The sequence below is a fragment of the Eurosta solidaginis genome, chromosome 5 (assembly GCF_040869045.1).
Source record: "Eurosta solidaginis isolate ZX-2024a chromosome 5, ASM4086904v1, whole genome shotgun sequence".
NCBI lineage: Eukaryota > Metazoa > Arthropoda > Insecta > Diptera > Tephritidae > Eurosta > Eurosta solidaginis.
In genome coordinates, this window is record NC_090323.1 from 161,158,048 (window position 1) to 161,302,226 (window position 144,179).

At 36.5% G+C, this 144,179-nt stretch overlaps 2 protein-coding genes and 1 long non-coding RNA gene across 13 annotated transcripts; 1 reads left to right on the top strand and 2 right to left on the bottom strand.

The window, feature by feature from the left end:
* Positions 1–25,433: 25,433 nt before the first annotated feature.
* Positions 25,434–72,681, bottom strand: fmt (phosphatase 6 regulatory subunit 1-like protein fmt). Of its 11 annotated transcripts, none has more exons than XM_067756503.1 (15): positions 72,198–72,436; positions 64,522–64,546; positions 64,332–64,474; positions 63,684–63,763; positions 57,204–57,323; positions 56,820–57,144; positions 56,426–56,739; positions 56,074–56,212; positions 55,733–55,851; positions 55,062–55,659; positions 54,928–54,992; positions 54,539–54,853; positions 54,442–54,472; positions 35,939–36,996; positions 25,434–30,744 (listed from the first exon to the last, which is right to left on the bottom strand). In XM_067756503.1, exons 3-15 carry the CDS (start codon positions 64,389–64,391, stop codon positions 30,534–30,536), a joined length of 3,435 nt encoding a protein of 1,144 aa, XP_067612604.1. In that variant the 5' UTR covers positions 64,392–64,474; positions 64,522–64,546; positions 72,198–72,436; the 3' UTR covers positions 25,434–30,533. The 11 variants fall into 11 exon arrangements, with proteins under 11 accessions (XP_067612604.1, XP_067612605.1, XP_067612603.1 ...); XM_067756504.1 differs by lacking the exon at positions 72,198–72,436 and adding an exon at positions 64,730–64,906; XM_067756502.1 differs by lacking the exon at positions 72,198–72,436 and adding an exon at positions 72,567–72,583 and having other exon boundaries at positions 64,332–64,546.
* A 44,302-nt stretch (positions 72,682–116,983) lies between these two features.
* On the bottom strand, positions 116,984–119,561 carry Mtpalpha (monolysocardiolipin acyltransferase Mtpalpha). Its single transcript, XM_067756523.1, has one exon. It carries the CDS (start codon positions 119,463–119,465, stop codon positions 117,138–117,140), a length of 2,328 nt encoding a protein of 775 aa, XP_067612624.1. The 5' UTR covers positions 119,466–119,561; the 3' UTR covers positions 116,984–117,137.
* A 7,163-nt stretch (positions 119,562–126,724) lies between these two features.
* On the top strand, positions 126,725–128,034 carry LOC137233856 (uncharacterized). The gene is made up of 4 exons (XR_010947576.1): positions 126,725–126,823; positions 127,428–127,506; positions 127,567–127,645; positions 127,713–128,034. It is a non-coding gene; the product is annotated as an uncharacterized lncRNA (long non-coding RNA).
* The last annotated feature ends 16,145 nt before the right edge of the window (positions 128,035–144,179 follow it).

The following is a 144,179-nucleotide window of genomic DNA, read 5'->3' on the forward strand; positions in this document are numbered from 1 at the left end:
ACCCCCTTTTAAAACCAAGACATCACTGTGATGCATTTGCACGTCGTAAACATAGTTGTGTGGGTTTTCTATTCAACCGTTTTAAAAAATGAAGGTATCACTGTGACACAATTGCAGATCGTAAAATTGCTTGTGTTGTTTTTTTTAAGCCACCACAAGACACAGCAGGTAGAATTAAAATTGTCCCTACCCAAAAGTTTGACCCAAAGGGGGGGACATCAGAATTCGTTTTAGAGGTATGGTTCCTTCGGCAAAGTTTCTTATTTTGATCTCTAGAATACGATTTTCACAGAGCAATAAGCGATTTTTAAATCGACCCGCCCTAATATACATACTTTACGCAAATAAGTTTATTTTTCGCCTAATATATTTTTGCAGTTTTCTGCTTATTCAATTCAGAAATCTGGAAAAATGCGGTGCATATGTTGAAAGTATTAAGAATATATAAAAGTGTTAGATAATTTCTTTTACCATATATTTTGTTTAAGATTTCCAGATCCTTCCGCTGGCAACAGATGAAGAAAGTATAACGAACACCGCCAGGGTTGAAGGTAGTAAAATCAATAAGTAAAATTTCTTGTTCTGGATATGATTTATGGTTAATTCAACCCGAGCCTTTGTCAAAAAAAAACAAATTTAATTTAGTTATTTCAACAGGGTAAAAGCTGTTAGTCTCAAGTTAAAGTGGAGATGTAAGAAGTAAGGACGTCTAAGTTCAGTTGAAACCGAACATTATATACCCAGCTGTGCACTTGAAACGCTGTTGTTGTATGGTTAATAGTGTTATAAGGCTGCGCAAGTATACATACATATATGGTTCTTTCTGAACTCATTTCCGCTCAAAAGAAGAAAAAAGGATACAGAAGCTAGCACTAGAGAAGTTGAGTAGAGAAAAATGCTATGAAAAAAACGTTTGTGCCAAATTTCGTTCGGATTGGGAAATTTTTGTTCGACTTATGGCATTAAAAGTATTTTAAAAATTTGTTTAAGTTGTTTTCTTAGCTCAACCATGCCACTGCTGAGGTAGAATATCAGTAAAATGTAGTTAAATACCATAGAGTTATTACAAACTTTGTTAAGGTTTGACCTTTAGGAAAAGTGGGTGTGGTCTTTAACCATTCTTTGATTATCTTCAATCAGTCTATGTAATTTGGTAAGGATGAAGTATCTGCCAAATTTCAATGTAATATCTTTAACGACTTTTGATTAACGGCTTGTTTAACTTCCAAATTATCTTCTTCTAAATGTGGGTGGTGCCACGCCCATATTCCAAAATTTTTGGGAATTTATGTTTTGTGTCATAAAACCAATCCATCATTAGCTTAGCGGTATTCGTTTTTGAATTATCTCATTTTTTTTCCATTTTTCTATAGAATTGGCCTGGTTCGGTTAAGCTTTATTTTTCAGCGAAGTACCAGTTCCATATCATAGCCACAAAAAACTTGGAGAATCTGATAGCGCGTCACATGAACACATTTGCATATATTTAGACGCGCCGCCCACGATATCGGCGCGGAGACACAATAAGCGCGCTCAAATGAGCTATCAACCTCTGGATCACGATCAAATCTCACTGGAACGATCGCTATCATTTCTATGTGAGTTTGCAGTGCATAAGTCATGTGTATACATAATAGGGTGCCCGATACTTACAAAATTGTTTTCCCAAATCAGCTCTCAGGAGCTATGTACAAAAATCAATTGGACATTTTGTTGTGGTTCTTATATTTTTCATATTTTTATTTTTTTTAATGTATCATTATTTTAGTGTGATTCAAAATTAATATATTGTTATTATTTTATGGCCTTAATAATTTGTTGTCAAACTTAAACCCTAGTGCATACGTCTGTAAGTGCTACCAAGTAAAAAGAATAAGTTGTCAAAAATCGACTACAAAAACTAAATCATTAGATAAATATCTCGAGCACAACGTTGTTTTTGCATTTGCTTGTTAAATTTTAATCGGAATCTGGATCAGCGTTCACTGAATCTCAGGTAATAAACGATTGACTTATAGAAACATGGACGGGTCTATGGGAAAGTATTATTTTTGAAAATACCCTACTTTTGATCCTAAATAGAGCTATGAACATATGCACCGCTCAATCCATTGTCGTTGAGCAGTTGAGTCCCCCTTTTCTAGCACAGCGAATTAGGCACTCAATAGTCCAGATTTCCTTTGTTGTACAAAATGTTCATTCCCATACACAAATGTAGTAATATATTAGTTCAATAACCGAAACAAACATACATATGTACATCAGATAAACTACTTAATGAACAAGTATGAAATTTCTGTTTCCATTTGTCTTGCATTATTTTTTGGCTTAATTGGAAATACTGCAAGTGAACATCGTCAGTTTTTGAACTCAGGCTAATGCAATAGTTACGTATTTTACATAAGTACATAGTGTACGTAAAACAATCTTATAAGTAAGTATAAATGTTTTGATTGTTTTAACCAAAATATGAAGCATAGCCGCGAAAAACCGGGTGAAATATTTCTTTTAAATATTGTTTTCTTTTTCATATCAGCTTTTACCAGTGATAGGAAGAACCATAAAACAAAAAAACTTCCTTTGAATTCAAAATTTAAATTTTATTTTTTGGTTGTTTTTTGCCATTGATCTGATCTACATAAAAAATATTCTTGATTTAATCTGATGACTCATACAATCCTGAAATTATCCCGATTTTATCCCGAAAGCAATACTTAAATAACCCGAAGATAGACCTGAAATAATACCGAATTCATCCTTAAATATATCCCGAAACCATATAGAAATAGTGTCGAAATGATTTAGAACACAACCCCGAATCAGTAATTAAATTATCCCGAAATTAATCAGAAAGATTCCCTTAATTATCCGGAAAACTATTACGAATAGTTCCATAACTATCCTAAAATTGTCCGAAGATGTCGCGAAACGATAGAGAAAACACTCACTAAATTATATATAGTATGTACTAGCAAATGGTCCAGAAATAATTCTCACATGATTCACACTTTATTTTTCAAAAATTGGTTACACTCCAAATATATAGGATCAGAGCTATAGCGCTGAAAGGAGTATGCCACTGTATGCCGTATTTCATCAAAATCCGGCCGGCAAAGACGATTAAAAATTGGTTAAAAAGTAAATGTTACCAGAATCCATCTTTTGGAAAAAATTTAGCCAACAGATCCATATAACGACATTTTAGAGATAGCTACAGAGGTAAAATATTCTAGAAAATTGTTTGCCGGAAAATTTCACTGGCGTCTTGGAGCAAATCTTTATACAAAGGTCACGGAAGACCAAAAATCATAAAAAAGCAAATTTGCCGCCTCAAAATATGCAACAATATTTCATGCTTCATTTAACACGTTGGCTGCCAGGGTATCATGGGATCACAAAGCAATCGCTTAAAATTATCATTGTTCACATAACTTCTCTGCTTTGAGATGTAATCAGCATGAAAAAATTATGTATAGAAAATAGAATAATTCATATTTACATTAATTTATTTTTATTAAATTTTGCATTTTGCATAAAAATTATTTTGCCTTACATCTAAAAATAAACAAGAAATAGATATTACATTTTTGTATAATATCTATTTTATTTATTTTTCTAAATTTACGTTCACTACATATGTACGCTTTACTTTCCTTAATTAAAATATTGCGTACAAAATTTAAGTTTTACTTTTAAATCTCACTTTTAATTTTCAGTTTAATGCAAACAAATTGGACGTTTTAGGTTAATGTGTTATTTTTTTATACATTTTTTCCAATTGAACAATAATTCAATTAACCTAAATAAATTTCTTGTTTCATTTGATTTTCACTTAAAAATAAATTTTAAAGCTTAAGTATTTTTATAATATATATTTTAATTAACTTAAAGCTATTATTATTTTATTTTTTTGCTCTTAATAATTAATAATTTTCTAAGCAATACAGAGGCAAAGTAATTTTATTCTCATTGAAAATTCGGCTTTGATATTAACTTTTGCTTTCTTTAAGTTCGTTAAATTGTTTTACATAAATATTTCAGTTAATAATCCTATATGAATGTATGTATGTTTTTAACTTTGGCAAGGAAGGTTATTCATGTCTTGCGGGAGGCAGCACTATTTATATTCGTGTACTTTTGAGAGCTTATAAATTACAAGACACACGGGTTTTTATATGTTTTGTAATTACAATTACAGTAAGACTCAAATGTTTACTTATGCAAAGCTTAAATTAAAGCTGTATTTTACTAAATTTAGTTTTATATTAGTTGCAGCCGGTCAAAGTTTTGTTTTATTTTTTTGTTTTTTTTTTGTAGCTTTGACATAGTATAATTTTTTTGTATTACAATCCTGATTTGCATTCCAAAAATTCATGAGCGTTTTATACATGAATATCCGGTAAACAGAAACTTAATGGGGAAGACTTTAAAGTTTTGGTTTTTGTGGACTATAACGGGTTAACATATTCAATTTTAAGCTGTTCGTTACAAATTTTGGCTTATATGTTGTTTGGGGTATATATTTATACATTGTGATATGGTATTACAGCTACATATCTACTCTTCATTGAATTGAACAATTTTTTTTTTCATTATATTATTTTTTTTTGTTTTTGTTTACATACATCTGTGTATATCGGTGTCATTAGATAGTAACTTTATTTTGAAATTTAAAAAAAACAATATTGAAAATATGCATGCTTAAGAGTTTTGTGCGCTTTTTTTTATTACGAAATATTACTGAAGTTTCAAAAAAAAAGAAAATGAAAAAACAAAAGCGCCTAAAATTACGTTATGCCAAAAGCACATGCTGAGCAGCCTTTTAGGTGCAGTTTCATATTAATTTGATAGTTTTCAAGCAAAAATTTCTAGAGTTAGGGGCTATTGATTTGTTAACTTTTTTTCTTTTCTCTTAGAACAACGATATTTACTATGCGACCCATCATCTTTGGCATTTATAGAGTTTATGCTGCTCTAATAGTTTATCGGCATTGAAAGTCCTTTATCGGATACGACTTCGGTACGCCGGGGTATTAGCCAGAATGGCGTGCGAACGATTTCGCATAACACGGCTTTAGCAGCCAGCTATCCCTGTTTGGCGATAACTGACGCAAATTGAGAGCGTCAACAGAGATCAACTGTTCTACCACCAAATTCTCACAGCTCAGTGCAGGTAGCTCACATATGTACATATGTATATGCACAGCTCACCATAAAACGTTCTTCGATACTCTGCGTGAGTAAAGGGCTAATTAAACTTCCTTAACCCTAACGCCATAGTCGTAACCATATCCATATCCATAACCATCTCCAATGTGATCGATTAATGGTGCCTTAACATAAAACTCGTTAAAATTTAATAAAAATGAAGAAAACGCAAAAAATTACAAACATATTTCACAAAAAAAAGTCTGTTAGTCATAACGTATTCAAAACAATGAATAAAATCTACAAAAAGTTATTAAATTCACCAACTCAAAAATTTTTAGGTTATGGATATGGCGAGAAACCAAAAACCAATTGTTTGGCTATGGTATGGTTATGGCGTTAGTGTTATGGTATGGCACCATTAATCGATTACATTGATTTCCATAAGGTAGGTTCAATCAGCTGTTTTATCTGGGTATGGTTTTATGGTTATAAGTCATCATTAATTGACCCTTAATGCGTAGATGTGTATAATTCTTCGGAAGAAATTTTCTCTCGAATACCTCGTAATCCCGTTTGTTGTTACCAACGTCCAGGTTCCTACAAACAAACAGAACAGGTACGATAGGCGACTTGTTGGTTTTCGATTGACGAAAGAGGACTTTATAGTAGTATACTAATAACTTGCGGTACATTATTTTTTCAGAATTGATGATTAGGTACATTAGGTAGGGCACTTGGCTCTGATCTAGTAGAAGTCGATTCGAAACCTACCGGAAACTAATTGACACAAGTTTTCTTGAAATAAACTAGTAAACTTTAAACATTGCATTCGCAATGATTTAAAAAGTTTAAGATTTTGACTAAAATCCCGAAATAGTCGATATCATTCCGAAAACTATTCCGAAATAGTTTCGAAAATCTCCGAATACAATGCTGGAATGATCAGGAAATAGACCCGAAATGATCGCGGAATCCTCTCGAAAAAGTTCCTAAAACTACATATATCGAAAATTATGTCATAAATATTCGCATATAGTCCCAAAATGATATCAAATAGATCCAGAGATAGTAATTCCGAAATGACCCTTTAAAATCGTGAAAAAAATTTGAAGTTACCCCAAAACGTCCCGAAATGGTCCCAAAATGATCCCGACAATAATTCCGAAATGATTCTGAAATTCTACATACTTAAAAACAGTCCAAAAATAACTGAGAAATTATAACATCCGAAGCGAGTTATAATAGCGCTTACAAAATATGATAAATGAATCCAGACATAAATAACTAATAATATTTACGTCTCTCAGTATTGCTGGTTCGAGGTCAAATTTTGTTTCTGCAAAAGCAATAAACCACTAAAATTTTTGTTTTTGCCAATATATTTAAATTGACTTACTCACACATACACACGCATATAACTAGAAGATACACGTAAATATCAGTTACATAAAGGAGCCATAAATAAGCAGCTGTTCGCGACCTTATGAGATATGGGTGAACGAGGTATCCGAGAGTATAAAAGGAGCGCAAGCTGAGGAATCAGGAATCAGTTTGATTTTAACACGCTATTAGTGAAGTACGCGAGTATTGTAATTGTGAATTACTACCACAGTAAAGTTGTAAATAAAGAAGATATTGCTATACTGAACGATTCGAGAGATAGCAGAAGGTGCAACATAATCAGAATTTTCCAAAATTCGTTGCAATAAATTATCTCGAGCATATCCAGTTCGTGGAACCAGGATACATTATAACTAGTACGTACACACATAAGTTTATTAATTTGAAGGAAACCTTTGTTAAGATTTTTATTTCATTTGGTTTTAAATTAGCGGCTTGGTATTGTCTTAAATGAAGTCAATTTTTTATGGCAACATTTCCTTTTTAATACATACCTACATATTATTTATATTTAGTATATTTTTGTTTTGACATCTATACTATTTACATATATATGCGTTGTAATCATAATTTTTTTTTTTTTTGCCACTTATGTATAGCTTAACAGTAATTTTTAATTGATGGTGTGTTTTTTTCAAAATTTCGATTTAGTATTTTCTTCATTACATTGCATTTTTATTGCTTCTTGTTAGATTTTTTTTTTATGTAGGTATCTATGCAGATCTTTGATGTACTATGTGAATATGTTTTATAGTATTTAAAAATTCTAAACTGTTTTATATGCGTTGTTCGTATTTTTTCATTGCTTATTTTCAAACAATGTACATATGTTAGTATTGATTTGGTTTTTATATTAGTAACTCAGCGTTTTTACGTACTACTTATTTGGATGTAGCTTTCTCATTCTGATTACTTGTCTTTACATCGATAGATCGTTTTACACATTTTTCGTGACAATTTTTCAGAGTATATACAAGAATGTGTATTAGGGTGGGTGTATTAGGGTGGGTCGATTTGTATGGACGAAAGTTAACCGATATCGCGCCATCGATTTTTCGATACGATTTGCGCTCAGGAAAAAAAGTGCCACTACGCATACCCAAAAAAATAGTTTTCGAGCTTGCGAAATTTCATTTTTTGACTTTTTTCGACCTTGATTTTTAAGGTTTTTTCATGACCTACTAAAAAAATTTTCATATGTATATCCTGTCCGACCCAAAAATGTACGCTAAAAACGTTGTCGATAACAGTTTTTTGAAAAAAAAAAATGTTTTTATTTCATTTGAAAATTTTACAAGCAAATGAAAATTTTTTAGTAAGTCATGAAAAAACCTTAAAAATCAAAGTCGAAAAAAAGTCAAAAAAATGAAATTTCGCAAGCTCAAAAATTATTTTTTTTGGGTATGCGTAGTGGCACTTTTTTTCATGAGCGCAAATCGTATCGAAAAATCGATGGCGCGATATCGGTTAATAAATCGACCAAGTCTAATGTGTATGCCAATAAGTGATTTACAATTGGAAAAAAGGCTGGTCCTCGATTTTAGGCGGGTTTTCAGTTAAAGTATTTAGTCCTTACTTTAACTTATCAAAGTTTAAGTTGAGCACATACAATGCTAAGCGTATTTGTGTGATGTATGAAAGTCAAATTGATGTTTGTAATGCATTTTGTATCAAAAAAAACTGATTTTGCGAATTTTTCGTAATTAATATTTTTTTATTTACTTTTATATTTATTTATTCATGAAATACCCTGCAACTTCAGTTAATATCACAGTCTTAAGAGATAATTTGTATAAAATAAAAATTTTAAAAACTTCAAAAAAATAAAATGTAAAAAAAGACTGAAAAAGTATAAGAAAAAATTTTAAAAATAAAAAAAATTTTGTTTATCAACTTAAATTAAGAATTAAGAACTTAAATTAAGATTTTTAATTGTTGTTTAAAGGTAAAATTTATCAATTTCTGGGATCAATCGGAACATTTTTTTTTAATAAATAATATTTGAAAAAAAACAAATTTTTAATAATAAAACCTGACCAACAATTTTTGTTGTTATATTCCGATATGAAACTGAGATAAGTTTCGAACCCGCGATCAATAATCCCGCTCTTGATAAGTCCTTTTTCTTTCTTTTTCAATTTTCGATCGGCAATTTTTCAAATATTATGTATTACTAGGGGTGTTTTAGACTAATATCTTTGAACAAAAATAATCAAAAACCACGGTAATTAAAACGCTAAATTTTCCGCCTCAAAGTATGCAATATTTTGTTATTCAGAATCAAGCATTCCCAACAAACAGTGAAAAACAATTTCTACAGCCTTGGAAATAAATATATAGTTCTCAATTTAATATTCAACATCATTCTCTAATTTTTCACCAATCTTATAGTTCTCGTGTTGATATCAAACATTCACCAATCATTATAGGTTAGGTTAGGTTTACCTGACTGGTCCGTTAGGACACCACACATTATACGAACCTTTGAGAAATTTTCTTAAATTTATAGTTCTCGTGTTGATCTCACACATAATTTCCAAAGTTTTCTCCAACCTTAAAGAAGTTTTGAGAAATTTGTATATCTCAAAACTATCTTCAGTTGCAACGCATTTTTTTGTCATATAAAGAAATGCCCATTTTTTAAAAACGCTATAATTCTCGGTTTGAGCCACTGTTCAGGAACAACGTTTGTGAATTGAGCATAATGCTAATTATCAACTTGAGCTCTAATGTGGCTCACGCCCAAATGTTTATTAGAAAAAAAGTTCTGGAGTTATTTCAGAACTGCTTGCAAGATCAATCACATTTCCGCGGCGCATCACTGACCCTGCAATTTTACTCAAGAAGCAAGTTGTAACGTCTTAAGCAAATTAGTTTTTCTCTCGCAAGCAAAAAGTAAAAGCTTTCGAAAAAGAAATAGCAAAGCCTTCCAATTCGAATTTCCAGCTGGAAAGCAGCATGTCTTTTTTCACAGGACGATCACGGCAAACTTTTAAGTAACTACTGTTTGAGTAGATGTATTTGGCTATTAATTCAGGAAATGGTTCAGGGCATACTTTTAGGTAATTTCCTCGCGAATGCAAAAACCATTCAGGAAGCACGATTGTCGAACAGAAATACAGGCATCTCCGTAGTGGTCATGAACCGGGAAGCACCATTCGCTGCTAAGTACGATCGTTCACGACTGAGGCGAAGTTTTTCAATATAACATTCACCCTTCACTTACGCACCAAAAGGATAATATATCATTTTATGAGAGACTTAATACGATGGCACGAGAACGCGAAACCATGTTAACTGCGTCGTAATTGATGACAGGCATAGCAACAGTATTTTGAATTTACGCCACGAGGGGAGATGCAGATATGATGGGCAGCGATAAAAGTGTACGCAGTGACCCAAATAAACTTTGTCGTCGAAAAGTTGCTCTTGAAACAATTAGTTCAAATCTACTCTCACACCTGCTCAGTGAACAAAATCTTCGACGAAATAATTTAACATATCAGGGGGCGCATATTTCTCACTCAGTACATATCTACGTGCTCAGGAATGATAATCGCAACCTAGTAACTGTTGTACAGTGTGTGCTTAAGTTGTGGAGTGATATTTTGCTAAAGTCTAGATAACGATGGAGGTGACCACACCCATCCCCCAAACTGAGATTGGAAGCTAAGGCGATACCACAAACCGTACTCCTTATGTAATGAGCGAAAACCTGAAGCTCAAGCCAACGTATGGACCTTATCAGTGCGGATTCAGACTTGATAGATCTAGTATCGTCCACATCTTCACGATCCGCCAAGTTCTAGAGAAGACACATGATAAGAAAACTTTTTTTCAACTTCAACTGCAAAGCTTTTGACAATTCGACAAGGAGTTGCTTGTATGCTCCCTGCAGAAAATGGGAGAGAATCGCGCAAAGCTACAACTCCGCACCCGAGGTTTAACGACTACCTCCGAACTGGTGCATGCTGAGCGAGACAATTGACAGCCACCCTTAGACCAACAGCGCTTAGGTAGGTCTGACCTGTATGTACTTAAATAAATCAATAAAGTTAAACCACTCCGAGGGCACAGAGTTTAGAACTAGTACCGACTCTTAGTGCAATAGTTATGCGCTGGCTCGGAAATTGTGCGATTCGCTGCAGGGTTGCGAATTATGGAAAGCCTCCCCTGACGTATGGCTCGGAATTGAAGGAAAAGTTCTCCGAAAGATGAATGTTCCTGTTCGTAATGCCAACGGTGTGTATCGAATGAGGTTTAATGATGAGCTGTGTGAACTTAAAGCAGGCAACGAACAGACTTCCTAAAACAGGTATTTCTGTCCGTAACAGTATTTAGAAGTAGAGAAGATGGGGAACCTCCAATGAATTGGTAGGGACAGATGGAGTAGGACTTGGCTTCCCTTGGTGTTCGCAATTTTGTTCTCGTGTCCTGAACTTGCGGGACTAAGGCAGCTCTTAGATAGATAATTATTAAGGATTGCACCGCGATTGTTGGTCTATTTTATCCACATCTCCTTCACAGCACCTCATCCAAGCCGACTTCCTTGATGAAGCCGTGTAGTTATCTTGGCTTGAGGGATTGAATTCGTGAATGCTGTGGGCATGGTGAGCCATACAAAACATAGCTCTACGTCTTGAAATTACGTCGCATTCCAAGAGGATATGTTCTACCGTCTTCGCTGACCGATCACAAAGTCGACAGGTGTTATTCAATTGTATGCCCGATTTCTGCATATCTCTGTTGAGTCTGCAATGTCCTGTAAGAATAGCTGTTAGAATTCTTATGTTATTTTTCGTAAGGGATATTATTGCCCTATAGCAAATTGTACTATAAGCTCCTGTGAGCCAACTGGCAGAAGGGGTTCAGGACCAATGGGTCGTGCAGTTGCTGCCTCTCTAGCCAGACTGTCCCCCTGCTCATTGCCATCCACTCCTCCGTGGCATGGGACCCAGGCCAGCAGTACTACATACGTTGTGTGCTGCTAATTGGTTTAGCTTTTCCACGCACCCAAGGACCAATGCTGACTATTTCGAACGCCGAAATAGCATTGAGTGCGGCTTGACTATCACTGATTGGGCTGCACTTATTAAGAACAGTCCAGCTTTCAGATCTAGAAGCAGCTATTACGTTTGGTCCTAGAAAACTTTAAAGTTTTTGCCAAGAGGACAGCATTGTTGTATAACAAATACCGATACTTAATTGAGCTTTTCCTTTCAGCTGTCAAACTAATACTGGTGGCAATATGGACAAATTCAGTGTGAGATTTTTACTTACGCTTATTTCAGTAGGTCAATGTTGAATGAATGAACTGGTCTGTCCGTACGCAATTTGGGCAAAGAAGATATACGTTTTTGTTTGTTAAAAACACTTTTCGCTAATATTATTTTGAACTGCCAAATTGGATTTTTCGCGATTTGAACTAAAGGATAGTTGAATACATCAACCTATATAAAACTTTTAAGAACTAATAGGCACCTGATTAAGATCCAGGTTTGGAACATTTGTATGGATTTCCTTTACAGAGTCCACAAAAAAAAAAACAACTTTACGCGACTTATCTCACAGGAGATTTAGGCCGAGCTTCTCTCCCTATTTCCGCCGAGCTCCTTTTTAGTCTTTTCCTACGACATAAGATTTCACTGCGAAGATTTTCATTGCAGAAATCACTCGAAGTGCTTGCCACTGCCGACTGGCGACCTCTCAGAAAAACTTGTTTCTAATTGAAACAACTTTTTTCTAAATTTTTGATGCTGCTTTGCCTGGAACTAGAAGCCAGGAACCAATGCTGCCGCCGAACAGTATTGTAGTCTAAACTAAGATGAAAATAAGAAAAATAGAAACCAAATTTAACGGATACGATCAATTTTCTGGGTGTTGGACCAAAACATTTTTTTTTTTCAAGAAGCTAAGCCAAAAAGAGATTTCAACATTTTTCAACGGAGGCTACCAAAATCTAGCTATAAGCTTTTGATGTTCGAAATTCAACCTTTAGCAATTTAATTTTAAATTAATATATTACAAAAACAAAAAAGTAAAAATGTGGGTGTTCTTGTTTTTTCTCTTCATTACTGAAATCTTCAATGAATTAAATGCTGTTGATGATGATAAAGTTTAAAATAAAAATATGTAAACCATTCAACCATTGGCGGCCACCGTGGTGTGATGGTAGCGTGCTCCGCCTATCACACCGTATGCCCTGGGTTCGCACCCCGGGCAAAGCAACATCAAAATTTTAGAAATAATGTTTTTCAATTAGAAGAAAATTTTTCTAAGCGGGGTTGCCCCTCGGCAGTGTTTCGCAAGCGCTCCGGATGTATTTCTGCCATGAAAAGCTCTCAGTGAAAACTCATCTGTCTTGCAGATGTCGTTCGGAGTCGGCATAAAACATGTAGGTCCCGTCCGGCCAATTTGTAGGAAAAATCAAGAGGAGCACGACGCAAATTGGAAGAGAAGCTCGGCCTTAGATCTCTCCGGAGGTTATCGCGCCTTACATTTATTTATTTATAAACCATTCAAATAAGAAAATAAGGCATTTCACGCCTTCTTTTTTTACTTTTATAAGATTTTGAATAAATAATTTATATACATCCCAGAGCACAGGGAAAAATTGTTAATAAAATATGACACTATGGCATCATTGCCATGAAACAAGTCCATTTTCACATCCATTCTGCCACAGATGTCGCAGTGCTGTGAATATCAATTGACAAAAACCAGAATAGAAGTAGAAATAATGAGGACAAATAAACAACCACTGTGATAGCTGAATGGTTATAGCGGCGGCGCCTAAACGTTGCCAATGAAGGAATTTAGCAGTTCCCGAAATGGATTTATACAACGAGCTTTGGCAGTTGTCTAAAAATTTTTTTCTTCTATTCTAATTTTAAAATTTTTTCAATTAAGAAAAAATGTATCATAACAATAATAATGATAAAATAATTATTGTTAGGCCTTGAGCTCGATTCAAACCCGCGATCTTAAATAATTTATAAAAATATATACGTCAATAATTTCGAACTTTTAAAGGCCATACTTATATTAACGAGGCTAACTTCGAAAAATGCTGAAACCACTTTTTTTGCTTATGGTTCGATCTCTTTAAAAAGAAATTGGTTTGCTCCAATATCAGGCGGTGTAAATCGTACAGTGTAAACTATTAATAAAAATAAAACAACGCCCGATTTTTGTGTTTAAATTATAAAATTTCTTGTTTGAAAACCATTACAAACTCATTATTTTGGATAACACAATATTTTTATAACTTTTTTTTTGTCTAATATGTATATAGATATATGTATGTATTTATTTTTTTATGAAGTTACAAACTTAAATTATTTGCTTTGATTTAATTTTTATTTTGCTTAAACATTTTAACAGTCGCTAATATTGAAGCTAACAATGGATGAATGCATTTCAAAACGCGCAACTCGCATAATAATAAGTTACAAAAAAAAAACAAAATACGCGCAGACCATAACATATGCACGGTGTACCTTACTTAGAAATACATATATATTTTTTGTCTGACTGTATTGTATGTTTTTTGTTTGTAAGTTGCTCGGAAGTCATTGTACGAACGCACTTTCAAAGCATTTTAATTTGTAAATATTTAGTGTTTTTTTAATAAAAAACAATTCTTAAGTTTTCTAAGTAGGTTTGTTAATTATAATAACTGTAATGCAACAATTAAGCAAAAAATAATAATTTTATTTACAATTATAAGTATTTATGCAAGTATATGCATGTATGTACATATATGTATGTATGTAGCAGAGCTGAGCAATAAGAATTCATTAAGTAATAGAGCAAGAAAAGGTTCAATAGATAATCGATATTAACGATAGTTTCATATTATAGGCACTTCGATAATGTTGATCAAAAATATTCTTTATTTACAGCACTACCATGGTAGTATAACTTCATAATTAAAATTATTCGCGTACTTTACTTACAACGTGTTCAACCAAACTGACAGACTTCTCAAATAGTTGCTTATTTATTTCTAGTTTCTGTATCTTATATTGGTTTTGGCTATATGTGTATATATACACATGTATACCTGTAGTTTATTAATGTAATATTCGCTATTTATTGCTGTGTACATATCATATATATTATATATAATTGCTGTTTTTATGTACGAGTCCCTTTTTCGTTCTTAATTAGAATCCAAACCAATAAATAAAGTTTTGGTTGTAAAGATAGAGATTCGGGCTATTAGCGAGCTTTGGGCAATTTTGGTCGTAGTGCTTTTGTTTAGCTATATTTTATTAAAATAATTTGCTAAAAATAAGCGATTGTGAGCACACAAAGAAATCTATTTGTACTATGGCACTATTGAGAATATTTGCACTGTATTATCGACAGTTGCTACCATACGCCTGCTGTAAGTTTTGTTTGTTTGTAGTTTGAAGTTGCTTCCATTCATTTATTTGAATGAAAGACTACCTTGGCCCGGCTTACTTAGAAGCTATAACGCCATAACTAATTCTTATTTTCTGAAATCTTTCAGATGTCTAGCTTGGTTGCTTTAACAAATTGCTTTGCTGTCTTTAGATTGCTGTTCCAAGTACGATAAATCTTTTAGTCCTTTAAATGCTTTTAATTTAATTCTTTGTCACTTCGATTCCCGCACTATCCGCCATTTTGTTCTCAACCACATGAATAGCGTCCTTTTATAGCATGCGGTTAAGTTGTGGGAAAAAACTAACTTGACGCGACGACGTTACAAAACGAAGTGAGCTTTAAGTTTTAATTGATTGATAGAACAGCTGATTTCTGTTGATATTTGATAAGAGACTTTTATATTGGTTGCGCAAGATGCGCACGGGTTCGGCTCGTATATGAAATGTCTTTTGCGCTCTTTGTTGATGTGTACATGAGTTCGTAGCTGTTTACTGTCTCATTTGCTTACATCAGTGGTCACCAAAACTGAAACTGTGGCTTGTGTAGTAAAAGTAAAATAATTTGCTGGTAGTATAGTAGTTGATAAAAAAATCAATGAGGTATACGTCCTACGCATGTCTGCCAACACTCAAAAAATATTACGCAAATATACCATACAAATACTCCTTTATTGCTTTGGTGTAACAAAATATTTAAACAAAATATATTGCTCATATTTTACCATTAAAACATTATGCGCTTGGGCGTTTGTTTGCAAAATATCTGTTTGGAAACGCGCAATAATAATAGCCTCATCTGATGTTGCTACTCTGCTTGTTCAGCAAATACTAAACGAAAGAGAATATTAATGTGTGTGAAGCGAGCGCGAATAATTATTTCACTAGCTGACGACCACTGGGTTACATCGCTGTTGTTGTTGTACAGCATTCATTTACTAGCGACATAGTGATGTGTCAGAGTTGTTAATATTCGCCACAATATTATACCATATAAATTGCTTTGAAAATAAAACTGTAGATATGTTCGTTTATTAATAGAATTCGATAGTACTATCGATATTATCGATACCTTTTTTTAAATATAGATTTTGCAACTGTCGATAATTTTCCAACTGTATTATGTAATCGATATAATATGTGATTACGATTAGTTTGTTCAAAAATATTTTTTGCAGTCTATTTTCAATACAATAACTTTAAAATTAAAATTACGTTAATCATTATTTTCGAAAGCGTAACTATCACAATTAGAGAAATTAGTAATCTTGAATATCAAACTTTATGTTAAAAATTGTTTAGAAACCTTGAAGTATTTTTTTATTTAAATTATAATCTAAAGATAATTGAAACTTTGATGTAGACATTTTTTTCGCAATTGATAAATAGAGCTGACAAAATGTCTCGAACTAGGTATTGTCGTGGAATTTTTATTTCTAAGTAATATGCCTTATATAACAGCTTGTTGCGGATGCTATTTTAAGGGATCTAATTGAAATGAATTACATTAACTATAAACGGAAGATGATGTATGTAATAAGAAGCAAAACAAAACGAACTAAAATCGAGAAAAGCAGACAAACCTCTCGTCCTTGAAGAACGTGTTGTACGAAATATGCACTAACACTGTGCAACAGCCGGCTGGGTATTGGACCAATATGTATCAGAGTTGAGGGATAACGATTACGATTACATTACGATTTTGAGCGTTCAATCGAAACAAGCTCTGATATATTACACTATGCGACAACTTTTTTTCTGGGTATTGGACCAAACCCACTTTTTTGAGGAGATTGAGGCTTAAGTATAAAAAGTACTATCTCCGTTTTTCGAAGTTAGGCTCCAAAAAATAAATATCGGCTTTCGAAGTTCGAAATTCTACATTTCGAAATTTAATTTCTTTTTGTTAACGCGTTCAGCAAATTAAAAAAGTAAAAATGTGGTCGTTGGCCGCCTTTTTCTTTTATTTGAATGGCAGAATTCTTTTTTTGAAAAATTACAGTACGAGCAATTCCAGTGCAGAGTATGTGCAGACATGAAAGTAGTAGCCACTATCATGGGACTATCTGACTTTTCACCTCGTATAACAGCTGTTATACTAAATTTCTCAAAAAAAGAATTCAACCCTTCAAATAAGGGAAAAGAGCGGACCAAGACCACATTTTTACTTTTTCACAAAAACCATCAACATAGTCCAGCGAATGAAAACGCAGCGGCTGCGCTGGCTAGGCCATGTTATGCGAATGAAAGATGATGCTCCGCCCAAGAAAGTGTTTCTATCGGAACCCGCCTATGGAAGCAGAGGTAGAGGGCGGCGCCCACTCCGTTGGAAGGACCAGGTGGAAAACGATTTAAACTCCCTTGGTGTGACCAATTGGCGCCGGTTGGCGGAGCGAAGGAGCGACTAGCGCGCCTTGTTGGACGGCCATAACCGTTTAGACGGTTAAGCGCCAATTAAGTAAGTTAACAAAAAAAAATAAAATTTCGAAATGTAGAATTTCGAACTTCGAAAGCCGATATCTATTTTTTGGAGGCCAACTTCGAAAAACGGAGATAGTACTTTTTATACTTAAGCCTCAATCTCCTCAAAAAAGTGGGTTTGGTCCAATACCCAGAAAAAAAGTTGTCGCATAGTGTAATATATCAGAGCTTGTTTCGATTGAACGCTCAAAATCGTAATGTAATCGTAATCGTTATCCCTCAACTCTGATACATATATTAGGGCCGATCAATTTTTCTATCATAAAATTACGAAAAATGTTCTAGACTATTCTGATCAATTTTATTTAGAAAATATAGTAGATCCACAACCGATTTGAAGCCGACATTTTCTAAAGCGAATCTTAGTTTTTAGATTATCCCCTTACAAAATGACCTGCTCTAATCTACATACATACCACATATCATACATATAAAGCGATTGTGGTCAAATTTTTTTAAGATTTTGGTTTTTTATTCAAATATGTACTTGTATGTGGTTGTGTGCTTTCTTTGGAAAATGTGAATTCAAATAATTTGATAAATTAGATTTAAATCTTTAAATTTAAAAAATAAAACATTTTATAGTATAGTTTTGTTGTTCCTGTTTTCTCCAGCATGCAAACAATAAATACATAACTATATTAAGTATAAGGGTATATATTTACATATATATAACACATATTATATATCGAACATGGCATTGCAATGTGTGTACTTATGTATGTAAACATACGCGTAAAAAAATAGCAGCGAACATGAGATTTTATCAGTTGATTTGTTCTTATGTTTATTTCTTGCATTTTAAAAGAACTTTATTCAATTGTAAAACGAAAAACATGTAAACTAACTTCAAAAATTTTTCTAAAAAGTTTTCTCCATCTTCATTAAAATTTACAATTTTTTATTTTGGGTTTCTTATTTTTTTAATTCTAGTTAATTCAAAATAAGAAATGAATTATGTAACGAAAACTAAATAAAACAATTTCGAAAAGATTTTAGAAAAATTTCGAAATTCAAAGTTTTAGAAAATTTTCAGGAAAATTTCCAAATTTTTATTTCAAAATTTTGGTAGGCTTTTTAGTATGCTATGATTTAGAAAAATTTTTAAGTTTAAGATTTTCTTCCATTCATTTCTCATTTCAAATCGTTTTCATGAAAATATTTAAAAATTTTCGAATTTTTTCGAATCTATTTTCGAAATAGGCTTGCATAGTTCTCATTATAGAATACATTTTAGGCTTTTTCCGTAACAGAATAAAAAAATTAACTGCGACAATGTTTAAATCATTTAAACTTATTTTACTCGCAGGTGTATGTATGTATTTATATTTTTTAAAACTTTTTTATATTTTAATATATATTGAAACGTGATGAAAATCTATCGACAATCACAACAAACTCTCAGAATGTCTGTATAAATGTTAGCATGTCTCTCGCACATTTTTTAGCATCTATGGAAGTCTGCTTATTATGTCGTTGTTGGTTTATTAAAGCATTGCTCGCATGTTGTTCAAATACAGGTTTCCTTTTTATCCTAATGCTATTCGATTCCGACATTCAAAAGAATAAGTTTCGTTAAAATTTTAAATTTACAGTTATTTAGAACAACAGATAGTTTGGCCCCACGAGCTTCGAATACGAACGCAATTTTTTTGTAGTAGTATATGTCTACATGAAGAATGTTTGAGCATAGAATTTACGCTGAGATGTTTACTTCTTGAAGTACAAGCTAAGTTTTTCATATATATATGTAGATGCGTTCAACGTAATCTTATGCATGCCAGATGCAATGGAGCTTAATTTGCCCTTCTCCATAAAAATACGTGCAATCTAAACGCATCTATATGCGATTTGACTGCTTGCTTATCGCTGCGCGCACACGACATGTACATAGGAGAACGCCTAATAGTTTTTCGAAGATTCGAGTTCACCACCGATGTCCACACATATGTACAGGGATTCAAGGGGTTGTGTAGCGCAACATATAGCTTCTCCAACCCAATTGTCAACCTCACCTTCGAGCGGCGAATCCCGTTTCACTAACAGACGAGGCTCTGGCGACCCCAAGCTCCTCATGGAACTTGGGGGTGGGGAGGGAGGGATGGCCTGAAGGTTCAATGTGGCCATATAAATCGTTCCCGAGATGGTCGGGCCAGCACCTTAATGGTGCTGTGTTACCGGAGCGTATCGGATCTGTATCCGACAAAGGACCATCACATCGATAACACTCCCCAAAGCCTTCGGGGAGTAACCTAATCGCTACAACAACAACAACAACAACACATATGCACATACATATGTACTAGGGTGGGTCAAATTTATTGTTGAAAAGGCACATCCAATTTCTGAATCTATGGGTCATACTGAGTACTATTGTCCATGGGGCCATAGGTCCGAAATGAATTTCGAGCCTCCCTAATTTTGTTAGAAAATTGTATATCCCAATCTGAATCTCACAAATAAAATACATGAAAATTAATGTCCAATTCGTACTCAGTAGATTCAGAAACTGGATGTGCACCTGAAGTTTTTTCCCCATACAATTTGACCCGCCCTAATATGTACATATAACGAACGTTAGGTTCATGTTTTTTTTTTTTTTTGTACTACCGACTGTTTTCTTTATTTATTGAAAATTTGTTTTTGGTTTCGGGTTTACAGCCCAATAAATCAGAAAAACGCCTTTTTTATTTTTTCGCCAACGTTTCGACCTTATATATAGTTTGTTGTTTGCATTACATTGTGTGTTCATTTTATTACTTATTTCCTTTTCCAATTTTATTCAAATTTAAAAAAAGCTAATTCCAAAGCCCTATAATTTAAAATTTTATATATGACCATTTCTGCACAATGCAAAATACAAAATATTTATACAAAACAACTGGACAATGAAGAAGGCAGTAATTTTGAGCCCTGAAGAAGACCAAAATAAAAGGTCGAAACGTTGGCGAAGAAATAAAAACGGCGTTTTTGATTTATTGGACTGTAAACCCGAAACCAAAAACAAATTTGCAATAAATAAAGAAAACAGTCGGTAGTACAAAAAAAAAAACATGAACGTTAGGGTTCAGCTTATTTGTAATGCCGGAAAAACGTCTCCACAAGTTATCATTGTGCCGAAGACCGCATACCTTTTATGATCGGAGCATCTTGTAAATTTCATGCTTCTAGCTTTTAAAACGAGGAAGAAATCAACTCATATCCTTATCATTTCGGGAATCAGTAGGTAGGGCTATCTCTTCTGCTTTAAGAACAATTTTCAAGATTCGAACCAAACTTCATATACCTTTTCATTTTCACGAAAAGTCAAATTACATTCCTGGGGGCCAATTCACGTTCCGTGAAGTGATAAAATGGCAAAAAAAAATCATAAAAATATTTTTTCAAATTTATGAAAATTCGTTTTCATTTTATCACTTCACAGAACGTGAATTGGCCCCTGTATAGAAATAAATCTGAAAAACCGAGAAACAAAAGTTCCATAAATCAATTCGAATAACGATAAGCCCCAAACTTATATTTTATCTAACTTAAGTCGATCGGACTATAAAACTGCATACTGAATAAGTTTCCGAAAATTCGATGTAAAAATTTCAAATTTTTTCGAAAACGATTTGGCGTCGAATTTGATCGGATTATAAACTGAATACTAAAAAGTGTCTGATAGTTTTAACTAAACATTTCGATTTTTTTCGAAAAAGGTTTGGAAATTGGTTCGCATAGTTTTCTGAATACAATTCCAATTTTTTTTTTTATAAAACAAAATACAGAAGTGATGAAAGTAACTTTTAAAATGTTTTTATAATTTTTGTTGCTATTTTCGTGCTCACAGCTGTACGTATGCAATTAATATAACTAAAAAAAAAAGTAGTGGCACTAGCACTAGCACTTAAAGGCAAGTAAAATTTAAAAAAATTATTCGGCTAAAAAAGGGTCTTTAATTGAGATTTTTTTAATTTTTCTTTTAAATTCCTGCTTTGTTACATCTTAACTAAATTTTTTACATCAACTTTTTTGGATCGTTTTTTCTCTCAATTAAGTAATTGAAATTTTTTCATGTAAATTTCAAATTAAATTATACTTTTAATTTGTTTTACTTTAAAATAATTCCTTCTAATTTAAATCAATTTCATTCTATTAAATTTTATAATAGCATTAAATTTATTAGTACATATTATTATTTAAATTGCATTTGAATATGAATTTGTACTTTTTGAAATTTTTTTTTTTTCAATTTACTTAATTTACACTTAATTTGTTAGTAATTAAGTGTCGTTTTATTTATTTTTTTTTTATTTATTTGAGTCATTACTTGACGTGTTTTTTTGGCGATAATAAAAATACGCATAGATTCGATTTGGCATACTATAAGGCTCCATGTCAAAAATAGTTTGCAAGAAAAATCCTATTTTTAGATTAGCAAATTATTATTATTATAAAAACAACTGACTCATAAATTGTTTGAAATAAATGCCAATTTTTGAAATATATTTTTTTAATCATAAGTTTTAGAACTTTTTTATCGTGTGACTTAAACGCGTAATAAAAGTTCAAAAATTAACACTATTAACAAATTTTATCATTGTGTCATGAAACTCAATTGCTGTCGGCATCGTATTCGAAACCAATAAACATATCTGCCTTGGATTGGGAAATATTCGCTTTGATGTTCAAATTAAATTTAAAGACCAAAAATCAATATAATTGAATTACCAAACCAAAATGTTTTGAACTCAATCACGAAATATTCATTCCGAAAACAATCGGATTCCATAACACCCCTTATTTTCTTCTTTTGTTTAGTTTAGTTAATTTCAGAAAACATTCTAACAAATTTTTCAATGAAAACTGTGCAAACCAAATTCAAAAATATTTTCGAAAATTCGAAGTTATTTATGAAAAGTTTACTTAAATTACCATACGGTTTTTGACTACATAGTTTCGTAGTCTAATCAATTTTCGTATAACAAAATACAAGTATGAAGTTTCTCAAAATTTTGATTGACTTGTGAAAAATTTTTCCAGTGTTTGAGAATCTCGCCTGATTTTATTTTTTAAATGGAAACAAATTTAATACACAATTCAGTGCGAAGTGTCTTAATCCGTTAGGCTGATATTGATTAGACTACAAAGCTGTGTATTGCAAAGAATTTCTGAATTTAGGAATTTTACATTTTTTGGAAAACGGTTTTGAAATGCATACTAAAAAAGTTTTTGAAAATGATAATTATACATTTTGAATGTTCAAATTTTTTCCAAAATTCCACAAAACCGGGGTACTAAACAAATTTCTGAAAACGAAAAGTAAACATTTCGAATGTTTGAATTTTTTCGAAAACGTTTTTAAAATTGGTTTGTACTTTTCATTTACACAATATATTTAACTTTTTTCTAAAATTCACGAAAATAAATAAAATAAGAAATTAATATGCAAAATGTGTTTACAATTTTCAGTTATATTTTCGTGCTCACACTCTGTAGTAATGCTGCCCTTTGTGCACGCTAGGAATATTTTGAACACAATCAAACCACTGCCTCAGTTGCTAAAATACTATAAGAAATCTATGCACTAAAATATATATTATTTAGCTCTAAAAAGGTAATGCAATTCAACTTTTCTAAATCTCACAGCTGAAAGATTTCAAAAATAAATTGAAATATTGATTTTTTTAAGGAAGAGCTACTTGCATACATTATTGAAATTTTAAATAAAACAAGCGAAAATACAAAGCAAAATATTTTAAAGAATAGGGGACTTATTCTCTAGTGCGAAACGATCGTTGTATACGCTTCAAAAACGAATCATTCGTGTATTTGTATTACGTTAAACGATTGTAACCATTATTTGGCAATTGCTTTCATGTAAGGCCGAACGGAAGATAATAGTGAATACCATTGTAAGACGAAGGCGCCAAGACGTCAAGAGATTATTCGTTCGCCCGACCTATCGTTCGCAATACCGAATGATGCCCAAAGTGAGGTATATTTAGTTAATTTTTCGAAAATAATTTATATTTAATTATGTATATATATATATATTTTTTTTTTTTTTGAAACTTAAAAAATTATATAATTTAAAATAAAACTCACTTAGCTAAAAAATGTAGCTTAATCATTTTTATTTTTTTTTTTGGCAAAATAAATATTGAACCAAAAAAAATTTGCAAAACAAGAAATGCGCACACTTTCAAGTAGTTTACTATACAATTTTTTTTAGTTTTCACATCCCTCTCCAGCTTACTAATATACAAATATAAATTTCTAAATAAAATAAAATACATAATTTGGCATTTAAGTAATTGTTTTAAATATTTTGATTTCTGTGACTTTTAGTTTACTTTGAAAGTCTGTTCTTTATTGTTGAATTTCATAAAAAATATTAGAAATTTTAATATATTTTCGCAATTTTTTTCATTTGCATGAAAATATAAGTTATGAAAAAATAGTATTAGAAAAAAAATTATATAGATAATTGGCATATAGAGCGAGTATATTGTGTTTTGTCTCTATGTTTATGTATGTATATCTACCTGCGAGTAGGGAAGAATAGCAGCATAAATAATTGTCAAGTTTTTTTAATAATATTTTACTATTTTAATTCTTGTTACTTCGAAAAAAACAAGTTTATTAATTGTATAACGAAAACTGTTTAGAATCAAATTTCTAAAATGTTTTCGAAAAAATTCGAAAATTCTGTTGCTCAATGTCTGGAAGATTAACAAATTTTTTTATTAAAATCCAATCATTTGATTTAACAAAAAATACTTTCCAATAAAATCGCATGTCACTGATCAAGTGACCAAAGTGTGCATGAAAGGTATAGCAACAAAAAGGCAAAAGTTAGAGACAAATTACAAAACGTGCAGCGGGGCTTTCAAATAGCTGAGTAGGTAGAGGCATCTGCCTTAATAACGGTATGAATTTAGTTGAGCTCCACTTAAAAACTCAGCTAGAAAAGCTAGCTGACAACGAAGTGAAATTCGGAAACATGTACTTGTCGCCGTGTGCCAATTTTGTGATTTTGCTCTATTATCAATGAAATATATTTTCTCAAAAAGTTTCCTAAATACCTAACAAAAATTGGAAAATTTTCTTACATTTTTTAAAAACTTTTTGATTTTTGATTTTTTATAAACGATTTCGTTTGACATACTCAGTTTTCGTTATACAATTCAATAAAAATAAATTTTAGGCAACAAAACTAAAAAAATTAAATTACTGATAAAGCTTGCAAATAATTTTTGCTGCTTCTTCGTTACGCGCAGGAGCATGTTGTGTATTAAACTTTGGATTCGTGTCTTTTGTCACTTAATTATAAATATGAATGCGTTTACTTATTCTTTTTTTTACATTTTATTTGTTTCTTATTTTGATCGCTATTTTTTTCCTCATGAATTTATTATAATTTTCACTTTGAAATTTATTTTAATTGGTGGTCTGTGTGTGTGTGTTTTTTTTTTAATGTACGTTTTGTGCAGTCCATTCGTTGTTTGTTCGTTAATGTTATTTCGTACTTAATTAACTACAAAGTATTTGTTGCAGTAACAGAGCGCTTAATTCAATTGGGCGAGTTAGCTTTTATAAATTTATTTATTTACATTTTTCTTTTGGAGTTTTGGTGTTTTGGTGTTTAAAAGTGACTTGATATCCAGCGTAATCACAGTTTGGTGGCAAAGTTTACATATGTGCACTTTTAGAAGTGCAGATAGCCAAGGTGCTAACTTTACACAAAATAAATACGTAGCACCACGGCAAAACGCCACGTCCTAGTTTCCACGCAAAGCAACATAAAAAACTTATTAATAGAGTGAAGCTTTTTAAAGATAACAGACGGCAAACTTAAAAGCCTAGATAAAGAAGCTGCGACTACCCCAATTACATATCGCTCATTTGCTTCAATAGTGTCACAACTCAAAAAACATGAATTTTGAGTTAATAACATATAGACGTACCCAATAACATGATCTATGTTTTATAAAAAAATCTTTGTGATCCGCTAAAAACTTACCACGTGCTATACAAGGAGGATATGCCTTTATATGCGCAAATATTGAAGTAAATGAGCGATGTCGGTAAAGTAATTTATCTCATACTCTAATATCCCCGAACTGTGCGCAAGAGCAGGTAATCAAAAACAGCTCAAATATGTGCCAATATGAGAAAGGTTGAAAGGTTAAACAGAAAAAGTTTACTCTGTATGCGAAACAGATTCAAAAACTTCATTTTTTCTCCTTTTTTTCATGTTCCGACTTGTGCCGTCATCAGTGTACTTTTTTGCTCTCCGAAGATGGCACTTCGCCGAAACCGAGTTGTCTCTAAACCAAATTTGACAAGGGGGTATAATAAAACGCTCTAATATACACAATTTTCCCCCTTCTTTCGCGTTTTTTAAGAGTAAAAAGGTAGTAAAAACACAATACCTTACCTTATGGATTCGAAGATATTGAAATTGAATATACTAACTTCAATTAACAAAGTCCCTGAATTTAAAATTTTACAGTACATTCCATTTTCATTTGATATTGTTACCAACAATTTAAATTTTTTGTGAAAACTGCAGTTTTGAAAAATTTATTTAAAAAAAAGTTCTGAAAATTTGTGCAAAGTTACGAAAGCTTACGTTTCACAAGACCACAAAAAAAGAAGTGTTTGAGTTAGAAAACTGCCTACTCCTTATACAAATTTCGCAACATTTTGTATGGATTGTTGAAATGGCTACCCCGATTCAACCGGAGATTTTTCTTGTACTACAATTTCCTGACGAAATATCGTAAATTTTCCTAACTTCACACAAAGTTTAAAATTTAACAGCTGCAATTCTAACATTAAGTTTTAAAATTTTACTACAATACATTTTTCAAATAATTTTTTAGTACGTAGAAAATCATAACTTTCGAAAGTGTTTTTCAACACTGAATTTTTAAAATGTATATCGGTCAAAAACCGTTTCAACACTGCTTTGAAAATTTTGTAATATTATATTTTTTCTTATTACCAAATATCTCAGCATTAAAACTCTTTTCCAGCTCTAGAGCCAACCGTGGCGAAATACTTGATTTTAGAACAACTTTTTCCCAAAACACCCTAATGAAGTGATCTTTTGGGCGCTTTCAACGACGTCATGTCAGCAAGTGCGTTCGGAGGATGTATGCAGAGAGAAAAGAAATACCTAAATCTTGTTATTTCTTTTTTCAAACAACTTTCTCAAAAGCTGCGTATCGCAGAACTTGGTTGAATGAAGCAAGCTTTATTCGTTTTAAAAATGCACTATGGCAAAGGCCAGCAGTTTTAGGTTTTAGTTTTTTAAGAAGTTCAAATTGAGATCTCGAACTTGGTTACCAAATATCTATGTTTTGAAGGCTAATTTCTATAAGTGGAGAAATAACTTTTTTGGACTATGGGCCAATCTCTGCAAAAAATTTGGCTTGATCCATATATATAAAATACTACTGTTGCTATTACAATATGCTCGCAATGAGTTTTGAAACCAAAATCCGGGTTTTCAGTGAGTTTAAACTACAGTTAAGCATGACTACATTTCACAGGTTTAGTTATATATTGTGACGAATATTAGCATCACTAAGCTGATACTAAGCAGCCACGCGTATGTACGTTAACAAATCAATCATCACTTACAAACACATGTAATCATCAGCCGAAGTAGTACTCACATATACACACGCATCTGGCTACAAACTACAAATATACATGCATATGGCTGGTAACCAAGTATGAAGTTCGCGAAATTACTAGACCTTAGGAGAAATGGGTGAACGAGGAAACCGAGAGTATAAAAGCAGCGCAAGATCAGGCATGAGGAATCGTTTTTGATTTAAGCACGCTATTGGTTGTGAAGTATAAGTGTTATTGCGAAGTACTCTCAAAGTAGTCTAATAAAGCCCATTTTGCATTATTGAATATTGGAGTTATTTATTTAACAGTTTAGCGATTCGAACGTTAGCAGAAGGTTTGGAATAAGCGGAATTCCCTAAATTCGTTACAATATGTATGTAGTTCAGAAAATTACAATTGAAGTTCAAAAAATTATAATTGAAGTTCAACTGAAAATTCCGAACTTCAATTATAATTTTCTGAACTTGGATTGAAACTTCTGAACTTCAGTTGTAATTTTCTGATCTTCAGTTGAAAATTCTGAACTACAATTGTAATTTTCTGAACTTCAATTCCAACTTTCTGAACTATACCTGAAAAAGGATAGAATTTAACCTGGTCATTTTTGATGCTTAGGCTAAATTGTCAGTTCAACTTTAAGCTGTTCTCTAAGTTAATCTCAATCTAAACTTGCCACTATGACCATTTTCATAAAATTGTACTGTTCATCACAGTTAAAGGGCCAAAAGACCAGGTTTAAAATCTAGTTAGCTTAATATCGGACTGAAAATCCGGGCCTAAGTGTGCCAAGGAAAAAATTTCCATTAAGGTCCATCCCTTATCGAAAACAAAAACCAAAACATTTTTACAGCAATCTATCGGCACTCTGATGTTTGCGAGTGTACCCTGTCTGTACTAGCAACATTATTACATATATAGTTTAATGCAATAAACAGCAGGTGATGTACAGTATAATTAAATGGGCCCTGTATTACGTCTTACGATCAGTGACTGAAGACCCTTTTCACTGAAGCGATAACTATGCAATTGTCAAATGTTTAATACGAGCCCAGCAGCTGTAAGCATGTTAGATGGTTTTTTTAACTACACACATCCCTTCATTTCACATAATATGTACGCTTTTTTTATTTTACATCAACTTAATACAAACAGTGGAACAATTAAAATATAAACGACATATAAAAAAACTGCTTACAGCATTATTTCAAATCCTAGTACATAAACCGACAAAATCAAAATAATGCAGATTCAGCGAATAAGTTTACTTTTAAAGAGGCTTTCTGTACGCTTAGGCCCGGTTTTTTCAGTAGTTAGTTAAGCTAAGCTTATACTAGGTTTGCTTAAACTCTAGTCAAATTTAAACTCCAGTTAAACTACTGAGCAGTTTTTCAGTCACAATTTAAGGCCGACAATTTAAGCATACCCCAAAGTATGCTTTGTGCGGCAGCATTGGTTTTTTTATTATCTAAATAATTTGTAGATACGGCAAAAGCTGGATTTTGTTTACCCAACAAATATGAAAAAAAAAATTCTCCAGCGAAATTATATCTAGTTCGGGAAGTGACATCCAACATCATTATTTAATTATTCTTAAACCAGATAGTTCTGGAGTTGATATCCAACTTCATTCTCCAATCACTACCAGCCTTTGAGAAAATTTGTAAAATTAAAAGATTTCGAGTTGATCTCCGTCTTTAATATTTTCCAATTATTATCGAGATTTTGAGAAATGTACAGTTCTCAAATGTATATTCAACACATTTCTCCAGTTGATATCCTACATTGCATATCGAGCTGAGTTGGAGTTGAAAAAAATGTCCAAGGTGGTACCACCAAAACCAGCAGCTGTTAATTGTGAGAAATAAACACCTGGTGTATAGCAGTAATGAAGCGTAATTAATCAAAAATAAATTATATATATTTTATTTTATTTTTGTGAAAATACTGTGGTATGGAATCTTACATTTGAGTCCAGTTTGAGAACCACAAGTTGGAAATTAAATTTTTTCAACTTAAGTAATAGCATTTTTTGCTTTATAAAAAATTCCCTCTTTTGCTGAGTACACTATGATTTTCGAGTTGAGCCACTGTTTCGAAACAACGCTTGAGATTTTAGAAGTATGCCTAGTTATCAACATTAACTCTAATGGTACTCAAGCCCAAATGATTGTTGGGTATATTCGACGCCATATCGTACGAACGCAAATAACTGATAGGTTAACTAGAGTTTGACCCAGCCAGATCGGCCGCTTAAGCTCAGCTTAAACTTCAGGTGAAGTATACTGAAAAACTGCAGCGTAAGTTTAAGCGTAGTTTAACTGAGAAACTGAGTTGAACAGGTACTAAAAACCCGGGCCTCAGTTTGCGAGCGAACTCAGGTTTGCTTTATCGCATCGACTTTTAAAGATATTGCATATGAAATTGGTTCACAGGTTCAATTTATTTCTACCCAAAACAGATAGGCGATAGACCAAACCTGAGACCTGAATTTTTGTTCAGCACTAAAAAATCTATAACAAAAGTTAAACTTATTTGTTTGTTTTATTTTCTCTTGTTTGCTATACAAAAAATCGTTAGTGCATTCTCTTTCATAATACCGTATATGTATATTATATTAAGTATGTATGTATAAATATGATGAAACTGAAACTTTTCACAAGTACGTTTGCTAAAGTACATATGTATGTATATAATTAGTTAGTTGCAACAACAGCAGCAACAGTTAACTACGATAGATGATACCAGCCGCATATTCTTAGATGTTTAGGTATATATATATGTATGTACATTAAATGTGTGCTTGTTCTTTTATTTGCATTTAATTCACTAATATTTGTTTACGTTTTTTTTTTGTTTTTCAATTTTGATATTCTTTTATACGCATATGGCTTATGACTTGGTTTTTTTTTTTTTTTTTTGTGATTTTTTTTTTTTCTTTGTATCATGTGACTATTTTTAAAGAATACCTGTGTGTGTTTAAGTGCAGCGAAAACATGTATGTATGTATGTACGTACTATACGTTTGCGTGCAACTGTTTGAGTATGTTTTTATTTTTTAGTTTTCATATGCTGAATTGGTATATATATAACTTATTTATATACGTATATATACATATATGTAGATGTGCAAGTGTACAGTTATAGTTAGTTGATTAGTTACATACTTATTTATTTTAGATTTATACAATGGGCGGTACCTCAACCTTTGGCATGACGCATTTAAAGTGCGTCAAAAGTATAACGTTTTTTTTTGTGTGTTTTTGTTTTGCGTTTTGCATGTCTTTGAGCGTTTCTTCTTCTTATATATGTATATATATAGTATTGTAGTATAGTAGTATGTATAGTATATGCATATTTACACTTTCACATATTTAAGTGCCTACATATAGCATGCATTCAATCACACATTCCCGTGCTTGTGTTGTTCTTGGTTGTTTATTTGTGCCAGCACATCTTGACTTATGTTGTTGTTGACGCTATCTCAACAGCAGAACTGTTGACTGTTGCTGCATTGGACGCCACTGCGACATTAAATCCTGTCACATCATTCATGACGGTGGTAGTGGTGGTATCCGACGTTGTCGAACTATTTGTGCGTTTTGTGCCAAGATCATTGATATGCGCAATAGTGCTGCAGGAAGTGGAGGGGTAAACATCATCAGTTTTATTTCTGCAAGCAGTAGAATTCAAATAAATTATATATTAGTTAGTTTGTAGCATTTAGAGACTAAGCAGCTGTTCCAATTGATTTTGTATATTTTTCCACTTACAAAAATATTAGAAAAATTGTTTAACGTCCGGTATATTGAACCTTTCAAAAAATATTTTCATTATAAAATATTTCCTTTCTAATATGTACAACGGCGAGTTGGGTATGCAGCAAACATTTTTGGAAAATTTTAATAGTTATGTTAATTACATGAATTGTGTAATTTAAACTATCACGAAAAAATTCTAAAACTCAAAATGTTTTTATTGTAGCGATAAGGACACTCCCCGAAGGTTTGGAAGTGTTATCAATGTTGTTTGTCAGATATAGATCCGATGCGTTCCAGTTACAAGCATCATTGAGGTACTAGCCCGACCAACGTGGGAACGATTTCATATGACCAAATTGAACCTTCTACGACATTCCACTCCCCACCCCCCAGTTCCAGAAGGAATTAAGGGTTGCCAGAGCTTCACCTGCTAAATATGTATACGATGCATTCATATATGTATGTAACAGGATTCGCTCCGAGTAGGTGAGGTTGACAATTGAGTTACGGAAGCCTTGAATTGCGCTTATCAGCCCATTCGACAACTTTTTAAAAATATTTTTGAAAATTTTCAACTTTTAATTTAAAATGCAAACTTTTTGAATATACAGTTTTGTAATTCGAAACGATGGAAACCAATTTTGAAAATATTTGAAAATTCGTGCTTTAAAAATGTTTATTAAAATTTCCATATTTTTATGTTAATTTGTTAAATAGTTGGAGACAAACTTCGCAATGCTTTTTAGCAATTTCGAATTTTATTAGTTATTTTCTTTTGTTTTAATTTACAGCAAGACAAATCTATAAAAGGTGATGGCAAAGCGAATTCAATCTAATTCGTCTTACGGAAGAATGTCTAGTCAAAAGAAATTTTTCATTGCTTTCAATTAACTAACATATTGTTGTACAAGGCGCTGTATGGAAAATAATCAAGATGAAGCAGTCAGCTGTTGGCATAACCACTATTAACCGATATCGCGCCATCGATTTTCGATAGAATTTGGGCTCAGAACAAAAAGTTCCACTATGCATACCCAAAAAAAAATTGTTTTCGAGCCTGCGAAATTTCTTTTTTTTTACTTTTTTTCGACTTTGATTTTTAAGGTTTTTTTCATGACCTACTAAAAAAATTTTCAATTGATTGTAAAATTTTTATGTATACCCCGTCCGACCAAAAATATCCGCTAAAACGTTGTCGATAACAGTTTTTTGAAAAAAAAAAATTTATTTTGGGAAAAATTTAAACAACGTGACATCAGGACGGACAAGGCGACAGCTGTTTCGATTATACCTATTTTTAATCTCTTCAAATTATTAATTAAAAATTGCTTCAAATAAATGTTTTCATACATTTAAAGCAATAAGGGTAATTCCCGCTTAAAAACTCAAAAAAAAAAAATTATTTTTAAAATATTTTAAAAACTGTTATCGCCAACGTTTTTAGTTTAGGGTCGGACAGAGTATACATATGAAAAATTTTATTGGTAGGTCATCAAAAACACATTAAAAATCAAAGTCGAAAAAAAGTAAAAAAAAATTAAATTTCGCAGGCTCGAAAATTATTTTTTTGGGTATGCATACTGGAACGTTTTTTTTCCTGAGCCCAAATCCTCACCAAAAATCGATGGCGCGATATCGGTTAACTTTCGTCCATACAAATCGACCCACCCTAATAACCACACTTGGTACTAAATTCACCTTGATTTACAGCAATATAAAAAACGAATGGGTTATACATATAACAAAAATTATGTAAACCAATTTCGAAATTTTTGAAAAGTTAAAGTTTATCACGAAAGTTTTCGAATATTTTTTTAGAATTTTAGAGAACAAAAAAACAAAAAAAAAAAGAATGATTTTTGACAATCTTTTACAGTATTTCAAATTGTTTTCTATTTCAGATATCACTAAGAATTCTGTTGGGCGAAAGAACATGACAAGACTGATTATAGAAAATCAAATTTGCGTCTTGAAATATGCTACAGAAAAATCGAAATAAATAAAGCGTGAAAAATTCTTACGTACTTTAGGGCGGAAAAATTATTTTATATTATCTGTGGGTTTCCGGATGCTTTGAGCTTTGATATGAACACCAATGAAATTTTCTAGGACTCTTAACTACCTAAAAAATGCCAATTTGCAGGCTTCTGCTCGTTCTTTTAATTTTACAAATATCGCATAGTGGGATTTTAGAGGTAGCTAAAGGACTAAAATTTCTAGTAAATGATTTGCCGGAATGCAAGTGGTTCCGGTGAAAATATTTGTACAAGGAACAGAGAAGACCACAGAGAATAAGAAACAAAATACTCGACCTTCAAGAACGCAACAATCTTTCGTGGTTTACTTAATTCACCTTTTCTGCTGGTATGTTAGTTCAGTCTATATCTATATTGTAATAATATAGAAAACAAAAGTTCAATACGATAAAAATTTAAATAATGGTTGCATCGCTTTATACGCGATGGTTCCCCCCATAAATTTAGAAACACATTTTTTTAGAAAACATTAGTCAGAACTCTTTTTTCAGAAAGCCGAAATTCAGAAGTCACAAACAAAAATTCATAAATCAAAATTCAGAAGTCAAAATTCAGAAGTCAAATTTCAGAAGTCGAAATTCAGAAGTCAAGATTCAGAAGTCAAAATTGCGCAATATTTACTGTTTTGTTGCTCTCTGATTACTTTCTGAATTTTGACTTAAGAAATTAACCGTCTGAATTTTTTTTTTTTTCAGCGGTCTGGTAACTTCCTGGAACACAGCAACGTCGAAAGAAGGCGTTATATCCAATCGAATTATGGATGTATTATGTATAATAGCACCAAATTGAGTGAAGCCCGGATAAATAATTCTATCGAAGGGTGGCACAACGTCATTAGAAGTGCGTTTGGGACACACCCTAACATATTTAATAATTTACATGCTTGCCATTGCACACAATTTAAAATTTTAGATTGTGCTAGTTTTTCTTTATATGTACAAAATACCTTCCAAATAAATAATACTTTCTGAATTTTGACTTCTGAATTTTCCCTTCTGAAATTTTACTTCTGAAATTTCACTTCTGAAATTTGACTTCTGCGACTTTAGTTCTGAATTTTGACCTCTGAATTTAGTCTTTCTGAAAAAAGGGTTCTGACGAATGTTTTCGGAAAAATGTGTTTCTGAATTTTTGTTTTCTGAATTTATGGGGGGCACCATACGCGATATTTTTTTTTACTTTTTGTACAAAAATGTCATCCGGAAACATTCATAGTGAAATTTTCTGGAGCATATTTAGAAAAGCTTACTCATTTTATTTATACCTCTCAAAAGAGGGCAGAAATACCTGTTCAAAATAGCGCTAAAGGGTTAAGATGTTAAGAACGTATGTCGCTCAAAATGTATTTCAATATTTTTTTTCAAAAAAATGCTGTTGCACAGTGTAATTTGTTAAAAGTTTCCTTATTCATAAAAAACCGACACGTTATGTTATTACAAAAGCTTTTTAAAATTACATTTCAATACAAATTTCCTATTATAAGAATTTTATAAACAAATTTAATTTTTTATGAGTTAGGTGGTAAAATCTTGTACAAACCAGGCATGCTTAACCAACGAACCGATATCATTTCGTTACGATAATTAACGTTAATAAACGAAACGAAATGACTTTATCGTAACGAAATGACTTTGTTTCGTTTATTAACGTTAATTATCGTAACGAAATGATATCGGTTCGTTGGTTAAGCATGCCTGGTACAAACCATGGCGGAACGATACAAGGTGGCAGCATGGGACAGCTGATTATAAACTTTTTTATTTGATTTGATACATAAACTTCCGGCGCAGTAAGAGTTTGACATTTGTCCATCGAATTTACAAAAACAAAGTATATGGAATTTTTATTTATATTTGTAGGTTAGTCACCATGCTGCCGCCTTGCATCGTTCCGCCATGGTTTGTACAAGATTTTACCACCTAACTCATAAAAAATAAAATTTGTTTATAAAATTCTTATAATAGGAAATTTGTATTGAAATGTTATTTTAAAAATCTTTTGTATATTTTAAGATTTATTACTTACTTACTTAAGATTTATTAGTTAGAAATCAAATTGGTTTAAAAAGCTCTTCTAATTCGTAAGTTGTGCGCTTAATTTCAAAAAACAAAGTCGTATCGATATTTTCGCATTTTTGATATTTGCTGCAATGCTGAACAAACTTTTAGTAGTCAAATACATTTCATTCGCGTAGGCCAAGTGGTTATGCATATTCTCTTTCTTATAAAGTTAAAAACGAAATCAATTGGAATGCTTTCCTTCGGTTTACAATAGGGTGGGTCGATTTGTATGGACGAAAGTTAACCGATATCGCGCCATCGATTTTTCGATAGGATTTGGGCTCAGGAAAAAAGTTCCACTACGCATACCCAAAAAAATAATTTTCGAGCCTGCGAAATTCCCTTTTTTTTTACTTTTTCTCGACTTTGATTTTTAAGGTTTTTTTTTTTTGATGACCAAAAAAATCTTTCATATGTATACCCTGTCCGACCCAAAAATGTCCGCCAAAAACGTTGGCGATAACAGTTTTTTCAAATATTTTTAAAAATATATATTTTTTTTTCAAAAAACTGTTATCCAGTTTTTTTAAATATTTCAAAAAAATTATTGTTTTTTTTTTTCAAAAAACTGTTATCGACAACGTTTTTAGCGGATATTTTTGATCGGACAGGGTATACATAACCGTTTTACAATCAAATGAAAATTTGTTTAGTAAGTCATGAAAAACCTTAAAAATCAAAGTCGAAAAAAAGTAAAAAAAATAAAATTTCGCAGGCTCGAAAATTATTTGTATGGCTATGCGTAGTGGAACTTTTTTTCCTGATCACAAATCCTATCGCAAAATCGATAGCGCGATATCGGTTAATAAATCGACAAAGTCTAATACACATATATGTATATCACTATTTTTACAATGATCTAATCTTGTAAAGCAACGAGTGCGTGTGTAATTATATCCTTCAATTATTTTAATATAATATACAAATTTGTAGTTGGCACAGGCATTGTTGCGTTCAATGAAAGAGCATTCGAAGAAAGTGAAATAAAAGAGACTGAAATAAGCGCTTACAGTTTATTTGTAATTTCATTTACGGGCGCAACTTTGTTACTTGGACCATTAGTCAAATGCAATTCAATCGATTTTGTTACGCCTTCATCACTTTCAACGCCATCATCGTCATCATCTAGATTATGCGGCGTATCATCCACAGCACTACCGCCCAGCGGTTTCGTCCACATACCCTCATCATCCTCATAATCATCTTCTGAATCTTGCATAACCGATTGCAATGTGCGCACTAAAGAAGTGGCCAATGCCTTCTCATTCGATGACACCACATCATCTGAATCCAAATCATCTGCAGCGCTGGTGCCATCAGCAAATTCACCAATTTCCTGTGTTACCAATGTTATATTTTTTTCAACATTTGCATTATTATCATAACCCATTTCGTTGGAGGAGGATTCATCACTAGTTGCAGGTGTTGATGTATTTGTACGATTAATTGCATTCATAAAAGCTGTCCCATTATCTGTGGCAGGTCGTTGTTGTTGTTGCTGCTGTTGCTGTTTTTGATTAGCATCACCTCCACCACCACTAAAGTTATCTTCATTATCATCATCATTATCATCATCATCATCGTCATCATTATTGCTATTCTCCTTTGTTGTTGTTGTAGTAACTTCATTCGTTGTAGACATTGTTGCTGCACTGACCAAACTTTCACCCAAATCATTTGCAAACGAACTAAAATGCGAATCGAAATCAGCAAAATTATCCGAATTAAAATCACCTGCCCATGGTGTTGAATTGCTATTTGCAGTTAAATCACTAAATGGATCCATATGATCCCATGGATTATTTGTTACTCCAAATGCTTGTAGAGCTGATGTTGATACTGCATTTTTGCCAAATAATGAGGAATGGTTTCCTATGCCACCACCGCTGTTACTGCCGTCACCTCCACCGCCACCTCCACCACTGTTGTTCTCATCGTTGTCGCCGACGTCATCATCTTCATCAATATTGGGACCAAACTGAAACAAATTAATGTCGTTTTCGGCGTTATCATCATTATCGAGCAAATTATTGCGATAAATATCATGTTCAAGCTCAAAAACAATGTCCTGTTGATTTTTAGAACATATCGTGTTTTTTTTCGTTTTTTGTTTTTTTTTTCGGTGATGGTGGTTGGCACACATTTTCGAATTGCGTTCAAGACACACAAATAGACAAAGATAGGAGATAGTGATGAAAGTGAAAAATGATTACTTATATAGAACTACATATACTTGATAGACTATGAGGAAGTCTATTAAAAAAACTACATACGAGTAAGTAAAAACTTTTGCTCTGCTCTCCAAACCTGTTTCAACTGTTTCGCACCAATTACACTGGATCACAAATTCCAACTTTTTTTCTGCACCAGAGACGCCATTATGAAATTCCTATGTAAAATCACCCCCTGATTCCGAAAATCAACGTTATTTTTAATTCTATGGTAAAGTTTTTGAAATATTTACGAATTACCGTTTTTCGAAAAAAAAAATTGGGTCCACTTAATCATATATATCTCAAGAACGAATTAAGCAATTCCAAAACGGTTTGAAGCTTTTAAAAGGAAATAGGCTCTGCAGATTCAAAGATAAGGAGCAATCATTACGGATTTTTTGAATTTTTTTTGTAAAAATATAAAAAAAATTGTACTTTGCGATTTTGTACTGCTACAACAACAACAACAGGAAGGATCTCGAAAAGTTTTTATGTATGTTTGTTTAATGGTGTGTACAGTTTATACTTATATTTAAGAATTTATGAGCTTAACACCGGATTATAATAATTGAATTTCAATTATTATGTTTTTTCTAAGAGAAACTGAAAAGGAAGAAACATTTACTGGCATATTGCGATGGACCATTTCGAAAACCGCCAACGTAATCATCATCAGGAAATTTTGTAATGTTATCAAAGGTTTCACCGGGATTCGAACCGTGAATCACATGGTGAAACTGCAGTAGCCTTTAACCACTAGGCCATCCTGCTGGTAATTGTTTTCATGCTTAATTCAGGTTTTCTCATTTCTACACTAACAACACAATTGAGACATTTTGTCTCTATATTGATTTGTGTGCCATGTAGATTTGTTTTTGTAAAGTTCTTCTTCGTTGCGAATTAGAAGCTTTGTAAATTCGGGCTCAGTTGTACATATTTATGTATGTTTGTTTAATGGTGTGTGCAGTTTATACTTATATTTAAGAATTTATGAGCTTAATACCGGCTTATAATAATTGAATTTCAATTATTATGTTTTTTCTAAGAGAAACTGAAAAGAAAGAAACATTTACTGGCATATTGCGATGGACCATTTCGAAAACCGCCAACGTAATCATCATCAGGCAATTTTGTAATGTTATCAAAGGTTTCACCGGGATTCGAACCGTGAATCACATGGTGAAACTGCAGTAGCCTTTAACCACTAGGCCATCCTGCTGGTATTTGTTTTCATGCTTAATTCAGGTTTTCTCATTTCTATACTAACAACACAAATCACAAAACACAAAATCAATATAGAGACAAAATGTCTCAATTGTGTTGTTAGTGTAGAAATGAGAAAACCTGAATTAAGCATGAAAACAAATACCAGCAGGATGGCCTAGTGGTTAAAGGCTACTGCAGTTTCACCATGTGATTCACGGTTCGAATCCCGGTGAAACCTTTGATAACATTACAAAATTGCCTGATGATGATTACGTTGGCGGTTTTCGAAATGGTCCATCGCAATATGCCAGTAAATGTTTCTTTCTTTTCAGTTTCTCTTAGAAAAAACATAATAATTGAAATTCAATTATTATAAGCCGGTGTTAAGCTCATAAATTCTTAAATATAAGTAAAAACTTTTTATTTTATTTTTTATTTATTTTTCTTCTCTCTAAGCTCTGTGTTATTACAAAAAAATAAGCTTTCATTCAACAAAATCGATGGACTAATACAAAAGTTATAAGCATTCAAGTAAATATATACATTTAATACATACATAAGTACCCTACTGCTACATATGTATGTGTTAGTATTCGTATATCAGTTGGAATGATATGTGGTCTACAAAGTGGATACACAAAATACTGCTGCTTTCTATACCAATGGGATAGCCGAGCTCGTCAAGACCACTACATCATAAAGGATTGGCCAGAACGAATCGAGTTTCAAGTTGGGGTGGATAACATAAAAAACTCCCCGCTCATAAAGAAGAGAAAAATAATTCTACCTCCGCTCCACATCAAGCTCGGCCTTATCAAAAACTTTGTCAAGGCTTTGGACAAAGAAGGCGAAGCTTTTCATCATTTGAAGACAATCTTTCCAGAGAATTCAGAAGCAAAAACAAAGGAAGGGATTTTTGTGGACCGCAAATAAGGAAAATGATGACCAATAACCATTTCAAAGAACTATTGTCACCAGTGGAGGCAGCAGCGTGGGATTCTTTTGAAAAGGTCGTTACTTCTTTTTAGGCAAACACAGAAGTCCTAACTACGAGATGATAGTGAACGACTTAATCAAAAACTATGCGGAAATGGGAAATAAAAAACATATTTAAGACCGTTTTCTCAGTTAACTTTAAAACCTATCTGCCCGATAAACAAAAAATGTGTATGAAAATTTTTAAATTTACATGAGATTATATATAGCCCTAAATCTGAATTCATCGTCCAGTTGCGAACAAACAAGAACAAGAAAAATGTAAACAAAAAATTTGTTCTGAATTGAAAGATAAATCCAGCCTAAGAAAATTATATACTAATGTGTCACTTATGTATTAATCTAATATACTTTTTTATTTTCTTTCAGGAGTAAATATGTCTTTAAAAATTCATTTTCTACACTCCCATTTAAATTTTTTCTCGCAAAATCTTGGCGACGAAAATGAAGAGCATGGCGAAAGGTTTCACCAGCCAGGGAAATGATTCTTTTAAATATATATATGTAATAATAATGTAAAAAAGCAAGAAAAATTAATAATTAGTAAAAATACGTTGTGTGATAAGAAACTACTATGTAGTTTAGTATTATATACTTCATTACAGTCAATACAAAAAAGTCCCGCCCCCCCTGGAACCGCACATGTATATATGTACATATGCTATTATTTGTAGGGTACTTAAGTTTTACTATAAGGATATATTTATTTGAATGCTTATAACTTTTGTATTAGTTCATCGATTTTGTTGAATGAAAGCTTATTTTTTTTTGTAATAAAACAGAGCTTAGAGAGAAAAAAAATCTGCAAAAATATAAAAAGTTTTCGAGATCCTTCCTCGCAAAATAAAAATTTATTTATATTTTTACAAAAAAAAATTTTTTTAATCCGTAATGATTGTTCCTTATCTTTGCATCTGCAGGGCCTAGCAAAAAGTGTTGTATGCACAGTTTATAGCAAATTGTATCACCTTTTAAAAGCTTCAAACCGCTTTGGAGTTGCCCAATTCGTTCTTGAGATATATATTGTAACGAATTTAAGGAAAATCCGCTTATTTCAAATCTTCTGCTAACGTTCGAATCACTAAACTGTTGAATAAATAACTCCATTATTCAATAATGCAAAAATGTTCTTTATTAGACTACTTGAAAGTACTTCGCAGTAACATTTCACAACCAATAGCGTGATTAAATCAAACTGATTCCGCTTACTCAGCTTTTGCTCCTTTTATACTCTGTGCTGTGTCGTTTACATACTTCTAGGCGTTTCTTATTTTTTTGTTGAAAAAAACGGTTATTCGTAAATAACTCAAAAACGTTACCATAGAATTAAAAAAAAACTTGATTTTCGGAACCAGAGGGTGATTTTACATAGGAATTTCATAATGGCGTCTCTGGTGCATTTTGGCTGTAAACCAGTGTTATACTAACAAATCAAGTTTAAAACTAATTTGAGATTTGAGCATACGTTTTTTTACAAAAAGACAAAAGGGGTGTAAGCAATAACCGTGTTTAAGAAGTGTTTATTGACCATTGAAAAATGCATAGTGTGATGAAATTTATTTTATAAGTAGTGTTAAAAATGAAATGAAAATGAAATGTTATATCTGTGCCTGTGCGTAATTACAAAACTTTTTGCACTTTTAAATGTATTTTTAACAATTTTTTGTTATATGTACTGCTTACTTTAAGTCGAAAAAGTGTTAAAAAACTAAACTACCTCGAGATGAAAAAGCTGGACAGGAACACTAAATCGACTAAAACATTTTACAATACAAGGGTTTTTAGTGGTTGTTGTTGTAACACTACTTTGGCCTGTTTAGTAAACAATGCTTATATATTTCCACCACCAAAGTCTGGTGTTGCCTGATTTTTGTTATTTCATTTAAAGCGTATCCTACAGGATTAAAATGTTGTAAGGAAAAACGAAAATATTTCCCAAGGATGTTGTTGTTGTAGCGATAAAGACACTTCCCGAAGGTTGAGAGGAGGGTTTTCGATGTTTATGGTCCTTTGCCGGATTTAAATCCGGTACGTTCCGGTAATAAGCACCATTAGGGTACAAGCCGGAAAATCTCTGGAACGATTTAATATGACCACATTGAAACTTCTAGGCCATCCCATCTCCGCCCACCCTCTAGTTTCATTAGGAGCTTGGAGTGGCCAGAGCCTTGGGTGCTAAAAAAACAGGATTCGCAACGTATAGGCGAGGTTGACAATTGAGTTTGAAAAGCGTTGACAACCCCTTGAGAAACTACTTGAATCATTTGGGTATTTTAATTGCATCTTAACAGACATACCTGCCGCTGGTATAATCTAAGCCCCCTCGCCCGCTGGGGGATTCCAAGGATCTTAGTGGCCGTTGTTTGTATAAGGGTTGCGAAAAGTTAAAGAATTTCCCACAGTGTGGATAATTGGATGGCATGACCCTTTACATATTGCATGTTTTTGAGCTGCAGTTTTAAATTTGTGTTTAAAATATTTATTTGAAAATTTTTAAGAGGTTTACTCAATTTTATTTATTTTGTTTTATATTTCATATTATATTTTTTTTTTTTTGTGAGCTACTTTTAGTTTTTTTATACTTTTTTTACGACCTCATTTCATATTATTTTTCTTCTCTTTTATGTTATATTTTTTAGCATTAGTTTTTCTAAAAGTTATTATTTTACTTCTATATAAACTTTTTATATATTTTTCCAATTTTTTTTAGTTGTTTATTTATTATAAGTTTTCTCTTTTATTTATTTATTAGTCTACAAATTTACCAATTAATCAGAATAAATATATTTACGGATTTACTTTACAGAAACATACAAAGTAAACGAAATTTACACTATAGAATATATATGTAATTTAATATATTGTCACGGATATTAGCATCACTAAGCTATACCATCACTAAGGCGATGCTAAGGCCATGCTAAGCGATATTTACGTCAATAATCAAATCATGTATACACATATATAAGGCAACCGAGAGATGTCACACACAGATGCATTTACTTATACGCCTATGTGTGCGCGAGAGACTGTAAACTACAAACATTCACGTCAATAATTCAATCTTATGTCCACACATATGTAGGTACACGCGGCTGAGAAGCAAGGCACAACCATATGCAGACATCTTATTTGAGATGCTCCTAAATGTAGGCAATTATAATTGTGGAAGTGTCGCTCACACATACAAGCATGGGGTATGAGAGAAGCTATAAAATCGTGCAATTTTAGTTATAGCTGAGAAGTTTGAGAGCTCAGGGGCAATGCTAGTAAATTCTAGAAGATGCAAACGAGGAAAACAGAAAGTATAAAAGGCCGCAGATGTAGAGGCGCTGGAAATCAGTTTGATTTGAGATTTCGATTAAGACGCTATCTAGCGAGCAAGAGCAGTATTATTTTGAATAGTAGAGTTTCATTTGAGCTATCAATCAGTTTGGTTATTAAGCAAGCTATTCGTTGCACAGTTTGAGTGTTATTGTGAAGTACTTTAATAAAGGCCATTTTGCATTATTACATATTGGAGTTATTTTTTCAACAGTTTAGTGATCGAACTTAGCAGAAGGTTGCAAATAAGAGGATTTGCAAGTAAATTCGTTACAATATATTAAATCAGTTGTCGGGGTGGGCTGTGATGCCGAGCAACAGTAATTGATTATTATTGCTGTCGGAATGGGGGTGTCTTCGAGCTGCAGATGTAGATTTATCAAACAATAATTAGGGCTACGTTGTCTGGAAGGATGGAAACGACGTGACTGCAAGCCATCCACCCGAGCAACGGTAATTGATTATTAGTGCTGTCGGAACGAACGTGATTTCGAGCAGCTGATGTATATTTTTCATACAATAACTAGGGCTGCGTTGTCTAGAAGGATGGAAAGGACGTGACTCCAAGCCATCCACCCGAGCAACGGGAATTGATTATTATTGCTGTCGGAATGGGCGTGCCTTCGAGCTGCTGATGTAGATTTATCACACAATAATTAGGGCTGTGTTGTCTGGGAGTTGCAAAGAACATGATTCCAAGCCACCCACCTAAAATTATTGGAGCTAGCGATAAGGGTGGGGGGTTGGAAAGGACGTAATTTCAGGCTAACCACCCATTGCGTATTTAAGGAAGTCAGTACATATTTTTAGTACGATTAGTAAGTCGCACGCATCAATGGTTTTGCAGTCCTTCCTTACTGAAATCAATACATTTCGAAAGTCGATCTGCATGTGCTTATATGAAGTGGTTGAAAATGTCTAAATGATCTAAAGGGAAGATTAAATAAATGGCGTTTCCTTTTCTAAAAATAATGTCGCCCTCTCTCGTGAACTTGTGTGTTTCTTTCAAAAATTATTTTCCACTGAATAAGATAGGGGGTACGAGTACCTACAAATAGAGCAGGGTTACCTAGAGGGTAAAATTTTTATTATTTTTTTTTTTTTCAAAAAGAAAACGCAAAAAATGTCACCAAGCATATACGAGCTATTTACCATCCCTCTAATAAGTTTTACAAAAAATAACAGACCTACCATCTCTCTACGACTCTGTAAAGTAGGAATAAATGAATAAGCTTTAAGCGGCAGGAGTAGGGGGGAAATATCCTTGAAGCATTCTACGGTAAGTGCCTTAGCGCAAAAAGCAGCAATTGCTTTTGAAACGATTCTAATTTGTGGCAGTTGGTCTTATAACGTAGGTTCCAGATTATCGAAGCATATTCTGGCGACCCCGAACTCCTAATGGATCTAGGGGGTGGAAGGGCGGAATGGCCTAGAAGGTTTCATGTGGTCATACCAAATCGTTCCCGTGATGGTCGGGCGTACCGGCATCCGGCAAAGGACCATCAACATCGATAACAACAACAACAACGAACGCCAAAGTTTCTTTGGCTCTGTTCACGCAACATTAAAGTGCAATTTAAAGTCAAATTTAGAGTCCATCGTAACGCCAAGGTCTACGAAGCTAATGACTTTGTTAATGGTATAATCATCAATCAAACATGAACTTGCACTTCGGCTGATTTGCTGACATTACATTTACGTTGCACCATTCAACTAGGCCATTCAGATCCGATTGAAGTTTTAATCTATCCACTCGAGAGCGGATAGGCATTACAAGTTTGACATCATCAGCGTACATTAGCGGCTTGCAGTACTTCAAAACATTTGCAAGGTCGTTGAGGAACAGCAGAAACAGCACTGGGCCAAGGTGGCTGCCCTGAGGAACACCAGAAGTAACATCGATAGATTCTGTCCGACAATTATTAAATATAAACTGTTTGTTTTCTTCCTTCAAGTATTAAGATACCCAGGAAAGAAACAAATGCGGGAAGCCAAATCGATCGACTTTGAACAGGAAGGAGTGGGAAACTCTATCGAAAGCTTTACTAAAATCTGTATTTGTATTTGTATTTGTATTTATTAGGCAATTCATCCCAGCACAACAATTTGACAAAAATTATTTTACAGTGCTAGTCGGTAAAAGGCATAAAATAGGAACAATCTAATCTTGAAACTTAAAGCTAATGACTATGGCTAAGAAAAGGTTACAACAAATAATATATTTAATAAATAGTAAATAGATAAATAAAGGAATGATAGAGTACATTTGCTTAGAAGGAATCAGTATTTTAATTGTCTAGGTTATTATAGAAACTTGTTAATTCTTTATTGAAGAGCAGAGCATTGCTTATAAGCCTAAGTCTAGAAGGGAGCGAGTTCCAAAGACGTATGGAATTAATGAAGAACTGGCGATCAGATATTAGCATACGATGTCTGAAGTGGGTAAGGAGAACAGATCTAGACGACTGGAGAAAATTTAGCCTCCGATACAGATAGTCAGGTTCCTTCATATATATTAATTTATGTAGCGTAGTGAGCGTTTTAAGTTTAATAAGGTTATCGAAAGAAATGTTTAGCAACCTGTAAGCATGTTGAGAGACGTGGTCAAGTCTTTTCAACCCATAGACGTATCTAGCAATGTTGTTATACACAACATTAAGTTTCCTCTTACATACATAGTCACAATTGGAGTAAACCTCACAACCAAAAAGGAGCGTAGGTATTAAGTACGCTTTTGCTATTAGTAGACGAATATGTAACGGAGTAAAATATTGTGTAAGCCAGAGTGTACGAAGCATCCCATACACTTTTCCCACTGTGCGGAAGATGTGATCTTTCCATGTCAGGGTTTTGTTAAAAACTATACCTAGATTTTTTGCCGTGTCAACGTATTCTATAATAGTGTTGTCTAAAATTAAATTTTCCATTCCACTTTTATCTAGTGACCTTCTATGAATGACTATACATTTCGACTTCTTAGGGTTAAGACATAAGCCGTTCATAGAAGCCCACGTACCAATTTGACACAAATCGTAATTTAAGTTATTAATACATGAACTGGTACGATCACTAGGACAGCACATATACAATTGTACGTCGTCAGCATAAATGTGAATATTACAATACTTGAGAACACCAGGCAAATCGTTTATATACAAAACAAATAACAGGGGACCAAGGATTGAGCCTTGTGGGACTCCTCTTAAAACACTGACGAAGTCAGACTTTCTGCTACCAACACTTACTGCCTGAGTTCGGTCGGCCAAATACGATCTGATTAGGGCTGTTGCAGAGTTGGAGAAATTAAATAGGTTGTCCAGCTTCTTGCAGAGAACGGTGTGGTCGACCGAGTCAAACGCTTTTGAATGGTCGAGAAGAGTCAGGAAAGCAGTAAAATTTTTGTCAACTTGTTCTCGAATATCCTCTATCACCGATAGAAGCGCTGTTTTACAGCTACGATTTGACCTGAATCCAGACTGGGAATCTGTGAGAAGGTTATTATTCTGCACATAAGTATTTATCTGGCAGTGCAAAATTCGTTCGACGACCTTGGAAAGGAAAGGCAGAATAGCTATAGGCCTATACTCCTTGTTTTGCTTGGGGATTGGGATTACCTTAGCAACTTTCCAACATTTGGGAAATACACAGGACGTCAGCACAGAGTTAACCAAGTAGGTTAAGTGAGGAAGGATTTTAGGAAGAATTATTTTTAAAAATTTCGGACATATACCATCGAACCCCATAGCATTAGACTTTACTGAAAGAATGGCTTGAACGACATCACACTCATCGACACTAGCAAACTCAAGAGGACCAAAATCAACATTAGCGCGAATACAATGATTATCAGCACATATATTGTCAGTTGAGATTGGCAGATTTACAAAATTTATATTTATCTCATTAATGTCTACATCAGGGAGGACAGAAATATCACATTTGGATTTTCCGATACCAATATGTTTAATCGACTTCCAGGTTTCCTTCGAACTCAAAGCAGCACTAAACTTGTTATTATAAAATTTCTGCTTAGCTGACCTAATGGCTTTGTTTGCAGCGATCCTAGCTGTTTTGAAGCAGTTGTGAGCCTCCAGGGTTTTGTATCTTTTCCATCGTGAGTAAGCAAGGTTACGCTGGTGGATTAAGTGTTTTAGATTGGCACTAAACCAAGGGGTATTATTGTGTGTAGCAGCTTTGAGTTTCACTGGCACATAGTTGTCGAAAAGCCTAATGATATGGTTCTGTAGGAATGATGCCTGATCATCGACCGATGTCAGTGTACGAATCAAGCTCCACTCAACCGACTCCACCGCTGCATTAAGGGAACTGTAATCTATGCTTCTAAAATCACGATATGTAAAGGAACATTGTATGTGTGACGTTTGGAAGTTGTAACTAAGAAATATTAGATCGTGTTTTGAAAAGCAAGATGCCGACAATTGATCGTAGTGGAGCAATTTCAGGGGATCATTCACAAAAAATAAATCCAGCAAAGAAGAATTTGAGTCAGTAAAGTGTGTAGGTGAAGTTAAATTGGTGGGAAAAAGTCCAAGAGACTCCATACTTAGCTTTAGAGTTGAGTCGACGAGAAGGTTGGAGTTGAAATCCCCAGCGATGATTATATTATCATAGCTTATAAGTAGAGGCTCGAGAAATTCAATAAAGCCAGAGAAGTCAACTCCACGATTAGGTCTGTATGCACAGCCGATAAGAAGCCTTTCATTATTTACAGAGAAAACGTCTACGAACACATATTCGACAAGATCACTTGGACTAGCACTGCAGCAAAGTTTACAGGATAAACTACTTTTAACATATATAGCAACACCACCACCATGACCACGTCTATCAGCCCTGAACAGTTGATATCCATTTAGTTGCACCAAATCATTTTTGTGACATGAAGAAAACCAGGTTTCGGAAATACATATAACATCTATATCAGAACCCTCAGATATGAATCTCAATTCATCCAGCTTTTTATATAGGCTTTGCGCATTAAGATGGATGACTTTGAGCCCTTTAGTACGTTTGTTGAATACGCGCAACAGCAAAAACCGTGTTGAGACAAGTCAATGGTTGTGGATACCCTATGAGCTAGTTGCGTTAAAAAGACATGTAAGAGTCTTAAACAGGAATTCAGCACACGTTTTTAGCACAATGGATGGAATTTCATCAGGTTCGCTAGAATAGCAAATTTTCAGGTTTTTTATGTCTTAGTACGTCCGCCATAAGAATATAAGGAACAACTGCTCAATTACGCGAAGACAGTCTTTATTGATAGTCCAAAGGCGGGGAATCAGAGGCAGTGGGGTAGCTAAATTTAAAGAAGGTGGGAAACATATTGGCAATTCGGAGATAACCCAAGTATTATGCCAGAGCATACATGTTCGGGCAAAACTATTGGACCACATCGACTGAAAAAAATTAAATACATATAAGCATTTACCAAATTCATTATATGTCTGTACAGACACTTAGGTTAGGTTAGATTAGAGTGGCCACCGGTGCGAGCACCAGTGCACTTAGGCCCAAAAAGGTCCCATTGTGATACCACGTGGATCTCTCCCTTACTCAAACCAACAGCTCGATACAGCAAACGTCAGGAGTTTCTTAGGTTCCAACTTAGCCAGATCACAAATATCGTCAAAGGAGGGAGATCCCAGAGATTTCTTCCTCTTGTTTGGCGCGGAAAATCGCACAGAAAATGTTTGACTGTTTCTATCTCCTCTTCGTCTTTGCAGCTCCTGCAGTAATCATTATAGGGAGCACCCAGCTGTTGCGCGTGCCTCCCGATTGCTATGTGGCCGGTTATACGTCCAACCACCACAGATATGCCCCCCCCCCCCCCCCCTACCAAGGAGAAGGAGACTTTTAGGAGTGGTAGCAGGATTCAAGATTGCTCCATCTCACACCCGGTTCCCTAAGGAAAATCCCTTTCAAAATGAGCTTACAGGTAGGGGCGGCATGCTCAATCCCTTCCAGGACGACGAAAGCGGAACGGATGTGCCCACTCTTGCAAGTTCGTTAGCCATCTTATTGCCCGGTATATTCGAGTGCACCCATATCAGACTGGGGGAAGTTTGCTCAGCGATCTCGTTAAGAGATTTGCGGCACTTCTCTACTGTCCTGGACTTACATGTGACCGATCCAAGTGCTTTTAGTGCAGCCTGGCTGTCAGAGTAAATACAAATTTGGTTATAGCCGTGAGCAGCCTTCCCCAGGTGATCAGCGGCCTCATTTATAGCAGCCACCTCCGCCTGAAAGACGCTGCAATGATCGGGTAGGCTAAATGATAGATTCCACCCTAGTTGAGGTGCAAAGACACCGCTACCATGGCCATCCACATTGCCTCTCTATCCAGATAACTTTCGCAGCCGCAGAGCAGAAAAGGCCGCACATTGTTTGGCCATTAAATCTATTGGCGGCCACCGTGGTGTGATGGGTAGCGTGCTCCGCCTATCACACCGTATGCCCTGGGTTCAACTCCCGGGCAAAGCAACATCAAAATTTTAGAAATAAGATTTTTCAATTAGAAGAAAATTTTTCTAAGCGGGGTCGCCCCCCGGCAGTGTTTGGCAAGCACTCCGGGTGTATTTCTGCCATGAAAAGCTCTCAGTGAAAACTCATCTGCTTTGCAGATGCCGTTCGGAGTCGGCATAAAACATGTAGGTCCCGTCCGGCCAATTTGTAGGGAAAATCAAGAGGAGCACGACGCAAATTGGAAGAGAAGCTCGGCCTTAGATCTCTTCGGAGGTTATCGCGCCTTACATTTATTTTTTTTTTTAACACATTAAAAATAGTGTCCAGCGCCTCCGCAGATTAGAGCACTTCTTTGTACCTTCTGGAATACCCGTAGGTTTGATTTAGTATCTAAGCTCGTCCACCAGACCACTGCCACGTAGACACTTAGGAACCCATAGAATATATATCGGGACGGTGTGGGAACTAGCAAGCCATCAATAGAGTTCCAAGACACAAAAGACAGATTGAAGCCACCAGCCACTATGACAGGATCAACAACAGCGCTTCCCAAGGCGGTTCTATGTACCGGAGCGACTCGGGATTTTACCCGACCAAGGACTGTCATTTCAGTGTAACCCCATTAAATTTGTTGCGTCCCTCCCACAAATTGTCATCCTCCCAGCAGCTCCTTGCAGCGGGACTGCTCCATATTCTCTTGCTCCGGGAAGGTATCGAATCCAATCCGGGTCCATCTCCTGACCCCGGTCCTGGTTTTGCTGCATCTGCCGGAAAAGAATCTTTTTAGGACGATCATACTCTGTTCAGTGCGTCTCGTGTAAGGGATGGTTGCATCGGACAGGTTGTTCTGGGCTTGATCCCAAAATCCGACGTCCACGTAACTTTTATAAATCTTTTGTGGCTCCTTGCTGTTCACGTCCAAGGGCGTCCCATAGTCTACGCCTTAGCGCCCCCACTACCTTCCAGCAGCCCAGCTGCTCAGCAAGCCACAACTAGTACCCGCTGCTGCTCACGCCCCGCGGCGCCAACAACTCAAACAGCTGCTACCACTCATAACTACTATCTCCGTAGTAGGGTCGGTAGCAATTCTGAGCATCAGCCCCTGCCTCGGTCTTCTCCCCCCTCTTTTTCGGCAGCAATCGTGTAGGTGAGGGAAACAGACTCTTAGTCCCTAACCCCGTTTGCACCGTTTGCCAGCACAGAATATATATGTTTGCGACATCTGCCCAATGCAACTCCTGCCTTGGGCGGTGCCACTTTCCTAGATGTTCTGGTCTCCGCGACGGCAACCCCCCGATGGGTTTCATTGCGCCATGTTGCCAGGTCGCAAACCCCAATCTACCGGGTACCCCAATGCTTGCCAAGGACGCCCAGTCCCAGGGCCACAACAGCAGTTGCGTCCTGGCCTTCCTCAACCCAGGCGTAGTCACCCGTCACTTACTCCCAGAGTGGCGACGTCTCCCCCTATGCACTTCAGAATTCTGCAGTTAAACTGTAATGGACTAACTTGGAAGATCACGGGGATAGTCGATTTCATGAAGCGCCACAACATCCGCATTGCCGCGATTCAAGAGACTAAACTCACAGCAAGATCTGCACTGCACCCTGTTCTGGGTATAATGTCCACAGAAAAGATCGCATGAGCGGAAATGGAGGCGTCCTCGCGTTTATCATACACCACTCTGTGCAATATCATATATTTGTATTTGTATTTATTAGGCAATTCATCCCAGCACAACAATTTGGCAAAAATTATTTTATAGTGCTAGACCTGGCATCGACCGCAGGGACAATGTCTTAGAACGTCAAGGCCTATCTGTCCGGTCAGGGGATGCAAACCTAGAAATCATCAACATCTACATCCCTCCTGCCACCTGTTGCCCCAGTGGATACTGCCCTAATATTAGCGCCTTACTCACTGGCAACAATCGCATTATCTTAGGCGACTTTAATGCCCATCACGATCTATGGAATTCAAACTTGCGGGCGGACAGTAGGGGGAGATGTTGGCGGATCAAATAAAAGAAACGACGTTCTGCACAATAAACGGAGACGCCCCCACACGTATGGTAGGAAGCTGTCACAGTTCGCCGGATATCTCAATCGGGAGCGCAGAACTCGTAAACTGCGTCAACTGGCAGCCGATGGTAACATTGGCATCCGACCACCTGCCTATACTTATTTCGTTCGAGCGTACCGCCGACTTCATCGTTACAGAAAAACGCACTTTCATAAGCTTTAAAAAAGGAAAGTGGGACAAATACAAATCTTTTACAGACAACCTCTTTGCTGCCCTCCCTATCCCGACTGATGCCCGCCAAGGGGAGCGTGCTTTCCGCAAGGTCATTGAATCCGCCTCGGCACGTTTCATTCCCGCCGGGATAATTCCCGAAATTCGACCCCTCTACCCGGCGGAGGCCGCAAATTTAGCGAGAGAACCCTTATAAGACAGCTCGACCCAGGCGACCCCCAAATAAGGGATATAAACCAACGCATCAGATTGCTTGTGGATGAACACAAGCGGGCGAAATGGGAGGAGCACCTAAGAGGTTGTAACCTCTCTGCCGGTGTGGGTAAACTTTAGTCCACCGTAAAGTCCCTATCGAATCCGTCTAAGCACCATGACAAAGTTTCCATCGCTTCGGCGATAAAGTGATGACGGATTCGAAAAAATACGCGAGCGCTTTCTGCCGTCAATATGTAATGCATTCTACGGTCGACAAAGATATACGGAGGGCCAACAGACACGCACATAAACATAAATTCAGCGCGTCACCAATTACCATCACCGCCAGAGAGGTTGAAATTGCCATTGGTCACGCTAAATCATCCAAAGCAGTGGGCCCAGACGGCATAGCCATGCCGATGCTTAAAAGCCTAGGGAAAGAGGGTTTCAAATACTTAGCACATGTCTTCAACCTGTCTCTTTCCACCTTTGTCATACCCGAAAAATGGAAAATGGCCAAGATGGTCCCGCTACTAAAGCCTGGAAAACCAGCTAACATAGGAGACTCGTATCGTCCGATATCTCTCCTATCGCCAGTAGCAAAGACGCTTGAAGCCATTTTGCTCCCCTACTTCCAAGCAAATTTGCAGCTAGCCTGTCATCATCATGGCTTCAGGAAACTCCATAGCACCACCACCGCGCTAAATGCCATCAGCACCCAGATAAATTGCGGTTTAAATCAAAACCCCCACCATAGAACAGTACTCGTAGCGCTAGACCTATCAAAATCTTTTGATACCTTCAACCATGGCACGTTACTGCAAGACCTGGAAGGATCTACCGTCTTAAAAGGTGGACCGCAAATTATCTCGGTGGCCGGCAGGCATCGGTGCAATTTAGAAACGCAACATCAAAAACAAAAAGAATTAAAAAAGGAGTGCCACAGGGTGGTGTCCTATCCGCACTTTTGTTTAACTTTTACATATCAAAGCTACATTCGCCACCAAAAGGAGTTACTATCGTTTCCTATGCCGATGGCCACAGGCTCAGGCCCACAGATCGACGAGCTTTGCAACAAAATAAACGCCCACCTCCGTGATCTCTTCAGTTTTTTCACCTCGCGAAACCTGACATTATCACCGACTAAATCATCGGCGACCTTATTTACAACATGGACGTCCCAAATTTCGACCATTTTGAACATCCACGCCAATGGCACTACGCTACCGACTGTCTTACACCCCAACATCTAGGGTGTGACGCTTGATGAGGATCTACATTTTGGTGAGCATGCAGCTGCAATTGTACCGAAAATCCAGAGCCGTAATAAAATCCTCAAATCTCTCGCTGGCAGTACTTGGAGAGAAGATAAAGAAACGCTTATTACCACTTGCAAAGCAATTGCATGCTACGCGTACCCGATATGGTCGCTAAGCCTAAAGACTACTCATTGGAAGAAGCTGCAGGCCTGCCAAAATACTGCCCTCAGAACCGCCACGGGTTGTCTTCTTATGTCCCCAGAACACCATCTGCATAATGAGGCGAGAATACTCCCCATCAGGGAGAGAAATGAGATGCTAACCAAACAGTTCCTGTTGAATACCCAGAAACCTGGGCATCCGAACAGATATCTGATTGATGAGCCAACACCGCCCAAGGGCTTAAGGAATCATCTCCGTAAGCATTATGAGGAAATACGGCACCTGAGAACTCAGCCGTATGAAGCGAAAAAACACAAGCAGGTCTCCAGCGAACTCCACAAACAGGCGTCGGACCTTTATGCCAGGCAGGAATTGCACGCTGAATCCAGTACTCAAAGAACAGTACCCAAAACTTGCGGAAGAGGAACGCATACTCTCCAGGGAAACGCGAGTCAACTTCGATTAACCCCCAACCCCCCCCCCCCTACCCACCTTGCGCACGACCCTGATTACTACTTAACATTTGTTGTTGTGTTGTATTGACGACAAAGACACTCCCCCAAGGTTTTGCTGGTGGTGTAGATGTAGAGGATGTTGAGTTAGATTTATGTGTAGATTTAACAGGTGTCGTTGCAGGTGTAGATGGTGATTTGGATGTGGAGGCAGTTAAGATAGTTAATAAAATTTTTTTTCTTGTTTTTATTTACATTATAGTATTTGCTTTGTTAAATTATATAAATTTTTGTCATTTACGTTTATTTCAATATATTTTAAATTCATATATATTTTTATTTCTAGATTTTTATATTTTATATTTTTCTAGAGGCCTTTGAAATTAATTTTATTAAATTTAACGGAGCATTTTTAACTATTTCGGGAGATTAGAACCCGTAAATTTTTACATAATGTAACAATTTTGTAGGTTTTCCGTGTGGATGAGTTCTAGCGCTTTGTTCCACTAACTCTAAAAGGACTGTTAAACAAATAATTTTTTAAATTGAATTAGGCTTAAAAATTCTGAGAAAACAAGAAATGTATGAAGATTTTACTTAATTTGACTCATAAGTATCTTTACGCCACCTTAAATTTTTTTGCTTTCGCTTATATGCTAACATTGTAAGCAAACTCGTGCGCTTAAGGAGACACTGTTAATTTCAACCTCATTTAGATTTGGTGAGATTACCCGAAGTTTCGATTGGGTAAACCAAATGATACCAAAATGTGCTAGTATAGGTACATGTCAACACTCTCTAAATCTTCAGTTAGAATTTTTGTCATTACAACAGTACATGAATTATTATTTTAAAGTTTATATTTTCATAGGAGCTAGCTAAAATTAGTTTGCGACTTAAAAATGCATTACAGTTTACATACATTTTAGTTTTTTTTTTAATTTAGAAAACTAAAGAACAATTTTTACTTACATTTGAGCCTGAATCACTTATGAGTTTGTTTCTGCAAATAAGATATGAGAAATAATTAATGCTTGACATAAATGTGATGTGTAAAGTAACTACTTACAATGTATCCGATGTAATAAGGTCCCAAGTACTATTATCACCTAGGAAATCATTTTTTGGTAAATGTTGACTATAATCATCCGTTTCGTGAGCATTACAATTTGCTAACATTTTGTTTTGTGTGGCTAAGACCTTTGTAAGATGACCATCGGTTGAATTTATTATAGATTGCCACAATTTTAATTCAATCTCATTACTTAAATTACTCTCAATTAAGGCACCGATATGTTCAGATTCTGATATACTATCCATAATATGTTTGAATATTTTAATTAAATGTCCCATGTAGCCAAGGCGACGACCTTTTTGGGTTGATCTATTAGCAAAAGAATAAAATGAAAATATTATTAAAATAATTACTGTTCTAAATAAATTAGATGGCATATATACTCTGTGTCCGCATTAGATTTCCAGCAGTCAATTAATTTTGAAATCAGCTTGCACTTTTCAATTACCTAAAGTATATAAACAAATATAAATTATTTGCTTTTCAATATAAGCCAATAAATTACAAATATACGCACGTGTATTTGTAATGCAGACGGACCTCTGTCAGCAGCGTGAGCTTTGGTTTTAGTCAGCTTATTTGCTTCACCTTCAATTTCAGCAGTTGATTCTATTTTAATGCCTGACTTTATATCATTTACAACATCAGATTTTTCTACAGTCGCCACGTCATCAGTTTCCATAGCGTTTGCCTGTGTTGCAGGTTCAATATTTCCCGACTTAGTTTCTGTTTCAGTTTCATTTTTTATATCGCCTACTTGCTCATGTGTTTTCATTTCAACATCTTCTTTCTCATCAGACTTTATCATTATATCATTTTTAACATTGTCACTCTCATTAGTAGTAGTAGTAGTAGCCTCAATATCATTAACGTTTTTTTTATTATTTGAGTTAAAAACCATATCGAAAAACGTATACGTATTTTCGACATTGTTTCCCAACTTAGAAAAAGTTGCATTATTAGTACGGCCATGCATTGCATTATTATTGTTATTTGATAGTTGCGTATAAAATACTAAATGAAGACACTTTTCAACTTCACTATGCAAAAAATTATTCCAACAATATTGCTTGAAGAGGATTAGGAGGGTGTCAAAGAAATCCGTTTCACAGACGCTAATACGCAATGTTGAAAAGAAATAAATTACATAAATAAATATAGAGGTTTCAAAAATTTAGTTATAATTACGCTTTCAAAATCTCTTCGTTTTTAGTCTGCAATAATACTGTAAAAATACGGCAGATTTGCAAACGCGTCATTCCAAAAGGCTGTGATAACTTAGCTGCTGTTGTTATTATTTGTGGCTTCTGCAAAAAAATTAATCCAGAAATGTGAATTTAAAATATTTTGTAATAACTTTAAACTTTTATTGGAATTGTATTTTTTAATAAGCCGTGTTCTTTTTGTATCTCAAGTCTATTATTATTAACTCAGTTTTTCCATTTCAGCGAATGTCGAATATATGATGTTGAATAGAACTTAAACCACAAATAAAATTGTAGATTTAACAAAAGACTTCGCAAACTTACATTTGGCGGGTTTGTGAGTAGCTCATTGAAATCTTTAAGACGCGGTGCAATGACACGAATCACAGTGGCGAGTATTTGTTCACGAATCTCTAGTTCACGCTTTTGTATGAACTTCATACGGTCCGAATTAGGTTCATCACTGAAATTATATTAGTATGTATTAATTTCCATTAACAACAAAACATTTTACCAAATCAGTAAGGTTATTACGTGTCAAATTGACAAAGAGTAGGCATTAATCTTTGTTTTTTTTTTTTTTGTCAAAACTTCGGTGAATGATTCTAACCATTTGCCAATTTTTCTCACAATGACCTTTTAATACTTAAAACTGATATGTCCTAAAACAACTTACGTAAAAACCACAGGTTTTAAAAGCATAAGTACAACCGATATTCCTGATACGACAGCGCTTTCTGGCGCATTTGATTCCAAAATCACATTCATTAAGGCTTCAATATTCGCCTCATCTTCGATGCGTTTCAATATTGGATTAGAACCATCGAATGTAGGCTCAAAAGAATCATTTTCTTGTTCCATATATCGCATAGAACGACCTTGTTGTATTAAATCACAGAGAAATTCCGCAACATTTGCATGTTTGTCGGTCTCTTGGGGATAACCAATTATTGTAATCAGTCTCTCGACAAGTCTATCTTCAGTGAGCCACTAAAAAAAAACGTTACAAATTATAATCATACGTAATAAATATTTCATACAAATAAATGAAAACGTTTTTATGTACTCACTTCATACAAATTACGTTTCATTTGTCTACCATCAACATCCCTCATCATTTGTATTATTAAATCGGGTATGACAGGTGTGGAAAAATGGTTACAAATCAAATCCAAAAAATTCTTTTGAGACTTAATATATTCCAAGAGTTTTAGGCACATTTGTTGATACAAGAACCAATCTTGTTCAGCCTTTTTTGTGAAGAGCATACTAAATGTTTTGCTAAAAAATGATGATAGCAAAGGATTTAACGGTGGTTCATTTTCTAGATATGAATAAAGTGTTTTTAATATATTTTCATCTGACAAAAGCTTTTCATCTAGGGACGGTAAACCACTGCAAAAATAATAATAAAGGAAATCATATATCGCAAACAACTTTTTTGTCATACGTACAATGTTAAAATTTCACAAGCCATATTCGCATGACGATATCTTTGTGCCATAGGTAAATTCTCAGGCGGTTCTGTTGTGATGAGTTCAACAAGGCGTTTGATTACATCTGAACGAGTGAAACTAGAAAAAAATATTGGAAAATTTATTAAAGAGTATGATATGTAAATTGTAGAAAATTTATCTTAATTTTTGCCCAATGTTTGTTAACAAATGCAACAAAATTTAATATTGCAATTAATAAAAAAATTGTAGAACGATGACGTTCATGTCATATCTTATAATGAACTCTGAAACATGGTGGTAATCGGGTGGCAATACAGCTGCCAGTGTTCACGCCCCTGTTGGCATGGTTTCATCCACTTCATTTTTCTGTTAAAAGCCGGCCATTTTTTAATGTAAATATATGTATTCGCAGAAACCAGGAAAAGTCCTAATACATTAACATGGAAACCTTAAGTAAAAACAGTACGAATGTGTGTGGATCATCGAATGTACATATGGAATCAGCTGCTCTATTTGCCATTTACTGACCTTTTCCCTCTCCCAATTCCGTTTCCCATACGACAAATATTTATTTTTTATTTATTTATTTATTTATTTATTTATTAGTCTACAAATTTAACAATTAATCAGACTAAGTATAATTACGGATAACAGATAAATTACATAGTGAGCAAAATTATATTATAAAATATGTATATATATTATTAAATCAGTTGTCGGGGTGGACTGTGATGCCGAGCAACGGAATTGATTATTAGTGCTGTCGGAATGGACGTGATTTCGAGCAGCTGATGTATATTTAACACACGATGAGTAGGGCTGCGATGCGTGGGAGGTTCGAAAGGACGTGAATCCAAGCCACCCGCCCAAAGTAACTGGAGCTGGTAACAGATTTAGTTTAACATGTTAATTTTGAATAAGTTATGAGTTCAAAACAGTGAGTATATATTTTTTTTATATTGTAGAGTGTGTCGAAGTATCAATATTATTGCAGTGATTATTGAAATCTTGACACAGACAACGAAGAGGTTCATGCATTTGAAAATTCGATCTACAGGTAATTAAATATAGCGGTTGGAAATACCGAGAGGGCCTAAAAGGGACATTAAGCATCACCTCGCCAAGCAGAAATGGACTGTTTATCATCCCTCTTACAAGTTTTACCATGAATAAAACGCCAAGCATCTCCCTACGGCTCTGTAGTGACGGCAGCTGTAAAAGTTTTAACAGGCTGCAGTAGGGCGGTAGATTCCTTGATGGATCCCAGGGCAAATGATTTAAAGCAAAAAGCAAAAATTGCTTTTGGACCGATTCCAATTTTTCGCTATGAATCTGATAACGCGGATTCCAGATAATAGAAGCATATTCCAATATAGGTCTTACTAACGATAAAAAAAGTTTTAGTGACATAGGGGTCATTGAATTCCTTGGACCATCTTTTTACGAAAGCCAAAGTCCCTCTAGCGGCCACCGTGGTGTGATGGTAGCGTGCTCCGCCTATCACACTGTATGCCATGGGTTCAACTCCCGGGCAAAGCAACATCAAAATTTTAGAAATATGTTTTTTCAATTAGAAGAAAATTTTTCTAAGCGGGGTCGGCCCTCGGCAGTGTTTGGCAAGCGCTCCGGGTGTATTTCTGCCATGAAAAGCTCTCAGTGAAAACTCATCTGCCTTGCAGATGCCGTTCGGAGTCGGCATAAAACATGTAGGTCCCGTCCGGCCAATTTGTAGGGAAAATCAAGAGGAGCACGACGCAAATTGGAAGAGAAGCTCGGCCTTAGATCTCTTCGGAGGTTATCGCGCCTTACATTTATTTTTTATTTTTAAGGTCCCTCTAGCCCTATTCACATACGATTCGATATGTAATTTTAAGTCCAGTTTAGGGTCCATCATAACGCCAAGATCAGTAAAGTTTGTGACTTGCTTAATGATATAATCGCCTATCAAGTACTGATGGGATTTAAAAGATTTCCTCCTAAAACACATAAACTTGCACTTCGGTAAGTTTAGTGACACGACGTTCACATCACAACACCCAACTAGGTTATTCAAATCCGATTGAAGAAGTGCTCTATCTTCAGGTGAGCGAATGGGCATAACCAGTTTGACATCATCAGCGTACATGAGCAGAATGTAGTGCTTCAAAACATTTGGGAGGTCATTAATGAAGAGCAGGAACAACACTGGACCAAGGTGACTGCCCTGGGGAACTCCAGAAGATACCTTGATGAATTCAGACAAGCAATTGTTAAACACAACGGTTTGCTTTCTTCCTTCCAAGTACGAAGAAACCCAAGAGAGAAGCCGTGATGGGAAACCCAATCGATCGAGTTTCAGTAGGAGTAAGGAATGGGAAACTTTATCAAACGCCTTACTGAAATCAGTATAAATGACATCAGCTTCACAGTTCGCAGTTATTGGATACAAGGGTTGTGAACTCCAAGTTAGACACAGTGGACTTACCCTTGCAAAAGCCATGTTGTGACAGGTCCATTGCTGAAGATACTGTAAAAGCCAGTTGCTTTGTGACAATTGATTCAAATAGTTTTGGAATAGCACAAAGTTTGGCTATTCCCCTATAGTTTGTGACACAAGATCTACTCCCACTTTTATAAAGTGGTATTATAAATGACTCCTTCCACTTCTTAGGGAATATCCCTTGCCTCAAAGAGGCATTAAATAAGCAGGTAAGGGGTTGACAAAGAAATTGAGCGCAAGTTCTTAGCACAACAGATGGAATTTCATCAGGTCCACTGGAGCAGGAAATTTTCAGACTTTCCAGATGCCTTAGTACCTCATCTGTGCGAATATACTAGCAGAACCGGCAGACGTTGTTCTGCCCTAAATTTTCGGTCTATCTGCATACATTTTAATAAGCTTTTTCCGTCTAACTCTACCCTCGCCCCTCTACACTTTTTCCTAATACTTGTATTCGCTCCTCCCTCCGTATTTTTCGCTTCATCTATCTCCATCTTCGTCTCATTCTATTTCTTTCTCAGTCTTTTCCTTCTCTCTTTTCTCTTCTCTCAAGTTGTTCTCATTATTGGTGGTATGTATTTTGTTCCAGTCCCATTCCGAGTCTCAGTCCCTGTCACACTCCGAGTCTCAGTCTCAGCCTCAGTCCCAGTCCTAGTCCTAATGTTGTTGTTGTTGTTGTTGTAGCGATTAGTTACTCCCCGAAGGCATTGGGGAGTGTTATCGATGTGATGGTCCTTTGTCGGATACAGATCCGATACGCTCCGGTAACACAGCACCATTAAGGTGCTGGCCCGACCATCTCGGGAACGATTTATATGGCCACATTAAACCTTCAGGCCATCACTCCCTTCCCACCCCCAAGTTCCATGAGGAGCTTGGGGTCGCCAGAGCCTCGTCTGTTAGTGAAACGGGATTCGCCGCTCGAAGGTGAGGTTGACAATTGGGTTGGAGAAGCTATATATTGCGCTACACAACCCCTTGAATCCCTCCTAGTCCTAATCACAGTCCCAGTCCGTCTCCGGTCTACTTCCTGGAAAAAAGCATCGTAAATACTAATATAGGCAAATTTATATACCAAATTTCAAGCAAATTGAATAGGCCGTATGTTAATAGGTATGTGGGTATTATTAATTCATGTCTTTATTTTGGCTTCGCATGCATATTTATCAGTTTTGCCAGGTTGATGCGACTAAATCGAATATCACAATGTATTCGAATCTGAAAATGTACTAAAGCACACATCGACAGCTTCAATTTGATATCCATAATTTAAAACACATCCTAATGTTACCCTTATCCACGTTTCTGCCTATATCTCGAGACCCTAGTCACCAATAGGTATGAAAACTACCCTGTACTAAAGCACTCATCAATAGCTTTCATTTGATATCCATATTGTATAAACACATTCTAGGGGTGCCCGGTCCACGTTTTGGCCTATATCTCGATACCCTTGTCACCCAGGGGTACAAAAAATACCCAGTATCAAAGTACTCATAAACAGCTTCCATTTGACACCCATACTCTACAACCATTTCCCAGGGTTACCCAGGTCCACGTTTTGATATCAAGACCCTAGCCAGAGCGGGATAAAAAGTATCCCATGTCTGTTCCCTGGTTCTGAGCTACCTCTCCACCAATTTTCAGCCAAATCGGTTCATCCGTTCATCGATGACAATCAAAATGTACACTTCTTTTTATATATATAGATAGATGGGATACCTACTGAGTTAAGCGAAGGTAGCATATATTGATAATCCACCAGAGGGGAGTCAGGGATAGTCGAATAATTAGATTTAAAAAAGTCAGTAAACATATTTGCAATCTCGGAGTCATTACTAGAAATCTGATCGTTATACTTCATTACAGAAGGAAACCCTTAATTTTTCTTTTGGAGTTGACGAAGGAATAATGATTTTGGATTGGAAGAGATCCTATGCTTAATCTTCATCAGATAATTCTTATAGCATCTTATCTGTAGCCTGTTGTACTTAAGGCGCAAGATAGAATATGCAGCATAATCACTATTAGAACCAGATAATTTGAAACGCTTGAAGAACCGTGTTTTTTTGTTTTTATAGCTAAGTTCTCTAGAGCTCCAAGCAGTAGCTGGGGGTGCTGAAGAGGTTTTGGAAAAAGGCACACATTTGAGAAATATTGCTGGTAAAACGTTGGTGAAATGAATGGAGCTCGCTTCAGTATATCCGTCGTACTCAGGCCACGTTATTTTAGAGACTTCATCGATTAGTAAAGACCAATTGGCCTTCCTAAAGAGAAACCGGCGGGAAGACGCATTCGGATCAGTAGTATTCCGCACCGGTAAACTGAGACAATCCAGATATTGAAAGTGCTGGATGATAAACATCCTCAGGCAAAACTACTGGATCACATCGAGTTACAGAACAATTTGATGTGTCGTCTGAAAATAATAAATCAAGATATTTGCCAAATTTATTATGAATTCTGTTAAGTTGATAAAGACTAACGTCTTCAAGTTCATTTAAAAACTCGTAGAATACAACATTAGAAGCAGTATGTAACAGAATTATTATGTTAATTTAATCAAAAACAAACCTACGCTTCAAGAAAATGCACCTTAAATAATTAGTTTCACAGCTTGTGATAAAACATACGGCCTTAGATAGTAGGCATAAAAGCGAAGTTAAGTCACAGAAATATATCCATACAATACACAGTCCAACACAAGCGCAACACTGCCCTTAACTTTCGGGCAGTTTCTTTTTTTTTTTTTTTTTTGCTATTACAATAACAACAACGTATACATTGTGATAGAAACTTTATAAGCAAGCTATACTATTAATTTCCAACTAATTTATAGATCAATTGGCAGTCACTGCTCTTGTGGGTAAACTGCCTGTTAATAACCAATCCATTGTGCTCAATCATTTGTAACTCACGAAGTAGATGGTATTCTAGAGCTGCTAACCAGGCGATTCGTTGCTACTATTACTTTTAATTTTGATGAAAGTACTTTCAAATGTAAAAATATATCGTAATATATAAAAAACACTTGTCACAACATTTTTGGGCGCTATGGACTCCTAAACTACTGTACCGATTTTGAATTTGTTTTGTCCCCCGTGTGTAGTTTGATCTAACTTGAGCGATAGGATAGGTTATATCTCAGTTTATAGTCGCAATATTATTTTATTGCAAATTTTTATTTGTTTTTACGTAATAATAAAATGTTACGTATACGCAGTGGTACTCATATTTTCAGGTGGTGCGGATATACTTCCGTGTAATTGCTGGGTGTTTAATTAAACAACCTGCTTATCAATAAAAAATATTATAGCGAATGATATCAAGTATAGCACATCACCACGGCCCTCGAGCGGGTGGGGGCGGTTACTGAGGGGCCCGCGATTTAGAGGTACTATGACCTTTTTATTTAATTCAGGAGAGTCTTTAGTTGTGTAGAGGGTAATTTTGACACCCCTGGGTGACCAGGGTCTCGAGATATAGGCCAAAACGTGGGTCAGTGAATGCCTAGACAGTGTTTATACAATATGGATATCAAATGAAAGCTGTTGATGAGTGCTTTAGTACAGAGTAATATATTATCCAGAGACGGACTGGTACTGAGACTCGGTGGGGCTGGGAGTGGAATAAAATACATACCACCCTCTGGGACAGGCAATAAGTGATGCAGAAGAATGAGAAGAAATTGAGAGAAGAGAAGAGATGGGGTAGATTGAGAAAGAGATAGAATGAGACGAAGATGGAGATAGATGAAGCGAAAAAGACGGTGGGAGGAGTGAATAAAAGGATTAGGAAAAAGTGAAGAGGGGGGAAGGGCAGAGTCAGACGGAAAAAGCTTATTAAAATGTATGCAGATATTAAAAATTTAGGGCAGGACAACGTCTGCCGGGTCTTCTAGTATATATATATATTAAAGTTCAACCTAAAACACATTATTTATAGAAATTGTTAAAGTAAATATAAGAAATAATAAGCAATAAATATGTATAACTTACTAATTAACAATAGCTATTTTTTGTGATCTGCACTCGAGTAATATGTCATCATCATCCAGAAATTCTTCCACTCTTGCATTCTGTAAGAAGGGTGTAAAGTAAATTATAAAGAGGAATAGAATTACTATGGAATCATTGAATATATGCACTAATTTAATTGTTTATACCTACATATTTGTGCTTACTATGAGTGGTATAACAGTACTCATGCCTAGCAAGTGAATTTACTATTTATCTGGCCGCAAGTAACTTTCGGAATGTGCCTACTACCTTGCTTACTGTATATTAATTCACTTGAAATTACCAGTATATAGTGCTTTAATAATGTTCTTTAGTTGCATAGTATAAGGGCACCTGCAAAGTTTGTTTTGCAATTTTTGTGTGTTGACGGGCTAGATAAAAGTATATTCACATGCACTGTGTGTTACTTAACTCTGGCACGGGTAAATGGAGTTGGGGCGTAAAGCACTGCTTGCGTATTATTGCGTGTGCAATAGCATTAAATTTTATATGTATGTATGGACCGACTCCCGGCATGGCCCACAAAATCATGCATATATTTGTAAGCAAGGCATATACATACGTATACACACTACATACATATGCATATATGTATATACTACATAATACTATTCATCCATCACTCACCTCTTTCTCCAGCAGCGCTTCAATGTTCTGCGATGGTGTATAACTTTTATCCCAAAACATTTTTGGATTTGCGTTTTTAACCACGTACCTTGGATTTACTATGCCTTTTCTTTCTTCTGTTTTTTGCTATTTTCTGAAACTTTCTAATCTTGTTATAAAAAGATAATTTGTGTTTCTTTTTAATAACTACTTATTAAAACACGTCCGGCTCAGCACTGGAAGTACAGATCGTTTATATAGATGATAAACGTAGTGTATTGGAGACGGCTTATTTCAGGAAAAAAAACCTTGCGTTTTCTGTCTTTTTAGTCTTTTAAACTTTTCACTTCATTGCGGAACCATTTCCTTTACACCCATCTACACGTACACTAATGAAAATAGTTTTGTTAATCACTTACGTTTTTTCTTGTTTACTTAAGTTATTATATTTTCACAATTCATGCCGCATTTTCAATTTCTATTTATTTAAAGTATGGGTCCAATAACATTATTATTTTTTATTTAATTTGCAACTTATCATCTGCTGCACTTCTGAAAATTTTCACCTTTTCACATTTCTTTTATTTGACAGCAAAAGAAAAAGTATGCGGAAGGGGTATGAAAACGATCGCCCAACTGAGCAAATGTTATCGATTCTTTGTTTGAAAAACACTCGATTATTGCGTAGTCTCTGCTTATTAGAGAGTTGTAAGACGAAAAGCTGACTCATGGTTTATGTTTAATTTATTCAGTCTATGATTACAAATAATCTTACAGACTAGAATACAAAAGTAAATTAAAAACTTAAAACAAATAATCAACTAAAAACTAGAACAAAAAAGGAAAGTAACATGACTAGCGAAGACATAAAACAAAAAAGATATTGCAAGTTAAGATTAGAGGTACTCTTCCCGAGTTGACTTGCTGATATTTCTCGACAAAGAAAAATCAATAAAACACCTTCTTGAGAGTCTATTAAATTCAGTAAGTGCCCGAAAACTGGGTCAAAACTACAATAATTAGCCCCGCAAGCACGCTTGTAAAATGGAAAAAATGTTCGAAGACTCCGATTAGGTACATTAAATGACACCTTCGCTAAGAGAGCTGGGCAATCAAGAGAGCCAACTATTAGATCATAGACGAACATTAGCAGATGTTCTACCCTTCTGGATTCGAGAGGTTGGAGATTTATAAGCATGCAGCGCAAGTAATAGGATGGAATTGGGTTGTAAAAGTTGAGTGAAAATACACAAAAACCAATAAATTTTCTTTGAACCCTTTCAATACTGGCAGCATAGCCTCTATAGATAGAATTCCAAACAATTGAGGCGTATTCTAATTTTGAAAGAACGATAGAGGTATAAAGAGCCTTCCTTTTATAAGGATCCTTAAAGTCTTTTGCATATCTACGAAGAAAGGTAAGGTTTCTGTAAGCCTTGAGAAACATATAAGAGATATGATTGACAAAAGAGAAAGAGGTATCAAAAACAACACCTAAGTCAATAAATTCATTAACCGAAACCAGTCGAGCACCTGAGATATCGTAGAGGGTGGAATGTTAGTTAGATGATTTAGTAAAAGACATGTGAAAACATTTATTCACATTGAGGAAGAGATTATTGGCCTTACACCATTTGATAAGATTATTTAGGTCATTTTGTAGGAGTAGGGAATCCGACTGGCCATTAATTCTATGAAAGAACTTTAAATCATCTCCATATAGAAGGAAAAAGGATGAAAAAAACAGAAACCAATATCATTTATAAAAAGCACAAACAACAGAGGTCCGAGAATGCTACCCTGAGGAACTCCGGACGTTCCATAAAAAGGTAGGGACTTGCAGCACTCGATTTCAACACTTAGGGACCGGTTCGACAGATACTATTTTAACCAAGATAAGAATACAGAATGAAATCCAATTTACTCAAGCTTAGATAATAAGATTCGATGTGAAACTTTATCAAAAGCCTTTGACAAGTCAGTTAGTATATGGTATCAACCTGGCATCCATCCTTAAATGCAGAAATACAGAAATCAGAAAACGACCCTAGATTAGTAACAGTAGAGCGACCAGCAAGGAACCCATGTTGACGCGGGTCAATCACCCTTTTAATGACAAAAGACAACTTCTCCTTTATGACTTTTTCGCAGGCATGCTTAACGAACGAAACGATATCATTTCGTTACGATAATCAACGTTAATAAACGAAACGAAGTCATTTCGTTTCGTTTATTAACGTTAAGAACGACAAATTAACGTTAATTTGACGATCTTAACGTTAATAAACGAAACGAAGTGACTTCGTTTCGTTTATTAGCGTTGATTATCGTAACGAAATGATATCGTTTCGTTCGTTAAGCATGCCTGCTTTTTCGAAAAGCTTTGAGCATACTATGAGTTTGGCAATAGGCCTATCGTTAGAGATGCCATTTATATTACCGGATTTGAAAATAGGACAAATTGAGCTCCTTTTCCATCTATCGATAAAAGTGGACTGCTAAGCGTCAAACATTATCCACTCTTCTGAAATTGTCGCGCATAAAATTAGTACTACTAAATTTCAATACGCATTATACTCAGATACAACTGAAATGTGTCTTATGTTTCACCTCTACACTAATGCTATGTATCAACTCTACAAATGGTGTATGTCCACTATTCATCGCAACCGACTCAGCTATGGGTTATACACACAGAGGTTTGTGTCTCCGCTTGTGCAGCTAGTCGCCGCCAGATGGGTCTCCTAAGCATTATCTAAGCGCTTTTACGCGCAAACATTAACGTATACGCTTGTAAGAAAACACGGATAATATTGTTGTATAGCGATGCCAAAGCATTAAAGCGAAGCAACGCGACAAAGTGTTTTCGTGAATCCGCATTTAGTTTCGTACAATTTTCTACGGAACTAAAAAATACTTAAAAATTATCAGGACAACAATTAATTTGACCCGCTTATAAAGTGGGAAACCGATTTTGATTGAGCTCCCACTGAGAACGTGTGGAAGGGTAAAATTAAAAAAAAGATGTCCCTTTCGAACGATAAATCTGCCTTAAGACGAGCTTTACTTCTCGATTTTCTTGGAGTTTACTTATCAAAACTGATTTTTCATATAATTAAATAAATATAAGTAGTATAAATCAGACTATATTTATTTTCTACACTTCGAACGTCTGTGTACAAAAACTTTAATACAATGTCAGCCGTGATGTGGAGATGGCGTGCTACCACATCAGCAAAACCCGCCCCGATTGCAGAACAAATGTTAAAAAACAGCACGAAAAAAATTTGTAGAAAATATCGGCCTAAATTTACTCTAGCTATACCCCGCCAAGTTGTATATATATAATAATATTCAAGGTAAAACCTTAAATATTAAATAGTCCGTTAATTTTTATATATAAATAAACTTTGGTGACCTATATAAATGGATAGATGTTCTAATTGCTTCATACATAATATTGAATTATTAAAATTTTGAAATTGAAACTTTTTTTAAGACATAGTTTACATATATCGAGATTATCTTCATTTTCGTACTTAACTCCTAATCGTTAATTAAATAGGTAAACTTCCGATATAAATTCCCTTCTATAATCGGTAATTGTGAATTAATCAAATTTAATTCAAACTTTTTTAACAACTAGTTTACATATAACGAGATTATCTTCATTTTCGTACGATTACGAGTTATCTTTAATTAAATAGGTAAATTTCCGATATAAATTTTTCCCTTCTATAATAGGTAATTTTGAACAAATAGTAGATTCCAATTATTTTTCATAGACGAACAAACGCCGCTAAGGTGTAATATTCAAGTCACTGATGACCTGATACGAAACATTCATTCTCTCTCAATTCGTTTCCAGGAATGGGTCTTGAAGTTCATTCGATTGTACACAATGGTTCATTCGATTGTGAACAAAAGTTCATTCGTTTCCAAGAATGGGTCTTGAACATCAGATGGCTATAGAGTTGCCTAAAATACGCCAAAAAAAACTACAAAAAATCTGTTCGGTTTCATTATTTTCAAATAAATCAGCAAGTAAGGTGAGAAAAACTTATTAAATTTATAAAAAAGGCAAAGTTTTGTAGAAATGTTTTGTGGTAGATATGTGAAAAAATATGAAATAATATATTTCGATGCGTTGCTTTGCTTTGTTGCACTGGCATCGCCATAAGATAGCAATGAACGGCTATCCCCTTTTTTCACTTTTATATACATACATATTTATATCCACATAAAATAAAAAACGCAAAAAATTTATAAGAAAATAGATCACTTGGCGAAGTATCTGCGCTGTCGTCCGCAAAAGGCTGTTAATTAAACATGTTGCGTTAACCTATACGTATACCTACAATTTATCTTAGCTGTCAAAAATGGAATGTCGCAACGCGCCACAAAAACATGGCCTTTATCCAGCCACTTAAATCAATGCGAAGGCTAATAAGCCAACTTGTTCACCAATCGAAAGTCACTACAAAAACCGGTTTTGAGTGCAGCCCTTCGATGAAAGGGGTTGTCACATATAAATTTTCACGGGTGAAAAAGAGTTATTTTTTTCTTCGTGTTTGTAATCCTGACATCAATTCGATTTTTTTTGATATTCCAATGGACAATTTTGAGCAAATTTTCGGTGAAAATCATAAATTAATGCCCCTATTATGGTTAACAACTCAACTTAGTTGGTTTGTAATTAAAACAACTCAACTTTAAGACAACTCAACTCCTGTTCATTGTGACTCAGTTTCAAAAAAAAATTTAGATTTATTTAACTCAAATTTTTAAGTGAGATAATCCTTACGAATTTATGTATATAGAATATATAAGGCGTTTTGGTTGTTATTAAAACAATAGTTTTATTTATATTAAAGCTTTTATCATTTTTTTTTTTTAACTTTGAAAAAACTCCGAACACCATTCCTTCATTATATGACATTCGATTGCCTAGTCCACTGCCTTCCACTCTATTCGCAACATAACCTGGAATTAAGCTGCCAAACTATATAGTAAACAATGCTCCTGTTTGTATTACGAATTACAACTATTTCAGTTGAAGTTGAATTGAGTTGCCAACTTCAGAAAGTGATGATTTGACAGATAAATGAACAGCTGATCAATTTGTGGCGGAAAATTAAGCATTTGCCAAAGTAATTTTGTTATTGAAAGCAAAACGGATATTATATGAAATATATTTTATAATGGCGAAAATGTTGGCGATTAATATGTCGGGAATACCAAAAACATTCGCGTGATCATTCCAATCCCTTGGAACTACCAAGCACCAAGTAAGAAAATATTTAAGTGACAAATGATGAGCTTCAAATGAAGTTATTTTTCAGATTTAAAAGGAAGCGTTTTGCTAATTACTAAACAAAATTAAGGACCATTTCCGAATACGCGTTCTAGGGAAGGCTGTACACCTATTATTTTGGCTGAACTGCGGGCAGCCTCGTCCAACTTCGGAATGTCGCTCCATAAAGTTAGAAAGTTAATCAATGTAATCCTTCGTTTAAACGATGTTTTTTCTATAAATGTGTACACAATTGTTGATTATTGTTTGAATAAAAAAAGGTTTAACTACCGGCTTTCAATTTTGTTTTTTTTTTTTCGGTAACGTTTTATGAGACCGTGCACCATCTAACTCTTTATCAAAAGTGGTATCAAAAGACGTGTTTCGATCTCCGGGATCGAAAGCGGAAATTAAAAATTTTATTTGTCGAAAAATATTTACAAAAACCCACAAAATGGCCCCGAGATGGTCCGAAACATGAAGCCCGATCCATAGTTTTTTTGCACAAAACCTATTTCTGCGTTGGCGCCTTTCGGCCGCGATTTGTAAAAATAACCCTGGGTGAATCCAACGCTTTCTGCATTAGTGTGTATAAAAAATCTGGCAAAATACAAGAACCACATGAAAATTTGAACCGAAATGATATGACAGAAATTTAATTTTTAATTTTTGTTTTCGGATTCTAAAATCGGAGGTCGAAACGTGTCTTTTGATACCAACTTTGAAAATTTTAGTTAAAAATTAGGTGGTTAACCGTCTTGTAAAATGTTACCTTTTTTCAAAACAACTGCTAGTAATCAGTTGTAAGATTTTGACGTCTTTGACAATTACACCAACACAAGGTTGTAAACGGTAATTCCACAAAAAGTTGTTAGACTAGACAACTTAACCGATATTTTTCTTGACAGGTTGATTTGTAGTCTGTAATACCAAATTGCGAAATTTCAACCCAACCAGAGTTGAGTTGTAAACGGTAATAGGGGCATAAACCTTTACCATGTAAAAGTTATTCTGAAATGCCCAAATTTGATTTTGAGGATGATGGCATCTATGGCCATGCACATTTTCACGCGCTCTCAGAGAGCGAGAAGTTTCATATCATGTCATCAGTGGTTCAAGTTGAAGCGCGACAGCTGATAAACTAGTTCCTAGGGATGGGATACACATATGTGTACGCGTATATTTACTATTGCGAATTTATTGTAGATTAATGCACGAAAATGACAGGTGAATATATTTAAAGGATTGCTAGCCTCCAGTTAAATTCTAACTTAAAACGGACCCGAGAAGGTATGGACGTTAGTATTTACCTAAAAACATAAACCTGCTATGTGAATACAATCATGATATATCATAACGAAAACATAAAATATTTTGTTTCATATTGAGTAGTTGAATGATTGAGTAGCACAAATCACAACCAGAAGATTGCGCATGTAAACAAAAGCTCAGCTGTTTTTATGGGAAATTCATACGTCATTTTCCTTTAGCTCTTGCTTTGTTCTCTCTTTCTTTCATTCGCTCAAGCAGTCAAGTGTGACGTATATGTGCAGAACGAAGTAATTTTGAACTCGTGAATGCGCAATCTTCTGTGTGTGATTTGCGATTGAGTAGCGATATATTTTATAAACATGAGTACTACTTTCAATAATTATTTCATTGAGTACTTCAAATGAGTTCTAGTATCGATACTTTTTTCAAAAAATGGAATCACTAGCGGTAGCTATAAGCGAAAGAGCAAACAAAAGAGCGACAATACCGATAGAAATATTGCTTTTCCTCTCGCGCACATGCTATGCTTTTGAAAATGTCAAAACATAAAGTTGTCTTAAAATTATTAAAATGAAAATGGTGACAGTACTTGTTGCTCCGCAAATTTTGGGCGGTGGCAACCGGGGTAATGTTTTACAAGACGGTGCACCACCTAATTTTTATCAAAAATTATCAAAGGTGGTATCAAAAGACGCGTCTCAACCTCCGTTTTAAGAATTTTTATATCTGTCAAAAGATATAAGCAAAAAATCGGTTCAAATATTCATGTGGTTGTTTTTTTTTTTGCCAGATTTGTTGTACACACACGCACATTAATGTAGAAAGGATAATTTTTTATAAGCAGAAAGGTGGTCTATGCAAAAAAAATATGGATCGGGTCCCATCTTTCGGACCCTCTCGGGGTCATTTTATGATTTTTTGTGAACAACTTTCGACAGAAATAAAATTTTTGACTTCTTTTCATACCACCTTTGGTAATTTTTGATAAAAATTGGGTGGTGCACCGTCTTGTAAAACTTTACCGCAACCGGATTTCTTCTTTGCACGGCTTCCTGTTAATTAAAGCGAATTTATATTTTTAATTTCATACTGGGAAAATAACCCAAAAAATTCGTTACAAAACCACTTCACCAAAGATACAACGATCCTTATTTTATAAGTCCGCACATCTCTTGCAGCAGCGCAGTTACTCCAAAATTTAATAACAATTAAATTTTTCTAATAGTACTCTCGAAATGTTAGAAGCATATAGCTATAGTCGAAATTCTGTATCGTTCAATCCCTTATTTCAAATATAACCAATTCACTTTGCAATATATTACATGTATCTACGATTTTAGGTATCCGTACGAGGCCAAGTATGTCCACGCGATACTTTGTTATTTGCAACATGCAAATCTTGTGAAGCCCGTTAATCCAAACACCCCACACTTTAGTTTATGATGGTAATTAGTACTTTCATCTATCGGAAAATTATTTTTTATTGTTTTTATAGTTTTTATTTCGGCTTCATTAGAAAAATCGCAATTTGAACGTCAACACGGCAAACAATTTTCCATAGTAAATTTTACCAAGTAGCGCAACTAACAGCTGATCGGTGAAATTCGCACATTCACACGCACAGTTCTCGACTCAGTTTCAAAAAAAAAACTAGATTTTTAGCTTAAATTTTAAAGTGAGATAATCCTTACCAATGGATATATATATAGAATATATAAGGAGTTTTTGTTGTTATTAAAAGAATCATTTTATTTATATTTAAGTTTTTATCATTTACTTTTGAACTTTATTTTAACAATTTCATGCGTTTTTAAAGCATTTTCGTGCATAAATACATCCATGTGCATATGCGTTTTGACATTACATTTCATACACGTTCGTATTTGCCATTCTCATTGTTTCTAAATTCGTAAACAATGACTGCGGATATTCTGTGTGATTTTTCAGAAAAATGGGGTTGGATTTTATATAAGGTGCCACGATTTTCAAACTTTTGTTGATTTGTAGGGGTAGAGGGGGTCCTAAAAATCACAAAATTATCATCCGCAACTCTAGGAAACTCTTAGTTTATGAAATATAAGCCTTTTAATTTCCAAATTTAGTAAAATTTCAACTTAAGTTCTGCACTTAAAATTCGGGTCGCATATGTCGATAGCGATATCAAAAGATGCGCATTTGCGTCAAGAATCCGAAAGCAGAAACTACATTTTTTATCTCGTTTAAAAGTTATTCGCGGAAAACCCGTCGGTACTATTGTCGCTTTTTTCGTTGTTGCAATTAAACAAACGAAAACAAATGAAGGTGGTGAATAGTAATGCCAGCTCCGCAACAATATCTTTTTAACTTGGTAGAAGATTATAAGGTGGTGACACGTCGACAGAAATGCAAACAAACATACACTATTAATGCATTTTGTTTTTGTAAAACACTTTTAATAATTGTAGTCTAATATTATTTGGGGTGCTGCGCAGAAGGGTGTACTACGCAGAAGGACATTACCGTGGCGGTAGCCACGGTTATACCACACACCCGGATTTGGCATGGCGTAGCCCAGGGTTATTTTTTATAAGCGCGGCCGAAGGCCGCCTATGCAGAAAGGTGTTCTACGCAGAATTACCGTTGGAATCAGCATAAAAATCTCTATAAAGTCCAATTTTTTATTTTTATTTTTTTTTGACAAATGTATGTATTCTGCACTTGTTCCAATTAAATACATTAATTTCACATTATTCAGAGAATTACAAAACAAAATGCATTGATAGTGTATGTTTGTTTGCATTTATGTCGACGTGGCACCACCTTATAATGTTCTACCAAGATAAAAAGATATTGTTACGCAGCTGGCATTACTATTCACCACCTTCATTTGTTTTCGTTTGTTTAATTGCAACGAAAAAAGCGACAATAGTACCGACGGGTTTTCCGCGAATAACTTTTAAACGAGATAAAAAATGTAGTTTCTGCTTTCGGATTCTGAATCTTGACGCAAATACGCGTCTTTTGATATTGCTATCGACATGTGCGACCCGAATTTTAAGTGCAGGACTGTTATGGAATCGCATTTTCGTTGGAAGCAGAAAGGAAGGCGGTCGGCATGATGTGGTGGTGCACAGTGGCTAGTCATTGTCGGCTGGGGCGGGTCCTTGCCAACCTTACTGTTCCTGCGCCATAAACAGAAAAAAGTTCCTATCTTGCCTATTCAAGACTCAGCTGTCAAATTCAAAAAAAAAAAAAAAACCGACAGAAGCGCAGAGACCGACTCAAAACGCTTATAAATTCAAACTAAAACAACATCCGGCCGAACCGGATGTCACGGACAGACCGTTAACATTCAAAATTTAAAATGCAAAAAGAAATAACAGCAAAAAAAATTTTACTGAACCGGACATGGCCGGTTATTAACGCTGAAAGGCAAAAAAAACGCTGAAAATTAAAATAAGAAAAACAAAAAGGGCCGAATATAACTTGGGGCGCCGCGGGTGGTGTTGCGATGCCCGGTGCTCTTCCCACCTTCAAATCCATGGCCACCGACGCACCTATTTTTCGGTGGCCCCTTACCTGCTTCCCTAAGTGCCTTCTAAATAAATGGCGACGCCAGCATTCCCATTTTAAATACTTATTTATTTATAATTCATTTCTATTAACGTATGTAAGCAACAAAAAAAAAAATAAGATAATGCAGGTTTCTTAACCGGGGCATTGTTGAAATACGAATAGCTAATTACAATATGAAAATGTAGGTAAGTGTGTGTAGTGCATAAGTGAGAGAAAAAAATGATCCAACAGATCACACTTTATTGGGCCGAAATCGAAAAGAAATCTAATATGAATACTTAAGTAGGACTAAGCTTGTTCTGTTGGGGGTTCTTTTCTTTTCTCTTACTTTTCCTCGTAATATTTTAAATTATACAATTATTTACATCTCCCCCTTTTTTTATAATCGTTATAAACGCTATGTGCATGGCGCAACGATACAAGGTGGCAGCATGGAACAGCTGATTATACCCTTTTTTTATTTGATTTGATACATCAACTTCCGGTGTCGTACGATTTTGACATTTGTCCATCGAATTTACAAAAACAAAGTACATGGAATTTGTATTTATGTTTGTAAGTATGTCACTATGCTGCCACCTTGTATCATTCCGCTATGGCTATGTGTGAGAAAAATATGTAATTAAATGTACTTATGTATAGTAAATATACTACATACAACGTAAAAATTTGATCGAGTACCCCTTTTCTGTTTTCCCTTCACAAAACATATTTTAGGGCTATAAAGTTGGGATACAAATTTCGATTATTGGGGCTCTCTTACAAAATTTTTATGTTGTTGTAGTAGAACTTATTTTTGAGTTTAACAAAATATCAATTTGGTATAACGCATAGTATAATGACACTAACATGTAATATGTACCAAGAAAACTTGTTATAAAAGCAATAAAGATTAAATTTGTATAGCGCTATGTATTATATGCACGTATATTATTTGCTTCTGGTTTTTCGAACGATATTACTAGCAATAGTGAGTCATATGTATAGATATATATGTATATATATATATATATTGTATTTGAATGATATAAGAAAATAAAGTTTAAATCTTCTAGCCAATTCGTGCATAATTTTTTTTCTAACAACCCACGGTTGAGCTCCAAAAATGGATCGTTAAAACGTTTCACGTGATAAGGACGGCTTATTATCAATAAAATTTATAGAGCTAACTTCAAACATTTTAAAGCGACAAAATATATTATTAAAATGATATAAAAAAAGGATGTATGCCCTTTGCTGTAAAGCTAACAATTTCAAGTATTCAATAATAAAATTTGACGGGAAAAATAGACCCTTGTTAAATGGTTCAACCGGACTTTATAAAACCCTCTAAGTACCACTTAGAAGTTTCTTTAACTACCCTGCAAAAACGCTCTCGTCATTCCGTCATTTGACTAGCTATTATACAGTCATAGGTTATATTCCTAGTCACATTTGCATGGGCGTGGATAAGTTTTATGACCAAATTTTTTTGTAGGGTAATTATTTTGAAGTTCATACATGGCTGGTACTTACATGGCCGCCAGAGTACGTACCGTGGGCCTCTGCCGGCGTGGTTACTGGTGATGTTGTTGTTGCTGGTGAAGTTGTCGCTGTTGTTAGTTATGGCGCGCGGTCTTGGGCGCGCTGTGTTGGTACTGTTGGTGGTTGTTGCGCTCTGGTCCGAGGTGATCAAGTGAACCTGGTGGCAATAAAACTTCGTGTTGACCCTTACGATCTGGATGACTTGGTGCTAACTTTGGCGTTCGTTGTATTACGCTGCAGTGTACTGCTGGCCCTGGAGGCGGAGGTGGTGTTGGACGCTTATCCAAAGGTGGTGGTGTACGTCGTAAACGTAGAGAAAGGAATTTATCTTCGGATACCAAGTGTTTCTCATCAACAATTTGTTTAGTGCCGTCCGAATCCGAATCGGAATCACTAGAACTTTCTTCACTAGGTGTGACAGTAAAACGCCGACCTACTACTTCAACTGGATATTCTTTCCGTTGAGCTTGTGTCAACACAGCACAACCGTTGTAAGGTTTTTACCACCCAAAATAGACGAGTAAAACGAGGTTTGTCTGAATGAACTGGTCGGTACTTTGCGCTATCGACTCTCCTAATTTCTGGGCATTTTCCCGTTTCTTATTTTGGTAGTTGGGTGAAGGAATCGGCCTGCAATTCCTCGTTGCGGTCTTGTGGTTCTTCACAATACTCTCTTGAATATGTGCACAGCACGGCGAGGGTGTTTTGCGATGAGTTGAATATAGTCGGGGATGTGCAGTTGATGTAAGCAATAGTGTTAATGAAGCAGGAGCTGTGCTTGGCGCCTTTGCCTCTTTGGTTTATAAAATTTTCCGATTAACTGCGCAAAAGAAAAGACAACTCTTGCTTTTTCCCGGTCGGAAAAACGTGCTTTTTTTGCTTTCCTTTTTCTAAATTTTTCCACGTCTTCTTCGTTTTACTTGCGGCCGGAAACTCATGGCAAATTTTTTCGCTAGTGATCGCCGAATTTTTACTTCTTTTTTTCGATACTTTTGTATCGCAACTTTCGCCCCATCACCAGTCACTAGGTATGTTCGTACGAAGACGCTCCCAAGTGGACCGTAACCGTAGACTATAACAGTAGACCGTAACAGGACTTAAGTTGAAATTTTACTAAATTTGGAAATTAAAAGGCTTATATTTCATAAACTAAGAGTTTCCTAGAGTTGCGGATGATAATTTTGTGATTTCTAGGACCCCCGCCACCCCTCGAAAAAAAGAAAAGTTGGAAAATCGTGGCACCTTATTCTAAATATTCCCCTTGAATTTACTATAATGGAATTCTTACCATGAAAATTGCTCTATCAATAGCAATAGTAGCAGAACAATGACATTTCACTTGGGAGATAATTTAGGCGAGGCATTAAAAATGAAGTGTTGAATGTTCGGACAAACACATTGTCATTAATTTTTGATGAAACAACGCACTTATCAGAAAAAGACTGGTTTTAGTGTTTAGATATTTCGATCGGTATTCAATTATTATACAGTTGAAACTTTTAAGACGCTTCATTTTTAGTCTGAGCTCAAAACTCACACTTACTTAATCTAGGCTCTGGTATGAAGTTTAAACTGTGAGTGAAAATGCATAACACAATTGCTTAGTTTCATTTACGATTTCTTGAGTTTGACACAACGCAAATTTTTTAACCGTTGCTTACTAAAACCTAACTGCGCTCTACATTTTATTTCAGTGCCACCAAGCAAAACCAGGTTCACAACGTTAGATTGGTGAAAGACTGTTATGGTCCGCTTGGGATAGTCCCCTTTGGAACGCACCTAGTGGCTAGTGATGGCAAATAAAAGGTGCATGGCAATGTTAATCGAAAATGGACACTAGAGGTCGCCACGGCTTATGAATGATGATCTCTAAAAGGAAACACGCTGTTTCCGGAAAAAAGAGAAAAAAATTGATTATTCCGTGCGGTGGTGCACATTGTTTACTATATAGTTTGGCAGCTTAAGTAGAGGTTATGTTGCGAATAGAGTGGAAGGCAGTGGACTAGGCAGTCGAATGTCATATAATGAAGGAATGGTGTTCGGAGATTTTTTAAAGTTAAAAAAAAAAAAATGATAAAAGCTTTAATATAAATAAAACTATTGTTTTAATAACAACAAAAACGCCATATATATTCTGTATACATAAATTTGTAAGGATTATCTCACTTTAAAATTTGAATTAAATAATCTAAAGTTTTGTTTTGAGACTGAGTCGAGAACTGTGCGTGTGAATGTGCGAATTTTCACCGATCAGCTGTTAGTTGCGCTACTTGGTAAAATTTACAATGGTGGTGCATATCAGAAATACTGGTTGGTGGCTTAGAAGAACAAATAGGTGCCTAGAAAAAAAAAAGATCTTAAGTTCGTGAACTTGATCAAACTATATCAAACAGAAGTAATTTTTATTCAATAAATCAAAACCAAGTCGCCATTGCCATGGTTAAGTGAACGTAAGCTAATTTAAACACAGCTATGAAGACGCAAAGGCTAAAAAAAAACAGAAAAACGAATTACATTGGGGCTACTCTGATCCAATTTTAAATTATGATATGTTAAACCTTATGCTGTTGTATGTTTAATCAATTTAATTCAAGATTTATGCGGAGAAAATATGAAAACATATTTACATATGTACACATTTTGTTCGTGGAAAAGATTTATTGGCTTCAAATAAACGTCATAAACACTAAAAGGTATTATTTTCGTCGAAACAAAAATTAAGGTCGAAGAATCTTACCGATAATACGTAAGAAGGTTACACCGCCACTTCCATCCATGGAAATAAATCACAACCTGAACGTGATTCAGCATACACAGTAGACATTTGACACAAGTAGATATATATATTTTGTAAATTAACATAAACCGAAAGAAAAAATGCAGTCAGGAATAGACCGTTAAAATATATAAGTGTACTTAAGCATTTAAATAAAATTGTTTTTTTGGTGTGAATTTTAGTACTTAAGGCGGGGTTTTTTCCCTTTTGCGAATTTGTTTGCACATATGTAAGGATAGTACATACATATAAATTTGATGCACAGTGGCGCGTGTGGATTCATTCAGTGCACTACAGCCTAGCTCCATTGGAGCTCAGTTGCAGTTGATTTCAGTATTTAGATGCAATCTTTTTTTTTTTGCATTATCCTACGTAGTAGGATAGATGAACATTTTTTTTTTCCAACATTAGCTTTTTTGGTAATGGTTCCGAAAGTTTTTTTCTGAACCTTTAACGAAGCTTTGTTTTGAACACCTTCGAACTTTTAACGAAAATAAGTGAAGGGAGATAATAACATATTACATTTATTATTAATTTTCGATGATATGTTCGTGCTCACTGCTATACCAAATTCAAACATTTTTTTTTATTCAATTTAATGAACTCATGTTAGATTTTTGAAATAACATCATCTAAAATATACATAAATGTATGTACATGCAAAATCGTAGAAAGGGAAGTACATAAAATTATATGAACTGCAATTAATTTTTTTTTTGCATAAAATTTATTCTTCATACACTACGTACGTATATGACGCCTAGGGCGTGCTCATTTAAATATACTTAGATTATAAGGAAGCGCACTTTTGAAAGGCGAAAACTATGGCGTTGACGGCCAATAGGCATTGAACTTTTGCACCATCTATTTATGATTATCGAAACGTCAATATTTACGGCAACCCCAAATCGTAAAATTAAATTTAAGATCATTATTAAATTTAAAATTAAATGAAATAATTAAACGCATTGAAAACATACAAGTAACCTTTTTTTTTGCCCAGAATACTGTAGGAGTTTGACAACAATTGCAATTGTTTGAGAGCATAGTACATTTCAGGGATGCACCTTAACGTTAAGTAATCGTTTATCAAAAAATTTCCACCGTTTCCGTTGAAACACTTCGAAATATTATCGATAAAGAAATTATCAAGATTAATTGTATCTCGTTTTTAACCGAAACGAAAAGCTTTCGTTAACGTTAAAAACGTTAACAAAACCGTGATACTTTATGTTTGAATTGTGCTGGCAATGCTATAGCCATGGTGAAGCGGACATGCACACACAAACTCCATGTAATTTGTTTGTGTAATTCGTTGGTGGTAATGTCAAAAATACTCTGAGAAATGTTCATACTGTCAAAATTTATGAGAAAAGTTGCAATCAGCTTGGCTAATGCTTTCACCTTTAATGACTCCGCCATCAATCAGCTTTGCCAGCATAGTTTGAAATTAATAATCAACATAAACGATCTGATTTCGTTTTGATATGGCAGAAAACGAAACAAAATCATTTCGTTAATTTGACGTTTTTAACGTTAATAAACGAAACGAAATTACTTTGTTTCGTTTATTTACGTTAATTATCGTAACGAAATGATATCGGTTCGTTGGTTAAGCATGCCTGGTACATTTATAGCTAAATCCGCGAAAACAGAGAGCGGTTCTATTTAAAAGCTTAGAATTCATCCTTAACGTTTCCCTCTTACAAAAATTTTATATGTATTGTAACGAATGTTAGCAGCACTGAGCGATGCTATCGTCTCTTAGCCGATGCTAAGCAGTGACGTGAATTCATATCCATAGACCAATCATTATGTATCTACATAAACGAAACAATAATTGCATCTACACATATGTACCATGTACGTATACGAGCAGCGGAGAGTCAATGCACAAACACATGCATATATCTGAGATACTCCTATAAGTATGAAATGAGAAAAACTATAAAATTGTGCAATTGTAGTTACAGCTGAGAAGTTTAAGAGCTTCTGGACTAGTAGATTCTTGAAGCGCCTAGAAGATGCGAAGGTTGAAATCAAAGAGTATAAAAGGCGGCAATTGTAGAGGCACTGGAATTCAGTTTGATTTGAGATTTCGATTAAGACGCTATCTAGGGAGCAAGAGCAGTATTATTTTGAATAGAAGAGTTTCATTTGAGCTATCAATCAGTTGGTTATTAAGCAAGCTATTCGTTGCACAGTTTGAGTGTTATTGTGAATTACTTTAATAAAGGCCATTTTCCATTATTCAATATTGGAGTTATTTATTCAACAGTTTAGTGATACGAACTTAGCAAAAAGGCAAATAAGAGGATTTGCAGGCAAATTCGTTACAATTGGTGTCAGAAGAGGAATTGTTGAATAAATTCCGAAGATTGGGAATACAACAATGACATGGCAAAGTTCAGTGAATTGAAGATCCAGCAACTGAAGAAGGAGTTGGAGAGCCGTGGATTGAATACAAGCGGCGTTAAACTTGAACTTCAGGCACGGCTACGAGAGGCAATGGAAGCAGAAGGAATTGATGTGGAAGAGTATGACTTTCATCTTGATGGCGAGGAAATAACAAAAATGGAAGAAACACCGCAGACAATGGCGAAGACAGACCTGAACATGATATTGGCTGCAATATCGGTACAAATGTCCGAAATGTCATCACAAATATCTACCAACATGTCATCACAAGTAGAATCGCAGGAGAACCGTATAACATCTAAGATAGAAGCACAAGAGGAGCGCTTATCATTGCAGGTGGCGCAAATGTCTTCGCGGTTGGAAGCACAGGAGGCAAGGGTAACATCAAAGCTGGAAGCTCAGGATACAAAAATTGTGCAGCTCGAGGACAAACTTGATGCTGAGATAGAAGCTTTGAGAGGTCGTATACAGGAGTTGCAATTAAATCGCCTAACAGTTTCAGCGAGTAATCCAAAGGTAAAGACACCATCCATTGACGGTTCTGTTCCTATCCAGGTCTTTAAGCTACAGTTTGAGAAGACCGCAACAGTGAACAACTGGAATGCTGAAGATAAAGTTGCTGCACTCTTCGTAGCATTAAAAGGACCAGCTGCCGAAATCTTACAGACTATTCCAGAGTACGAACGGAACAGCTATGAAGCATTGATGGCCGCTGTCGAGAGACGTTATGGAAGCGAGCATAGAAAACAGATATTCCAAATTGAGTTGCAAAACCATCACCAAAAAGCGAATGAGACTTTGCAGGTGTTTGCCTCGGATGTTGAAAGGTTGGCACATTTGGTAAATGCGGACGCACCCGTGGAGTACACCGAGAGGGTAAAAATCCAGAGTTTTATAAATGGCATACGGGACGTGGAAACGAAACGAGCTACATACGCAAGCCCAAAGCAAACATTTGCTGAAACGGTATCACATGCATTGGCTCAGGAAACGGCCTCACTATTGAGTAAACCAGCATACAAAGCTCATCGTGTGGAAGTGGAAAAACCAGATTGGGTAGACACAATTTTGGAAGCACTGAAGGGATCACAACAGAAAAATGCCGAAGATATCAAATGTTTCAAATGCGGGAAGTCCGGTCACATTGCCCGTCATTGCGATCTCGATCCTAGTAGTTCCAACAATGTGGATGGCCGTAAACGTAAAGGCCCAGACCTCAAAAAAAAGGACCAAATTTTAGTTTTATTTTATATTGGTATACAAACCATTCGGCAAGTTACTAGAGTATCGTGTTTGTTGTAAAAAGCGAAAATTGTAGAATGTTTCAGGGGTGTCCTATATAAAATTTTAATAAAGGAGACACTTGGCTTTAGTTCAAACTGCACAAACAAAAATAAAATGTACCTTTAGGCATAAAATTTTCAAATTTTTAGGATAAGACTATGTCTTGTTATGGTTTCGCAACTCTGATAGAGCAGTAAGGAAGGCAGTCGGCATGATCTGGTGGTGCACAGTGGCTAGTCATGTCGGCTGGGCGGGGTCCTTGCCAACCTTACTGTTCCTGCGCCATAACAAAAAAACGTTCCTATCATGTCTTTAAAAAAAAATGACAAAAAGCGCAGATCGAATTCAAAACGCTTATAAATTCAAATTAAAACAACATCCGGCCGAACCGGATGTCACGGACAGACCGTTACCACATTCAAAATTTAAAAATTCAAAAAAGCTAAACAAAAACTATATGACGCAAAAAAAATTTACCGAACCGGACATGGCCGGTTACTAACGCTGAAAGTAAAAAAAAAAAGCTGAAAAATTAAAGTAAAGAAGGAAAAACAAAAAGGGCCGAATATATTTAGCGGGCGCCGCGGGTGTTGTTGCGACGCCCGGTGCTTTTTCCCACCCTCAAAAACCATGGCCACCGACGCACCTAATTTTCGGTGGCCCCTTACCTGTATTCCCTACGTGCCTTCTAAATCAATAAGGACGTCAGCATTCCCATTTATAAACTTTATTAATTACAATTCATTTTTCTTTTTAAGAAAATCAATAATACAATTTTTGCCTGTTTTGCTTAATTAATATAACCCTACAGCTCATGGAAGCAATTCTTATGTTTATACTGTAACGTTTGCCTTTTTGCTAAGTTCGTATCACTAAACTATTGAATAAATAACTCCAATATTGAATAATGGAAAATGGCCTTTATTAAAGTAATTCACAATAACACTCAAACTGTGCAACGAATAGCTTGCTTAATAACCAACTGATTGATAGCTCAAATGAAACTCTACTATTAAAAATAATACTGCTCTTGCTCGCTAGATAGCGTCTTAATCGAAATCTCAAATCAAACTGAATTCCAGTGTCTCTACAATTGCCGCCTTTTATACTCTTTGATTTCAACCTTCGCATCTTCTAGGCGCTTCCAGAATCTACTAGTCCATCAGCTCTCAAACTTCTCAGCTGTAACTACAATTGCACAATTTTATAGTTTTTCTCATTGCATACTTATAGGAGTATCTCATTTATTTATATTTATTCAACAGTTTAGTGATACGAACTTAGCAAAAAGGCAAATAAGAGGATTTGCAGGCAAATTCGTTACAATTGGTGTCAGAAGAGGAATTGTTGAATAAATTCCGAAGATTGGGAATACAACAATGACATGGCAAAGTTCAGTGAATTGAAGATCCAGCAACTGAAGAAGGAGTTGGAGAGCCGTGGATTGAATACAAGCGGCGTTAAACTTGAACTTCAGGCACGGCTACGAGAGGCAATGGAAGCAGAAGGAATTGATGTGGAAGAGTATGACTTTCATCTTGATGGCGAGGAAATAACAAAAATGGAAGAAACACCGCAGACAATGGCGAACACAGACCTGAACATGATATTGGCTGCAATATCGGTACAAATGTCCGAAATGTCATCACAAATATCTACCAACATGTCATCACAAGTAGAATCGCAGGAGAACCGTATAACATCTAAGATAGAAGCACAAGAGGAGCGCTTATCATTGCAGGTGGCGCAAATGTCTTCGCGGTTGGAAGCACAGGAGGCAAGGGTAACATCAAAGCTGGAAGGTCAGGATACAAAAATTGTGCAGCTCGAGGACAAACTTGATGCTGAGATAGAAGCTTTGAGAGGTCGTATACAGGAGTTGCAATTAAATCGCCTAACAGTTTCAGCGAGTAATCCAAAGGTAAAGACACCGTCCATTGACGGTTCTGTTCCTATCCAGGACTTTAAGCTACAGTTTGAGAAGACCGCAACAGTGAACAACTGGAATGCTGAAGATAAAGTTGCTGCACTCTTCGTGGCATTAAAAGGACCAGCTGCCGAAATCTTACAGACTATTCCAGAGTACGAACGGAACAGCTATGAAGCATTGATGGCCGCTGTCGAGAGACGTTATGGAAGCGAGCATAGAAAACAGATATTCCAAATTGAGTTGCAAAACCATCACCAAAAAGCGAATGAGACTTTGCAGGTGTTTGCCTCGGATGTTGAAAGGTTGGCACATTTGGTAAATGCGGACGCACCCGTGGAGTACACCGAGAGGGTAAAAATCCAGAGTTTTATAAATGGCATACGGGACGTGGAAACGAAACGAGCTACATACGCAAGCCCAAAGCAAACATTTGCTGAAACGGTATCACATGCATTGGCTCACGAAACGGCCTCACTATTGAGTAAACCAGCATACAAAGCTCATCGTGTGGAAGTGGAAAAACCAGATTGGGTATACACAATTTTGGAAGCACTGAAGGGATCACAACAGAAAAATGCCGAAGATATCAAATGTTTCAAATGCGGGAAGTCCGGTCACATTGCCCGTCATTGCGATCTCGATCCTAGTAGTTCCAACAATGTGGATGGCCGTAAACGTAAAGGCCCAGACCTCAAAAAAAAGGACCAAATTTTAGTTTTATTTTATATTGGTATACAAACCATTCGGCAAGTTACTAGAGTATCGTATTTGTTGTAAAAAGCGAAAATTGTAGAATGTTTCAGGGGTGTCCTATATAAAATTTTAATAAAGGAGACACTTGGCTTTAGTTCAAACTGCACAAACAAAAATAAAATGTACCTTTAGGCATAAAATTTTCAAATTTTTAGGATAAGACTATGTCTTGTTATGGTTTCGCAACTCTGATAGAGCAGTAAGGAAGGCAGTCGGCATGATCTGGTGGTGCACAGTGGCTAGTCATGTCGGCTGGGCGGGGTCCTTGCCAACCTTACTGTTCCTGCGCCATAACAAAAAAAAGTTCCTATCATGTCTTTAAAAAAAAATGACAAAAAGCGCAGATCGAATTCAAAACGCTTATAAATTCAAATTAAAACAACATCCGTCCGAACCGGATGTCACGGACAGACCGTTACCACATTCAAAATTTAAAAATTCAAAAAAGCTAAACAAAAACTATATGACGCAAAAAAAATTTACCGAACCGGACATGGCCGGTTACTAACGCTGAAAGTAAAAAAAAAAGCTGAAAAATTAAAGTAAAGAAGGAAAAACAAAAAGGGCCGAATATATTTAGCGGGCGCCGCGGGTGTTGTTGCGACGCCAGGTGCTTTTTCCAACCCTCAAAAACCATGGCCACCGACGCACCTAATTTTCGGTGGCCCCTTACCTGTATTCTCTACGTGGCTTCTAAATCAATAAGGACGTCAGCATTCCCATTTATAAACTTTATTAATTACAATTCATTTTTCTTTTTAAGAAAATCAATAATACAATTTTTGTCTGTTTTGCTTAATTAATATAACCCTACAGCTCATGGAAGCAATTCTTATGTTTATACTGTAACGTTTGCCTTTTTGCTAAGTTCGTATCACTAAACTATTGAATAAATAACTCCAATATTGAATAATGGAAAATGGCCTTTATTAAAGTAATTCACAATAACACTCAAACTGTGCAACGAATAGCTTGCTTAATAACCAACTGATTGATAGCTCAAATGAAACTCTACTATTCAAAATAATACTGCTCTTGCTCGCTAGATAGCGTCTTAATCGAAATCTCAAATCAAACTGAATTCCACTGCCTCTACAATTGCCGCCTTTTATACTCTTTGATTTCAACCTTCGCATCTTCTAGGCGCTTCCAGAATCTACTAGTCCATCAGCTCTCAAACTTCTCAGCTGTAACTACAATTGCACAATTTTATAGTTTTTCTCATTGCATACTTATAGGAGTATCTCAGATATATGCATGTGTTTGTGCATTGACTCTCCGCTGCTCGTATACGTACATGGTACATATGTGTAGACGCAATTATTGTTTCGTTTATGTAGATACATAATGATTGATCTATGGATGTGAATTCACGTCACTGCTTAGCATCGGCTTAGAGACGATAGCATCGCTCAGTGCTGCTAACATTCATTACACTGCCCTCCACCTAAGTCTGATCGTCCCGATCAGACAAATCTCCCGATCTAAACGTCGCTTGCATCTCCAAATGTACCACTCTTCTACTCCGTGGTTTCTCAATGCTTTGTATGCAGTAGATGGTATCACTGATCTTCTTCACAACCTTGTACGGGTCTTCCCAACTGCACCGAAATTTGGCTGGAACACCTTTCCGCCGGTGAGGGTTGTTTAACAGTACCAAATCTCCCGCCAAGAAACCTTCCGAATTAAAGTTCTTGTCATGCCAGTGTTTCATCTTACTACTCATTACCCTGGGTCGTTTCTTCACACTCTGTTGTTTGGCCAATGAACTACTTCGTAGAGCTTGCGCTGGACGGATTTGCTTTGCATAATCAGTATCGTTCCGACGCTTCACAACAGTAGTGTGCCTTGGCTTGAAACCACCCTTGCATTCTTTCTGCGAAATCTTTCCTTCGTTTTAGTACGTCCGTTAGAGCTTTTCAATGCCAGTGTTTCTCTCACAGGTACCTTCGGTTTTGATTTGTTTGGCCCGTTTGTTCCATCAACCTTTACCTTTGAATTTCGTGGCCTTCGTCGAGTCTTCTCCACCAGTACCCGATTACTGCTGAACCCTTTTTCCAAACTAAAGTTAATTGGTATGTCCTGGTTCTTATAGCGCATAATTTTTCTCCGCATATCGATCCTGATGTCATGGTCAACCAAGAAGTCCACTACCAATATGACTTCATCAACGATCTCCGCCACAACGAATTTGTATAAAATCATGACCTTCCCAATTAGGACTTCACATATCACTTCTCCCTGGACTTGGTTATACTCGCTTGTGACCGTACGCAACCTTGCTCCAGGTAATGACTTTACTCTCCTGTGGACCTAATCAGATCGAATCAAGGAATGAGATGCGCCCGTATCTACAGTCAGTACATGTTCTTTGCCATCCACATTCCCTCTGACGGTAAGACTGCTCGATTTTCTACCAATTTGCAACACAGATATCACAGGGCATTCAATAGCTGGATCTAGCTCTCGATATCTACCTCTTACTCGCTCTTGCTCATCTCCTCCAGCTTTGCGTTTACGGCCACCCACATTGTTGGAACTACTAGGATCGAGATCGCAATGACGGGCAATGTGACTGGACTTCCCGCATTTGAAACATTCGATAACTTCGGCATTTTTCTGTTGTGATCCCTTCAGTGCTTCCAAAATTGTGTCTACCCAATCTGGTCTTTCCACTTCCACACGATGAGCTTTGTATGCTGGTTTACTCAATAGTGAGGCCGTTTCCTGAGCCAATGCATGTGATACCGTTTCAGCAAATGTTTGCTTTGGGCTTGCGTATGTAGCTCGTTTCGTTTCCACGTCCCGTATGCCATTTATAAAACTGGATTTTTACCCTCTTGGTTTACTCCACGGGTGCGTCCGCATTTACCAAATATGCCAACCTTTCAACATCCGAGGCAAACTCCTGCAAAGTCTCATTCGCTCTTTGGTGACGGTTTTGCAACTCAATTTGGAATATCTGTTTTCTATACTCGCTTCCATAACGCCTCTCGACAGCGGCCATCAATGCTTCATAGCTGTTCCGTTCGTACTCTGGAATAGTCTGTAAGATTTCGGCAGCTGGTCCTTTCAATGCTACGAAGAGTGCAGCAACTTTATCTTCAGCATTCCAGTTGTTCACTGTTGCGGTCTTCTCAAACTGTAGCTTAAAGACCTGGAAAGGAACAGAACCGTCAAAGGATGGTGTCTTTACCTTTGGATTACTCGCTAAAACTGTTGGGCGATTTAATTGCAACTCCTGTATACGACCTCTCAAAGCTTCTATCTCAGCATCAATTTTGTCCTCGAGCTGCACAATTTTTGTATCCTGTGCTTCCAGCTTTGATGTTACCCTTGCTTCCTGTGCTTCCAACTGCGAAGACATTTGCGCCACTTGCAATGATAAGCGCTCCTCTTCTGCTTCCATCTCAGATGTTATACGGTTCTCCTGCGATTCTAGTTGTGATGACATGTTGGTAGATATTTGTGATGACATTTCGGACATTTGTGCCGATATTGCAGCCAATATCATGTTCAGGTCTGTGTTCCCCATTGTCTGCGGTGTTTCTTCCATTTTTGTTATTTCCTCGCCATCAAGATGAAAGTCATACTCTTCCACATCAATTCCTTCTGCTTCCATTGCCTCTCGTAGCCGTGCCTGAAGTTCAAGTTTAACGCCGCTTGTATTCAATCCACGGCTCTCCAACTCCTTCTTCAGTTGCTGGATCTTCACTGTTGTATTCCCAATCTTCGGAATTTATTCAACAATTCCTCTTCTGACACCAATTGTAACGAATTTGCCTGCAAATCCTCTTATTTGCCTTTTTACTAAGTTCGTATCACTAAACTGTTGAATAAATAACTCCAATATTGAATAATGGAAAATGGCCTTTATTAAAGTAATTCACAATAACACTCAAACTGTGCAACGAATAGCTTGCTTAATAAACAACTGATTGATAGCTCAAATGAAACTCTTCTATTCAAAATAATACAACTCTTGCTCGCTAGATAGCGTCTTAATCGAAATCTCAAATCAAACTGAATTCCAGTGCCTCTACAATTGCCGCCTTTTATACTCTTTGATTTCAACCTTCGCATCTTCTAGGCGCTTCAAGAATCTACTAGTCCAGAAGATCTCAAACTTCTCAGCTGTAACTACAATTGCACAATTTTATAGTTTTTCTCATTGCATACTTATAGGAGTATCTCAGATATATGCATGTGTTTGTGCATTGACTCTCCGCTGCTCGTATACGTACATGGTACATATGTGTAGACGCAATTATTGTTTCGTTTATGTAGATACATAATGATTGATCTATGGATGTGAATTCACGTCACTGGTTAGCATCGGCTTAGAGACGATAGCATCGCTCAGTGCTGCTAACATTCGTTACAATACATATAAAATTTTTGTAAGAGGGAAACGTTAAGGATGAATTCTAAGCTTATAAATATAACCGTTCTCTGTTTTGGCGGATTTAGCTATAAATGTACTATGCTCTCAAACAATTCAATTGTTGTCAAACTCCTACAGTATTCTTGAGAATGTTCAATGCATTTTACCTGCATCTGGGCAAAAAAAAAGGTTACTTGTATGTTTTCAATGCGTTTAATTATTTCATTTAATTTTAAATTTAATAATGATCTTAAATTTAATTTTCCGATTTGGGGTTGCCGTAAATATTGACGTTTCGATAATCATAAATAGATGGTGCAAAAGTTCAATGCCTATTAGCCGTCAACGCCATAGTTTTCACCTTTCAAAAATGCGCTTCCTTATAATCTAAGTATATTTAAATGAGCACGCCCTAGGCGTCATATACGTACGTAGTGTATGAAGAATAAATTTTATGCAAAAAAAATTAATTGCAGTTCATATAATTTTATGTACCTTTCTACGATTTTGCATGTACATACATTTATGTATATTTTAGATGATGTTATTTCAAAAATCTAACATGAGTTCATTAAATTGAATAAAAAAAATGTTTGAATTGGGTATAGCAGTGAGCACGAACATAGCATCGAAAATTAATAATAAATGTTTTATGTTATTATCTCCCTTCACTTATTTTCGTTAAAAGTTCGAAGGTGCTCAAAATAAAGCTTCGTTAAAGGTTCAGAAAAAAACTTTCGGAACCATTACCGAAAAAGCTAATGTTGGAAAAAAAGTGTTCATCTATCCTACTACGTATGATAATGCAAAAAAAGAAAAGATTGCATCTAAATACTGAAATCAACTGCAACTGAGCTCCAATAGAGCTAGGCTGTAGTGCACTGAATGAATCCACACGCGCCACTGTGCATCAAATTTATATGTGTGTACTATCCTTACATATGTGCAAACAAATTCGCAAAAGGGAAAAAACCCCGCCTTAAGTACTAAAATTCACACCAAAAAAACAATTTTATTTAAATGCTTAAGTACACTTACATATTTTAGTGGTCTATTCCTGACTTCATTTTTTCTTTTGATTTATGTTAATTTACAAAAAATATATATCTACTTGTGTCAAATGTCTACTGTGTATGACGGCCCATACATGATACAAAAACCATGCGCAAATATAAAACGACGAAATTGGTGCAAATGAAAATTTTGACATACACGGCACAAAAACACTGCGCAATATTCATTTTTAAAGTAGCGCGACAAATGAAACATGTGTTTTAATTGTGTAAAAAAGGCACTAATTGTATAAAAAATCACTATTTATTTTCCACAGTGCTGGTAATTCACGGTATAAGTCGAAAAACTCGCACCAGAAGCGTTTATTTTCCATTGTACTTATAAAATATATATTTTAATTGAAAGACCAGCTCAACTCCTTGCAGCACTGCGCAATATTCATTTTTCAACTAGCGCAACAAATGAAACATATGTTCTAATTGTATAAAAAATTATTTTGTATTATTAAATTTGTGTGAATTCCTGTTACAAGCTAGAGATGGTCCTTACGCCTTCGATATTAACATTTTTTAACAATAATTACTGATGTTATATTATCAGGAACCACAGGTAAACTGTGTAAGATTCACCATACACGAAGAAAAAAGCATGTGCAATATTTGCAGACATGCGTAAATATCAAAATCGTTTTGATTTTAGCGCAGTTCTCTGCGCAAATAGCGCAACCAGTGCACACACCGGTCAAATCCTTGTGCAAATTGGTAATTGGCACAAGGATACTTGAGCCGTGTAATAGGCGTATATGCCACTAAATACTTGGCGGCGACTCACCCGGTGTATGGTACTTACATAGCCGGCCAGAGTACGTACCGTGGGCCTCTGCCGGCGTGGTTACTGGTGACGTTGTTGTTACTGGTTAAGTTGTCGCGGTTGGTGGTTTTGGCGCGCGGCCTCGGCGCGCGATGTTGACGCTGTTGGTGGTGGTGGCGCGCAAAGTTCATGGTTGTACGCGGCTTTGGCGCGCAATGTTGACGCTGTTGGTGGTGCTAAATATTGATGGTGGCTACTGGTGGTGCTAAATATTGATGGTGGCTACTGGTGGTGGCTAAATATTGATGGTGGCTACTGGTGGTGTAGCTTATGAGGTGGCTGGCTTTTGCCGTTGCCTACGACGATTATTGTTACCACGACCATTTCCAATTTCACCCGACGTGCCCAGTCCAATAGTGCCTGTGACGGCACTTGGCCCGCCTCTTCCAAAACAGAAGTTAAATCTCGTACCTGCTTTCCCTTGCCGGGAATGAAGAAGGTATACGCAGTACTCAATTGTCGACACGACCAGTACGATCAATGCGATGTACGTAGTTTTCAGATGAATTTGGATAATCGTAATTGATGACGTATTGCAAATCTTCTACATCTGAACCACGAGAGGCAACATCAGTGGCAATTAAAATATTGGATTTGCCCTTGCGGAAGTCTTTCAATACTGAATCACGTTCAGGTTGTGATTTATTTCCATGAATGGAAGTGGCGGTGTAACCTTCTTACGTATTATCGGTAATTTTTCGACCTTAATTTTTGTTTCGACGAAAATAATACCTTTTAGTGTTTATGACGTTTATTTGAAGCCAATAAATCATTTCCTTGAACAATATGTGTACATATGTAAGTATGTTTTCATATTTTCTCCGCATAAATCTTGAATTAAATTGATTAAACATACAACAGCATAAGGTTTAACATATCATGATTTAAAATTGGATCAGAGTAGCCCCAATGTAATTCGGTTTTCTTTTTTTTTTTTTTTTTGAGCCTTTGCGTCTTCATAGCTGTGTTTAAATTAGCTTACGTGCACTTAACCATGGCAATGGCGACTTGGGTTTGATCTATTGAATAAAAAGTACTTCTATTTGATATAGTTTGATCAAGTTCACGAACTTAAGATCTTTTTTTTTCTAGGCACCTATTTGTTCTTCTAAGCCACCAACCAGTATTTCTGATATGCACCACCGCACCGAATAACCAATTTTTTTCTCTTTTTTCCGGAAACAGCGTGTTTCCTTTTAGAGATCATCATTCATCAGCCGTGGCGACCTCTAGTGTCCATTTTCGATTAACATTGCCATGAACCTTTTATTTGCCATCACTAGCGACTAGGTGCGTTCCAAAGGGGACTATTCCAAGTGGACCATAACAGTCTTTCACCAATCTAAAGCGCCAAATACACGACACGAACATTTCCGCGAACATTCCGCAATCTTGTTCGCAGCTTTGGCCATACACCATACGAACTTTTGGCCGAACATTAGTTCTCTTTCAGACAGCGATGAATACGGACAACAATTGTGCTGCAGCAATATTGCTCGCTGTTGCAATTAAGCCTAAAAAAAGAGAGAAGAAGTCGCATAATCATTATTCTTTTTAATTCTATAACAATAATCTTTGCTTTTTACTTGCCACAATGATGGCAAAGATTTATACATTTCAATAAATTCACCCAGAAATTTTTTATTGTCCATTTTACTTTTCCGCGCACGTCTTTTCCGTTCAGAAATTACTACGATTATGAGCTATTTCGCCATACACGCAAAATATTTTAATTTTTGGCGAACATTTGCGCGAACTGGCAAACACCACCATACACGACAGAAAAGGTCGCAGAAACATGACATAACGGGAATGTTCGCGGAAATGTTCTTGTCGTGTATTTGGCGCTTAACGTTGTGAACCTGGTTTTGCTTGGTTGGACTGAAATAAAATAGGGGGACTCATGATAGCATATAAACTTATAAGGTGTAAAATTATATCCATTTACACACGCGGTTATATGAACGCACCTAGTAATACTCTTGACAAACTTGATTGTTTTTCAGCTGTATTATTTCCAAAAAAATTTTGTTGATTGTTATACAAATTAAAAAATACCAAGATTAAGTGAAAAATCAAAACTAAAACGCCTTTACTTGCTGATGTTGGAGATTTTTGATGAAAATGCCGTCTGTAATGTCTGCAAGGTTGCATTCCTTTGAGTTTACCGCGTTTACACAATGAAATGTGCGCGTAAATTTATACAAATTGTGTAAATGATTTTTCATACAAAATTTGACAGCTCGTGCGTAAACTAGATAAATTTATACGTTTACACACTTTATAAGGCATTTATACGGTTACATGAGTCCCCCTAATGTATAGCGCAGTTAGGTTTTAGTAAGCAACGGTTAAAAAATTTGCTTTGTGGCAAACTCAATAAATCGTAAATGAAACTAAGCAATTGTGTTATGCTATTTTTATAGATGCTTTCATTTTCACTCACAGTTTAAACTTCATACCAGAGCCTAGATTCAGTAAGTGTGAGTTTTGAGCCCAGACTAAAAATGAAGCGTCTTAAAAGTTTCAACTGTATAATAATTGAATACCGATCGAAATATCTAAACACTAAAACCAGTCTTTTTCTGATAAGTGCGTTGTTTCATCAAATATTAAGCTGGAGTCATTGGTGCCGTTTGTCGTATCGCTGTAGCCGTATCCCTAACGTAATCAGCTGTTTATCGTTACGACGGTAAACTAAAACCCAATTGGTTGGCTACGATACGGTTACGACCTTGGCGGCACCAATAATCGATTGCATTGATTCTCATAAGGTTGGTCGAATCAGCTGTTAAAAGGTTACCGATACTGTTACCGATAAAGCACCAATGTCTCCAGCTTTAATGACAATGTGTTTGTCCGAACATTCAACACTTCATTTTTAATGCCTCGCCCAAATTATCTCTCAAGTGAAATGTCATTGTTCTGCTACTATTGCTATTGATAGAGCAATTTTCATGGTAAGAATTCCATTGGAGTAAATTGAAGGGGAATATTTAGAATAAGGTGCCACGATTTTCCAACTTTTCTTTTTTTCGAGGGGTGGCGGGGGTCCTAAAAATCACAAAATTATCATCCGCAACTCTAGGAAAATCTTAGTTTATGAAATATAAGCCTTTTAATTTCCAAATTTAGTAAAATTTCAACTTAAGTCCTGCACTTAAAATTCGGTTCGCACATGTCGATAGCGACATCAAAAGACGCATATTTGCGTCAAGATTCAGAATCCGAAAGCAGAAACTACATTTTTCATCTCGTTTAAAAGTTATTCGCGGAAAACCCGTCGGTACTATTGTCGCTTTTTTCGTTGTTGCAAATAAACAAACGAAAACAAATGAAGGTGGTGAATAGTAATGCCAGCTGCGTAACAATATCTTTTTATCTTGGTAGAACATTATAAGGTGGTGGCACGTCGACATAAATGCAAACAAACATACACTATCAACGTATTTTGTTTTGTAATCCTCTGAATAATTTGAAATTAATGTATTTAATCGGAGCAAGTGCAGAATACATACATTTGTCAAAAAAAAAAATTTAAAAATTGGACTGTATAGAGATTTTTATGCTGATTCCAACGGTAATTCTGCGTAGAACACCTTTCTGCATAGGCGGCCTTTGGCCGCGCTTATAAAATATAACCCTGGGCTACGCCATGCCAAGTCCAGGTGTGTGGTATAACCGTGGCTACCGCCACGGTGATGTCCTTCTGCGTAGTACACCCTTCTGCGCAACACCCCAAATAATTTTAGACTACAATTATGAAAAGTGTTTTACAAAAACAAAATACAATTGTTTTTGTTTTTATCGGCCTATTGATAAATGATTCAAGGTTTGATTCGAGCTCAAGGCCAGAACAATAATTTTTTCTAATGATAATTATTGTTATTTTTTAATTTTTCTAAATTTGAAAAATTGTATTTTGTTTTTGGAATAGTAAGTAGAAAATTTTTCAGACAATCTGCCATAGCTGCGCAGATAGATCCATTTCGAAAGGTGCTAAGCCTTCATCATCAGTACGCTTTAGGCATGCTGCGCTAACCATTTAGCTATACAGCGGTGGTTTGTTTGACTGGCAAATTTGCTACTTCTATTCCTTTTTTACCAACTATATTTATTCAGTGTTGCGCCATCTGGTTTCTACTTACTATTCCAAAAACAAAATACAATTTTTCAAATTTAGAAAATTTAAAAAATAACAATAATTATCATTAGAAAAAATTATTGTTCTGGCCTTGAGCTCGAATCGAACCTTGAATCATTTATCAATAGGCCGATAAAAACAAAAACAATTGTATTTTGTTTTTGTAAAACACTTTTAATAATTGTAGTCTAATATTATTTGGGGAGCTGCGCAGAAGGGTGTACTACGCAGAAGGACATCACCGTGGCGGTAGCCACGGTTATACCATACACCCGGACTTGGCATGGCGTAGCCCAGGGTTATTTTTTATAAGCGCGGCCGAAGGCCGCCTATGCAAAAAGGTGTTCTACGCAAAATTAACTTTGGAATCAGCATAAAAATCTCTATAAAGTCCAATTTTTTATTTTATTTTTTTTGACAAATGTATAAATTCTGCACTCGTTCCAATTAAATACATTAATTTCAAATTATTCAGAGAATTACAAAACAAAATACATTGATATTGGTGAATTTCGTTGATATGGTGAATTGTGTTTGTGACTTTCGTTTACTGAATACCGAAATCATCTCAAGTCACAAAAATTGTCTCTAAAGGAAAATCTCAAATTTAGAGACTTGAGATGAGACTGAATTACAGAATTCAGCCGATAGTGTATGTTTGTTTGCATTTATGTCGACGTGCCACCACCTTATAATGTTCTACCAAGATAAAAAGATATTGTTACGCAGCTGGCATTACTATTCACCACCTTCATTTGTTTTCGTTTGTTTAATTGCAACATCGAAAAAAGCGACAATAGTACCGACGGGTTTTCCGCAGATAATTTTTAAACGAGAAAAAAATGTAGTATCTGCTTTCGGATTCTGAATCTTGACGCAAATACGCGTCTTTTGATACCGCTATCGACATGTCCGACCCGAATTTTAAGTTAGGTTTTATTAAAGAACGGTTAAAAAATTTGCTTTGTGTCAAACTAAGTAAATCGTAAATAAAACTAAGCAGTGGTGTTAATGCTATTTTTATATATGTTTACTTTTTCTCTAAGACTGTTTTCATACAGACGGCTTATTGAATAATAAAGGCAGTTTTCTACATTAAGACGCTTATTGAGCTCCCTACAAAATTCGAATCTATAATTATTTCATTAGTAGCTAATCGAATGCCTAGTGAAGCCAAAAGCACAATGCAACTCTGTTGGGAGCGTTCAATTTCTTAGTTTTTGGTGTGTTCAGTGCTTAAAAATGTCATTTGTCAAAGTAAATGTCATTGCCTGCATGGCGGATTTGATACATCAACTTCCGGCGCAGTACGATTTTGACATTTGTCCATCGAATTTACAAAAACAAAATACATGGAATTCTTATTTATGTATGTAGGTATGTCACCATGCTGCCACCTTGTATCGTTCCGCCATGATTGTCTGTCATATAGCATTGTCATTTTATTCGCTTGACATTTCATCCTTCATACTAATAGAGTAGTTACTTTTGTGTGAAAGCAAAAAATTTACGATTTCATTAGAAGGTGAAATGAGATCATTAAGTTTCTGTGTGAAAACAGTATAACAGATTAAACTTCATACCAGAGCCTAGATTCAGTAAGTGTGAGTTGGAACTCAGACTAAAAACCAAGCGTCTTAAAAGTTTCAACTGTGTAATAATTGAATACCGATCGAAATATCTAACCACTAAAATAAGTCTTTTTTTCTGATAAGTCCGTTGTTCCATCAAAAATTAATGACATTCACCACTTCCCTTTTTAATGCCATGCCTAAATTATCTACCGGGTGAAATGTCATTGTTCTGCTTCATTTTATAGATAGAGCAATTTTCGTGGTAAGAATTCCATTGAAGCAAATTGAAAATTATATGTGGATAATAGATTTGCGGAAAATTTTATTAGCAGTATTTTGAATTTTTGTTTCAGTTTAAGTGAAAAAGAAATAAGCGTACTAAAACTGTGCTGAAAAAACCAAAATTGAGAAAAAGGGACCAGCGGACCATATGGGGTTGGAAGGGACCATTTTTGTTCCAAATGGTAAAAGTGGCAACCATGTTCTCAAATGCAAGCTTCCACATCAAAACATATACATATAAGTACTTCGACCCTTCAAAAAACGCGAGTACTCTATAAATAATGTAATGAATACTCCTTTGGGAGTATAGCAGTATTCCAAAACTAATCTGTATTCATACAAAAATTGTGCTCCAATTAACATTGCGATGTCCTAGGAGAGGAGTAGGAGATCCCACTCTCGTTTTGTTTGTGAGTATCCCATAGAGTACATACGTGAGAGTACTTTCCAAAGTACTTTCACTGTAGTACTCCATGGAGCACCCACAGAGGATCATATGCCAAAGTACTAAAGAGGAATTGTGTCGGAAAGAATTATCGGAGTGAATTTAATTTAAAATGAATGTAAATGGAGAGGGGCAATACAACTTTTATATTTTTTACTACGAATATTCTTATGTTATTTAGCATTTGCGTGAATAAAGAAACTAATATTTCTCTATACTATAGTATGTATATATAAAACCAGTGCGCGGTTGCATTTTATCAGAGTTGTCATAGTAAAATTTTATTATCAGTTATTTGTATGCAATATTTTACTTTTGGCAACTCTGTTCGATCGTCAGCGTGTCGTGATCACGGTCGTTAAAAAACGAGCAATGATCGGCTGATGGTGGTCCGCAAACGCATTGCAAAGGAGTATTGTTAGAGTAATCCAACATGAAGAAAAGGAACACGTAATCCAACTATTTTTGCAGGGGACATTACGAAATACATTGTCGCGTTGTGAGGCAAAATATTGTTGTATAAAACCTTTTTGACCGCCACAATACCACAGATTAAGTATAAAATTTCACAAAAAATAAAATTTTTCGAGAATCGCACCGAATAATTGCAGTTGCACCGAATAATTACGAATTTAGATACAATGAGATTGGCAAATACGAACGTGTATGAAATGTAATGTCAAAACGTATATGCACATGGTTGTACTTCAATGCACGAAAATGCTTTAAAAACGCTTGAAATTGTTAAATTAAAGTTGAAAAAAAATGTTAAAAACTTTAATATAAATAAAAAGCTTCCTTTAATGACAACAAATACGCCCTATATATTCTATTTATACATCAATTGGTAAGGTTTATCTCACTTTAAAATTTAAGCTAAATAATCTAAAGATTTTTTTTGAAATTGAGTCGAGAACTGTGCGTGTGAATGTGTTAGTTGCGCTACTTGGTAAAATTTACAATGGATACGACATACGGCACCAATGAATCCCGCTTTAACAATGCAATTTTCGTTTCTCTGTAAAGTTTCTCCCGTTTGACAGCTCACTTTCCTCTATTGTGTTATTCTCTTGTACACTCGTGTGGCACTGCTCTGATTGCTATACAATAGAGATGTGGTGTTTTTATCAAGGAAATGTGAGTATTAACAGTGCTGTAAAGTGCTCTATAAGAAGACTGATTATCATGTATTCATGTACTACAATTTAGATTTGCAGAAGTGGTGCGGGCCTTGACAGCCACGTTGGACGATATAAATTCGAGGGTTTGAAGGATTTCGTTTATTTGTGAACTAGCATTAAGGCCCCGTCACATAAGCAGTTTTCATATAGAGGAGTTTTACTCCTACTACGCATTTGTATGTGGAAAGGTAGATTAAGGACACTGGCGCCATCTGACATGAAAAAGTAGCCAACTTGCACACTTTTGTTGCAAACAAAGCGTAAATTTTCTAACATTTTTCGCAATATAATTCCGGTTTATTTGTAATAATAATGCCAAGGTTGGGTTTTTTATGTATATCTGTTCGCATTCAGTGCTCTATTCTCAATCAATCTTCTTTCTTTTTTTTCATGTCTACATCATTGCCATATTTTCACATTTTTTTTTTAAACATCTTTCTTATAATAAGTTACCGATGTTTTCCTACAGAGGGCTGCGTCAGCTAAGCAAGAATCAAAGCGAGCACCTGATTGGCTGATCGCCAGATTCTTGCCTAAAAGACAGCGCTGCCATACTTATATTTTTCACATTACACCTTCTGCTCGTGCAACCGATCTGACTGTTAGATGGCGTTGGCTGCAATCCATCCAGTGACTATTAGGGCTGGCACACAATTATTACTAACGACGAGTGTCAGTACCTTCATTTTTGATGGATTACAGCTTCGGCCAATCTGACACTATAACCGACCACGATTATTAAGTCACTTATTTCTATTTGTAACTATAAGCTAAATTGTTCTTACTTAAAATAAACACAAAATACTTGAAATACATGGAGTGTCGCCTAAACGGGAATTGAGTGGCATTCAGATGCATCGGCAGACCACATTCTAATGTGCGATGCTTCTATAATACCATCATAGGGTAACTGGGTTAACTGGCAATTTTCTATGTCTCTTATTACGTATCGGTCATGTGGTAATACCTTATGAATTACGTATGGGCCTCTATATTTTGGTATAAACTTTTTATTAGAACCGGCCGATGTATCTACATTACGTATGACAACAAAATCACCGACACTGTATGTGTCAGGAGGCTTGGAGCGATTGGAAAAGTATTTTGAGTTATATTCTTGTGACTTTTCTATAGCAGCAAAGGCAGACGCACGGGTAGCCTCAAGGTCACGAGGCGCGCTGTAATGCTTTTTATCCTCTAGGTGTTCTGTCAATTCATCGATTATCGCTCCTCTCTATTCCACACCGAACAGCAACATACTTGGTGCGTAACCAGTGGTGGAGTGTATGGTATTATTAAGACCGTATTCTACTTGACCTAACTTGGCTGACCAGTTGGCATGGTTAATCGGCTCGGAGATTTTACTCAACATGGCCTTGATTATTCTATTCACCCTTTCTACCTGTCCGTTTGCTTGTGGGGAAGCCGTGGCTACTTTCACGGGACATATGTTGTTTTTTAACAAATACGCGTCGAATTCGAGAGAAGTGAAACAAGAGCCGCGGTCAGATATCAGCCTCTTGGGTCTGCTGTAATAACTGAAGTATTTGCCTAGGGAAGCTATGACTTCTTTCGTACTCGTTGAATTTACTGGATACAAACGAACGAACTTCGTGAATGCATCAACAACCACTAAAATATATTTGCGCTTCGAGTTAATGGAGGGCAGAGGGCCAAAGTGATCGACATGTATGGTGTCGAATGGTATCGGTATTTTAGCAATGCTATGCATATTTCGCTTGTACACGCGGGCTGGGGCTGAGTACATGATGCATTTAATGTAATTTCGAACAAAGTTTTCTACTTTATCTTTCATCTTGGGTTGCCAATAGTGTTTCTTTAGTTGATCGCACGTCTTATCGACGCCTAAGTGACCAATTTTCTCATGAACCAGTCTAATAATGTTATTCTCCATCTCATTCGGGACGTACAACTGTAGCTTCCCCTCCCCCTCTTTCCTAAAGACGAGACCGTCTACTAATTCAAAGTTAGGCACGGGACCTGTCTCTAGCTTTTCTCGTAATTGTTTTATGTTATTGTCGCGGTATTGTGTCGCTTGGATGTGAAAATCTGCTTCGTCAGCATCCGCGGCGAAGACCATTTCGCAAAGCTTTGTTATATGTTTACTTTTTCTCTAAGACTGTTTTCATACAGACGGCTTATTGAATAATAAAGGCAGTTTTCTACATTAAGACGCTTATTGAGCTCCCTACAAAATTCGAATCTATAGTTATTTCATTAGTAGCTAATCGAATGCCTAGTGAAGCCAAAAGCACAATGCAACTCTGTTGGGAGCGTTCAATTTCTTAGTTTTTGGTGTGTTCAGTGCTTAAAAATGTCATTTGTCAAAGTAAATGTCATTGCCTGCATGGCGGATTTGATACATCAACTTCCGGCGAAGTACGATTTTGACATTTGTCCATCGAATTTACAAAAACAAAATACATGGAATTCTTATTTATGTATGTAGGTATGTCACCATGCTGCCACCTTGTATCGTTCCGCCATGATTGTCTGTCATATAGCATTGTCATTTTATTCGCTTGACATTTCATCCTTCATACTAATAGAGTAGTTACTTCTGTGTGAAAGCAAAAAATTTACGATTTCATTAGAAGGTGAAATGAGATCATTAAGTTTCTGTGTGAAAACAGTATAACAGATTAAACTTCATACCAGAGCCTAGATTCAGTAAGTGTGAGTTGGAACTCAGACTAAAAACCAAGCGTCTTAAAAGTTTCAACTGTGTAATAATTGAATACCGATCGAAATATCTAACCACTAAAATAAGTCTTTTTTTCTGATAAGTCCGTTGTTCCATCAAAAATTAATGACATTCACCACTTCCCTTTTTAATGCCATGCCTAAATTATCTACCGGGTGAAATGTCATTGTTCTGCTTCATTTTATAGATAGAGCAATTTTCGTGGTAAGAATTCCATTGAAGCAAATTGAAAATTATATGTGGATAATAGATTTGCGGAAAATTTTATTAGCAGTATTTTGAATTTTTGTTTCAGTTTAAGTGAAAAAGAAATAAGCGTACTAAAACTGTGCCGAAAAAACCAAAATTGAGAAAAAGGGACCAGCGGACCATATGGGGTTGGAAGGGACCATTTTTGTTCCAAATGGTAAAAGTGGCAACCATGTTCTCAAATGCAAGCTTCCACATCAAAACATATACATATAAGTACTTCGACCCTTCAAAAAACGCGAGTACTCTATAAATAATGTAATGAATACTCCTTTGGGAGTATAGCAGTATTCCAAAACTAATCTGTATTCATACAAAAATTGTGCTCCAATTAACATTGCGATGTCCTAGGAGAGGAGTAGGAGATCCCACTCTCGTTTTGTTTGTGAGTATCCCATAGAGTACATACGTGAGAGTACTTTCCAAAGTACTTTCACTGTAGTACTCCATGGAGCACCCACAGAGGATCATATGCCAAAGTACTAAAGAGGAATTGTGTCGGAAAGAATTATCGGAGTGAATTTAATTTAAAATGAATGTAAATGGAGAGGGGCAATACAACTTTTATATTTTTTACTACGAATATTCTTATGTTATTTAGCATTTGCGTGAATAAAGAAACTAATATTTCTCTATACTATAGTATGTATATATAAAACCAGTGCGCGGTTGCATTTTATCAGAGTTGTCATAGTAAAATTTTATTATCAGTTATTTGTATGCAATATTTTACTTTTGGCAACTCTGTTCGATCGTCAGCGTGTCGTGATCACGGTCGTTAAAAAACGAGCAATGATCGGCTGATGGTGGTCCGCAAACGCATTGCAAAGGAGTATTGTTAGAGTAATCCAACATGAAGAAAAGGAACACGTAATCCAACTATTTTTGCAGGGGACATTACGAAATACATTGTCGCGTTGTGAGGCAAAATATTGTTGTATAAAACCTTTTTGACCGCCACAATACCACAGATTAAGTATAAAATTTCACAAAAAATAAAATTTTTCGAGAATCGCACCGAATAATTGCAGTCATTGTTTACGAATTTAGATACAATGAGATTGGCAAATACGAACGTGTATGAAATGTAATGTCAAAACGTATATGCACATGGTTGTACTTCAATGCACGAAAATGCTTTAAAAACGCTTGAAATTGTTAAATTAAAGTTGAAAAAAAATGTTAAAAACTTTAATATAAATAAAAAGCTTCCTTTAATGACAACAAATACGCCCTATATATTCTATTTATACATCAATTGGTAAGGTTTATCTCACTTTAAAATTTAAGCTAAATAATCTAAAGATTTTTTTTGAAATTGAGTCGAGAACTGTGCGTGTGAATGTGTTAGTTGCGCTACTTGGTAAAATTTACAATGGATACGACATACGGCACCAATGAATCCCGCTTTAACAATGCAATTTTCGTTTCTCTGTAAAGTTTCTCCCGTTTGACAGCTCACTTTCCTCTATTGTTTTATTCTCTTGTACACTCGTGTGGCACTGCTCTGATTGCTATACAATAGAGATGTGGTGTTTTTATCAAGGAAATGTGAGTATTAACAGTGCTGTAAAGTGCTCTATAAGAAGACTGATTATCATGTATTCATGTACTACAATTTAGATTTGCAGAAGTGGTGCGGGCCTTGACAGCCACGTTGGACGATATAAATTCGAGGGTTTGAAGGATTTCGTTTATTTGTGAACTAGCATTAAGGCCCCGTCACATAAGCAGTTTTCATATAGAGGAGTTTTACTCCTACTACGCATTTGTATGTGGAAAGGTAGATTAAGGACACTGGCGCCATCTGACATGAAAAAGTAGCCAACTTGCACACTTTTGTTGCAAACAAAGCGTAAATTTTCTAACATTTTTCGCAATATAATTCCGGTTTATTTGTAATAATAATGCCAAGGTTGGGTTTTTTATGTATATCTGTTCGCATTCAGTGCTCTATTCTCAATCAATCTTCTTTCTTTTTTTTCATGTCTACATCATTGCCATATTTTCACATTTTTTTTTTAAACATCTTTCTTATAATAAGTTACCGATGTTTTCCTACAGAGGGCTGCGTCAGCTAAGCAAGAATCAAAGCGAGCACCTGATTGGCTGATCGCCAGATTCTTGCCTAAAAGACAGCGCTGCCATACTTATATTTTTCACATTACACCTTCTGCTCGTGCAACCGATCTGACTGTTAGATGGCGTTGGCTGCAATCCATCCAGTGACTATTAGGGCTGGCACACAATTATTACTAACGACGAGTGTCAGTACCTTCATTTTTGATGGATTACAGCTTCGGCCAATCTGACACTATAACCGACCACGATTATTAAGTCACTTATTTCTATTTGTAACTATAAGCTAAATTGTTCTTACTTAAAATAAACACAAAATACTTGAAATACATGGAGTGTCGCCTAAACGGGAATTGAGTGGCATTCAGATGCATCGGCAGACCACATTCTAATGTGCGATGCTTCTATAATGTGCGATGCTTCTATAATACCATCATAGGGTAACTGGGTTAACTGGCAATTTTCTATGTCTCTTATTACGTATCGGTCATGTGGTAATACCTTATGAATTACGTATGGGCCTCTATATTTTGGTATAAACTTTTTATTAGAACCGGCCGATGTATCTACATTACGTATGACAACAAAATCACCGACACTGTATGTCTCAGGAGGCTTGGAGCGATTGGAAAAGTATTTTGAGTTATATTCTTGTGACTTTTCTATAGCAGCAAAGGCAGACGCACGGGTAGCCTCAAGGTCACGAGGCGCGCTGTAATGCTTTTTATCCTCTAGGTGTTCTGTCAATTCATCGATTATCGCTCCTCTCTATTCAACACCGAACAGCAACATACTTGGTGCGTAACCAGTGGTGGAGTGTATGGTATTATTAAGACCGTATTCTACTTGACCTAACTTGGCTGACCAGTTGGCATGGTTAATCGGCTCGGAGATTTTACTCAACATGGCCTTGATTATTCTATTCACCCTTTCTACCTGTCCGTTTGCTTGTGGGGAAGCCGTGGCTACTTTCACGGGACATATGTTGTTTTTTAACAAATACGCGTCGAATTCGAGAGAAGTGAAACAAGAGCCGCGGTCAGATATCAGCCTCTTGGGTCTGCTGTAATAACTGAAGTATTTGCCTAGGGAAGCTATGACTTCTTTCGTACTCGTTGAATTTACTGGATACAAACGAACGAACTTCGTGAATGCATCAACAACCACTAAAATATATTTGCGCTTCGAGTTAATGGAGGGCAGAGGGCCAAAGTGATCGACATGTATGGTGTCGAATGGTATCGGTATTTTAGCAATGCTATGCATATTTCGCTTGTACACGCGGGCTGGGGCTGAGTACATGATGCATTTAATGTAATTTCGAACAAAGTTTTTTACTTTATCTTTCATCTTGGGTTGCCAATAGTGTTTCTTTAGTTGATCGCACGTCTTATCGACGCCTAAGTGACCAATTTTCTCATGAACCAGTCTAATAATATTATTCTCCATCTCATTCGGGACGTACAACTGTAGCTTCCCCTCCCCCTCTTTCCTAAAGACGAGACCGTCTACTAATTCAAAGTTCGGCACGGGACCTGTCTCTAGCTTTTCTCGTAATTGTTTTATGTTATTGTCGCGGTATTGTGTCGCTTGGATGTGAAAATCTGCTTCGTCAGCATCCGCGGCGAAGACCATTTCGCAAAGCTTTGTTATTCGCGCAGGCTTTTTGTTGATAGTAGCGACGATCGATTCGGATTCATCGGCAGTTCCGGCTTCAGGGCAGCGGCTAAGCGCATCAACGTGTCCCATGTTAACTCCACCTCTGTGTTGAATTGTATAGTTATAATTTTCAAGCTCTAGAGCCCATCTGGCTATCCGCGGGTTAAGTTGTTTTTTACTTAAAGTCATCGTAAGGGAGTTGCAATCTGTGACTATGTTGAACGGAATTCCTTCCAAATAAACTTTAAACCGGCGTAGAGCGTATATGATGGACAGGGTTTCCAGTTCGAAGCTGTGGTATCTTGCTTCCGCGGTTGAGGTGGCTTTTGAAAAGTACATAATCGGGTGCAAACGACAGTCCGTTTGTCTTTGGAGTATGACCGAACCGAAACCTGCTGAACTTGCATCGCAGTGCAACTCAGTTTGTTTCTTCGGATGGTATATTGCAAGCACTGGGGCGGACGACAGTTTTATTTTAAGTTCCTTAAAGGCTCGTAAACAGTCTTCTGACAGTTCGAATTTAACACCATCTCGTGTCAGTTTTTGTAATGGTCCAGCTGTTTTAGCAAAATTCGGAATAAACCTTCTGAAGTATGAGAAGAGGACTAAGCAGGTCTTAAGTTCTTTACAATTTTTCGGGAGCCTATATTTTTTGATTGCTTCTATGTGCGCATCGCTGGGGTGAATGCCATCCGAACTAACTGAATAGCCTAAATATTCGATAGTATTAAACCCGAACATACATTTATTTAGCCTAAGTTCTAAATTCGTTTCCTTCATTCTTCTAAGTACTTTGCCGAGGATCTTAACGTGGGTTTGGAATTCTACGTTGGCTACAATTAAATCATCCATATATATCATTATCGATCCATCGTCAACCAAATCTTTGAAAATGTTGTGGACATATCGCTGGAATACAGCGGAGGCGTTTTTTAACCCAAACGGCATACGCATATATTCAAATTGACCGTAAGGCGTTACAAAAGATGTATATTTAATGGAATCTGGGGCCATTTTAACATGGAAGAACCCGTTTTTTAGGTCTAGTGTTGAGAAAAATTTTTTTCCGCCTAGATAGTCGTGGCAGTCTTCGATCAAGGGGAGCGGGAAATTGCCCCGAACTGTTAAATTATTCAGCGGTCGGTAATCAACACATTTACGAATTTCGCCATTCTTTTTTTTACTAATACAACCGCAGAAGCATATGGTGAATCGCTTGGCCTAATGATACTCTTTTCCAATAATTCATCCGTTATCTTTCTAAGTTCAGCTTTTTCATAATGAGAAAGTCGCCTTGGCAACGCATGGAATGGTTTATCCTCAACTAACCTTATTTTCATCTCGTAATCATACGGTTTAGATTCGATATTTCTTGGCCTCAAATAGTTATCTTCTAAGGTCTTTCTCAATACATCAGTACTATTTTCTTCTAATTCTTGATTTATATTAATTTCAGATATGCAGGCGGCCTGTTTATTAAAAATATTCTCACTAAAATTTTGATCAAGTGGGCATAACCCATCGCTGCAAGCCTCATGAAACACTACGTTTATTTGTTCGAGCTCAACATCTTCTACCCGTATACTGCTATTTGGTACAGAGATTTGTAATCCTGAATGCCTCTTTTCACCCTTAAGACTAGGTATATTATTCAAGTTAAGCGCACAGAAATAAGAAGTGTTATCTGGCATATCATTATTTTCTTGTTTTGTATGTTTAATTGTCGCATCACCTAATAAGCATAAGCAAATATGAAATCTTTTTAAAAAATCTCTGCCTAAAATTAGAGGAATCTACATAGTGTCATCAGGCACCACATTTAAAACAAATTCATCTATTTTATTTTTAAATTTTATTTCGCATTTAATTTTTCCAAAAATCATTAATTTGTTATTTCCCAATCTTCGATATTTTGACTGCTTGGCGACTCCGCTCACATCAAATGGCACGGCGGACTTGCGAACAAAGCTAGTTGGACTGCCAGTATCAAAGAGAGATAAACAATCCATAAATCTTTTGCACTTAACTTGTTTTGTTACATAGGCGACACTTACCATATTCATAGATCCTAACATTCGGTAGCAACGTTCTTCATCCCCATCTTCACTGTCGGTCCCGACTGCAGCAACGTTTTTCTTCAAGTTTAGTACCTTTTTTGAGTTAGTACAATTGCGGTGGTCATGGCCCATCTTCCAGCAACGGAAACAACTTCCCACCGGCCTTTTTTCGTATAGACATTTGCTCTGAAAGTGTCCCATATGGGTGCAATTGAAGCAGCGTATTTCTGCTGCATCAGTTTCATCGTTCTTTGGCGTATTTGATTTTGATGGTTTCGGTTTTTGAACGTTGTCGTATATAGATGGGCGAGATGAGCGACGACGCTCGTATAGGTCAAGCGATTGTTTGAATTCTTTCATCGTCCTTGCGTTTATTAGGATATATATTTCCGGGGACCTGTCTTGGAGGCCATCAACTATAAAGTTGATCAGTTCAAATTCGTCGACATAGTCACAACGAGCAGCGATGTTTTCCATTTCCAACACATATCGGCGAATGCTGCTTTTTTTATCCCATTTATGAGTGGCCAACGCTTTGTATACTTCGTGACGGCTCACCACCCAACCAAATTCTCTAACCAAAAGCGATTTTAAATCTTCGTAATTTAGAACGTCTCTATACAGTAAAAGTTTAGCGTCACCGCAAAGAGAATTGCACAAGCAAGTGTACTTAAAAATGTTGTCTGCATTTACCATCTGCATGACTCTATCAAAATTGCGAAGAAAGTCGTGCACGCCATATGCTTTATTTTCACCGTCAAATTTTGTGATGGTATGTTCGATGTCCCGAAAAGTTAAACGATTTGGGATTTGTAGCCTATCGTTACCAATGGGGGTGTCGTTTCGTGCGTTTTAAGTCCGCAACGGATTTTTCCAACGTCAGGATTTCTTTTTCCTTTCTTAGGATTTCTATCCTTTTGTTCAGTTCATATTTTATATGTTGTGGACTGTTAGGCATTTCCCCGTATAATATGCCTGCAGCTTCTTCAGTGAACTCGGTTGTGGTATTGGCCATAGTGGCAGCGGTGGTGATGGCGTCGGTATTGGCAATGACAGCGGCGGTGGTGGTGGCGTCGGTGGTGCCAGTGGCAGCGGTGGTAGTAGCAGTGGCAGCGGTGGTAGTAATGGCGGCGGTTTCAGCGTCGGGAATGGTGATGACAGCGGCGGTGGTGATGGCGTCTGTTGTGACAGGGACATCGGTGACAGCGGCATCGGTTACGGCAGCATCAGCAGTGCCGGAAGCACCAGAAATAATAACATCATTGGTAATGTTTTGGTTATCCGCGGCAAATGAATCATTTGTATTAATAGCTGAAGGAACGCGTACTGCAATATTGGTGGAAGGGATTTGGCCAATCCCAACCACGTTTTTTAACAATTTCCGCAACTGCGTTGTTGTAGCTGTTTGTGGAAATTCCACCCCAGCATCAGCCAAGATATTGGCCATTTCCTCACGAATTTTCATTTTTAAATTGTTTTTGTGGTACGTAAGTTCTTTTTTTCACACCTGAGCTATAATTCCGGTTTATTTGTAATAATAATGCCAAGGTTGGGTTTTTTTATGTATATCTGTTCGCATTCAGTTCTCTATTCTCAATCAATCTTCTTTCTTTTTTTTCGTGTCTACATCATTGCCATATTTTCACATTTTTTTTTAACATCTTTCTTATAATAAGTTACCGATGTTTTCCTACAGAGGGCTGCGTCAGCTAAGCAAGAATCAAAGCGAGCACCTGATTGGCTGATCGCCAGATTCTTACCTAAAAGACAGCGCTGCCATACTTATATTTTTCACATTACACCTTCTGCTCGTGCAACCGATCTGACTGTTAGATGGCGTTGGCTGCAATCCATCCAGTGACTATTAGGGCTGGCACACAATTATTACTAACGACGAGTGTCAGTACCTTCATTTCTGATGGATTACAGCAATTGAAAACTGCAATATAACAATCGTATGTAAGGCGCGATAACCTCCGAAGAGATCTAAGGCCGAGCTTCTCTTCCAATTTGCGTCGTGCTACTCTTGATTTTTCCCTACAAATTGGCCGGACGGGACCTACATGTTTTATGCCGACTCCGAACGACATCTGCAAGACAGATGAGTTTTCACTAAGAGCTTTTCAAGGCAGAAATACAATCGGAGCGCTTGCCAGACACTGCCGAGGGGCGACCCCGCTTAGAAAAATTTTCTTCTAATTGAAAAATCTTATTTCTAAAATTTTGATGTTGCTTTGCCCGGGAGTTGAACCCAGGGCTTACGGTGTGATAGGCGGAGCACGCTACCATCACACCACGGTGGCCGCCACAATAAAAATCGTATACGACACAAAATATGTTAGCAAGTATTTTTGTTGTATAGGGAGAATGTTTATTACAGTGCTTTGCGAAATTTTGCATGTGAATTGGCAAGGCGAAATAAACTTCAATTGCCAAGTCTTAAGTTCTTTCACATTTATAAGCGCAACATGTTGGTTAATTGTGGCGATATTACTGGAATGCATAAGCTTGTGATAAACGCATGAGGTACAATTATGGGCTGTATGAGCTTTACGCGGATATGACGATAGTGAAGCTAATAAAAACCCAAAGGCTTCGCTGGCTAGGTCATGTTATGCATATGGATCAAGGATAGCTGGCGTGAAACGGCAAAATTTCTTAGACCTAGTTTACACATAACAAGATTGTCTCCATTTTTCCCACTTAACTGTTGTTGTTGTTGTTGTAGCGATAACGTTACTCCCCGAAGGTGTTGGGGTGTGTTATCGATGTGATGGTCTTTTGCCGGATACAGATCCGGTACGCTCCGGTAAAGGCTTGATTTCCTCGAAAGCGGTGCCGCTATGTAGCGGCCGTTACATAGCGGTAGAGTGCGTTGTCAAAAATATTGCAATGTAAAAGTAATTACATATGTGGAAACTAAGAAGACGGTGAAGTAATATAGCGGCCGGGCATAAAACAACCCTGCCGCCATGACGGTAGAAGCTCGTTCATCACCGTTTTTTTCCACCGCTATTGTCAAAGCGGTGAATATTTTGCCAAATATTTCAAATTATTTATAAAATAAACAACATTTTTGAATTGAAATTTTTTTCTTGTGAGTTTATTAAAAGAAAAATTATAAAAAAACTAAAAAAAAAGCATGCAAAAATGTAAAATTAACTTTTGCAACTCGTCTGCCGTAACAGTTCGTAGTTTCCAACAAAGCGTTGCCTCTAGAAACGGCGAGTATACCGGCCGCTCTTTAGCGGTCGCAACATAGCGGTACCGCTTTTGGAGGAAACCAAGCCTTAACACGGCACCATTATGGTATTAGCCCGACCCTCTCGGGAACGTTTTATATGGTCACATTAAACCTTCAGGCCATCCCTCCCTCACCACCCCTCATGAAGCTTGGGGTCGCCAGAGCCTCGTCTGTTAGTGAAACAGGATTCGCCGCGGATAGGTGAGGTTGACAACTGGGTTTGGAGAAGCTATATATTGCGCTGGCGACCTGAAAGGGTTGCGCTAGACAGCCCCTTGAATGTGGTATTTCAGCCGCCTCTTACGACAGGCATCCCTAACCCGGGTATATTCTGACCCCCTAACCTACTGGGGTGCTTCTAAATTTCCCACTTAACTAATAATCGTTAAATAAATAAATAGATTTCTAATACAATATAATTATAAAAAATAATTTCTAATACATATTTTTCCTTTCGATAATCGGTAATTATGAACAAAATAGAGCAAACCGGGGCAGAAACCTATAACGGAACCGGAAACGGGACATCAACCAGATGGAAACGAAATATATGACCAGAGATTGCATTTTACGGTGGTGAAAGTCTTGAGGGATGCCAAACAGCTCATCTTGGCCTCAGCAATTATAATTCGAAAACGGGAAAAAAAATTGTAACTCAATCATTTTTATCAATAACAACTCGAAGAGTTCAGATATTATCGATTAATTATTTATGCACTTCTTATCGAATAAATATCGATTTATTATCACCTATATACTTTGTTGTGGAAAACATATGGGTTTAATATAGAAAAATGTCGATTTGCTGATGACAAAATATGGGGTTTTTATAGAAAAAATGTAGATTTGTTATCGAAAAACTATCGATTTGCTCTGGGAAAAATATGGGTTTGTTATCGAAGAAATATCGATTTGTTATCCAAAAAAATCAATTTGTTGTCGATTTATCATCGAAAAAATATCGATTTGCTATCGAAAATTATCTTTTTGTTATCAAAAAAATATCGATTTGTTATTGATAAAAATAAATTTTTTGTGGAAAAATATGGGTTTATTATTCAAAATTTGTTACCGAATTAATATCGATTTGTTTGCCAAATGTATAGACTTGCTGTGGAAAAGGTATCGGAAAAATATCGATTTCTTGTAGAAAAGTTATCGATCTGTTATGTTGTTGTTGTTGTTGTAGCAATGCTCGCCCCACCTAATAGCCGCGACCGATCACAAATTGTCATCAATATCCTCTAACGGGAGTCCAAGGAAACTTGCCGTTTCAACAGGGGTGGACCATAAGGAAAGGGGTGTTAGAGGCGTTGGTTCCACATTACAATTGAAGAGATGGTTGGTGTCATGAGGGGACACGTTGCAAGCGGGGCATACATTTTGTATGTCGGGGTTGATTCTGGATAGGGAAGAGTTTAACCTGTTACAGTATCCAGAACGAAGTTGAGCAAGAGTGACACGCGTTTCCCTGGGGAGTATGCGTTCCTCTTCCGCAAGTTTTGGATAATTTTCGTTAAGCACTGGATTCACCGGGCAATTCCCGGCATAAAGGTCCGACGCCTGTTTATGGAGTTCACCAAGGACCTGCTTGTGTTTTTTCACTTCATACGGCTGGGTTCTCAGGTGCCGTATTTCCTCAAAATGCTTACGGAGATGACTCCTTAGGCCCCTAGGCGGTGCTGGTTCGTCAATCAGATGTCTGTTGGGATGCCCAGGTTTCTGGGTATTCAACAGGAACTGTTTGGTCAGCATCTCATTTCTCTCCCTGATGGGGAGTATTCTCGCCTCATTATGCAGATGGTGTTCTGGGGACATAAGAAGACAGCCCGTGGCGATTCTGAGAGCAGTGTTTTGGCAGGCCTGTAGTTTCTTCCAGTGGGTGATTTTTAGGCTTGGCGACCATATGGGTGACGCGCAGCACGTAATCGGCTGGCTAATTGCTTTGTATGTAGTCATGAGCGTTTCTTTATCTTTTCCCCAAGTACTGCCAGCGAGGGATTTGAGGATTTTGTTACGGCTCTGAATTCTCGGAACAATTGCGGCTGCGTGCTCACCAAAATTTAGACCCTGATCAAACGTCACACCCAAGATTTTGGAGTGTAGGACAGTCGGTAGCGTAGTGCCATCGACGTGGATGTTCAAAATGGTCGACATTTGGTGCGTCCATGTTGTAAATAAGGTCGCGGAAGAATTAGTCGGTGATAATGCCAGGTTTCGCGAGGCGAAAAAACTTGAGAGATCAGGGAGGTAGCCGTTTATTTTATTGCATAGCGCATCGATCTTTGGGCCTGGGCCTGTGGCCATTATTGTGCAGTCATCGGCGTAGGAAACGATTGTGACTCCTTCCGGTGGTGAAGGTAGCTTAGATATGTAGAAATTAAACAAAAGTGGGGATAGGACACCAACCTGTGGCACCCCTTGTTTAATTCTCCTTGGTTTTGATGCTTCGTTTCTAAATTGCACCGATGCCTGCCGACCACCCAGATAATTTGCGGTACACCTTTTAAGACATGGGGGAAGGGTAGACCCTTCCAGGTCCTGCAGTAACGAGCCATGGTTGACCGTATCGAAAGCTTTTGATAGGTCTAGCGCTACGAGTACTGTTCTATGGTGGGGGTATTGATTTTAACCGCAATTTATCTGGGTGCTAATGGCATTTAGCGCGGTGGTAGTGCTATGGAGTTTTCCGAAGCCATGCTGATGAGGGGCTAGCTGCAAATTTGCTTGGAAATAAGGGAGCAAAATGGCTTCAAGCGTCTTTGCCACTGGCGATAGGAGAGATATCGGACGATACGACTCACCTATGTTAGCTGGTTTCACAGGCTTTAGTAGCGGGACCACCTTGGCCATTTTCCATTTCTCAGGTATGACAAAGGTGGAAAGAGACAGATTGAAGACATGCGCCAAATATTTGAAACCCTCTTTCCCTAGGCTTTTAAGCATCGGCATGGCTATGTCGTCTGGGCCCACTGCTTTGGATGGTTTAGCATGACCAATGGCGTCCTCAACCTCTTTAGCGGTGATGGTGATTGGTGACGCGCTGAATTTGTGTTTATGTGCGTGTCTATTGGCTCTCCGTCTATCTTTGTCAACCGTAGGATGCATTATATATTGTCGGCAGAAAGCGCTCGCGCATTTTTTCGCGTCCGACAGCACTTTATCGCCAAAGGCGATGGAAACTTTGTCTTTGTGCTTAGTCGGATTCGATAGGGACTTTACGGTGGACCAAAGTTTACCCACACCGGTAGAGAGGTTACAACCTCTTAGGTGCTCCTCCCATTTCGCCCGCTTGTGTTCATCCACAAGCAATCTGATGCGTTGGTTTATATCCCTTATTTGGGGGTCGCCTGGATCAAGCTGTCTTATAAGGTCACGTTCTCTCGCTAAGTTTGCGGCCTCCGCCGGGAAGTGGGGCCGGATTTCGGGAATTCTCCCGGCGGGAATGAAATGTGCCGAGGCGGATTTAATGACCTTACGGAAGGCACGCTCCCCTTGGCGGGCATCAGTCGGGATAGGAGGGCAGCAAAGCGGCTGTCTTTAAAGGATTTATATTCTTCTAACTTTCCTTTTTTGAAGTTTATGAAAGTGCGTTTTTCAGTGACGATGAAGTCGGCGGTACGCTCAAGCGAAATAAGTATGGGCAGGTGGTCGGATGCCAATGTTACCATCGGCTGCCAGTTGACGCAGTTTACGAGTTCTGCGCTCACGATTGAGATATCTGGCGAGCTGTGACAGCTTCCTACCATACGTGTGGGGCGTCTCCGTTTATTGTGCATAACGTCGTTTCTTCTATTTGATCGGCCAACATCTCACCCCTACTGTCCGCCCGCAAGTTTGAATGCCATAGATCATGATGGGCATTGAAATCACCTAAGATAGTGCGATTGTTGCCAGTGAGTAAGGCCCTGATATTAGGGCGATATCCACTGGGGCAACAGATTGCAGGAGGGATGTAGATGTTGATGATTTCTAGGTTTGCATCGCCTGACCGGACAGATAGGCCTTGACGTTCTAAGACATTGTCTCTGCGGTCGATGCCAGGATCAAATATATAATATTGCACAGAGTGGTGTATGATAAACGCGAGACCGCCTCCATTTCCGCTCTCGCGGTCTTTCCTGTGGATGTTATACCCAGAGCAGGTCTGCAATGCAGATCTTGCTGTGAGTTTAGTCTCTTAAATCGCAGCAATGCGGATGTTATTCCGCTTCATGAAATCGACTATCTCCGTAATCTTCCCAGTTAGTCCATTACACTTTAACTGCAGGATTCTGAAGTGCATAAGGGGAGACGTCGCCACTCTGGGGGTAAGTGACGGGTGACTACGCCTGGGTTGTGGAAGGCCAGGACGCAATTGCTGTTGTGGCCCTGGGACTGGGCGTCCTTGGGCAAGCATTGGGGTACCCGAATGATTTGGGTTTGCGACCTGGCAACATGGCGCGATGAAACCCGTCGGGGGTTTGCCGTCACGGAGACCAGAAAATCTGGGAAAGTGGCACCACCCAAGGCAGGAGCTGCATTGGGCGGATGTCGCAAACCTATATATTCTGTGCTGGCAGACGGTGCAAACGGAGGTAGGGACTAAGAGTCTGTTTCCCTGACCTGCACGATTGCTGCCAGAAAAGAGGGGGGAGAAGAAGACGGGGGCAGGGGCTGATGCTCAGCATTGCTACCAGCTCTACTACGAAGGTAGTAGTTATGAGTGGTATGAGCTGTTTGAGTTGTTGGCGCCGTGGGGCGCGAGCAGCAGCGGGTACTTGTTGTGGCTTGCTGAGCAGCGAGACTGCTGGAAGGTAGTGGAGGGGCGCTTAGGCGTAGACTACGGGACGCCCTTGGGCGTGAGCAGCAAGGAGCCACAAAAGATTTATAAAAGTTACGTGGACGTCGGGCTTTGGGATCAAGCCCAGAACAACCTGTCCGATGCAAACATCCCTTGCACGAGACACACTGAACAGAGTATGACCGTCCTAAAAAATTCTTTTCTGGCAAATGCAGCAAAACCATTTCTCAGGACCGGGGTCAGGAGACGGACCCGGATTGGATTCAATGCCTTCCCGGAGTAAGAGAATATGGAGCAGTCCTGCTGCAAGGAGCTGCTGGGAGGATGACAATTTGTGGGAGGGACGAAACAAATTAGATGGGGTCACACTGAAATGACAGTCCTTGGTCGAGAAAAATCCCGAGTCGCTCCGGTACATAGAACCGACTGATTTGGGAAGCGTTCGATCTGTTATCGCTACCCCCAGTGGGTTAGGGGGTTAGAATATACCCGCGGTAGGTATGCCTGTCGTAAGAGGCGACTAAAATATCAAATAGACTCAAGGGGTTGTGTAACGCAACCCTTTCGGGTTGCCAGCGCAATATATAGATTCTCCAAACCCAATTGTCAACCTCACCTATCCGTGGCCAATCCTGTTTCATTTACAACCGAGGCTTTGGTGACCCCGAACTCCTCATGGATGTAGGGGGTGGGATGGCCTAGAAGATTGCATGTGGTCATAACAAATCGTTCCCGAGATGGTCGAGCTTGGTACCGGAACTGCATCAGGCAAAGGACCATCAACATCGATAACACTCACCAACGCCTTCGGGGAGTATCCTTATCGCTACAACAACCACATCTGTTATCGCCAAAAATATCGATTGGAAAGGTCTTCTATAAATACTAGTGTGAGACTTTTTCCAAGTTAGTCATCTTGTTTGAGCGCAAGTGTACATATCACAAAGCGCTGATGCTCAACTGTCCATAATCAACCATTGGACGAAATTATATTCCCTCGTTTATAACATAAACGTTACAAATCTGAACAGTTTTTACAGAAACGATAGATTTTTTTGTAAAACGTTAAAATTATTGTTACGATGCATCCGTGGAAGTTAGGAAAGGAAGACATACCTACTTCCAGACCCTTCCCCCCTTTTCTCTTTACAGTTTTTGTATATTTTACACTTGGTTCGTTAATTTGTTAGTAAATTGTTGACACATTTTTATGTGAAGTTTATTTTTATGAAATTGTCGAAATTAAATTTATAAAAACAAATTAATAAATATATTTTTTTATATCTTATTTCGTAGTAGACTTAATTATATAAAAAATGTGTTCGTATAATTTTATAATTTTGCTGATATTATATTTGGATGGAATTTCTTCGATGAATCCTTTGCCATGTCAAGCAATGTTTGAGCTGGCTTAAATGCATCACCATATAAATCTGTATAGGATAACATTTTTTCCACTAATTTCGACGCCGAATACCGATCAACCCATCGGAAAGGTCCTCCGGTGAAGGGAGGAAATCCTAAACCAAATACTGCTCCAATATCACCTTCTTGTGGATTATCCAGAATGCCTTCTTCTAGACAAATAACAGCTTCGTTAACAAAACGAGATACCATGCGTAAAGTCAAATCTTCAGTAGAGTTGGCTCCCTTTGAAACAAGCGAATATTTTTGTTTTACTATATCAACGGCATCCATATTTACTGGTCGGCTTCCCTTAGCTCTTCCCCCATCATAAATAAACAAACCTTTTCCGGATTTTCTTCCTAAAAATCCTGCCAGCACCAAGTCCTGCAAAATATTAAAATTTCCACCATCAAAGCGATGTCCCAATGCTTTGGACATATCAACAGCAATATGGGAGCCAACATCAATGCCAACCTCGTCCATTAAAGTTGCAGCACCCACTGGAAAGCCGAAACTCTTTGTTAACTTATCAAGGTCACTTGGCTCAAGTCCTTCCTGCATAAGTCTGATTCCCTCTGACAATATGGTAGATAAAATACGTGTAGTATAAAATCCAGGTCCATCATTTACTGTTATGACTACTTTTCCTTGGCGAAGTCCGACCTCTACAGCCGTAGCGATGGTTTCCTTAGATGTTTTCGGATGTGTTATTATTTCAAGTAACTGCATTTTGTCTACAGGTGAAAAATAATGCATTCCGATCAAATTTTCGGGTCGTGAACTGCCGGCCGCTATCTTTGTAATTGGTATAGCACTAGTGTTTGTAGCAACTATACAATGAGAAGGTACCACATTCTCTAACTCAGCTATAACTTTATGTTTAACGTTAAGATCTTCGAAAACAGCTTCGATAACAACGTCTGATTTTTTAAACTGCGCATAATCAAGTGTTGGCTTCAAATTCGATAGTATTTGGTCGCGTTGAATTCCATTGATTTTTTTCCGTTTTACTTGGGCATCTAACCCTTTCTGAATTTGCTCAACACCACGTGCAAGTCCATTGTAAGATGTATCTTTCATAACTACATGGTATCCATTATTTACAGATACTTGAGCTATGCCAGCACCCATAAGCCCGGCACCTAGTACGCCAATAGTTTTAGGGTTAGTCTGTGGTTTACCAAAACGATTCTTTTTGCATTCTGTCTGACCACGGAAGAGGCTGATCAGTCCTTTGGATTCTGGAGTCATAGCTAATTCTCCAAAAGCCTCTCTTTCCGCTTTATATCCAGCAGTGGAGCCCTTGTCAGTATATACTCGAATAACATCTAGAATTCTTAAAGGTGCTGGGTAAAGGCCATTTGTTAACTTTAAAACGCGTGCTCGGGCAGTTTGAAATATTTTATCTTTAACAAAATCGAGATTCATGACAAACCCCAAAACCTTATTTTTAAGCCCTCCTTTTTCTCGGTTCACTTTTAACTTTCCGTCCGCAATGTCTTTCGCTATTTCAATTGCTATGCTCTCCAAGTATTCGATTTTATTCGTTTCGGCTGGAGCTAATCCGGGTCCAATAGGAGGAACGAGCAAATCTATTAAACCAATTTTTTTCCCACGTTCAGCTGAAACTTGTTTCCCAGAAAGTGCTAAATCCATTGCTGTGGTTACGGAGGTGAGGTTAGGAAGCCTTACTGTGCCTCCACCACCTGGCAGTAGCCCCAGTAACACCTCAGGAACACCTAGTTTTGTGCTACGATCATTCATTGCTATACGATAATGACACGCCATTGCTAACTCGAGCCCTCCACCGAGACACACTCCATTTATAGCTGCCACAATAGGTTTGCTACTATTTTCCAAATCACCAAAGAGTTGTTGCCCTTCCAAGGAAATATTTTCTGCTTCTTCTTTGCTTTGGCATTTTTCTAACATGCTTATGTCAGCGCCAGCAATAAAATTTCCAGGCTTTGCCGATATTACCACAGCAGCCTTAACAGAAGGATTTGTTTTCAGTTCATTCATAGCAGCCTTGAACTCAGTGCTTAGAGAGAGATTCAGAGAATTAACTTTTGCATTTTGGGCATCAAAGGCTACCACTAAGACATTATTCACAATTTTAGTCTTAAGGTCTCCGGCCGAACTATTTCCTGCCATTTTACTGGAAAGATATCTATTATTCAATTGTTTCCAAGTTCTATTGAATAACCTGGCCTTTTCCACCGCTTTGGTGACTTTCAATATATTAGCTGACATATTTTTGGCAAAACAGTTACTTATTAAGGCACACAATTTTTTTCTTAAGCTCCCGAACGTATATCAAGAAAATTGAAAGTACAAAGTGCAATCTTGTACAGCAACAAATCTGGTACAACCATTTACAGCTGGTTTTGATAGTTCCTTTTAATTTATATTCTTAGCGGTGCCACCTTTCAACAATAATTTAACAAAACTTTGAGAAAAAGGTCGGATTGACCTTTATTTTCAAGTTTTTAGTCTTTATTTCCCATTTAGTTACTCATTACTACAAGGGTAATAGTCTAGTTGAGGGGTCGACTGCTAATACGCTACCAAAAATATCGAGTGAGGTGTCAAAAGACAGGTATTAATCCGAAGGCGGAAAAGAAAAATTTTATCTCTGTCCGGAGATATTTGCAGTTGAAGTTGGAGATTTCCATGTGGTTGTTGTTGTGTTTATACCCACAAAAAAATTGTGCATCACCGTGGCGGTAGCCACGGTTATACCACACATCCGGACTTGGCATGGCGTAGCCCAGGGTTATTTTTTTAAGTGCGGCCGAAGGCCGCCAACGCAGAAAGGTGTTCTGCGCAAAAATACTATGGATCCGACCCCCGGTTTCGGAGGTACCCGTGGGTCTTTTTCGGTTTTTCGTTAATATCTTTTGAACGCGTTAAAATTCTTATTTTCCGTCATCGGATTATTAATACTGATGTCAAGACCGTCGTTTGACACTTCTCTCGATATTTTTGGTAGCGTATTAGCAGTCGACCCCTCAGCTAGACTATTACCCTACAAGGACTCTTTCCTGACAATTTGTTACAGTCTAAGTCGTCAATACATAATCCTTCCAAAGACTTTACTCGACTCTGCGCCACGTATGCTTGTCCCTCCCCGAACTCCAAAATCTTTTGATGTCACTTCTACCCGACTGTATGTAATATTTGTTCTATATATGAGCCAAATCGTACATCATAGGTCGCTTTCTATTCATGCATGTATTATGTGTTCCAAATATGGACCACAAATATGATTTTTTTGAATATAACGATCCTTGCGCCACCTAGCGGCGATTTTTTTCACAGACCGTTTTCTGCCCTGCAAAAATTGTTGGAGTACGTGTTCCATTTTCTTCATGTTGGAGTACTCTAACAATATTCCTTTGCAATGCGTTTGCGGACCACCATCAGCCGATCATTGCTCGTTTTTTAACGACCGTGATCACGACACGATGACGATCGAACAGAGTTGCCAAAAGTAAAATATTGCATACACATAACTGATAATAAAATTTTACTATGGCAACTCAGATAAAATGCAACCGCGCACTGGTTTTATGCATACATACTATAGTATAGAGAAATATTAGTTTCTTTATTCACGCAAATGCTAAATAACATAAGAATATTCGTAGTAAAAAATATAAAAGTTGTATTGCCCCTATTCATTTACCTTCATTTTAAATTAAATTCATTCCGATAATTCTTTCCGACACAATTCCTCTTTAGTACTTTGGCATATGATCCTCTGTGGGTGCTCCATGGAGTACTACAGTGAAAGTACTTTGGAAAGTATTCTCACGTATGTACTCTATAGAATACTCACAAACAAAGCGAGAGTGGGATCACCTACTCCTCTCCTAGGACATCGCAGTGTTAATTGGAACACATTTTTTGTATGAATACAGATTAGTTTTGGAATTACTGCTATACTCCCAAAGGAGTATTCCTTACATTATTTATGGAGTACTCGCGTTTTTTGAAGGGTATTCATGTATCACAAATCACCTACCCAGATTGCGCATTCACGAGTTCAAAATTGCTTCGTTCTGCGCATTTACATCACAGTTGACTGTTTGAGCGAATGAAAGAAAGAGAGAAAAAACAAGAGCTAAAGGAAAATGACGTATGCATTGCCCATAAAAAACAACTGATCTAATGTTTACATGCGCAATCTTCGTTTGTAATTTGTGTTCATGTACCCTACAAGGATACTGACTATCATATGACTATCATCTGATTGTCAGCAATGTCAACCTAACGATCAGCGCCTCATACAAACTTTCTATCACAAACTTAAGGGGACTTGCGCAAATGTGATGTAAACAACTGTGTACGTGTGAGTTTTCGTCTCCTTCTTATACACCAACATGGCCTACTGATTAAGTATATAGCCGTACTGCTCACTCTCATTAATTTTCCTGGATCAGTGCTGACACTCTAACTATCAAAAAGTGTCATAAATGATAGTTTACTGTAGATATCAGGTTTGACTGTTATACTATCATAAATGACCATTGTTATATATGGGATTCAAGGGGTTGTGTAGCGCAATATATAGCTTCTCCAACCCAATTGTCAACCTCACCTTCGAGCGGCGAATCCCGTTTCACTAACAGACGAGGCTCTGGCGACCCCAAGCTCCTCATGGAACTTGGGGGTGGGAAGGGAGTGATGGCCTGAAGGTTTAATGTGGCCATATAAACCGTCCCCGAGATGGTCGGGCCAGCACCTTAATGGTGCGTATCGGATCTGTATCCGACAAAGGACCATCACATCGATAACACTCCCCAATGCCTTCGGGGAGTAACTAATCGCTACAACAACAACAACAACAACAACCATTGTTATATTCCGCCAAAAATGAAACAATGCTTTTTGCTTTTTATTTACTTTATTTCATTACGTTTTTAATTTTGTACGTGATAAAAGCATACGTGTTTCTTATTTGTTTAAAATAAATAGTTTTATAAGAATTCGAGTTCAGAATGTTTAATTTAAATTCAGAAAATAACAAAACAACAGAAGAGCGCTTTCCTCATTTTTTAATAATAGGGGGACTCATGTAACCGTATAAATGCCTTATAAAGTGTGTAAACGTATAAATTTATCTAGTTTACGCACGAGCTGTCAAATTTTGTATGAAAAATCATTTACACAATCTGTATAAATTTACGCGCACATTTCATTGTGTAAACGCGGTAAACTCAAAGGAATGCAAGCTTGCAGACATTACAGACGGCATTTTCATCAAAAATCTCCAACATCAGCAAGTAAAGGCGTTTTAGTTTTGATTTTTCACTTAATCTTGGTATTTTTTAATTTGTATAACAATCAAAAAAATTTTTTTGGAAATAATACAGCTGAAAAACAATCAAACTTATCAAGAGTATTACTAGGTGCGTTCATATAACCGCGTGTGTAAATGGATATAATTTTACACCTTATAAGTTTATATGCTATCATGAGTCCCCCTATTATTTTCGATTTTTTTCTTTTGGCATGGAGCTTTGAAATGCTCTCTTTTTCATTTTTTAAATTTATTTTTTATATGGTTTTCGTCGGTTGAAAATGGCGGAATTTAAAAAATAACAAAACAACCGTGATAATCATCTGATTGTCATATGACAGTCAGTAGTGACAGCATGATTAAATCGGATAAACTGTTCTCGCATACATAAAATTCCGTTGAGAATTATGTATCTGTCTCACATGCATAATGGTATCTGCTGTATGTTCTTTTGTTCTGTTCCAGGTGTCCGAAGCTTTCCCAGTTTGAGTCCTTTTTCATGATTATAGGCTGTCGTTGGGTACATGCGGACATGCGTGAGCGAACAAAGGAACATACATAAATTTGAGTATCAATGTTTACATCATCGCAGGATCAGCATTGTCAATTGCTAGTGTGAGTGTATTAGTAAAACTATCAGCGTTTCTTGTAGGGTATGTATTATGTGTTCCAAATATGAGCCAAATCGGACCACAAATACGATTTTTTTGAATATATCGATCATTGCGCCACCTAGCGGCGATTTTTTCATGCCTCTTTCTATTCTTGTAAGTATTATGTGTTCCAAATATGAGCCCAATCGGACCACAAATACGATTTTTTTAAATATATCGATCATTGCGCCACCTACCGGTGATTTTTTGCATAGATCGCTTTCTATTCATGTATGTATCATGTGTTCCAAATATGAACCAAATCGGACTACAAATGCGATTTTTTGAAATATTTCTATTCATGCGCCACCTATCGGAGTTTTTTTCTTATTATTGCATTGTCATCGGTTTCTGAACTATATTCCAAGTTTCAAGCTTGTAGCTTATCGGGAAGTTACTTAAATTTCAATTACAAAATTCGTTCACAACGGCCGTGCAGCCGGCCTGTCAAGTCAAGCTAAATAAAACCGTTTAAAAACAAAGTCAGAATCGTACGTCACGTGGCTTGAGTTTTGTTGGTGTTATGGCTACAGTGCAAACAAAGAATACAAAATTATGGAATACATGAAATGTCACAGCGTGACCTAACAGTTGGAATATCTTCACCATAGTGTACCTATACAAGTGTGTTCACTAAGCGATAAACGTCAAAACTACAAACAGCCTCGCTCACCTGATGGAAATCTCAGGTCTAGAGTCGCATTTTTGGTCTCAACGACAACATTTTTGACTACCAATCGTATCGACTTTTTCAATTTTTCAATCATTCGGCGCATTCGGTAATGGTATCCATTTTGAATTCGCTGTCATTCCGAATCCAGCGAGTGCCTGTCAGAATGCTTGACAGATAAGTCAACACACTTGTACTTGTACACTATGATCTTCACATGAGCCTTTATATATCTTTTTAATTACTTTTCCTATATACAAAAATAAAATAGGTACTTATCGCGATTTCCCCCCGAGAAGATCTATTGTTCGTGCCTCTGTTTTTTTAATTTTTCCCTACAAATTGGGGTGGCGGGGCCCAGATGTTTTACGCCGAACCGCACTTGTAGAAAAGATGAATTTTCAGTGAGAAGCTGTTCATGACAGAAAAGCACTCGGAGTGTTAGGAAGGTGAATTTTCACTGAGAAGCTGTTCAAGACAGAAATACACTCGGAGTATTTGCCAAACCAAAGCCGAGGGGTAACCTTGTTGGAAAAAACTTGTTTCTAAACTTTTGATTGTGTTTTGCCCGCGACTTGAACCCAGGGCCTTTGGTGTGGTCGGTGGAGCACCACCACCCCACGGCTCTCGCAGCTCGCGGTTAAGAAGAACGAGATCTTACTATAGAAGTAGAAACTGGAGTTTGTTTCGAGACAGATGCTCGGCGAGCATCTGTTGTTGCTGTACCTCTCGGAGGTTTTGGGGAGTGTTATTGATGTTGATGGTCCTTCGCCAGAAATAGATACGATACGTTCCGGCAATAAGCACCATTAAAGTACAAACCTTACTATCTCGGGAACGATTTAATATGACCACATTGAATTTTCTAGACCATCCCGCCCCCTACTTCCATGAGACACTTGGTGTCAACAGAGCTTTTGCCAATACTGGAGCACTCGCTGCAATGGTTTTGGTTATTGCTGCTCTTGCAGGCGTGGGCATGTTGTGTTGTGGGCATGTTGACGATGACTGTGCTCCTTGAAACTGATTTATTAGAGTTTCTGGCATATTTTAATAATAGCTGTGTTTTTATACTCAGTTGAGCAGAGCTCACAGAGTATATTAACTTTGATTGGATAACGGTTGGTTGTACAGGTATAAAGGAATCGAGATAGATATAGACTTCCATATATCAAAATCATCAGTATCGAAAAAAAAATTGATTGAGCCATGTCCGTCCGTCCGTCTGTCCGTTAACACGATAACTTGAGTAAATTTTGAGGTTTCTTGACGAAATTTGGTATGTAAGTTCCTGGGCACTCATCTCAGATCGCTATTTAAAATGAACGATATCGGACTATAACCACGCCCACTTTTTCGATATCGAAAATTTCGAAAAACCGAAAAAGTGCGATAGTTCATTACCAAAGTCGGATAAAGCGATGCAACTTGGTAGGTGAGTTGAACTAATGACGCAAAATAGAAAATAAGTAAAATTCTGGACAATGGGCGTGACAGCGCCCACTTTTAAAAAAAGGTAACTTAAAAGTTTTGCAAGCCGTAATTTGGTTGTCGTTGAAGATATCATGATGAAATTTGGTACGAACGTTACTCCTATTACTATATGTATGCTTAATAAAAATTAGCAAAATCGGAGAACGACCACGTCCACTTTTAAAAAATTTGTTTGTTAAGTCAAATTTTAACAAAAAATTGTATATCTTTACAGTATATAAGTCAATTATATCAACATTCAACTCCAGTAATGATATGGTGCAACAAAATACAAAAATAAAAGAAAATTTCAAAATAGGCGTGGCTCCGCCCTTTTTCATTTAATTTGTCTAGGATACTTTTAAGGCCATAAGTCGAACACAAATTTACCAATCCTTGTGAAATTTGGTAGAAGCTTAGATTCTAGGACAGTGTGTTCCATTTCATAGGCACGCGTGCCAAATTTTTCTCTTCTGCTTTCACACGTATAGTACGATAACTGCGCTGCTTTCACACACATATTACCAATCAGTATCAAGCAGTGTTGCCAATACTTAAGCCCCCATTACTGATACTTAGCATAGACTTGACTTGACTTGGCATAAACTTAGCAACTTAGCCACGATTATACTCCACTTGGCGCATAAAATCTGGCATCATAATCAGCGTTGCAATTTATTTTTAAATAAATGTCAATTTGTATGACAAAATGTCAAAATGAAATGGAAACAAACAAATGGCATCTCCAAATGTAAACGTCACTTAGAACTTACATAGAAAATCAAAATTCAACAGACTTCTAAGTCAAGTTAAGTTTTGAGTAATCAGTAACATGCAATGTTCATTTAACAGAACTGTAAGTGACAGTTCGCAAGCCAAGTCAAGTCTATGCTAAGTATCAGTAATGGGCCCTTTACTGTCTCGCTGTGGTCGCGGAAGGGTTTTTCTCCTCATTCAATGCGCAACCATAGCGTACAAGTACAAGTGTGTTGACTTATCTGTCAAGCATTCTGACAGGCACTCGCTGGATTCGGAATGACAGCGAATTCAAAATGGATACCATTACCGAATGCGCCGAATGATTGAAAAATTGAAAAAGTCGAGACGATTGGTAGTCAAAAATGTTGTCGTTGAGACCAAAAATGCGACTCTAGACCTGAGATTTCCATCAGGTGAGCGAGGCTGTTTGTAGTTTTGACGTTTATCGCTTAGTGAACATACTTGTATAGGTACACTATGTGCGCAACTTTCGAGCAGACAAGTCGTTGTAAGTCGCATTCATGGTAGAATTACCAGGTAAAAGCATTAGCGAAAATGCAACCCTTCCGTGTATTTTGTTGTTGCCCATTGTACATAAACTGTCAATCGATCTTTCAGTTTCTTCTGTCAAAAGTGACGGAAGAAGAAAAATGTCACATGTAATTTTCGTCAACAAAACCAAAACAAAAAAGAAAAAAGTTGGATTGCTGATGAAGCTGGATGAAAAAGGCATTTTTAATGGAAAATAAAGGTAATTAGCTGATTTTTAAATGATATATATTTAATTTATTGTTATTATTTATTTACATATAGCAGCTGAATCACTTCAACGTTTCCAGCGCATCAACTCTTGGTAATTCTATACGACAGCATGACACTGATAATATGCGTCCATAAATATCGAGAGAGGTGTTAAAAGACGCGCATTGACCTCGACAACAATAATCAGAAGGCGGAGGTGAATTATTTTGTGTTCGACAAGAGATATTTGCAAAAGAAGTTGAAAATTTTCAATTGAAAATGTTCATGTGCGCGTTGTAATGTTGATGATATTAAGTACCCACAAAAAAAATTGTGAACATAAGTGTTTTGCGCAGATATAGTTTTGGTTCCCAAACCGGTGTTGGCCCCACCCAGATTAATTTTTTATAAGCGCGGCCGAAGGCCACCAGCGCAAAAATACTACGGATCCCACCACGGTCTCGAAGCACTCCGGGGTCATTTTTCGGTTTTTTGGGAATTATCTTTTGAACAAGCTAAAATTTTTCTTTTCCGCCTTCGGATTATTGTTATTGGATTTGGTGCTGCATGTTATCTTGCACTCAAAGAAATGGAATATGATAAGAAATTTATAGATTTTCTGTCGAAACGTTTATATGATCGCATCACTTCAAGATTATCACATGGTATATGTAATGGTGATCCAGAGCAAAGGTATAGTGGTTTATTAAATTTATCATTACTTATGGCCTTAAAAGATGTGGCATTGTCTAGTGCCTCAGCATGTACTTCTGCATCACTGGAACCTACGTGCGATTGGAACTGATGAGGTTTTGGCACATAGTTCAATAAGGTATACGAGTTTACCGTACTGAATTCTTTAGTTAATTTGAAAGTAATTTATTGTTAAATTTTTATAGATTTGGTATTGGTTGTTTTACCGCCATTGAAGAGGTTGATTATATTACCGATACCTGCATCAAACATGTCGAACGTTTACGTGAAATGTCTCCATTATGGGAGATGGTTCTAGAACCAATTGATTTGAAAAATGTCCAATGGTCGCAACATTAATTTTGTTTATGATATATAAATAAGGGACCGTTTTGTATTGTATGCATCTTTTTGTGTATGTATTTATATTCCAAAGCAGTTTAATGTAAAGTGAGATACAACTTTTTAGGAATTATATTGTTCCTACTTTATCTGCCTAAGGTCGTTATTTTGTAGTATTAAAATTATATTGGGAAATGCTATTGCTAAATGTTTTTTGTAGTGGACCTTACTTTCAATACATGTATGTATGAATGCTAACGTTACTGTCTCCAAGAGATGTTGAAAATTTGGGATGAGATTGTATATAAAATGCTGAGTTAATAGTATGTTCATGAATAAGTACTGATTTATTTTAAAATTTCATGTATTTTGTATAGTAAAAATTAAGTAATTTAGTAACCTAATAAATATCGAAGATACATATATACATAATAACGTTTAACGTTGGAAACTCGTCGTGTCGGTATTTGAGGTGCATATTTCTTTGAAGGATATGTACTCCATGTCTTTAGATGTAATCTTTTTTAATTAAAAAAAGCACGGGTGTGTTGAAAATTTCAAATGAGTCGCTATGCCACAGAACTTTCGGGTTCATCGCCATTGCATGGTTGTTTTGATCCAATTTTTCTTTTGGCTCCTCTGATCGGAACCGATTTTGTTTCGGTTTAATTTTTGGATACTAGACAACTTCCGTTTTTTACAAACTCTTGATTAGCACTGCTAAGTCATATACAAAATTATATTATATTTGTTATCTTACAACATTCGGGAAAGAATATTTACATCAAAGACGGTAAATATAGCGATGGAGTGGAGTTGGGCATCAAATTTACTCTCTGAGCTTCCACAATAGGTTACAGGCCTGAAAATGGAGCGAAAAATTAAGCCATTTTAGGGAAGCTAACGCCACAAGCTTTTTCCCAATTTTTTCTCTTCCTTGATCTTGTGGGGTAATTCTTTACTTTAGCTCACAACTGCAAAAACTCGTGCAAAAATATCGGGAGAGGTGTCAAAAAAATGCGTTTTGGACTCAGGACGGCGAATCCGAAAGCGAAAATTAAAAATTTTATTTCTGTCAAAAAATATTCCCAAAAAACTGAAAAATGGCACCGGAGCGCTCCGAAACCGGGGGTGGAATCCATAGTATTTTTGCGCAGGTAATAGTCTAGTTGAGGGGTCGACTGCTAATACGCTACCAAGAGGTGTCAAACGTTCAAAAGATATTAACGAAAAACGGTTCCGGAACCGTAACATAAAACTTAGCAGCCCGCGGGTACCTCCGAAACCGGGGGGTCTTGACATCAGTATTAATAATCCGAAGGCGGAAAATAAAAATTTGAATTCTTTCAAAAGATATTAACGAAAAACCGAAAAAAACCCGCGGGTACCTCCGAAACCGGGGGTGGGATCCATGGTAATTTTGCGCAGAACACCTTTCTGCGTTGGCGGCCTTCGGCCGCGCTTATAAAAAATTACCATGGGAGACCAAATATATATCCGCGCAAAACACTTTTACCCACAGTTTTTTTTGTGGGTACCCAACACCATCAAAATTACAACAGTCACATGAAAATTTTCAACTTTGTAAATATATCTGGAAAGAAATAAAATTTTCAATTTCCGTTTTCGGATTCGTGGTCCTGGGTCGAAAGCGCGTCTTTTGACACCTCTCCCGATATTTTTAGACGAGTTTTAGTAGTTGTGAGCTAAAGTAAAAAATTACTAAATAAATTTTCACATCAAAAGTAAATAAACAAAAAATGTAAACATAAACAAAGTTTGACATTTTATGACCACCTGCGAATGAAAAAACATATAAAATGCAACTCTGATGCTTTTACCTGGTTATTGTACCATTTTCGCATTAAAAATGTTTAATATGAACTGGGAGGTAGATTTTTTAGTTGTTGATAATAGAAAGAGAGGAGCAAAATGCATGGTGTGTCATAAAGAAATTGCGCGTGCAACAAAATTTTTTGTCAAACGCCATTATCATACATGCCATGCTAATGAATTTTATGAGCTCAGTAGTAAGGAGAGGGAAAATTTTGTTCTAAGGCTCAAGAGCAAGTTGAACCTAATTGGTCCCAATAATGAAGGGAACAGGAGTAAGGAAATTAAGGCAGCATCTTATATGGTCGCCATAACTTTAGCAAAAAAATGCCGCCCATATTCAGACGGAATATTTTTTAAAGACCTCTGTAAGGATATTTTTCAATTATTTGGCAAAGAAGGAGAAGAGTTTGGAAAATTATTTGATAAGATTTCACTTTCGAAGCAAAGTATGATTCGCAGAACGGAAAAAGTAAGTAGGTATATTTATTCCAGTGTTATGAAGAATTTGCAGGATAGCTTATATTTTTCTATATGTCTGGACGAAACTACCGACATTTCAAGTACAAGCCAACTTGCAATTTATGTGAAGACAGTAAATAAAAATTTTGAAATTCATGAGGATTTTCTATGTCTCGTTTCAATGCACAGCCACGTGAATGGTAAAACCTTATGAGAAGCAGTAAATACCCAAGTATTCAATAACGTGGATAAAAATGAATTGAGTGCTGTATGCACTGACGGTGCTAAGGTTATGACCGGGAGGGATAAAGGGTTTGTTGGGTTTTTACGAAAAAAGAATGTTAATGTTCCTGCGTTTCATTGCGTAATACATCAACACGCTTTATTTTCGAAGCATCTTAATATGATGAATGCAATGGACTTTGCAATAAAAGTAATTAATAGAATAAAGGGAGGACACAACGCATTGACGAACAGAAAATTTAAAGAATTTTTAGCAGAGGTTGAAGCAGATTACGGAGATCTGCTTTTGTTTACTAACGTTCGCTGGCTAAGTCGCGGGCGAAGTTTGCAACGACTTTTTGATTTACGGGAAGAAGTTATTCAATTTTTGCAACAAAGCCTAGCAGAAAACTGCGCAGAAATGATTTCACATTGAAAAACTACGAATCCATATATGACTTAGCTTTTCTTAGTGATATATCACTCATGTTGAATGAATTTAATCTCATTTTACAAGGTAAAAACAAACATATTTTTGATCTGGTTTCTGCAACAAATCAATTGGGTCATAAGCTCAGACTGTTAAAAAATGAAATTCTTAACAAAAGTTTTACATTTTTACCAAGGACATCAAAAGTATTTGCGGAACTTCCAATTCAAAATAAATTAACAGAGTTTGTAGAAATTATTGATACCTTGATTAAAAAATTTATTGATTTCCATATTATCAAAAATGCAATAGATCTTCACGACAATCCATTAGCATGCAATATTGAAAATTACAGTCAAGAAATTCAACAAGAGCTGAAAATTATGCAAGCCGATCCATCACTGCCCTTTGGCACAGGACTAAAGTTTTGGGAAAAAGTAGCGATGTGTCTTATTCAAAAATAAGGTCTGAAATACTAAAACTATATTCAATGTTTGGTGCCACGTATAATTGCGAAGTCCTTTTTTCTTTTTTAAAAATAGTTAAGTCTAAAAATATTGACATAATTTAATGGATAACCACTTAGAAGATATCTTAAGAATTAATAGATACGAAAATGATGTAAATATTGAAGAACTTGCAATGAATTAAAAAATATTTAAATAAGAATTAATTTTTTATTTTCCTTAATTAATTTTACGAATTTAGTTCCTTAAAGTAAACAAATAAATATTGAGGAAAAATTCACATTTAATTTTTTTTTAATCTCTAAAAGTGAATTTTATAGTTTTTATACTTGAAACTGTCTTTAAACTTCGGTAAATATTTATTTCTTTATTATTAACTTGTTGTTTTTTTGTTGATTCTCAAAGCTAAAAATAACAAAAAAAATTTTCGGTAACATCAATTTGGCTTTTCATACATAGAGTAAGTTCGGGTAATAAGGAATACATACTTTTTCACCAATAACTTCACTTTCACTTTTTTGCACCCGCCATTTCCAAGACTTTTTACAATGGGCGCATTCCAAATCGCAACTGTTGGACCCGTTCTACAAACAGTTTAGCTATACGTCAAATTGCAACATATAAAAATCCCTTTTCAAAATTAAAATATTAGGTAAATATCAATTAATTAAAGTACTTAAAATTGGTAAGTGGCTATTAATCAATACAATTTCACCATTACTACTAATATTTAAAAGTCCATTTTTCCTTCCACAATTAAAACATGAATTTTTTCGATTTCAATATGTTGGCAACATTGATTTTTTAGACGCGTGAGCGACTTGTTCTCTTCAGTCTCTCATTGTCCAGCAGAACCGCAATATGTGATTGTATATGTTTTGGCCGTAGCTGCCTAGGACGATAACTGTTTTCTGTGAAAATGGACGAAATCGGTTGAAGCCACGCCCAGTTTTTATACACAGTCGACCTTCTGTCCTTCCGCTCGGCCGTTAACATGATAACTTGAGCAAAAATCGATATATCTTCACCAAACCTAGTTGACGTACTTATCTGAACCCACTTTGTATTGGTATAAAAAATGGCCGAAATCCGACTATGACCACGCCGACTTTTTCGATATCGAAAATTACGAAATAAGAAAAAAATGCCATAATTCTATACCAAATACGGAAAAAGGGATGAAACATGGTAATTGGATTGGTTTATTGACCCAAAATATAATTTTAGAAAAAACTTTGTAAAATATGTGTGACACCTACCATATTAAGTAGAAGAAAATGAAAAAGTTCTGCAGTGCGAAATCAAAAGCTCTCGTAGGATCGTATCGCTAAACTGTTTAATAAATAACTCCAATATTGAATAATGGAAAAATGGCCTTTATTAAAATACTTCACAATAACACTCAAACCGTGCAACGAATAGCTTAATAACCAAACTGATAGCTTAAAGGAAACTGACTTTCAAAATAATAGTGCTATTGCTCGCTAGATATCGTCTTACTCGTAACTGCTTGACAATTCAAATCAAACTGAATTACTTCTTACTCGCTTGCCCCGCTTTTATAGTTTACGTTGCATACTTCTAGGCTCTTCGATTTCCAGAACTTACTAGTTGTTTCGGCTACAAAATCGTCAGCCACAACTACGTGCACAAATTATTGCTCTCTCTTGTGACAACTCAGATAAGATATATGCATGTGTTTGTGCATTGCCGCTCCGCTGCTCGTATACGTACATATGTGTAGACGCAATTATTTATTCGTTTATGTAGATACATAAAGATTGAATTATTGATGTGAATGTTTGTAGTTTACAGTCTCTCGCGCGCACATAGGCATACAAGTAAATGCATCTGTGTGTGACATCTCTCTGGGCTGCCTTATATATGTGTATACTTGATTTGATTATTAACGTAAATAATGCTTGGCATGGCCTTAGCATCGCCTTAGTGATGGGATAATTTAGTGATGCTAATATCCGTGACAATATATAAATAAATTAGTGGTACCCGACAGATGATGTTACCTTGGACAACATTTTGGTCAATATCTCGAAAACGCCTTCACATATACAAACTACCACCACTCCCTTTTAAAACCCTCATTAATACCTTCATTTGATACCCATATCGTACAAACAAATTCTACAGTCATCCCTGGTCCACCTTTGTAACGATATCTCGGAAAGGCGTCCACCTATACAACTAAGGCCCACTGCCTTTTAAAAAATTCATTAACACCTTTCATTTGATACCCATATCGTACAAACAAATTCTAGAGTCACCCCTGGTCCACCTTTATAGCGATATCTCGAAAAGGCTTCCACCTATAGAACAAAGACCGACGCCCTTTTAAAATACTCATTAACACTTTTCATTTGATACCCATATCGTACAAACAAATTCTAGAGTCACCCGTGGTCCACGTTTATGGCGATATCTCGAAAAGGCGTCCACCTATAGAACTAAGCCCACGCCCTTTTAAAATACTCATTAACACGTTTCATTTGATACCTATATCGTACATATAAATTCTAAAGTAAGCCCTGGTCCACCTTTATGGCGATATCCCGAAATGGCGTCCATCTATAGAACTATGGCCCACTCCCTCTTAAAATACTGTTTAATACCTTCCATTTGATACGCATGTCATACAAACACATTCCAGGGTTACCCTAGGTTCATTTTCCTACATGGTGCTTGTTGCCTTTGTGGCGATTTAAATAATCAAACAAATTTTATAGCTTGCTTTAATAAAGTTTATTAGCACTTTTCAAATGCTTCTTACGCGTTGCTTTAAAAATATTTTTTTTGATTATTACGCACTTAGGTTTGAATTCAAAAAGGGCTCTAAATATGACTGACGATGTTACTTATAGTAGTACAATTATGGCGTGATTTTTACCTAACTGTTAACTATTTACATACATGTATGTATGAGTTATTTTGTTACATATTGGAAATGAAAAGTGAACTGCACAAAGTATGTATGTATGTTTTTATGATATATGCTAAAGCAAAAAAGAGAACATGAAAATAACTATACCCCGCAGTGTCATAAGCAAGTATACCCAGCGGCAACATTCCCCCCCTAGCAAATGAATCACCCTTGAAGAGGTTTGCTTAAGTAGGGCCGCTGACATCCAACACTGCCACCTTAGTTGCGGGCCTTTTCAACAGGCCTTTTTGAGTTTTCACAGTGACCCGTCTCACTTGATCATCCTTTGCTTTTACAACCTCGACGATAATACCCTTCGGCCAAAAATTCCGCGGCAGAGCTTCATCAACCACAATGACGACGTCTCCGACTACGATCGGTTCCCGGTTGCTGAACCATTTTGCTCTACGTTGGATGATTGGAGTATATTCTTGCAGCCAACGCCGCCAGAACTTATTAGCGAACTCTTGTGTTTTGTGCCAAAGCTGTCTTAAATTTGAAGTTTCATCGAAAAGTTCCTTTTGCCCGTCAGTAGAACCTAGTAGAAGGTGGTTCGGTGTGAGCGCATCGTCATCTGCGCTGTCGAGAGATACAAATGTGAGTGGTCGCGAATTGATTATAAGTTCGACTTCACATAATGCGCTTTTGAGCGTTTCTTCTGTGAATTTATACGAGGGGCAGATTGTATTTAGAACGGTTTTAACCGAGCGTACCAGCCTTTCCATGCTCCGCCCATATGTGGCGCCATTGGGGGGTTGAACCGCCAGACGACGTCTTCACGGTCAGGCACGTGAATATTACGCCCCACCTTTTTTCTCTGTGCCTCCCAATTACAACGTATATCGGTCCGAATAAGTCTATACCCACGTAGGTAAAAGGGCGCTCAAAGCTTGCCAAACGTGCTACTGGTAGTGGGGCCATTTGCTGAATAGTTAATTTCGCGCTCTCATTCTTGCAGCGTTGACATGCTCGTCGCACCTTGCGATAAAGTACACGTAGACGAGGGATATAATAATGTTCGCGAATTGTGTTCAAGGCTGCTTCATGAAATTGATGATGATTTCGTTCGTGGTAATTCCGAGCTATTAAAAATGAGATCGGGTGGTTTGTTGGCAATATTATGGAGTCACCAGTTCTTAAGCTTTCCGCTCTTCCCCGTGATTTGAGTATATCGTCGTCACTTAAATAGGCATTTAAAGAAATCAGTTTACTATCGTTTTCAATGTTCTTACCAGATCTGAGGTTGGTAATCTCTTGGCGATATTCATTCTGTTGTGCCTCTTTAATTAGAATGATCTTGGCTTTATGAATAATTTCGCCAGAAACATTGGTGGGTACTTTTACCTTCTTCATTTTCGATTTTAGCTTTTCCAAGAACAAAATTACCATTGCCATCGTTAAATATAGTCGACGCCAGCTTGAAAACTTCTCAGCATTAATTAAGGGTTCCTTTTCTTCCTGTTTGGTTATATGCAGGATACAATGCCGTAGTTCAGTATGTTCAACTGGTCCAAGGTCGTTGCATTTTGGCCACTCGGTCTGATCGAAAGATAAGAATTCTGGCACATGCACCCAGAAGTCGGAACGTTGTTGCCCGCTGAGTTTTGTGGCTAAGTCAGCAGGGTTTAATTTTGATGGAACCCAGCGCCAATTGCCGGCGTTTGTCGCCTCCAACACTTCACCTACCCTATGCATTACGTACTGTTTAAAGTTCCTCGGGTCCATGCGCAGCCACTTCAGCACTGTTTTTGAGTCTGACCAAAATAATCGAGTATGAATGGGTACTCGTAACGCGCTCATCACGTTGGTTGCCAATCGTACGCCGATCACAGCAGCTTGTAGTTCGAGCCGCGGTATAGATACAGGCTTTAGTGGTGCTACTTTAGATTTAGCGGCCACGATGATTGTATCAACTTCATTTTTATGCAATACTCGTAAATAGCAAATCGCCGCGTATGCGTACTCGCCGGCATCTACAAAGGTATGCAGTTGGTTGCACTCGGAGTCTTTCAGTAATAGTGAATAACACCGCGGGATCGTGGTGGAGGTTATTGCTGGCAGCAAAGTCTTCCACTGGCACCACTTGTTGTACAGTTGCCCTGGAAGTGGGTCATCCCAATTGATACTCGAGCGCCATACCTCTTGTAAAAGCATTTTCAGCCCTATGGTATAATGCGCCAGAAACCCGAGAGGGTCGAATATGGACATCAACACCTGAAGCACTTCTCTTTTCGTTGGTATTAAGCTACCTTGCAGGATGTCTCGCTTCATTTTGGAGAATTTGAAAATAAACTTAAAGTTGTCGTTATTCGGATCCCAATACAAACCTAATATTTTCTCCGTATGTGCCAAATCCTTGGGAGTTTGATTTTCGGCGAGATCTTCCTGCAGTTGGTTGGCAACAGCTGATGAGTTGGACGCCCGGTTACGAATGTTAAATCCAGCTTGAGCGTGAATGGCCTTCACTTGTACGGCGAGTTTTAGTGCCTCTTCTTCGGTATCGACGCTGTCGATTAAGTCGTCGACGTAGTGGTACAAAATTTGCTTCCACTGCACGCGGAAATTCTTTTTTGTACTTCTCCGCGTTAGTGTCGCGAACAAAATGTGCCATGCATGGCGCGCAGCTGATGCCGAATGTAAGCGCTCGCATTACGTAGATATCCGGGTAGTATAGCTCTTTGCAGTCCTCGTGCCACAAGAATCTCTGTGCGTGCATGTCTGCTTCTCTCACACGGATCTGGTGGAACATTTCTGCGATGTCTCCACAAATAGCGAACCTCCCAGTTCTAAATGACATTAGTACGAAAATTAACGAATTAAGTAAGTCTGAACAGTTTAGGAGGAAATCGTTGAGAGCGGCTCCATTAGACTTTGCAGCCGCGTCCCACACCAGCCGTACCTTGCCAGGTTTGTTGGGGTTGACTGTAATAAATATCGGTAGGTACCACTCGTGATTCTGGGGAATGCTTAACTCATCTGCAGTTAACTTTTTCGCGTAGCCTTTGTTTATCAAGTTACTTATTTGTTCTCGCATATTACGTTCCAGATTTGCATCTTTAGCTAACTTTTTCTGCATGCATCTGAAGCGTTTAAGGGCGTTGTCGTGACTGGCAGGTAGCTTTGTATCCTCATCCTTCCACAACAAGCCTAATTCATAATGACCATCGCTCTGATGACATGTGGCATTTAGAATTTGCATTGCCCTATTGTCTTGTGGAGACATCAACTTTCTTGTTTGGGGCGTCTCAAGACTGAAATACTCTTTCATCTCTTCGTGTAGCTTTTCGTATTTCTTTTCGCAGTCGCATACATGAATATTTAAGTGGTGCGATTCAAAATCCGTAGTCTTGCCTCCTTGTAGAGTCCACCCTAAACGGCACTTGGTGGCGATTGCCTCGAGCCACCCTCCTTCACGAGTTTTGATAGGCACGGCTAGCTCCCAGCAATTAGCTCCTATTAGAATAGTCGGCTCGGCGTTTTCGTATGAATCGATCGGAAGTATGGATACTTATGCGTAATTTTCTCCATATTTAGAGATTGACTAGGTAAGCCAAGTCGCGAGACAGTATGCACCTCACTTATTTCGTATTTCACACCATCATGTATGTTTGAGATACGTATCGATGTCCGCATTGATTTGTTTTCGATACGCGTATTCTCGCCAGTCCAGCGAAGACACAACGATTCATGCTCGCCATTTAAGTCCAAAGAATCGTATATATGTTTCTCCATCAACGTCACGGATGATCCCTCATCTAAAAAGGCGAAGGTTTTAAGTGATTTACCTTTTGAGTGTATACGCACTGGTATTATACTGTAACGAATTTGCTTGCAAATCCTCTTATTTGCAATCCTCTGCTAAGTTCGAATCACTAAACTGTTGAATAAATAACTCCAATATTGAACAATGGAAAAATGTACTTCACAATAACACTTATACTTTGCTACTCGCTGGCTTAATAACCAAACTGATTGATAACTCAAATGAAACTCTACTATTGGCCGCCAGATAGCGTGAGTTACGTCCTTAGGTTCGACGCTGGTCAGGGTACTTACGTTAGAAAAACCGCACTCAAGGAAAAAGACATTAAGTTGTGGTGTTATGATTTTATAATTCTTTATTCAATAGTTTTAACGAATTACGGTTTGCTGTCGGGTTAATTCAGGATTTATCGATCCTTGATATTACAATACTTCACAATCGAGATCGACCGACAGGCCATTTTGGTTTCCGGGCAACAACTGCCTCTTCAATATTTTTCAATAAGTCGCTTAACCTAAATACATAAGGCATCCTTTCGATGCATATACATAATTACCTATTTACTAAGCCCCCTCAACAATTCACATATTCCCACATATGTATGTACTTTGGCTGCAACATAGTTGCAGTCAGTATTAATATTTATTATGCTTATTTGGGTATCTCATTTCATTCAGGAATGTTTTGCATTCCCGAATGTTGACACCAATAAGTATGTCAGTTTGTATATCTGTATGCCTCTGTAGAACAACATAGCAGAGGCATCAACTGAGTTGGTTTCTATTAATGTATGTATGTTTGTACATTTGTATGCTCCTAAAGTGGAGTCATACACAAAGCCCAGTCTAGCTGGTTGCAACAAAGTATCTTATTTGCTTTATTTATTGTGTGGGTGGCCTGATGTGAAATGCTGAGCAAGCATTGCTTAAGACAACTAAGTTCTTATTTTGGGTGAACAAGTATATTTTAAAATATACTTGTTTTCCCTTTTCCTTCGGTATGGGGGGCATTCCACGTAACTCCCCCACCGTTAGAGTTAGGACTCTCCTGAGGCCTTTTATCTGAATTTACAATTTGCTTGGGGGCTGTTTCTACTAACATTATTCCCCCAGTGTTGGAATTAGGCCTTTCTTTATTTTTTTCATTTACAATTTTTATTTTTAAATTTTTCTTACGGAAAAATACCGTCAGCACGGCGATCAGAATTAGCAAGCATATGGCTATTGTTATATTTATACCATACCAAACATTTTTATGGTATTTTAATTCTTTAATTTCTTTCAAATTTTCGACATTTTTAATTTCTATTTCTTTAAACAGTATGTCCTGTGTATAGCTCTGATTTAACATTTTTACAGGGTAATGAAATTTTTCTGCAAACTCTACTTTATTATTTTCAAAAATTTCATTGTCTATTTCAATTTTACAATTTGTGAATGTAATCAAAAAGTTATTTTTCAGTACGATTTCTCTATTGTCGCAATTTTGGCTTAAGGCCCTTTCATGTGCATTTACAATCAATAATGTATCATCATCTATGTTAACAATTCTAGTTTTATTATTTCTTTTAAAGAGACAATCGTTTTTAAATATGCAATTTTTGTTTCGTTTCAAATCCTTTAAAGGAGTAACTTTTCTGTAATTTAAATGTACTTTATTTACTGTAATAATAAAAAAAAAATTTAATCTTTTCTGCTTCAGGCATCCCCATTATGGGCTGCTGTACTGAACCTATCATCATCATTATCATCGGGGTTTAGGTTAGGCAAATTCGCAAATTTTTGTGGTCTTTTTATGTTGGAAGGGTGAACGTTTTGCAACGGGTTAATTCTGTAATATGGTTGATCCTTATGCCTTACTCTTTTATAATTTTTAATTGGCCCTGTTTCTCTGTTTTCTGTGTAATCTTCTCTTTTTGAATTATGCTTGGCTATTGTTTTATCTTTTGCTACCTTAATTCTATCTTGTAATATGGATGGACAAATGCTTTCTTTAGCGAACCTTGGAGAGCACTTGATAGTTGAGTGATATCGATCGTTATAGTTAGCTATAACCATCTGCATCCTCATTTCTGTTGAAAGACTCGTATCATCAATTCCTGTTAGTTTTTCCAACAGGGTTGAGTGAAGTCTCAGAATGTCTGCATTACCAGTGTGGTTATTGGGTTTAGTTAAGTGGACCTCAATATTTTCGGCATTCAGATATTCTATTAATTGTTCTGCTCTAAATTCATTATCCATTATAACTTTCTTAGGCTTTCCGAATTTTGCAAATTGTTCCATTAATATGGTCTTCTTTGACCTCCAATTCCTATCTGTAATTCTATATGCTGCTGCAAATTTTGTTAATTTGTCTATTGTAGTAACAAACGAATGTTTGTTAAAGTGAAAAATATCTATGTGAACAATTTCATTTTTATCTGTAGGGGTTTCTGTTATACTAAATTTTGGTTTTATAGGCTTCCTATCATATTTTATCTGTTGACACTTCTCACAGTTATTTATTATTAACTGAACGTGATCTCTAATTTTTGGATAAAAAATTTTATCTTTCAGTGTATTATATGTTTCTCCAATGCCGCTGTGCATCGATTCATTATTGTGATACAAAGAGATTTGTCTATGCAGTTCTTCTTCCTGCAAGATATCTGTGGCTCTCTTTGTGCACTTTACGAATTCCAGCTTGCTATTACAGGAGAACATGGATATTAGTAACAATTGAATTTTGTGATAATCCCTATCTTCAACTTCAGAAAAAATTCCAACTTTGCCACCCTTAATGTGCCTTTCCAATATTCTTTTTAAAGTTACTTCATTATTCAAGGGATCAATTTCTATTATCTTCCTACCATGTATCGTTTGGACTTCAGCTTGAGGGCTATATGTCACTATTATTTGAGTCCTGTACTTATTGACAATTTCCTCCTTTATAGCAAAGTGCTCCAATAATTCTTCCTCGGCCGAATGTATCGTATCCGACATTTCTAAATTTGATTCCTTATCATTATTTTCATTTATCTTTGGCGAATTCTCGATTCGGCTTAAAAAATCTGCTACCACATTATTCTTTCCCTTTACATATTCTATTTCGTAATTATACTCCTGTAATTTCAAAAGCCACCTCTGATGACGTTGGGAAAACTCTTTTCCCTTATATTTATTATTAAGGTATACAATGGGACAGTGGTCAGTGATTATTTTAAATTTATTTCCATATATGTATGGTCTAAAATATTTAATTGCATAAATAATTGCCATAAACTCCTTATCGGTAGTGGCATAATTTTGCTCATGATTATTCAGAGTTCTTGAAATGTAGCATACTGGCTGACCCTGTTGTGACAATACTGCGCCAATGGCGTAATCACTTGCATCTGTTGTGATTGAAAATTCCTTATCATACTCTGGGTATTTAAGGATTGGATGGGAAGAAATGAGAGATTTGAGATTCTCAAAGCTCGAAATATATTGTGGGTCATTAGGGTTTATTTTACACCCTTTTTTCAAATATTTAATCATTGGATATGCTATTTTTGAATAATCCTTTATAAATTTCCTGTAGTACCCTGTAGCTCCCAAAAAGCTCCTCAGTTGTCTTTCTGTTCTTGGTACTTTTAAATCTAAAATCACTGCAATTTTCTCTTTATTGGGCTTTATACCTTCTTTAGTTAAGGTGTGCCCTAAAAATTTTGTTTCTTTCCTTAAGAAACTGCACTTATCCGCTTGAATCTTCAAATTGTGCTCTTGTAATTTTGAAAAAATGTTATCTATGGAGCTCAAATGTTCCTCCAATGAAGTGGAAAATATCAAAATGTCATCCAAATAAACCACACATATTTTATTAATATACTCTCTTAGTATGTCATTCTAAGTCTTTGAAAAGTAGCCGGGACATTTTTCAACCCAAACGGCATTCTAACATACTCGTACAAACCTAATGGGGAAACGAAAGCAGTTTTTTCAATATCCTTAGATGCCATTAAAATCTGATGGTAACCTTTTGCGAAATCAAGGGTGCTAAAGTACTGTGCTTTGCCCAACTTGTCCAAGATTCCTTCAATATTTGGCAAGGGATACTTATCGTCAATGGTTATCTGGTTAAGCCTACGGTAATCAACCACCAAGCGAAACTTCCTATTTCCCGATTTGTCATCTTTCTTTGGTACTATTATAATAGGAGAGCTATACTTACTCCTACTTTTTTGAATTATACCCTGCTTTTCCAGGTCTGTTATTTGCTTAATAGCCTCCTATTCATGTTTAGGAGGTAATCTATAAATTTTTGAATTAATTTGTTGGTTTGTAGTGGTCTTTATTTCATGAACCACCGCTTTTGTATTTGTTAGGGTGTCCCCATCTCTGTATATTAATTTTTCGTATTTTTTAAGCAATTTTTCAACCCCTTTTCGTTCATCTGATTTTAGATGATCAAGTTGAATATTTTGCAATTTTCCCGGTTCCAGTGCGTAAACTTGCTCTTGGATCGTTTTTGAATAAAATGGTATTTTAACGCCATTCAAAAGTTCAATTTCCTCATTTTCTATGTCAATTATTTTGAAATTTCTTAATATAAAATCATTTCCCAGCAACAGGTCATATGGTTTATCAAAATCCATTTTTAACCACCTCATTTTTGCATTATTAGCATATTGAAATTCAGAGGGACAGGGGGAGGCAACTCTCTCGTTTGCACCCCTAATATTCCCATATCACATATTTATCAAATGTTTCCTTTTCATAATACTGATGGTGGATCCCGGATCCACCAATGTCAAAAATTTTTCGTTAAACAGTGTCAAAATTATTAATATTTTATTTTCACCACCCGAGGCTAGTTTGTAAAAAACTCGTCATTTGTGTTGGTGTTTTCCACTTGACTCGCAGCATCGACGCCCATGGGTTGAGGCCCATTTGAACGTCTTGTCTGCTGGGAGGTATTTTGCCTGTTATTATTAAAGTTATTGTTTTGTTGCCGACTACCTACCTGTTGACCACTATGGGGTCGGCTACCTACCTGCTGGCTGTTCTGAGGTCGGTTACTTACCTGTTGGCCACTTTGCCTGTTATACCGACCTGACTCATACCTACCGTTTGTTTGCCAATTATTAGGCTGCCCGTTTCTGTTATTTGAAAAAAAAAATATTTTGTGAACGGCCGCTATACCTACCTGAATTATTCGCGGCCGTACCACCGTTATTATTATTATAGCCGCTGCTATTTTGTCTTGCAAAATTATTCCCCTGCCTATACCCACTATTTTGTGGTCGGGGGTTATAATTTTGTGTTCGCTTATTTGCGATATATATTGGATTCAGATTTCCCGAATCTAATCCTATAAAATTATATATGAAATCCGCCATTTGCGGCCATTTTACAACATTTCTTATAGCGCAGGCAAACGAGCCTGACGCTAATTGTTTAATTCGTTGAAGGAGCATACCCGTAAGTATCTCCTTCAAGGTACCACCATTTTCACTTAGAGCGCTAAGCTCGGTGATATTATCGAGAATATCCTTTGTTTTTCGACTCAATTCGGCAATTGAGTCTACTCTTAAATTTGTGATGTCGTTTGTAATCGACATCTGGTCTTTTGTTGACCGAAAATGTTGCCTCAATTTAACTTTACACTCGTCCCACTTATCTGGTGGACTTAGGGATAAAAAATTGTTGGCCGATCCTCCTATCTTCAGATCGTAAACCACCCTAAATGCTTCTTCCTGTTCTGTTGTATAATCTGCCAAAATTCTATCCACCGTTTGGATAAATGATGGCAGTTTCTTTGTATTACCCTCAAAGGGTTGCAAATATTTTAGGTCCTTCTCTATTCTCTGCCTAACTGTCCTATTACGCTGTGCAGCATTTTCCTGCAACAGTCTCGTAATAGCCACAAGGCAAGCCTCTACATTTTGAGCCATTTTTCTCTCTTTCTTTGTTTTTTTTTCAAAAAAAACCAACGCACACAAACAACAAAAAAATATTTTGCCAACGACTGCCTTTTTAAAGAAATACTTTCCTTTTCCTTTACTAACGCTTTTCGCTTTATTATTATTAATATCTATGTATATCCTTCTTTTTTTTCAAAACTTTAGGGGTTACAACATTCTTCATTCACCCTTTTTGTTTTTCTATAAAATATTAAGGATTTTCTTCTCTTTCTTCTTATTTTTCCTTTACAACACTTTTCGTTTTATTAATATTAATACTTCTATGTATTATATTA

Bases quoted from the DNA above. Each gene is read 5' to 3' on its own strand.
- fmt (XM_067756502.1), bottom strand. From the start codon at position 64,391: ATGTTTTGGGATAAAAGTTATACACCATCGCAGAACATTGAAGCGCTG. The intron at 57,145-57,203 runs GTACGTATGACA...TTATTTTTGCAG, and splicing joins GCTTGTGAAATTTTAACATT to TGGTTTACCGTCCCTAGATG. The intron at 55,852-56,073 runs GTAAGTTTGCGA...ATTTTTTTGCAG, and splicing joins TACTCACAAACCCGCCAAAT to AAGCCACAAATAATAACAAC.
- Mtpalpha (XM_067756523.1), bottom strand. From the start codon at position 119,465: ATGTCAGCTAATATATTGAAAGTCACCAAAGCGGTGGAAAAGGCCAGG.